Source organism: Amblyomma maculatum, chromosome 11 (genome assembly GCF_055883805.1).
Source record: "Amblyomma maculatum isolate TAMU_Amacu chromosome 11, ASM5588380v1, whole genome shotgun sequence".
NCBI classification, from domain to species: domain Eukaryota; kingdom Metazoa; phylum Arthropoda; class Arachnida; order Ixodida; family Ixodidae; genus Amblyomma; species Amblyomma maculatum.
Genome location: NC_139354.1, coordinates 76,948,879 through 77,080,527, shown reverse-complemented (window position 1 = coordinate 77,080,527; position 131,649 = coordinate 76,948,879). Strand labels below are relative to the sequence as shown.

Below are 131,649 nucleotides of genomic sequence, written 5' to 3'. Positions count from 1 at the left end.
ATTTATTTTTGCATGAAATATGTCACCACTGTTGTTGCCGTTGCCGCATATTCCCCATCATCACGAAAATTGACACAGTCGCTGCGATACTTGAGCATTAGGCAGACGCAATTTTTAATCAAGTCGTTTTGCCTGAAAACGTTAAAGTTCGTTTAACACATATGACAACAGCTTTTGCATGAATGTTTCTACCAATGTCCGAATCTTCGCCACAAATTAGAAGAAACCCATTCAAAACAGAGATTGAAACAATCAGTGTATCAGTGTGATAATAAAAACGCCAATCAGCTTCTGTTTCTTTCATTATCTTCGTTCTCGCCGCTGCTCCGCTGGTCCAGTCAGATGAACTATGTTCATGAAGCCCCATATATATTTAGAGCATAGATTTGTGCCGCGTGATTTTTTCAGGTAGCACCTTTACTCGGATTCTGTACTGTTGAGTGCGGCATAATTAGAAGCTTAGCATAATCATCTTTTGCAAATGGCTGGCTTTAAGCACGTTCCCTCATTACAACTTCATTGATCCATTAGGCCCGGAACGCAGCAATCAGGCAGCTCAAAGCATGTACGGCGGCTCCTACGATTCTTTGTGGTCTTGGATTCTCCAGACACATGATTTCGCACCGCCGCGCGACGCTAAGGGGTTAGGGCGCTCGGCTGCTTATGCGGAAGACGCGGCTTCGATTCCGGTGTTGCTGGCAGCGGCTGCGTATCAAAGGAGAAAACTTGTGCTCGACTGCGAAGGGCGTTAGCTCGAATTTTGTATTGTCCTAGGTCCTGTCTCCTATGTCCTCCATTCTGGTACCAGCGCGTACACCACGAAGCAACGATTCGTTTCAAAAGTAATTTTGCCATGTATTGTCTGGGATGTGCGGAGGCCTGCACGCGGCGAGGCTTCTCCTCAGTGCGACAAAGCTATGCGGCACAGCACTTGGGCTCGACCACTGCAGGAGCCTCGCGAACAGACGCCAGAAGGCCGATCAAAATAGCTCGTCCACCTCCCGAAGAAGTTTCGAAAAAGGTCACATCTCTTTGGTGTTCCCTGAAGAGAGAGTATCAGCTGGGCTCGTCTCCGGCCCCCGGGTTTGTCCAGAAGGGAATGTCTGCAGGCCGAAGGTCTCTGGTAGGGCATTAGGGAATGTCTTCACAATATTCCCGCACAGCAATGCAAGAGCAACACCCCCTACGTAGCTATGCCAGGTAACTAAACAACAATCCTTAAACAAGCATCAGGTAAGTCAAGGTAGCTCTCTCCTGCGCTCTTCAGCAACATAGCAAAAACTACCCGGAATGGTGAAGTTCGGGTGACAGGCCTTACTTTTAAGCGCGCCCTTCGAGGTCGCAGCCTGCATCTCCGTGCTTCCTTTTCACACCGCGGTTTGGCTTCTTTCGGTGGCTGGTAGACTGCCCTCGGGCACACATTTAGCACCACGTTCTTTCTCGCCATTCCTTCACTACCAGTATACCTAGGGACTCAGAGAGGGTCATCGCTAGCCTGGTCAGCCGCATACGCATCCGCGCCTACCCGCGTAAGCTCGGGGAGCTGTCCGATTGGGAAGGCTTTAGAAAGTTTTCAAATCCCTCACTAGGTGTGGCAGAAGGCGTCTTAAAAGCAGCTGTCGCAATGTCTACTTGAGCATTCCTTCTGCAGGGAGCATGCTCTTCAGCGCTTTAAATGAACGTTCTGACTGGTCAGTGATTCCTTCACTTCACCGGGTTCGATACACCGTTCTTCACCAGGTTCGTTACAGCAGAAACAGACTGCCGGTTTCCTCTTCTCAAATGCTTTAGCACTTTCTTTCTCCCCATTTTCTTCATCAACGTTGTTTCTTACGGATGCGCCGTTTTCTCTGCACGTGGAGCGGGTACTCGTTTCTCATTCCGCGATTGGTATTTCCCGAAATTCCCCGCGAGTCTCTGCGACTGCCAGCAAGGTCTCTTTCTCTACTTTGCGCCTGACCTGATACTGTTCCGCTAGCTTGTCCGCGCATTCCGAGCGCTTCTCTTCGGGCCTGTTTTTTACTCGCATCGAAATTTCCTCGTTCTGACGGTTGTAAAGCTGTTCTAGACAGATTTCTACAAGTTTGCCCCGGTCTTCATAGATCTCGGCAGCTTTGACATTCGATCAAATGTGATTTTAGAATGCTAGCAGACTCTGAAAAAGGCTCAGAAGACATTTGCTGGTTTCCCAAACCGTAGACGAAAGGCGTCAGTCGAGAGGCGGTTCTTCTTAAGCCATGTGCCTTACTTTCCACAAATCGTCCCCCTCCTCTTTAGTAACCAAGTAAGCACGTTAAATGAAAGTACGTTTCTTTTTATTTGAAAACAAAGAATACCTAGTTGCTATAATCTTTTACTCCTGCTTGGGTGCAGCTGAATGATGCTACATTTTTTCAAGATGAGCGTCATATGTTTGTACATTTAGCAATCCTGATTTCTGCTTTCGGCTTTTCTGTTTCTGGCATCCGCACCTCACCAAAGCTTGGATGTGATGATGCCTTTGGTATAAGTTGCAATCGAAGTCATCGAATTCCCGTAAAACCGTTTTTACGCGTTATTCTCTATGTAAAATAAGCAAAATGTAAATATCATAGTGGTGGAAAGTTGCACACTGCAGCACAGTAACGTGCCGTAAAATTCGTTAGTGCTACCCATGAAAAGTTACAAAGAAGATTGCCAACGTTTTCACTCCGTTAGTATTACATTGCTGCTTTTTAGCCGGCATATTTGTTATGTTTGTCACATTTTTGTTATTTCTACAGTATTTAACCTGCTAAATAACAACAAAATTACTATTGGCAAGCAGGGAATTGAGGTTGCTACCATTCGATGTCATGTGATCAAGCATGCTCTCGCGTGCCCACTACAGTCGGCCAGCAAGGTTGCTTACCGCGTTTTGCATAGAAGGCTCATGAACGCAGTATCAAGCGAGGGCTCGAATGTAGCGTTGTCGTAGACTTGAATATAAAAAATATTTTAATACAAAATTACTTTTTTGCGTCTCCAGCAACGTTTGCACTGATTGAGCAGTCAAATGTAAATCATTTTACTCACGCAAAGTCGGCTTTTGAAGCGCACTTACCACTCTAGTATATAGTTTTGTCCGTTATAAGTATTCTAAGGTGGAAACGTTTGCGGAACCACTCTGCCTTTTCTGGTTTTGCATTTAACAAAACAGTTTGTGTACAAATAAGTTATCGGTGAACAATACTCGAAAAGAAAACGTGTTCAATTTTATGAAAACTTTATTCAGATGAACTTTGGTTTCATGTAAAAGCATTCCTTAGAACATTGAGAAAGTCTTTTTGAATGGTGTTGCTCCTATCCAACATATAGGGTCTAACGAACACTTTTACTCAGTGTTCCTACATCAGTGATGGTAATTCTTGTGGGAATTATTTACGAGGAAGATTGTTTTACATACAAAAATATTTCCAGACCAAATTTCTTGATTAGCATCTCCGCGAATATATTATAGAAGGTATGCTTAAGATGTGTTTCCTATATTAAGAATAATACTGTAATTGAATATGAACACATCAGATTGACAAAAATATTTCATTTGCAACTGCGCACAATAAAGTTAAGAAAACGATGTGTAAACATACTGGAATACTTTCTCCATGGATCATATTTTTTTATTTCACAGAGGCCATCGAACTTATCTCACATTTTATTTTAAGGAAGTTGCTATTGTTCTAAATTCACTGCCAAGAATGTCGCAGGAAGCTACGTAGACAAGATAATAAAGACCTCGTGAAAAAGACTGTGAACTTTGAAGACTTCTAAAACTTGTCGAACGAAAGAGGTCATTAGGTAAAACTAAGTTGTTTTATGAAGAACAAAATAAGTATAACAAACTCAAGTAAGTAATTTTATATACAGCCGACACAAATATGTATTTCCTGGGCACTGATATGAGGGACGTTTTCAGGGGGGCAATGGAGGATGTTTATGATAGATCAGTATTACTTGTTTATTTAGAAAAGCCTATTAAACGTCAATAATCTTATTACTGTTCCCGCTAATATAAACTTCTCAGCGCGTGGCTTCTATTTTTAATCCTGCAACCGAATCGAACCAACCGATAGTTCGATATTTCAAGACAATTTTTAATTAATTGTTTAAACTTTAAACTGACTTGGTAATCAATTGGTAAAATTACACGCGGAAATTTTTAACCTCAAGTCCGCCATGTTGCATCTAGGCCGCCGAGGCACATCCTTTCTATTTCGCTAAACGGTTCTTGAAAGCGAGTGTCAAGTCTCGAGGTCAGGGACGTGAAATGACTTGATTATTGCCAGTGGTAGTAAGGAAGCTTGCCTACTTGTGCCCTAAAGTAATATGATGTCTGCGGAAGCTCCACTGATAGTAGTAGAGGCGCTGTCCTGAAATCTAACGTTATCCACGTTAAACTCCTCCACCTCACTTAAGCGCCTCTTTAGTTCTATTCATCGGAACTAAACGCTTCGAATCTCAAGCAACTTTTAACTTAAACGCCCTTTGCAGAAAATAGCTTTAACTAATTTTTGAAGACAGCGAACGGTACAAGTGCTACTAGCGAGATTTCTTGGCAATATTTAAGCCATGCTTCCTCTTTGCAGGTCTTCAGCATAACGTTCTGTATGCCGCTGAGTTGGGCGGGATGAACACCAGTGTTCCCACGATGGCAGAACAGCTGCGCAAGCTGGGGTACCAGACTTATGCTGTGGGAAAAGTAAGGGGAATTTGCTTATGCAGATCCACATTTCAGTGTTCATCCTCGCTAGACAATGAAGTGTGTGCTTACCGAATTAAACGCGAACAGTGCAAAGCTCAGATATGATATAAACCTAAATAAAATCACACGTTGTTTGAAACATGAGTTTCTATCTTTATTCCGAAATGCGAAGGCGCAATGGACAGTTTCAAACTCATTTCATATACACAACTTGTTTGTCTAAATTATGCTCTTAGCGCTGAATTCGCCCGCTAACAGCTCTCGATACTGTTCGAATAAATATACATGTAATAAAGAATATTTTATTATTTATAATAATTATAATTAGTAATTATATTTTATTAATATATTTAAAATTTTATAAATAAACTATTTTTGTGTTACAATGCAGCAAGGCTTTATATATAGGCCAGCTTCGCTTCATGTTCTTTGTCATTAAGACAAACTATATGTCGCGCTTTTACTTTTCGTCGTTTATTTTTTTGTTTGCAACCAGTGGCACCTGGGGTACTCCAGCGTCGAATACACGCCCACACGAAGAGGCTTCGATTCCTTTTTCGGTGTCTACAACTACGGACAGTACTACTACAGCCCCTTGACCAGCTTTGTAAGTCTTGCTAATAGTTAATAATTGCTCTAGAGAGAAATTTATTCGTCCAGCTTTGATTTTCGCTTTGTCGACTCCTCTCAGTGCCATCATTTAGGTGTTTTACTATCGAATATTACTGCTAAAAAAAATCATTGTCCTACTACATATCAGAGGTAATAACTGGTTTCAGTGCTTAACATCTCTCAAAGTTCTCGGGTACACAATCTAGTGCATAGTTTCGTTTTGATTCCATCAAAGATAGGTTCGAAACAGTCATAATTCGAGTTCGGGCCCTAAATACAATGCGACAATTTATCTGCAAATTGATATTCTTGTTCGTCTTACGCCTTTTGCTTTCCCGTAATTCGGCTGTAGAAGAATTTAAGTACCGCTTTGACATATTAAAGCCTCTTGAAAAATGTTCGCCTACGTGAACGCTTTCTTCCGCTAAAAACATGTAAAAAATGAATCATACTGAATACCAAAGGCTGAACAGTTTGTAACACTACTGGCAAAGCAACCGCAATAACCTGGTGGTAATGCTATCTGCTTTTCCACATTGAAGCAGAACGGCTGATGACGAAACTAATCAATTAAGGTTTAACAGCTGCTTAGGTAAGCAGAATTTCAACGTCACCTTAGAATTTGAGGAGCGGCATCAAAGTTTCTTCGTTGCATTATCAACAGCATTTATCTCACAACCAATACAGTTTTTAAAAAAACAAACTAACACAAAAACACTTTAAACAAAGCTGGAGTTTATGTGCCTTGAAAGTCGAACCTTAATCACCAATATTTATGACGTACGATGTTCAGTCTTATAGTTGCGCATCAAAGTTAAACCCCGGTTTACCGAAGTCAAATGTCTCGGCGCTATGCCTGATAGCGACTACATTTCAGGGTATATATTATGGCAATAGTAAGAATGCACGACTGAGCCAAGGCATTTAGAACGCTTTTCTAGGACACGAGACACCAGCTGTATTGTGGCAGAAAGCTCCTGCCGCACAAGAAAGGCTGCGTACCTGTCTTTAGATCACATGAGCTTATATTCCAGAATTCTTTTACAGCTAGAGTACTTCGTATCCTTTTCGCCAGAATCACCATAAAGAAGCCCGGCATGCAATTTCTCCGCAGTGCCATTGCAGCGCACACGACAGTCTCAAAGGAAAGCGACATCAAATGGCAGCTTAGCGGCACCCCCAATAAGTGTGGGGAGGGCCATATACATTCTTCAGGAAGGCGTGCTACGCTTTGGCACAAGGATGAATTACAAAAAAATACAAGACAAGACGGTACGTGCGCGAACTTTAAACTGTTTATTACGTGTACTCCCCTCCTTATATACTCGCATACTAATAAAAAATTACAAACACATGTTATAGACAAGATAATATATGCAATTTATCAACCATAACCAGTTAATTACCGCTTTCCATCATGCTGCCTGTTAACAATTGAATCTTTCTGCGACTCAGCGCTATCGACGGATTGCTTACGCATTCCGTGGAACCAGCCCGTGCCAATCCGTATGCTTCGAAGATCACTTTCACAGCGGTCTAGCTAATGCCTGATTATAGCGATTTCTCCGAATCTTAGGGTGCATTTCTTGCAGCTATTAAAGTGCTTTTCGAGGTTACTCAGACTGTAAACTTTGCCGCTGTTCCTTCGATGTTCATCCAATATGATGTTTGTATACATTTTTCGATCTAGCCCGCGTATCTCTTGCCGCAAGGCAGAGGAATGCTGTACACAACACACTTATCACAGTTCGTGATCTTTTTTTGATGGTTGATTCCGCATGCAGTGCTGACCTTGTTTTTTCCATCCCGGAAATTAACTTTTCTGCACATTGAGATTAGTTTTGGGAGGCCTGAAAGAGAACGGGCGTTTCGTGCTTTGCTGTAATTCTCTCAGGTCGGTGCGGTATGTTTTGTACATATCGTGCAACAACCGGCCTCACCCTTTCCTTTTCTTTCGTTTTCCTATTTTCTGGCTTGGTTACCTCTCTGATCAACGTCTCTGCTATTTACCCAATCAAATTTTTGGGAAATCTACTTGCAGCCAGCCTGTCAACTTGCAGTTGTACATTTCTTCCCGTTTCGTGATCAGAGGATTTTTTAACACTCTGCTGGAGGGATGAGCATGCTGCACTTCTTTGCACAAGCTTTGATTGGCATGTGTCATATCTCATTATGGGCTTTTCACATCTGTTTTACTTTTCAGCCCCCCTTTTTTGTAATTTGTCATTGCGCCAAAGTGTAGCGCGCCTTCCTGAAGCCGAAAAACCAACTAGCAACCATTACAGCACCATTTACATTTCTCGTTTATGGATTTGCGCACATTATTAGTGGTACCCCCTGTGGCTCCTCCTTCAAATCCTCAATTGCGTATGTCAACTTTGTTATATGTCGCTAATGCTATCTTTTTAACTGCATTTCCTCGCACATGTTCATTATCATACACCTGTAATGTGCGCAATCATTTGAAAGGCAACAGGATATAAGTAAATTCGAAGCCAAGCCGTATGGACGCGCCCTTGTTTGAAATTCGTTCGACTCACTAACACCAAACGGTGTTGGAAATTTCAGTGTTCGTGTCACCTACCCATCCATCTTAATGAACAAGCTGAGGATTGCAGCTTCTGCAATGCGATGTGATCTCGTGATATAGCACAATCCGTAGACCAATCTACCTGGCCCCTCACTTGCAAAAAACCATCTTCATGAGTCATGCTGTGACTTCTCCTTGATGCTAACAATTCCTGATTTTTGGCAGAACAAGGCCTTTAACGTAAGAGTAATAAAATTGTACATTGGAATCAAAGAATATACCTGCCATCAGGATGGAGCGATAAAGAACCCTTGCCTTATCTGTCACAATTCTATATAATAAGGCGAAAGAAATACTAGGACCTTTGCGAAAACCAAGTATGAATGGTGGGCCTGTTTGTATTACATGTTTCAGGAAGGTTTTGTAAGCGAAAAAAGACGCGTACACGAGTAAGAACCATACAAGACAAAGGCGGAATAACTTACAGCCCTTTTCCGAATAGGTTCTTTCCTACACATGCGTCTTGTTTGACAGGCAAAATCTGCCTCGGCATAACGAGAAAACCCAGTGGCGTGTACTCGCAGATAGTCTTAAAATTACGAGAATGCCCTCGCCAGTTAATAAGTGGCAGGTTACATGGCCGGGCAACAGTTATTTGGCATTTATTGTATGTATAATGTTTCGCTGCCACATGTGGCCAGGTTTTCTAAACGTGCGCAGCATAACTACAATGCAGATCGAAGCTGCAAGGACACTAGATCTGAGCTAGGCACGCTGGTCCTAGATAATGAGAGCGTGTTGGTGGTTCTCGGCTAGGGCAGAGCTTTATATTTTCACATTGCAGGGTATTATTCTCAGAGTCATTTACAGAGTATTAGTCTCGTGGTGGCATCACGCGTCCGCACTGTGCAGACCTCGAATACGCAGGAGCGACATGAAGTTTTTTTTTATTATTCTGGGCCAAGGAAATAGCAAAACAGCCTGTAAAATATTTTCACGCATTCGAAGTAAAGACTCTGCTCTCGAAAAAATCTGCATTTTTTGTCTTGCTCGAAAAATCAGGCGCATGATTCTGGTGAGTGGAAGTTGGCAGGTGACATTGCAGTGCGTTGACATTTCGCCGGGTAGTGTGACATCATGAAACCGCTACTGCCACGCGCTACTAAGACGGCCTTTGCAATCGAGCCCTTGGAATAAAATCTTACATAATTGTTTATTCTCCAGTCTTACATCCTGTTCTTATGCAAAGCTGGCATGTTTGTATCACTTGGTTAAATGGACGTTTTGTACATAACCATTTAACACACAATGGACTATGAAAACAGGGCCCCGGTGCACGCGGTGCGGTTACTGCAAAAGGGTCGACTAGGCCTGAAATGGGCTACCAACTAACACCCCGATGGGTCTCACTGCGATGGGTCCCGATGCGGGAAAGCATTAGGGGCTGCTTAAATTTCACAACACCAAATGTGCTCGTGTCGCCATCTTCTCCGTTGGTCTTCTTGGGACAGATTTGGGCAGTTGCTATGGATAGAGGTTTGCTTTTGATTTCGGCCAACTTCTCCCCTATTCACATGGGAGCGCTGCGAGTATCACTGGGGCAAGCTTACCTTCGGCTCGCACACATTACTCCCATAAGGGCCCAAATTAGATAATTGATGGGCAGCCCTAGTCCAATTTTACACCACTGAATATCTACGGCCATACTTATGCTCCTACTTTATATATTTATTCCGTTTTCTAGCAGCTACCACATGAATTTTCACAATAATTTCATGTGATTATTGTAGTTTCAGTGACTTGATGTCGCATCTTGTTCAAGCAGGAAACTTGCATGTTCTGAGAAGAAATATGTACGGCCAGTTGCAGGCTGTTCAGGGCCACCACTCAAAGAACAACAGTTGAGAGCGTGTATGGTCCAGTAATTTTAGCGACATTATATGACAACGAGAACCAATGCTATAAATTTTTTTAGCAAACTAAAGGCACCTACAATTGTTATACAAATTATATATAATAGTAATACAGTGCAATCTGTACTAAAAATAAAGAATGTAAAGAAATGTACACAACAGTATGCAGAAACTGAGTAGGTTAAGCCCTGCTGCAGGCATTTCAGGACCCACAGCCCCAATAATTTCGCTACCGCATTTCGGTTAGCGCTATTTGTCGAAAACAATCCCGCATTAACGCCGCGTCAGCCATCATTTTGAGCAAATCTAACGAATGCAGTTAACATATGCGGACGTGCAAGACTCCATACTCATCAACCCTGATGTGGGACCTAAAGCAGTTTTCTGGGGACAGTCCCAATCGAATTGGGTGTAGTTTTTGAGCCTAGAGCCCATATACTGTTTCAAGTGCCTTCAAATGGCACTTGAATTGCCTTCTAAGTGGGTAGCAGCGGGCACACCACTCTTCCAGCCTCATTATGTCAGATGTAGTACTGGCCTAAGTTGGGCTTCAAGAATACTTGCTTAAATTGAACTCTCATTCATTTTCCACCTGACCTCAAGCAAGCTATCAGGCATCGAGTGTGGCAGCATATTATGGCAGAAGTGGAACCTACGCAATTAGCTAATACAGTCAAATTTAGTTTTTTGAGGGCTTGTCCAAATTCAGGTCATCCATATTCCATTTGCCCTAGAGTAGACCACCGTGCATCGATTGGGGCAATGTGCAGGCACGCCCGATGTTTAGCCCTACATAGCCAAGGTAGACCCCACACGGATTTAAAATGGTGGCCCTGTTTCACATCTAGAGGGCTTTTTCACATAAAGCCGCATTTGGGTTTGATCTGCTCTAAAATATCCTACAAGAGACCCTTGTGATCCAGAGGCAGGAATTTTCACTGCATTATCCCGAGCAAGACAGGTATGGGACCCATGGTAGAAGGAACTAGGGAAAGCGGAATGGGACTTGCCCACTTTTGCCACATCGGGGTCCTATATGCAAGTACTCTGATGGTTGGCCGAGCTCCACTTGCCAACATGGAACCCACTTGAGTGCCACCTTCCGTGCTACTTGAGTATGTCGGCTGGTCGTCAATAGAACATGGTTGCTTATACGGCTGTATTCTAATGCATATACGTAGGTCAAACGTGGCACAAATGAAAAGGTTATTAGTTAAGTGAATATGGAAGTGCATGTACACAGAAATGTGCCGCAACGAACCAATCTGCTTGGAAAAGAAGAGGTGTGTCAAGATGTTCTCGGGTGTAGAAGAGGATATTTTAGCCGAGTGGTGAAGAGGAAGTGTGTGTCCAGTTCCATATTACAGTTGGTAGTGTGCGCCTGTGTTGTGTTTTTTCTCATGTGATTATGTTATTTGCGCTACATTTCTGGGTACTATGCAGCACCAGCTCGCCCCACAAGCTGTTATTTTCAAGTACATGTACAACGGCGAAGATCCGTTAGAAGAGTTCAGAGACCGGAGCCTTTAAAACTGTCTCATATGACACTCCAAAGGGCAGTGCATAATTGTCTCCTCTCATATTTGCCGACCTAAATAATGCCACGTGCCTAGCGCCGCGCGACTGCCGTGCTTGGTGCCGACGACGACGCAGCGTTGGTTGGCTCGAGGGGCGCGCTGGTGCTGGACACTGTCAACGCAGCTAGAAGAAAACCTGGCACTCGAGTCTTACCTTCACGGTACCGTGTACCCTCACGGCTCCCTGTCTTGAGTCGTGGACTGAGTCGTGACAATATATACAAAATCTATCAGTGAATTGATGCACATTTTTTCCCAAAACATAATAGCCATCAATAATAGAGTCGAACGCTGAGCTAGTTGGTTACACATCTCTTAGAAGAAAGTGTTGTTACCTGCTCTTCTGCCTTCTTCCAAGAGATAATCACCATCGTTACTATTCATTCACGGCACATACGCAGAGGAAAAGCTGCGGAGTAGACATGTGGGAGAATGAGACCCTTGCATCAGAAACTCGCGGAATATACCGGACAAAGCTATTCGCCGACCGGGCCATCGACATCATTCGTCATCACGATATCGAAAAGGTAGACTGCTTTTATCATTTATTGATTCGCTACTTTCAATACTGCTTTAACATTTTAGTGCCTTTTCCATCACCAGAAACATTGGCCCACTGTTGTCTAAGTTTGAAAACGGTAAACAGGGGCGTTATATAGCAAGGGCTTCAGTTCTACGTATTCAGACAAAGGTGCACTTTGCTTTTTTATACCTCATTTCCAAAACTATGAAACCTATGTCCGTCGCCGTGAATATAGCGGCTCTCTGCTGAGAAAACAATTCGTGCAATTAGCATTATTAATTCAAAAATAGTATTTTTCTGTAACTTCTTTCGCCATTGTCTGTTATTTCGCTGCCTACAGCACGCGCCCTAAAAGTGTGACCATTGCCGATGTCTGTAACGTCGCTGAGTCTGTTCATTATTACAACCGAGCGTTATCACCTGTCGGTGAAGTGTCATTACAAATTTACTATAGCAGGTGTTGCATATAGCTGCCGTTTCGCTATGGCCACAGTCTCACTAGAGCCGGTGCTTCGATAAAGCAGCTGTTGCATATAGCGTACGTCGAAACTTTTTCGTCTCGTGGCACGATCATTACTACTCTACAAAGCGTTAGAAAACATTCGGCGCCCTTACTATCTGGAAATAAAAAACAAGCAATGACAGGAATGCCAATACTAACTGCCTAAGATTTTTTATTTAATTATTTATTTTTATTATTTAGTTATTCATTTATTTATTTCAGTACCATCAGGGCCCGGCGCATTACAGAGGGGAGGGGGTACAATAAAAGAAGAAAAAAAAAACTGCAGTCAGTATCATTACAAATGTGAACAATAATAGGACTAGCACAAATAAACGATAAAAATGAATACTACAAATAAATTAGCTGGCTCGTCAAAATCAACAGGAGACAGATGCAAGCCCTGCATTTGAATCTACGGCGTAACCGCTGCCCAATTAGCGCCCTGCCAAGTTACCTGCCAATAACCGGTTGCAAAGGCAAGCTCTTTACTTTATCGTTGAAGTACGAAAACACTGACGTCTGTTTCGTCACGTTTTTTAGAAAATGAGGCCGTTGTCTCTATTGTATTAAAACTATATTAGGCACCGTGCTTCTATCTCAACGAACAACGGTTATGAAAGGCCTACTGTTCATTAGGAGAAAATTTAACCAAAACCTTGAGGCTCTTTTTCAGCGAAAAAAAGGACTCCCGTTGACGTTACGGTAAGTGTCGGTGCGTGAGAAGAATAACTCTAGCATGTTGTAGTTTACAAGTCACGCAGCCGGCAACTGACAGGTCAGAAGGGTGTATGATATCATGGAACCACATGAAATGGTCGAGGTGACAGCAAAGGCTGGCGCTTTAAGGATATGGGCATCGAATCGAGCACCCCTATTACGTCTAGACTGACTGCACCAAGCCCTACGTACGTACGGTTTCCATTAAGCAAGACATTATGTGCAAATCTTGGTATCTTTGCAATATTGTGGCAGGTTAATACCCCATGCAAATTAGTATACGTATGTTAAATCGAGCGAGTAGCAAACTGCGTACATACGAAATACGGTCTAGAAAGTAGAGAGCCCACGGGAGTCAATTAGACAATCTCGTTGTGCAGTTGAAGATAAACTTCAGTTAGCTCGAAAGTTTAACGTGATAGCTTTCAATACCCAACACTGTAGGAAATCACGTCACGTTGGTTTGTGAGCCAAATATAATGGGTATGGCTCTAACAGCTGGCATACCTGGCATCTGACATGGAGGACCACTGATTGGTCGCAGTGTTTTGCGAGTCACGTGACCACTTGACAGTCGATTCAGCAAGAGCAGCCAATTAGGGCTCAATAATTCAGATGAGAGGGGAACCGAGATCAAATGAAATCTTCTGGGCGCCTTCCATTTCCAGTCGGGCGCCCTACTTCATAAGCCACGCAGACACAAAATCAAGGGCTTGGTTTAGAGGGGGTTCGCATCTATTCGGGAGGGTTTTCATGTGATACGGTTTCTTACTAATGTATGCTAGTCAGTATGTGTTAGATAATAGGTGCACAAAAATGTTAATTGATAATCGCGAAGCAATTGCTAGTACGATAAGGGGGATGCGCGTGGCGAGCCATTAGCGCCGTCAAGGAAAACACAAAAGCGCAGGTTTGGCTTTCCACTCCAGTCGGTGACCGTTAGCTCTACTGCGCTCATTCGCGTTATTTCTGAGCCTATTACCTTATGCATCCACAAATTCCGCCAAATACTCTTGCTCCGCTTTCTGTTTCATCTCGCTCTGCGCGACACGCAACGTAATCTTGATCTCGTGCTGTGTTCAGCAAACAGCGTCGTCTTCATCGTCTTCCCTTGCACGATATCGCCGCAACTAATCTCGCCTCATGTAATGCTAGCGCACACTCTGGCACTCTGCAGTAAGCATTGTCATGTTCATCAAGCTCCAAATTCAAGATGCTCTTGCGGTGCATTGAACACTGTCGTCTTCATGAAGTTCCATCTCTGCCGCTCCTTCAGTTACCGTAGGCAAATCCACCATACACCATATCGCTAAAGACAGTGACGATAGCCTTGCCAGACAGGCAGCTGAGACCATAGAACAAGAAGATGCCAGACTGTCCTGTTGCGCTGTTTGACTAGAAAGGCCTGGCTGTACAAGAAGAGCAGAAGTCAAATAATGAAGAGTGCATTTGTAGTGTATTTATAACTACAGCCAAGCTGTGCGTGAGAGTGCTACGAATCTCAGATAGAACGCCGCCGCTTATGAGCTACGCGGTTATCAATTTACGAAATATCTCATATTCTGTTCTGCTGCGCCCATTCCTATTGCAGCCGTTGTTCATGTTCTTAGCACATACCGCTCCCCACGGACAATCAGGGAATTTGCCAACTGACGCTCCTCGACGAAACGTGGCTAAATTTCACTACATCGGTGACCGGAACAGGACGCTGCTAGCTGGTAAGAAATTTTTCTGCATGCTAAAGTGCTAGAACTAGAGATCCGGATTTAGCCTGTGTGTTGAAGACGCTTGAACAACCCTCCAGCCACCATAGCGACGTCAGGCAGTGGGATATACCAGCACAGTGATCTTCGTCCCGAAATTGTCACACTGGCGACAATGGCATGTTCTCAATGGACCCATCAAGGTTAGGTAGCCTACAAATGAAGACGCATACGGGAAATGTACTCGGGTAGAGAGCAGACGCACTCTTTTGGGGATCACCAAGTGATAGATACTACACACCGGCGTTAGTATAGTAGCTTCTTATGGATATTTTCTTTTTTGTTCGTGCAAGGCTTATAACATTACAGTCACATGATTTATAAATATATATACAAGTAAACCAAATCCTGTAATAAAGGAAGAGAGCACTAATAATAATTTATACTTTATGAGAAGTTATTTGGATTTATGGTAGTTATACACGGCTGTAAAGTGCCATAATGCCCTTTTATGCGAGTGGCACCTACATAATTCGGTTAACTTTGTCATACAGCCGGCGAAATTTTATTATATCAAAATCAACTATGCAAACATGTAATAAAATCAGACTGCTATTGTAGGAAGCAAATATTTTTCTCTTTCGAGAATGGACCCAACGATTGATACTTGTTTCTTTATAGCAACGTTGGGTTCTAAATTGCTGATTAGGTAGCATTCTAGGAAGCTGTAGAAAATTGTACTTTGTAAGCCTGTGTGCAGTGTACAATCCGCGTTTAATGTTGCGTCGAAATTAAATCCAATTCAGTCTCTTTCTCTCTCTCTCTCTTTCTCTCAAAGATAGCTCTGTCTGAACTGTACAGCTGAGACGAACTGTACAGCTCGTTCGTTGCTTCGCTCAATATTCACTGCACATTCGCTTCCGTCAAACATTTACAATTCCACGCTCAGCAGAGTCCAAATGACTGGTCCGTCGGCCTAGGTACATCCTGCCTTGCGCTCACTGCACAGGCTCTTCGTCTAGGACCTAATACAATGGTTACAGATAACAAAATCAACGCCATTGAATTTTAAGTCATTCTTTTTACTGTGGATAAGGAGATATTACTTCGCTTGATGTATATTTCTCTCTCATCTAATGAAGCCACGACGGCAATATCACTGAGGCGGAGCCGATTCTAGCCTATCCCAGCCGTTGTCTATGGACAGTGCAAAACACTGCTATGTACAACCTTTGTCAAATGTTTAAAGCCCAGGGAGTCTACTTCTGAGCGATACTATGGAGGCTCGTAATGCATTGCCAAGTTTCCAAGCTTCCTGAACGCAAGTCGATTTTTCGTTCTACCCTCTCCAATGGGTATGGCATCCACGACTGTTAAACACGTCATAATATAAGGCATAAAAGCAAAACCTCTGGCTCTAAACGTTTAACAAAAGCTGCACCTGCCATTCTAAGGCAAGACGATGTTTCCGGAGCCAATAGCCGAACAAACGTATTTGCTATCTCTGCTGCGCTGCAAACAATTTTCGAACAGCGAACTAAAGCCCTAAATACATGATTGGCATAACTTTTCTTATTCCTCATTTTTATGTTTTTCAGGCACCGTAGATGCGTTGGACGAGTCTGTCGGGCGAGTAATCAGCGCTCTGCACAAACGAGGCATGCTTGAAAACAGCATAGTCGTGTTCACCAGTGATAACGGCGGAAGTCCATTGGGCCTCCTCGCAAATACAGGCTCCAACTGGCCCTTGCGAGGCTCCAAAGGAACAATCTGGGAAGGCGGCGTCCGCGTGCCAGCTCTGATCTGGAGCCCTTTGTTGCGCCGTCACCAAAGTTCACATTTGCCAAAGTTGCTGCACGCTGTCGACTGGTTGCCCACGCTCTACTCAGCGGCAGGTAAAATGAAATATTTATTTTCTATCGTTTTTTTATGCCATTGCAAATTTGTGGACAAGAATCCCCGCATTGATGCGCCACGTCGCTGAGACCGTTTGAACGATGCAACGTTTTTGGGAAGGGTTCGCAGTTGAGAAATTCGGGTCATTGAAAATATGACCACGCACCTCTGCGGCATTTCTCATTATGCACGTGCAGTTAGTTTAGAGGAATGTAAAAACTAACGTGAAGCTTTCCGCAGTGTCTCCGCCACCAATGTAACGCAAAAGACATATTTGCTCACTTCATAGTGGCTGGTTGTTTTCTCGGCACCAGCTACTTTAATTTCTCAGAAAATGAGTTTCTTTCACCGTCACATTTGCCCTCATCTGTTTCGCAAAGCCTCGACATTATTGGGACCATGTCGATACGAAGCTGTCTTGGCAACAATTCCAAAAGATCGAGTTGTGCGCGTATCGCTCTATCACTTCTAAGAAAAAAATGGGGGCGGGGGTCAGGAAAAGGGACAAATAGGGCAGAAAGAAATGGACAGATGTAGGGCACCATCAAAATTTTGATTTAATGCACGCCTCTCAGCATAGGTAAGAAACACAACATATACCAGCAGCAGGGAAAGAAACCGGACGAAAAATACCAGAAACTTAATGACGCCAAATCGATTCTTCAAAAGAAGATGTTAGCAGGAATATATATTGCAGGATATGCATGCCACGTTCCAGGGATTCTCATTGCCGGTGACACAAGCACTGGGATGAGCTATGAGTGGCTTGAAAAACGGGTTGGACTTTTTTTGTCGCTTTCATGGTCTATCGACTAAACGCCTTGCATTTTGCACTATAACATTCGCATCAGCAGAACATCATGCCCTGGTGCCACATTCTCCCTTCTGCGCAACGTCTTTTCTGCTATCAAGGCGCGGACCATTGGCAGACCGAGAAGAGGTATCTTTTTGTAAGGGGCATTAGAAAGATGTTCTTTGCGACGCATATTTCAAAATAATTGCTGTAGCGATGTGTTTATTATTGCGAACGTTTTACTTCAGGATGTTCACAGATATCTTCCTGCAGATCTCGTCCACACATCGTGTTCGCAGAACGCGTCCGCAAACTTCTGTTGTAATTGAAAAGTTGTAATTGAGAAGTGGTAGAGGTTAAAAAATGGTGTCAATCGATAGACGGTGACGTAATATTCTGTCCTAAAATTATTTAGGCCAATACGTTATTTGGGTAATTATTTGGAGGCGAAAAATGTAAAAGTAAAGGTGAAAATGGTCTCATTGGCCATTGGCTTGGCGGCACATATGGGTGTATCAAATGCTAAATTAGTTAATAAATCAGTCAATTAAGTGGACGTCAAGTATGTGACGTCACGCACCTGAAGTCGAGGCAAAAAGGACATAGAAAGGGATTAGCACGCAATTTGAAAGCACCAAAGACTAAAATAGTTGTCAGACAATTAGGGTGCCGTTAAGGATATGACGTCACGCAGCCGGAAGTAGAGGTTGTGGTTAGTGGGGTTTAACGTCCCAAAGCAACTCAGGCTATGAGAGACGCCATAGTGGAGGACTCCGGAAATTTCAACCACCTGGGGTTCTTTAACGTGCACTGACATCGCACAGCACACGGGCACCTTGCTTTTCGCCTCCACCGAAAAGCGGCCGCCGAGGCCGGGATTCGATCCCGCGTCCTTGGGAACAGTAGTCGAGCGCCGTAACCACTGCGCCACCCCGGCGGGGTGCAGCCGGAAGTAGAGCCGAAAAAGCACATAGGAAGGGATTGGCGCCCAGTTACCAAAGATTAAAATGAGTAAAGAAGAAGGGAATTAAGCAACTACAAGCAACCGGGAGAAACCAACAGCATCATCCGTGCTTTCGCATTACTCCGATATAGATTCTGCAGTGCTCTTTAATTTTAGGCTAGGCGTCTTTTTCGGTTGGCAAAAAAATTTCTTTAATTAAGAAACAAGGTAGCTAGTTCTTTTTCGATACGATCTACCACTTTTGCACACTTTTCTTCTTAAGCAAGTAACTAAAAATGGTTAAGTAGTCTTTAATAATAAACCTTAGTCAACAAAAGAAGACTGCAGATTGGCATATCCGACTCTGAACAGCTCATAATTGATTTGGCTGCGCTATATGGTTCACCATATTTTTGTTTTTTATTTTTGCAGTGTATTCCGCCACGAACTTTTTCTTCTACGAAATCATGTACTCCAGTTGACAATTTGAGAGCCAGTAGACTACCTCAGTGCAGCTTATAACGTGCGAAAGGTCGTTCAAGGTGACGAATCTGGAAAGTATCTTTGTGCCTACGTGAAGTACAGGAAGTCCCGAGAAAGAGCACACAAAGCACTCCCAATAAGGCGTGTTTACGTTTTATTGAAGATAGGCGGGCCGCTCTTAAGGTATCTTCAGTAAGAAAAGATACGGCTCGAACTTTGACATTAAGACGCAGGTGTGATAAGCTCTGATTATACGCTTAATTGTGTCCAGACCTGAACATACGAATTAATTATCGCAAGGTACCACTTTCCATAGTACAAGGACCATAATAGGATATCAGCTATCAGCGTTTGAAGAATCGTGCATGTTGCCCAGTGCGTCCATGTAAAAGTATCCGCACACCTCTTCCTAAAATATGAAGCTAAGAGTGTCACAGAGAGAAAATTCTTGCTCTTATAGGTTGGGCTATGAAAGTTGCGTGCCATTTGAGCAAAGTCGTCTCCTTCTCATTTTATGTCCACCACAGGGCAACAAAAAAGAGGAACTCCAGCATTGGCTTTGTGTTTCTAAACACTGCTTTGAGCAGGTGGCCGCGTGGCTGATCTGGGCGCCTTGGATGGTATAGACCTCTGGCCGTGGCTGCGAAAAGCAAGATTAGTGAATGATACATCATGGCCACGCCAACAGTTCCTCGTCAACGCGGACCAAGATTCTGGCCAGTCAGCGTATCGGGAAGGGAACTACAAACTCGTATCGATCACCAAGCCATCATCAGCGCGTACACCCTATATATTCGGTGGCGTATCTTTAAGCCGTAACATCCCTACACCAGGAAATTCACCTTCGTGCGGTGAAGCGATATTGTTGAAGAATTTAGATGACTTGATGACTTTGTCTGTTACGTGGAAGACGCTTGAGGCGTTCTACAGTAACACGAGTCGTCAAATGCCGGTGCCTTCTGGGTGGCATCAACCAGCTGCTTTGGATTGCAACCACGAAAATTCAGCTATTGTGGGATCACAAGGAATCCGTGAGGGCTGCTATCTATTCGACCTGGCGCAAGACCCCTGTGAGCTGAATGACTTGTCCTCCAGCCTGAAGCCGGTAAGATGATCCGTCGAGACTATCCCAATGCACTTTCGATGGCTTAGCATTCATAAGACCTAAGAAAAGTGGTGTTGTCAAAAGCCAATTTACTCAAATGAAAACCTCATGAAAATGCATAGCATCACAGTTCCTGCAGCAGGCTTTTAAGGAGTTCTGTTTTAAGCAGCCGGCGTTTTAACAATAATATACCTCTCAATACCTACAGTGATACTAACAAGGTCAAAGCAAAACTCCGGTCAGAAAATCTGCTGCTCTTATCAAATTGCACAACTTCTTTTCTCGGGCTCTCAGCGACACTACACACAGGTAAACTGAGATGCATTCTTTACGGACTGGGGAGATGTAATGCGGTAGGTCTTGGTGTTGAAGTAATATCGCCTAGTGAGATGGTGTTTTGTGCAGTGTGAAAAAATAATCGCAATACATTTTGTCTATACAAATTTTCTTTTGGCATCAGAAGTGGAGATAATGTGAAGCTATTTGATTGCCTGCTTAAAGGGGACGTTTGGGTTTATCTTTTTGACATAGCGCAGCAGTGAATGAGAGGCGATTCAGAGAGGCCATCAAAAATCTTTTTTCGATCTAGTTTCTAAACTACCTTGCTGTGACCTCTACAAACATGTTTCTATTTAAATTTTTTCGGAAGAAGCATCATAATATCAAAATAATATTAAAGTGAGAAATCTCAGAGCAAATACGCACATCATGAAAAATTATTATTATATAAAAGTAGGAAATTGTTGTGAAAAATTGTCAGAAATAGAAAAGGGGCACATTTCCTTTTTACTGATCTGAAAACGTCGCTTGATTGAGTGTGTTTTAGCACATAAACTTTCATGACCAGGGAACTAAACACACTACTACGGATGGCTTTCGATATAATATCGCTGGCTGAAATATTCACACCATTTCCTAATAGCACGTACTAAAATATAGCTTTTTAGACCGGCATTCAATTACAGCAAAAAAAAATTTCTTAGTATTTTTGTCTTACGCGAAGAGTAAAAAATCTTGCTCTGCGAAGTTTCTGTATTAACATACAAAAGCAAAAGACATATTATCACATTAAGACAATAGACTCTATAATTTTATAACACTAACGATGTTAGACACCATCCATTTTACCTGTCGTATAATTTGGCGGGCATACACAAATTTACTCCTTTAGACCTGTCTCGAAACAATTATCGACATTACTGTCCCGTGGTGGTTGTTTCGAGCCTGACCAAGGCGTCCTCTCAACTATACAAACTTCAGAGATTTCTTGTTGTCGCGAGTGGTTCTGTATGTCAGGCGTGGTTCGAAATATCTGAAGAAAAGAGCCATAAGGCGATGACACGCGGACGTCGGCATTAGCCCATGCGAGAGAATTCGCTCGCTAGCATTTCGGTTTTTTCCAGCCCAGGTATCGCGAACGCCGCGCACTCGGGGTTCTGTTACGTCTACGAAGACTAACGCACTCTATAATTACCACCATAGAAAATGAAGCATTCTCCAAATTCTTGCTAACAGTGAAGTGATTAGTTGGTTGGTTTGTGGGGTTTAACGTCCCAAAGCGAATCAGGTTATGAGAGACGCCATAGTGAAGGACTCCGGAAATTTCTACCACCTGGGGTTCTTTAACGTGCACTGACATCGGACAGCACACTGACGCCACTCTGTTTCGCCTCCATTGAAACGTAGCCGCCGAGGTCGGCATTCGATCCCGCGTCCTTGGGCGCAGTAGTCGAGCGCCGTAATCACTGCGCCACCCCGGTGGGCCAACAGCGAAATGGGGACACCATTGAAGAGGATGACCGATCAATTTCATCGCTCCAGATAAGACGACGCGAGCCAATCACTTCAGGGCGCGCTGACTATCAGGACTTCTGAAATCTGACGTAGTGAAAACGCAGTTGCTGTCGTACAATGTCTTTAGCACTCAGTAGGCCGGAAGTAGCAATGGAGGAGGTTTTCGCTTAGTTCTCACCGCCGGATGCGAACCCTCACACAGATCACCAGGTGTGCAATGGGCGTCTTGATAGCGGCAATTACTGCGGTCGGTATCCCGCAGTAGTTCATCTTGAATGCACATCGTGGGCGGTTTGCAAACCACTTTGATACATTCCTCGAGGGTGTAGACGTCAGTGTGGTGGCAAGGGTCTGTCTAATGCTGTGACGTGCTGTCAAGCATCATCGTTACTTTTAGGCGTAAACAAACTATAACAGGAACATACGCGTTGCTTTTATCGGGCCACATTCTAGACGAAGGTGATATAAAGTAAGACATGTAGTTCCGGGTTGGCGTTTTCGCCCACGTTTCACTTCCACGAATCCTCAGGACCTTTGCGACCGCAACCCTGAGCTCGTCCAGCTCCAACATACCCCCTTAGGAGTGACATCTGGCGCACTGTAACTATCGACCACTCTAGCACTCTAGTCAGGCAGGACACTTGTACTGCAATTGCGTCTATCGAAAGGGGTCAGGAACCAAACAAGGGGCTGAAAAGTTCACTGGCCCTTTGGCGCAACGTTTTGGTAGACTTGCGGTAGAGCATTTGCCTCGCATTTAGGAGGAACCAGGTTCAATCTCTCGTTTTGCTGAATACACACCGGTTCGCAATGAGTACAAGATTTTTTCTGGTCTGGTTCACGGCTTTTCTGGGGTGAAATGCTTGGAAAATAGTTGCGCCGATGAATCAGTGATTCGATCCGCCATTGGACAGCCGTAAGTCCGCTTAGTGAAGCAGAAACCCATATGTGGCCCTCTTGTTGTCAATGATCGCTTTCCCAGGCATTTCACTTCAGAAGAGGCGAGCACCAGTCCAGGGGAAAGCTTGCACCAATTGCAAACCGGTGTGTACCCGGCGGCACCGAGGATAGAAACAGGTACAGGGGTAGTCAAAAGTTCCCAGGCCGCAGGTGTTGCTTCTGGCCGGCATATATTGGCACGTCATATCAGATGAAAGCTATCGATTATCTAGGAGGTACGAATATTGCTTCTTCTACCCTCCACAGGTAATCTGAGATTTGGGGCTGTCGTAGCTTTCTTACTACACTGCTCGGAAACAGACCCTGCGGCCTGAGAACTTTTCACTACCCCTCTCCCTCCCGAACGCGAGGCGGACTATGCTTTATTTAGCAAAATTTATTACTATTTGATTACAGAACCACTACTCTTCATTTAAAACGTTAACTCCACTTTTGGGCGACAGGTACAGAACGCACAGCAGTGTGAGAAAAATCATTCCTTCATTCGTTAAAAGCACACGTGGCTTTCTATGGGGGACGTGAGTTGTTCAAAAACATACTACCCGCAAAATGAGCATAAACATGCGTTTATAGTGCCGAAGAAGTGCCGGAACGGGGAGCTTTTGATTGAGGTGAAGAATCCAATTTTAGCCGATAATTCGTCACCATGTGTCTCAATGTCGGAGGGCATGAAAAGTGCCCATGCTATAGTTATGCGCTTTGAGTAAAAGGTTCATCCAAGGTTCACGGACGAATGCTACTGTATACAGATGCCTCCAAATTAGTTAGGCTCTTTTCAGATGACTTAAAAACCTTGTGATGTCACTGATCTAGGTCACCCTCTCCTAATCGTGCTATGAAGTGCGATAATATTCCTATACACCTTCATCCTAGCCGCTCTTTCTCTATAGAGATCAGGGGACGCTCCACGTACCCACTCACTCCGGTTTCTATTGCTACAATAAATCTTTCAAATACATTATGCCTTTAACCTTATGTGAGAGTCAAACTACCATATTCAAGCAAAATTTGTTCCTTATAACTCACATCAAGCTCTCGTCTAGGCAACGAACGAGCCAACCCGCTTTTGTTACGCCTACATTTTGTCATGCCGGTCATAATAATCTATAGCGGATACAGGCATATCTGGCCTCTGTGCGATGAAACTTTTAAGTTCTTTATGCCATCCAATGTGAGCGAATGCCTATCCTTGCAGATAAAGAGCATTCTCAATTGTCCTTATCCTCAGTTTAGTGGGAGAAGAGTAGCGGGGGGAATTAGATAATGTAATTGTAATGAATAGAGATAGGCTGATAATTGTGAGCATGATGATATGGTGAGGCACCGCTCTAACGGCATGTTGTCCGAGTGACGCCTCGTTCAATGTTGATTTGAAATTTGCGATCATCGTGTTCTGTAAACCGTGAACGATATCAATGTACTAGTAGCGCCTTCGCTGTGCTACTCTTTTGCCTGTTCCCGTCAATCATGACGTAAAACATTCAGGACAAAGCTTAAGCATCGATTACCAGAACTGCGCTTTGCATCTTGCGTGGTTTTCAGGTGGTTGCTGAGATGTCCAAAAAGCTGAGTGCATACCAAGCAGCCGCCCAGCCACCGAAGCAGCACGTGCAGGACCCGAGCGGGATGCCAGAGGTCAACGACTGCGTCTGGGCACGTTTCCAGGACACCGCGCAGACACCGCGCCGTAGCTGTCCTTGCCCCGAGTAGACGGAATACGACTGACAACTTGAAATGTGTTCATCCATTTACCTTTTTCTGCCTCCTGGACAAGCGTCTCCAGAACGAAGATTTCCAAATGCGTTCCTGACTTTTCAATTAATTCCTGAAACATTTCCGACAATACTCAAAACCAAATTACATAGCGGTCTCCTTCCGCTTTGTACTGTCTTTTATTAATCTGCGTTTTTAAAAACAAAACGCAGTTCAGGATTTTAATGGCTAGTGCATTTGCGTATCCAAAGAATCATGGAAAGGTAGAAACAAGTGAGGGGGCATTGCCTTTAAACAGGCCAACTTATAGTTTGTTTCGCAGTTCCCTCCGGTATAGCCCGCCACGCACATAATATAAAAGACGTAATCTTTCAAAATAACAAATATGCCCAAAGAACTCAAATAAAGAAAACATAATTAGACGAAGTTTTTTACCTCGCTTGTAAAGTTATTATGGTTTCAACAGTTTTCAATACCACAACATAAATAAGAATAATAGATATATTATCCCTACCCTAGTTCCTTGCGCGAATAAGTGCATTTAAGAAGTGACTTCCTATGTATAGTGTCAATGTCTTTTGTTTTAGTTCATATTTCCTTTGCTCTGCAATAATACCCCACTAGGATCGTTTATACCATAGCGTTTCTTACTCTGACCTAGAGAGAAAGCTGTGCTGCCATCTGAGTTTACATGGAGTTTCCAGACGACCATTTCAGCCACCATGGGCGCTCAAAGTATCATATGCTGGAGAACTACCGAGTGCAGACCTGCAACTTTTGGACAAAACTAGTGCAAAGATTAACGTCATTCCACCGTAAATAACATCCTAACATTCAATAATGTGACTATAAATTACGAAGAGAGAAACAGCATGTAAGTGTGAGATTTATCTAATATAAGCGATGGCTCTTTCTCCTATTCACTAAGTTTTGAGCAGAACAAATACCAATATATTGCACCTAATAGACACAATTTGAAAAAATAAAACGTTTTTCAAATGTTTATGGTTGCGCAATCACTTAAGAAAGTTTTTAAAGGCATTTCGGGAATCAGAAGCCTTTTATCGGCGATGTCTGCTGTTGCGCCTTCGCTACTATGGCTTTTGCAGTCTATGTACGCCCCTCGAGATGATGATGATGTTAAAAAAGAAATATCATAGTAACACCATCTATGCACCCTAGAAAAGCCGATTGTCCCGCACCAAGTAGCACACCCGCCTATGATTCCTAGCGTGCCCATGGTGGCTGAAGTGCAGTCACTAAATTCCCGAAACCGACTTCTGTTAAAGAGCTGCGCAGCTTTGTCGGCCTATGTTCATATTTTCGCCATTTTTCCCGCAATTTCGCTTTCATCATTGCAGCACTTATAAAATTGCTGAATGGTCCCGTCGACTTGTCTACCTGGACCCCAATCTGCGATTATGCTTTTACTATACGCTCCGACGTCTACTCACTTCACCGCCTATTCTCCGCCATTACAACCCATCCGCTCCTACAGAGGTGCACACTGACGCTATCGGCCTCGGTGCTGTCTTCGCTCAACATAAACTCAGATTTTCCGAATATGTGGGTGCTTATGCTAGCCGAGCGCTAACTAAAGCTGAATCTAACTACACTGTCACGGAAAAGAAGTGTCTTGCAATCGTGTAGGCCTTAACAATGCTTCGCCCCTACTTATATGGCCGCCGCTTCAACGTCGTTAGCGACCACCATGCCCTCTGCTGGTTGACTTCCCTCAAAGACCCTTCTGGGCGCCTCGGCCGCTGGGTTCATCGCCTTCAAGACTTTCACTTTGACGTGATATATCAATCGGGACGCAAACACTCCGATGCTGACGCCTTATCGCGCTCCTTCTCCTTCACCCTCGGACTCGATATCCGAGCCCTTCGTTTCAGCCATTACTTCCGACGACCTGCCTTTTGAACAACGCCGGGATCCCTGGATATCTTCGTTTCTAGATGTCCTCACCGCGTACTCAACGTCTTCAATCCCGTGAGCCCATCGTCGCCAAGTTTCCCATTTTACGATCCGAGGTAGTCTGCTGTATCGCAAAAGCTATCGCCCGGAGGGTCACAAATGGCTTTTGGTCATACCTCGCATTCGCACAGAAATTTGCCCCATCCCCATGCCGACTCGCAAAGCGCACATGCTAGCTTGTTGAAGACATACGAGCGTCCCCGTTAGCGGTACTACTAGCGGGGAATGTACAACTTTGTCCGCCGCTATATTCGTTCCTGTACTTCTTGTCAGCAACGGAAGTCGTCTCCGGGCCCCTCAGCCCGCCCATTGCAGCCATTGCCTTGTCCAGCGCGACCCTTTGATTGAGTCGGCATCGATGACATCAGGCAACCGCAGGATAATAGTCGCCGTGGATCACCTCACTCGCTACGCGGAGACTGCAGCCCTGTCTACGGCTAGTGCTCATGACGTTGCCTTTCACCCTGCCTCACTTCGTTCTACGTTCCGGGGTTCCTTGTGAACTCCTCAGTGACCGCGGCCGAGTCTTCCTATCACAAGTGGTCAACGAGCTGTTAGAAACTTGCCACACAATACATCGAACCACCACAGCTTACCATCCTCAAACCAATGGCCTCGCAGAAAGATTTAACCGAAGTCTTGGTGACATGCTGGCCATGTACAGCCTCGTCCACTTCTAGCTAGAACACGGTCACTGCTTTCAAGGTGTCATTGCATCCGACCCGGCCACGCAGTAATCTAAAGTGGCTGGCCATGTGAAGCAGCACATCAGTGTCCCTGTGTGCTTGCATCGCTTTGCATCGATATCTGCCTGCGTAAGATACAATGTTGCTTTAAAAGCAGTGACCGTGTTCTAGCTAGAAGTGGACGACCCTGTACATTTCTTCTGACGCGTCTAATTGGGATCAGCTGCTTCCGCACGTCACTTACAACACAGCGTCTCAGGCAACGACTGGATTTTCTCCATTCTTTCTACTCTACGGTGTTCCTGTCTACTGGACACCATACTTCCTTACTACTCCGACACTTCAGGGTACACTTCTCTTTCTTCTGTTACCCGTAATGCTGAGAAGTGCACTGAGCTGGCTCGCTCATTCACGTCGGGCATTCACGATCTTCGCCGACATAAGAGCGATCACGGCAAGCCCGCTTCTGACTTTCCTACCAACATCCCCGTTTGGTTCTGTGTTCCGGCTGATTCCAAATTCTCTGCAAAGTATAATGGCCCTTATCTTGTATTAGAGCGTTCATCTCCAGTTAACAACGTCGTGAAGCCGGCAACGCCTTCTTCGGCCCACCGTCGCCTTAAGCCGCCAGGATGGCTCCCTCTTCCAGCCTAGGCAATTGTAAGGAAGAAGATAATGCAGCGCCGACACAAACGACAATGAAGACTGCTGGGTTCCTGGCCGATCAGCTGGCGCGCGCACTGAAAACGCGGACTGTCTTGTTCGGACGAGATTTTGCTTTGCTCTAGGGTCGTCGGTCGCCGCCTCCAGTGCTCCGAACAAGCCCCAATAAACTCCTCTTCACTAGCATTATTTTCGTTTATGTTATACGCTACCTGAGGATCTCTTTTTCCCAAAGCATTCACTAGAGGCTTCGAGTATTGGTATTCTTTGCGATAGCCTTGGCGCACAGAGCACTCCAACAACAATAGGTTCCTTCCTTTCTTTAGCACCGATAAATTGTGCAAAGTCAGCGCAATATTATTTCATTGATGGCGAAACTTCTTCTGGCATCTAAACGCTGGCATCTTCTGAAAACAACGTAACGGCCATGAGTGTGCTCTCTCTTCTGTGCACGATGTGCGAAAGCTTTTGTCTATTGATATGGGTCTACAGTGATCTGTTTATTTCTGCGGATACACTGCAGCCAAGTTTAAACGCAATCGTTTGTCGCACAATTTTGTGCATGTACAGCATCCTAAGCACGCTAATTTCGGCTTTAGAAGGTGCAACTTTCGGAATGAACATCTTTATTTCATTCTCCTATTTGGGAGGGACATGAAATAGCAATTGCTTTCAATGCTTGGGCTGCTGTGTCACAAACGAAAACTAATTGCGACTGTATCATACTGTCTCATCCAATCTCTTCCGCGCTTTTTGTGCTTGCATACTTCCGGCAACAAGCTCCGATAAAGTTTTCACTTTGGTCCCTATTAGTAGACAGTTTACTTATAAAAAGCTTCTTCCAAAACTTCGTCTCCGCAAGGTCAGGATGTCGCTTCGTATTCTCGCTGTTGTCTTCGGTAATGAGCTGGTGCATTACCTTGGGTGCTATTTTCAATTGATTTCTGTCCGCTTTAAAGTATTCCACCAACATGGGGTGTTATATTTCACTACACAAGGAAGCATGTATGTTCAGAACAAAAGCAACGGCAATTCTTGCCATACTTCTTAATGACCTCTCATAGCCCTCACGTATGGCTTATAGGCCCACCTACCAAGCAGTCTCCATCAACAACCATCTCCGACATGCCTCTACATATCTCCAAACAGAATGCTCGTTCTCGTTCCCATTCAGAATTCAGTTCAGTTCAGTTCAGTCGTTCAGTCGTGTCCGACTCTTCGTGACCCTATGGACCATGTCACGCCACGCTTTCCGGTCTCTCACTATCTTCCTAACATCACATAACTTCATCTGCAGTGCCTCGAGGATGCCATCTAACCATCGCGTTCGCTGCCTACCCCTTCTCTGGCGACCCTCAACATTTCCCAACATCAAATCTTTCTCCAGCGACTCCTCTCTTCTCACCAGATGACCAAAGTAGCTGAGCTTTAACTTTAGAATTTCACCCTCCAATGAGCAGTCACGGTTTATGGTCGACAATATCGACTGATTTGATCTTCTGGCAGTCCAAGGAACTCTCAAGAGCCTTCGCCAGCACCACAATTCAAACGCGTCAATTTTTCGGCGGTCAGCCTTTTTCACAGTCCAACTCTCGCATCCATACATCACAACTGGAAAGACCATAGCACGAGGTACACGGATCTTGGTTGGCAGGCTAATGTCTCTGCTCTTTACTAGGCGGTCAAGGCTAGCCATTGCTCTGTTTCCCAGAAGCAGGCATCTCCTAATTTCATGGCTGCAGCCTCTTTCTGAGGTAATCTTGGAGCCCAAGAAGAGAAAATCTGTCACAGCTTCCACTTCTTGTCCCTTTATGCTCCAGGACTTGATAGGGCAAGACGCCATCGTCTTTGTCTTTTTAACGTTCAGTTTAAGCCCAAACTTCTCACTCTCTTCTTGTATGCGCATCAGAAGTCTCTTGAGTTCCACTTCACTTTCTGCCATTAAAGTGGTATCATCCGCATATCTAACGTGATTGATAAGTTTTCCAGCAATCTTCACTCCAGCTGAAGACTCGTCCAGACCGGCCTTCCTCATGATGCACATTGCATATAGGTTAAATAGGCAGGGCGAAAGTATGCAGCCTTGCCTCACTCCTTTCTCAATCGGAAACCAATCAGTAAGACCATGCCCAGTTCTGAGTGTGGCCTCTTGTCCTTCATACAGTTTCATGAGGAGACAGATGAGGTGAATTGGAACTCCCATCTCTTGGAGAGCTTGCCACAATCTGCTGTGATCTACGCAGTCAAACGCTTTCACATAATCAATAAAGCAGAAGTAGATGTGTTTCTGGAACTCTCTTGCTTTTTCCATGATCCATTCAGAGTGGTCATCGTTAATGTTAATTAAAAAGAATTCAAAAAACATATAATGAGGAGCATACACTTTACCGCATGGTTGTGGACTCGGTCTATTGTCTGCCGGTGTACTCCTTCTCCTAGCGGTTATTTTTTTTAATTAGTATAAACTAACTGGCACCCCTGAAATTAGGTCGATTCAATTACCAAGGATCCCCTCTTCTCCGACGGGGCGAGTCAGCTACCTTACGACCAGGAGGCGAGCAAAACAGATTTGGTAGTTTTTGCTTACCTTATACCATATCTACCTTCCTTGTACAATAATTTCAACTACAAGGTGAATGCAGATTAGTGTCAAAAACAGTTAATGAAATGTTGTTTTACCGAATACACAAAACTTTTATTCAAAGTAAAATATTTCTTCATTTCTTGGAGGTCGCACGAACCAATAATTTACATCTGCCACAGAAGACCAATATGTAACGCTTTTGGGTGACACAAATAGATAGAAAAACCTGAGGGCACATTTGTCATTGGAAGCAAATATAATTGCATGGCCGTTAAGGCTATGCACATGGTTAGGTTGTTAGTTGACAACATTTCCTCAGCCAGCGTTTCTTTTACATAGCACCTTTATGGAATCTCATCCACCACATTTCGGTATTAACAAATATCTGCCTCCAACGTTTCGCTAATTAATGGTAATTCCTCATTTCTTATTTTACAATAAATCAGTACCACTCCGCTCGTTTCATTTTAGCTGACTCTTCATGCTGCGCCCTCTTCTTTTCCGCAAAAAGGTAACCTTGTCATAAGAGATTTGGTGTTTCAGAAAAGAACACCTGCCATGTCGGCTATTATTCTTACATTTATTTGCCATAACCTCCACCTTGTGCACGAAACATTTTCCTGCGCCTAATGGTCACGCTCAGTGGGATCATTTGCTGAAACTCCGAGCAAGAATATATTAACTGGCCTCAGCAGTAGCAAAGACAGAGCTGGAGCGGAGCCACCTCTCTCGTCGCCCCCTGCATTTATCATCCTACAACATTCAAAATGGTTACATCTATGTTATTGTATTGCTACAAAATACCTAGTCTGCACAGTACACACTTGAGGACGTTTCAAGCATTCTGAGAACTAAAAGTCGCTTTGTCTTCTTTGCTAGTATGCGTGTAGTGGTTCACCCTTTCCCAATACAAGCTGTAAACGTGCTTACCACTGCCAAACAGTGTGACCGTAATAGTACTTGCGTAATAGTTAAACAGCAGAACTACTTTTAGCAAAAATAGTACATGACGCACTTGTCGCCGAAACCATTGGTAACGTTTGATTTACTTCCTCCATCCAAATGCTATAAAAAAATTTCTTCCAAATGATGACAAATCATCGACGACTTGAATGGCTTCAGCACCAGTAGGAGAAGTGAGATTCCACAGGCACGCCTTATATATAAGGAAAGAACAAATGATCAAAATTAGAAACAAGAAACTACAATTAGAGATTTGAGGTAAGAAATGCTTTGTCTTCAGTGCGCAGCTTAGTTTATAGGACGCCTGAAGAGGAAAGCTATGCAAAACAGGCGCTCGCAACTGAACTAGAGCACTGCGTAATACCATGTACAAGTGGCCAGTATGTACGAATGCCCTTTGCAGTGCATCACTGATGTCGCTATACTTTATCATTCTCGTGTCCATTTTTTCTAGCAGGCACCGTTTGTAACATTGCTCCCATTCGTCTGCACGGTAATACAAGCAATAGTTACGTAGCACGAAGGAGCGCGCTTTTAATACAGTCTGAAAGAAAAAAAAGACACTTTGGCGACACCCTATAAAAATGGCCGACGTACACCGGGAAGCAAACCTGCTGGTCGACTTGTGTACGATTGTTCTCGCTTTATACCGGAGAGACTCACGCTTTATTATTCGAAAAAAGCCCTTCTTCAAACGCGATTAAGACATGTCGTTCTCGCACTAGCACATGACTTTCCTTACACAGTTATTCAGTTGAGCCATAGGCTACATTTCCTAGGCATTACTGTCAGTTGTAATAGATTCGCGAAAACGTTTTTAGACTGCCACAAGTTATTAGAGGCTAATCCACTCAGTGTACCGCGCCGTGTGTGGGCGAGAGTGAGACGTATTGCTATATGCATATACTCAATGACACTGAAATCGAATATCTACCACTTGTGGAGAAGGGGGTTAATCATAGCGTGAGACTATTTATGAGAGATAAAACACTGTTTACCTTGCATTTGCACGGATTATGTAGATGTACATGGTTTGACAGCTTTTATTAGGGGGACTGTCTTGCTTCGTCTTAGCCAGCGCTTCTTGAGTCGTGTAGCACCAAACTCGGGAACATAAAAGTTCCTGCAACTCTCTCGTCGCACTACTACCTTTTAATTACGCAATTTTCTATATTATTAAGGTGAAAGTCTTAAATCTATGTGTTCCATTCCCGCTCCGTGAGATACACAAAATAGAATAACAAGGAAATAAGAAAATTTTGTGAATCTTCCCCGCCATGACTCGTACCATCATTATTTTGCACCCAAACGAGAGCGGTAACCACTATTCAACGCCGAATTCCTGAAAACAAGTCCATACTTATCACGCTCAAAAGCATTGCATACGTCGCCACGTGGGCTCTAAGCTTCATGCCACACCACTATTCTGACGTCGCACGTCGCTTTAATCGCTGGCGCTGAAGGCCGAGAATGTACGCCACGGCGGAAGAGGCTATAGAGCAGCTTATAAGCTGCTCGTTGTATCTACCATTTAGAGATAAATATCTAAAATATGATGCATTGAAATGTGTAGTGGCAGAGTAGGATGCCACAGTATGTCAATAAAAAATTTTTACTAAACCTTCAACTATGTTTTCCTCTCCACGTTCGTTCCTCAGCCTCCCCCGTAATTTTTGCATAAGCTCATTTCTGAAGAACGGAAGACCCAGTATCTGTCTGACTTTTAAGTGCATATCTATTTTTAAATAGACGAAATTTATGCGGACCCAGCGAGGCAAATTACGAAGTTGCATCCCGACAACTAGAGCTTAAATTCTAATACTTGCAGTTCCATAGCAGGCGTATTCGAAGATTCGGCGGTACATAATTCTATACATCTGACACAGCTGGCCGGTCTTCCAAGAAGCATTTGTTTGGGTTTGCCAGAAACGTTCGGATCGTAGTATGAAAAATGAAGGCATGTTCAGGTGTCCACCGGGAAGTGTGATACCACGCCTTAATAGTATATAAACCAATTTGAAATATAGTATAGGTGTCCCTAGAAAAGTGAGACATATAGTGCGCCTTCCTTTCCCCAAACTCCCACTTGAACAAAAACTACAAAAACCGGAATAAAATACGGTATTAAGGGCGGTAGCCTGATGGGGATGGTACAGGTGGGTCACCGCCGCTTGCGGCGGGGGCTAGCCTGGCACCGAATTTTTATCTGTTCTAGGCCGTCATTGCACACGCCACCGCTGGTGGTGGACGACGGCTGTTGTTGCGGCGCGCGTCTTTCTTTCCCTCTTCCTTTTCTTCCTTCTCTATTTTCTCTTCTGCCAGCACGAGGCAGCGGAGGTGGCTCAGCTACAGAGCCAGTAGCAGGCCCGTGCATTTTCTTTTCTTTCTTCCTACAGCCACAACAACAACAACAACAACAACAACGTCTACTCCTAAGGCAAAGCTTGAGCGTGTCCACTAAATTTAAAGGGAAAGCGTTACTAGCCACGTTCAGTGAAGCTCATCGACGCCGTAAATTTGGCCACAGGGGCGGTGCTGACCGCAGCTGTCACAGGAAAAAAGATGTTTCACTAATATAGTATTTGAGAAATAGCGAAAAAGCAACTTCAATCAATTCATCCACAGATCATTAGAAAAATCAGCTGCAATTGGTACTGCGCAGCTAAAATGCAGATTCGCTCATTGGTTGCTTTGTGTGACTCGCTCATTCAATGCGCCGTCTCTTCTTCAATCGCAGTTTGTTTTAAAATTATCATTAGCAACGCTTCTGCGTTCTGGGTGGTACTGCATACGCATATCACCTAGACGCAAGTTAAAAATAATTACGTACGACAGGGATTTGAAGCAGATTGGCTACAAGAGAAAAGACTTAATGAGATAGAAAGCTTAGACGCTCACATCATTTCGATCAGGCATCTGTTCAAGGACAGAGTGTAGCTCTTACCGCAAGTTTAACCGACGCGCCCGCAAACTCATCCGAAAGATTCAGGCGGGTATAGTAAAGAGACGTCTGCAGAGGAAAGCGAAAGCAATAAAACACATAAATCGCAGCCTTCTAATTTGACAGCTTAACGCTAACTGCAACAGTAATAAAAATTGAGGCAGGTATTTACTGCGCATATTCTCATCCTCACAAGTTACAACACCGGCGAACTAGCACAAGCGTCCATATTTTATCCGCCGCTGGTACACCCGAGCTAGGACTATGTGCAGTACCGCATGTGGTCAAACTCAGCTATACGACAAAACGCACTAGTTTCAGAAGATATGAAAGAGCACTGAACAAGGGTAGAAGGGGAGCCTCAGATCACAAGTGGCTAGACTTGAGAACTGAGGCTCCCCCTTCTACCCTTGTTCAGTGCCCTTTTCATAGCGTGTAGCCATCTTCTCTCTCATTCACCCTAGTTTCGGAAGAGGTACATGTGGCTCATTGATCTCATTCTCGCACTATTAGATCTTTTGATTGAATTAGGGTGCGATAAAAGATGTGCTATAAATGTTTTACGCCTGGATTCAGTTGTCTATAGAAGGCGTAGTACTGAAAGCATTCAATACGTTGAAGCATTAATGGCGACAAAGAAATTTAGTTTTTTGGGAACCAAACCCAACTGCAAGAACTACGTCATGTCAAGAGAACACCACAATCATGACCAAGGTAAGGCATGAGTCAAGGCAGATAGAATAGAGGAAGTACTGCAAGCCACTCACAACACTTCGCATGTAGTTTACGAACCCTTCACATGTTGTTTGATGCATTTGCTCCCCTGTGCTCAAATGTCCTGAACCACATTTACCAATTGCAAAAAGAAGTCATCTGACTTGCGTGTGCTTCGTTATGATACTGATTTTGCGATTTTATATCCTAAATATTTCGCGCCCTCAACCTGTGAAACTCGCCCAAGCTACGCCACGTGGTTACAAAGGGCAGAAAGTATAAAACTGAATTACCTTATCCTCAAACGTTGATATCAAACAACCAGTTACCTGCAAAGGAAGCATTGCTATGGTTATTAAGGCGAAAGCTTTTATTGCCTCGTCTTTGTCGTCAGCAAAAATGTCGCGCTTTTGCGGCGGCTCTTATTGGTCGAAACGGGTTGACGTCATGGAGGTATCGACCAATCACACAGCACCACCACAGTATGCGCGAATGCGTGTCTATTATGCTTATATGCACATCAATGAACATTTACTTATAATAAGTAATCAATTACTAATTAACCACAAATTATTAATATTTGATTCATTAATAATTTCCTATTGGTGACAGCTGCGTATTTAATTAATTACTGATTAATGCCGCACACCCAGTAAAGTCGACCAGACAACTGTAAACGTAGAACTGCGAAGATACAAGGAGCGCGATCTCGTCGCAGACAAGCAAATTCACAATTAAATGCACTCGCAGAATGTGAAAGAGTAGTCGCTCGCTTTACTCGTAGCAGCATTCATCGCTACATGCGCAAAAATCGCGTAGCAGAATGCAGCACTCAGGCTTTTGCCCTTCGTCACTTTAAGCCCTAAAGTGTCCTCAATTTTTTTTTCATCTTCTTTCAAGACACAGCAAAGGAAACGTTTGATGGCGTGATTTCGGGGATGGTCACTAAACTCTCACTAATGCCTAATCTTTTGAACATAATAGAGACATACTAATCACAAAATTCTGTAACATTATGCTGCCTACGTTAACATTATGTTATTGCAACTTGAACTCTCCTGGAAGGAAGCCTTTCATCAGTTCAAAAGTCAATCTTGCCCTTAAATGCGGCCGCATCGAGCGCAGGTAGTAAACATCTAGCTAGCAGAAGCATAGCTTAAGCAAAGAAAGGAGACTACCAACGCACCTTTGTTTTTATACGCACACACGTTGGTAAACGAACAAACAAACACACTTGTGCACACGAAAAAAGGGAGTTGAAAATTAAACAACATTAAATTTGCCCTTGGTAGAAGGGGAGGTTAGCTAGCGAGAAACTCTCCTACAGGCACACACCTGTTTTAGAATATATAACTCTACTCTTGGCACAGCAACTACAAGGTTATTCACTTTTTGATTCTTTCACCTTGAGCAGCAGCAGAAAGCGCTCCTCTTTACACCACTACACGCTTCTTTGTCTACCTCGTCCGCAGCACTGCTCGGAACCACCAAATGATCGTCTTAGATGGGGACACAAAAGCCCTCCAATGTGATACTACGTCACTCGCCATGGGATAAACAACGGCTTAGCAGGAGCGTGGTTGCTCATTCTCGCCATGTATGTCATGTCTGTTCAATTGCGTGCCTGTGCAATTGCGTGAAAGCTTGGTGCAGGCGTCAGATTAAGTCATTATTCCGCCCATAGCTCGCCGTAAAGAAGCAGCGAAGAGAAATCTTTATCGGCTCGAGCCAGATATCGACGGAAAAGGAGAGATCGCATAGATACGAAACGCCATTATGAATGTAGTCATGTTGAACAGGTTTTACGTACAGATAACTGTGGTTAACCTGGGTAAACATTGGCAATATTTTGTTTCTATTCCGCCATCGCCAATATCTCCTCAGCGAGAAACTTGAACATACAAAGAAAGAAACGCAAAGCTAATCTTAGACTGAAATCTCGCATTCACACATGAGCTAAAGGCGTGTATCACAAATAGTTCGAGATACCAATAAAACACAGGCACCTTATCAGTCTGTGATAAGCGCTCATTTATTGGTAACCAAACCTTACAGCCTTTAGAGTGTTCTCCAGCAACATGCTCCCCAACAATGGCTGAAGTTGTACGTCCTGTCCGTCTGCGAGGACCCAAGCAAATTTGAGCCAAGGGTTAAAAATAAAACATTCGAGGTATGCCAGGAAACCGAGTTGAATACAGCCTTCAGCCATCTTGCTCAGCAGAGGCAACTTCCTGTTTTGCAATTATTTATTTACCTAATTAAGTGTTTTTTTCTATTTATTAAACATTCACTTTAGAATCAGTGTGATTTTCAAAGTTGAAGAGCACGTTCAGATGCCTTGATTCGAATATTTCCAATAAAGAAAGTCTAACATGTGTTGTTGGTTTTCTGAGCTCAAAAAAAAGAGCTAAAAATTCAAATAAAATCATTGATTGGTGCATTCGATTGCTATGATTGTGGTGCTATTAGACGTGGTTTGAGTGAACGAAATTAACTGCCACCATGTCTTTTCGCCCCGGTTGCAGCGGCAGGCGGATATCGGTGCTATGGTTTCTTCGCCCGCATCAGCCAGCCGGCCCACGTGACCATGCAAGATGCAGCAAGAGCGGAAAGCTCACTCCGACCACCGCCAACTCTTGGCTCAAGTTTGATTGGACACCCGCTATATCACACCCATCTGTGCCAAGAACACCGCTGCGTCTCCTCTTTGTCACAACGAAAAAGAAGCTCCATGAAAAAGATTAATTATAAACATAAACTCCACCGATGGTACTTTTGGGCTTTACATCTTATGGGCAGCGTCAACTGTCTATCCAAAAGGAACAACTCAAAAGTTCGTGACCGAACTTCAGAAATCATTTATTGACGTCAGCGGCCTTAAACGCGGCATATGTTGTGTGTATTGCCTTAAGTTTCGCATGACTCAACTGCTATTTAAGTAGTGCTGGAAACTGTCATGTACCCCCTACAGGGGCTAATATCGTGATCGTATCTTGGCAGCGACTGACGAATAGAGTGCAGGTCGCAAAGAGAATAAACGCAGATTGACAGCCTAGCCACGCTTAAAGAGGATGACGTTTGGATGACTAGGTTTAACGGGGATAAAACTCCGCAGTTCTCGTTTTTTTTTTTTTTTTTTTTTTTTTTGCTTTAGCACCAAAGGCGGTTTAAACAGCTCAAAACACTCCGTTCGCATGTTTTGAGCTGTTTAAACAGACGCAAACTTGCAGGCGCTGATATCAAGATAAAACTTCTCGAATAAAGTGATTTTGGGCTCTCATACACCGTTTAAAAATTATTAAATGGAGTTGAAAGCGCTTCTGAACACTATGTTGACAGATGCGTACTCGCAGAACTGCTTGTACATAAGCGCATAATTTTTCGCTCACAACGCCAACTCCGAAGCCGATGCCAATTTTATGGTGATCAGGGTTTTTAACGCTATTCCAGAAAAATGTATGGTTGCGCCTAAGAGATGCAGTGAACAACTTGTGTGCAGTAGTTTGATTTTCTATGCATACAAAGTAATGTGATTAGATTGCAAAAGGGGCGTATTTTCATCCTGTAGTATTCAAAATAAGCTTGAAGTAGGCGCCTGTATACGTGTCTTCTCGATGTTTTCAGCGCACATTTACATTTCTTTTTAATTTAAAAATGCGTAACTTGCTAGCTCGGCAACATATATTACTTTAGTACTCATTTACGTTTTGGAAGAAGATTATTCTTCAGGCAATATTTTTGTTCACATGAAGCTGTTCTGAAGAACGAAGTATTTAGACGTGTTTGCACTGTACGATTCAAGAGTGCACTTCGAAATAGAAATTACAGCCATGCTGATAAAAATTGATTTCTTACCGTATTCCACTCTCTTCCTTCAGAAGAATCCTTGCACACGTTGTAATAGTGGCACAACACTGCCATGAGCTATTGAGAAAATACGTCTATAAGTAAAGAAAAGGGTTAGTGCCTGAAACATTTTAAGGCGAGAGCCTTTAGTTTCATGAAAGCTTTAGTTTCATGACATCATCAGTGGTGTCACAACTTAACTAGTACTAATTGGCGAATGACTAACCAGTCACTGCTAAAACGTAGAGTTACCAGTGACTAAATAGTGGAAGGGTGACATTAAAATCATCCTCCCATGACATTTGAATTCATGTTAACCCAAAGATACAGGCAGGAGCTGTCAACTCGGGCCGCTGCTTTCATATGCGATCGTGACATCAGAGTCAGCCCGCCAGATCCCTTTGTATTTTCGTTACACCTAGAACACCCAGGCACGTCCATACGGCTTGGTTAAAGCGGGACTTTATATGTGGGCTAGTACGCTCTGTAGTCATATATTTAAAAACTGAGCTTAATAAGTGTCCCCAATAATGTAATGCCCTACACTGATAGGGAGTGATAAGGGAATAATGTAACAGGCAAATGAAGCTTTCGCTTCCAGCCAGATTTAACCAGCTAAACCACAGCTAATTTTAGTGAGAAGCATAAAGCATCCAGACGAATGCACTGCTATCAAAACAATGGGCACTGAATTAAAATGATGTGCTTATTTAGGGTACAAAAAGAACAACATAGACAAAAAATTGTGTCTATTTCGCAGGGCTAATCGCTATACCTTTATTTCCATCCTCCATTCTCAGACGAAAGCTCGCAAGCCCCATTTTTTGGTGCTTTTGCCCCTAACACAGGGGCCAGGAAACGTTTGATTCAGTTATCAACGTACTGTTAACAAAACATAAAATACCTCCCGTTTTATGCCTACTCAAGCGAACATTGCACTGAAACAAAGATGAATTCAAACAGAAAAGCAAAAATTCTCCGCAGAATTTCACTTTCCGGGACATGTGCTGCAGCAGAACTCTGACAGGTGCCACAAAACTGATTCGCTCTTCTCGTATGTCGACTAATATCGCACAGTGATGCAGCAATCCTGTCTAGCTTGCAATGACTTCAGATTGTCAACGTGCAGTTTTACACAGCGAAGGTTTAGTGTTTATATCGTTAGCAATATAAAGGTTACTTTCCCAACTCATACAAAACAGTAAATATAGCTAACATACACCTTACTCCCATCCTCCAACAGATTTGTTGGAGGATGGGGGGGATATCATGCTAGAAACACTGTCCACCCTGTATACGCAATACCTGATACATACATACAAAGTAATTGCTAGGGTAATTGCTAATAGGATCAGGACAACCTTAGACTTCAGTCAACCAAAGGATCAAGCAGGTTTTCGGAAAGGATACTCCACCGTCGATCTTATCCGTACTATCAACCGTAGAAAAGTGCTCAGACTAATACCAGCCTATGGGAAAGGGTTTGACTCGATAGAAACCTCAGCAGTCATGCAGGCATTGCGAGATCAGAGTGTAGATGAGCCATATGAGAAAGTACAGAAAATGGCAGCCTTAACTATAGATGTGCCTGAAGAAAATAATAAACCTCCACATAAGAAAGGTGTCAGGCAAGGAGACACGATCTGCATCAAGGTCGATGGAGAATACCTCAGTAATCTGCGATTCGCTGATGGTATTGCCTTGTTATGTAATTGAGGGGACTAACTGCAACGAATAGTTAGTAATCTAGATAGAAGCAGAAGAAAGATAGGCCTAAATATTAATTTGCAGAAGACTATAGGGTAATTTTCAACAGCCTATAGGGAAAGGAATACGAGTTTAGGTCAACTTAGGACAGGTGGTAACTGCAGATCTGGACCACGCGAGGGAAATAACTGAGGTAATAAGATTGGTATGGAGCATATCTGAAGGTACTCGCACATTATGAATAGCAGCTTACCGGTATCACTCGAGACGAAAGTGTATAACAGTTGCGTCCTACCGGTACTCATCTTGTGGCTGAAACGTACAGGCCAACGAAAAAGGACTCTACTTAATTTGAGGACAACGTAGAAGGCTGTGGATCAGAAATTGGTCGGCGTAACGCTAATCGGTAAGAATCGTGCAGTGTAATTATTCGCGTAATGACATTCTAGCCGAAATCAAAAGACATGGGCATGGGTAGGGCTTTTTGTGTGTAAAAAGAATAATCGATGGCCTCTAAGAGTAACCAGTTGAATTTCAAGGGAAGTAAAGCGTAGCAGGGTGCGGCTGAAAATTAGGTGGGTGCATGACGTTAAGTAGTTGGCGGGGGTCAAATGGATGCAGCGAGCACAGGGCCGGGTTAATTGGAGGAAAATTGGAGAAGCATTAGCCCCGCAGGAGTACTGTCGGGCGGGTGGTGATGATACTTACGTTTCTATTTCAGTATTCCTAGTCTATGACCCATATCAAGAGTGCTGCATAAATACATGTCATCATGCTGACACTTGTGTCTCTACAATATGTGATATTCTTAGTGTTTCTTTATCTCAAAGAATAAAGCACAATATGTCAATGTGTAGTGAACGAACTTCTTTCTTATTTTTGTTTGGTTCTTTTTTCGGCAGTTCATAACTGTTACCACTTGCAGCTGTGAGCTGGTAACGTATCATCTGATGAATCTTACGGCAGTGTTGTTGACAATGTATTCTGTTCAATACTCAATGAGCTCTTCAATATTACTCCTTTTATTACTTTATCCTGACCCATAAATTCAATCGTTGATCACATCGCTCTCGAAAATGGTTAAACCTAATTTTAAATTTGTGCAGTTGGTGTCAAATAAAGCCTACTTCAACTAATTGTATGCCCACAGTGATGGTTCAATGGCTAGAGGAATAACGCAAGGACGCGAAATAAAATCCCGGCCATTGTTCTCATTTTAGATGCATGCAAAAAGCAATGCACCCATGTATTGTGCGATGACAGTTGCTTATAAAGAACTTCAGGAAGTACCCTTTTCCGGAGATGCACTCTGAGTCGCTTTGTGGCGTTAAACGTTATAAACCAACCAAACAAATCATAGATTTATCCTGGCCAAATACCATAAAAGGTTAACTTTACCATAACCCTTAACAGTGCAGCAGTATTGGGGTCTTATTGCAGTCATATAGATATTTTCTTAAAAACATCTCTGTCATGGCCTGCACATCTTGACGGAGTTGGTGCGAAATCCTACAGCTCACTAGGCTACCTGCGTCAGAACTAGAAGTAGTCTCGTAAAAATGCATTGAAAGCGGCATATTTAAACTGATTTCGCAACTACATTTCACATCCCACGTACAATACAATACAATGTTTTTTTTTCAGCTTCAACTGGAGGGTTTCCAAGATAAAGGTTGCCTTCGCAGCTTGACAGTGTCCAAGACACCCATACAAGCAGCAGCACACAAGTGGTGAAGGAAATCTCCAAATCTGTCATACATACAGTAGACACATTTAATAAAAAAAATTAAATGCACATGCATACTCACTAATAAACTTTACACTAAATAGCACAAAAATAGAAACAATTAAAGTCGTACTAATTTAAGAGAAAAATGTCAACTGGGCAAACATTCATCAATCTACAAACAGAGGCATAAAATCACATTTTAACAAAATATTTGCGCAGCTCGGCTTTTGTGTATCCTATCGTATTTTGATAAGTGTTTAGAACATGGGGCAAATTGTAAGGTAGCATCTGTAATTTATAACCAGTGCGAAAACGTGGTATATTCCATGCATTAGTACTTCTTGTGGGCATGTTAGCACGATGCGTCTCCAAAGATGCTAAGGAAGGATAAAATTCAGCAACGGATGCCTTCGAAAAATACATGATTTGTAGTAACCTATAATCATATAATAGATCAACACGGATAATGTTATGTGCTTGGAATGCATATTTGGAGGTAGTCGCATAATCAGCATTAGCTATTATTCGAACCATTTTCTTTGCAATACGAGAAGCTTATTTATGTTTGCCTTATTCATTGTGGCCCACACTAAGCTACAGTGGTTAAGGTGAGAAAAGAATAATGCGTAATAAACTTGTAGTTTACATTTCATAGCTACAGTTGCATGACATCGCGAGAGGGCCCCACAGACAGAAGAGAGTTTTTGCAGAGATGTTCAACGTGACGTTCCAGTTTAAGTGAGATAAAAAAATATACACCAAGGAATTTATGTTCCCCAACAATTTCTATTTTTTTTTATTTTCAAACTTTAGTACACAGTTTCGTATTGTCGGCTTGTTTCTTGCGCAAAATATTGCAGCCTTCGACTTCGTAGGATTTATCTTTAATTTATTCATCAAAGACCACCTAGATAATCTATCCAGAACCTTTCGCTGTTAAATCGTTGAGATTACGGCCTGAACGAAATTACAAAATGAACAGAAGGATCTATAGTTACAATGTCATTTATATTGGTATTAAACAAAAGGGGTCCAAGTACGCTCCCTTGCAGGACACCACAGCTAATAGGTAAAGGGGATGAAAGCTCATTATCTACAGATACTGACTGACTTCTGTTTTGGAGATAATTGAAGATTTGAAGTTTATAAGCAAGAATCGCATGATTTAAGCAATCAAATGCCTTACTAAAATCAAGGAAAAGGCTCACCGTATAGAAGTTATCATTATTGTTGTTCCAGATCATTTCTTTCATTGCTAATAAGGCTGTTTCTGTTGATTTGCCTGTTCTGAAACCAAATAGCTACTCAGACATTTCCTTATGTTTATCAAAAAACTTCGTTATTCTTGAAGAGATAACCTTTTCCAGTTCCTTAGAAAACACGCGGAGCACCGAGATCGGCCTATAGTTTTCTGGTAGGTTTCGGTCTCCCCCTTTATAAATTACTGACACTTTTGCAGTTCTCCTTCCGTTGGGAAAAACCCCGGATTCAAGTGCCGGATTATAGATATGAGAAATCATGAGACAAATTATAGATATGATATAGTTCAACGGTCTCATCTGCATAGCGTTTATATCTAAGGCTTTGCTATTACTAATTCCCATATACACGTTATAAATTTCACTTGCATCAGTTGGCTCGAAAAATTTTGTTTCGTAATCTGACTAGGGTAACCGGCGAAAAGGGTGCCTGTAGGATCTTGAGATGAAGTAACACTATTAGGAAAATGTTGAAATTTTGTGCGAGTGCTCTCCCTCTTACTTCGTTAACACTGACAAGCATCGCTTCCGTAGCATGGTTAATTTCAGGGCGACCAAGGACATCATTTCTTAGCGTTCCGTAGCTCCGCGTTCAATCGGTTGCTTACATTTTCGAAATAAAGCAGCGCATCTTCTGCGCGTGTTCGAAGGAACATTTAATACAGGCGATTTTTGTCCTTTATTGTTTTGAACAATTGTTTTGTAACCCTTGGTTTTCTTATCTTTCTGGGAAGGGTGTATACCTGCAGCGGAAAGTGCTTCGAATAAAGACGAAGGAAATGGTGAAAAAATAGGCCGTACACATCATTGACGCTAGTTTTCTGCAACCCACAGGACCAGTCAAAGTTGATAATATCGTGCTTAAAAGCTTCCAATGAGGCATCGTTGATGCGTTGCACACGTATGGACTGTTTCAGAATGTTTCGCTTAACATGCTCATTTCGAAAAACGACAAATACCGGACAATGATCACTTACATCAAAAGCAATTGTACCGCAAGAGAGTACACTGTTTTCAATATCCGTAATTAATAAATCACGTGCACTCGTACTAGTGCAGTGACACGTGTTGATGTTTCTATTAAGTTTACAAAACCGCAGGACATAAGCTTTACGTTAAAATCACGTACCTGGTCAAGCATATTGATATTAAAATCACCAGTGCACAAAAGCGAGCATTTGTTCAGTTAATCATGCGGCATTCCGAATTCCATTTAAAAAGGTAGAACACGTCGGCAACCGGGACACTCGTTTTATTATATTTAAATGTAGTCTCAACTTCAGCATAACAAACATCACTCGATACCTCTCTAAAGAAATGTATTATTTTTCTATACATCGCTGTCATAAGCTAATTTTAAGAATACCTTTGCAGCGCCAGGCTTTAGCCCTCACTTTAGCTCTCAGAGCGTCTCGGCCTATTTCACACTCCTACATTGTTCACACAGCATCAGGCACGTACGGGCAAGAGCTGAAGCCTTACTGTAAGTAGCACTTGTACCTGCGATCGCTCAGTAAAATGATCTCAGCGTCATTAATGCATCCATTACTAGACATCGACCATTCCAAGACCAGCTGCTTAAACATTTCCTCCATTGGCTTCGTAATTTTATGAACTGTTCTTGTGCCCATTGTTGTTTTTCTTTTCTTTATTCCTATTTCGTTATGGCTTAGTCTGGAACGCGCTTAACGATTCGTATTTTAGCTTGACTGCTAACGTTTTTTAACTGATCTTCGCGGCATTATTGCATCTATCTCCAACAACCCAACATTCTCCTGTGAGCTGTGCAATCATTTTCTCTAATTCCACGGCAACCTCCTTGATAATTGGTGCTCTATGTTTTGTTTTGTTGCGCATGTTATGAGTCCTATTTCTATCGTGTGCATTGCCTTTTGCTTTATGAATATTTGCTTTATGTGCTTTATTCTTGCTAACACTTATTCTTATATCAAGAAGGTATAATGTTTTTTTCTGCACAATTTTTCTTAACTTTCTCTTTGGATGTCGTATTGTACCTTGTTACCTGCTTCCTCTTGCAGTTTTGTAGTTTAACCTACCTTGTCTAGGCTCACTGGACCCTATGACGTTTTACCAAAAAAAATTATGCTCAGCTGTTAGTCACCCTAAAGATAAGCCGTGTTTAATAAACTTGTTGTCTTGAAGGGTTGCGAGCAAACTCGATCTCGTAACCCTTGAAGTCAGCACCGGTGGCTCCTCAAGAACGTACCTGTTGCAATTTTGGTGGTGGGATAGTTTTTGCTTCTGCCAAGAGCTCCTTCTTGCAGAGTCTCATGAAGTCGCCAAAAACAGATTTCGCCCTGAATAGACGTGGGCCATATGCTGCGCACTCATCAAAAAACAAGAAACGAAATCGTAAGAATATTATTGCTTGGATACACGACGCCAATGCCGATTAAGATGTCGCAGAAGACCATCTTCTTTTAACGCCCTTAGAGGTCAGGTAAAAATGCTGTTTACACTACAGCAGACTACCCACATTGTCTATGACTGAAAACAGCCAAATACAAAGAGAAGACTAAGACTGCAATCAGATAGAGCACAGTCTAAGTAGAAAAAGCATGTCGTAAGACTGATAAATTAAGAGAACAAATACGAGATGATCATACATCTCGTGCACTCAGGCGTACGACAAGTGTACATAAAACAGCGGTTTAGTCTTCCTCCTGCCGTAGTGTACAAATTTTTACTTTACGTGCTTTTACTCTAAGCCGAGGCTTCAGACAAGGGACGGAAGGCTCCTATTTCATGAAAATTGTAAACGAATAGTCAAGGCTAGCAGGTGTGACAGCCCGTATCCATTGGTGGGATAATGCCTTAAAGGCGGTGACACTGCTCGGCATCTCGCGGTTATACTGATTCTTTGACTACAATTTCGCCATCCTGGTTACCTTCTTCTGGTAAGTGAGCTTCTCACGAGCATAGGCGTTGTAGTCGATAGGTCAAGTGGAGGCTGCTATTTCTTGCAGAAATTTGCTGCAACCGATGGCTTTTTGACACCTCTTCTTGAAGGCAATGCTGACCAGATCGCTAATGGTAGGACAGGACGGGCATCGAAATTGACAGTTCCCCAAGCATTTGACGGTGGTTGACAGTTTAGGAGGGTAGGAAAAATGATGAGACTTCTTTGTTTTAGCTGGCGGCTTCACTTCAGCAGAGTTCTGAATTCTGTTCCAATAATCTGACAGTAGCGCTGCTTTTGCAGTAAAACATAAAAAGTATTTGCCTTGTGTATTGGTTACAAGCCATACACGGTTTGAGTGTATGGCTTGTAAGCAATCCCAGTGCTCGAAATTGCCGGAAAGTTAGAAGTTTCTTGGTGTTGCCTTCTCGAACGGGTAGGACTTCTACAAACGCTGAAGTAGCCATTTAAAATCCCACACTTCAGGCTCTAAACTTTCGACGAGGACTGTACATACAGCTGTACATACTGCACGCAGAAAATTAGTGGAAGCCAGGGCTATAGCCTTTCTGATTTGCGATAAAGTTTCAATCAGATACCCACTGAGCGCTAAACACAACAACCTGGTTTCCTTGTATATCATATGTAAATTTCAAAAGGACGGAAAAGCAAATGATGAAAACGCAGCCATCAAAACGTCTGCACGCGATCTAGTGTACATGAGAGAAGGCGACAGTGTAATAAAATGGCTAAGACAAATATGCATTCAGTCGGCTGTATTTTTTATTATTCAAACTGTGACCTTCTCTATAAACGAGTCCTCTTTTTAAAAAGGTTTCTGTGTCGTCGCCAGTGGATGATTCGGGTGTTTTTTTGTAATGATGCTGTGTTCTAAAGTCACAGCGTCGATTTCCCCGCTGCACAGAAAATACGGTGACGACGTTGCGAGCGGATAATTACTGAGTCTTCGATAATGTTATGAGATCTTACCTGTAGTAACCCGTGCGTGTAATTCGCAAGACCCGCAACTGATAACTAGAATGCAAGAGTGATAACGCCACAACGCCATTTCTTATTTGTCTACAATGTCGTAGCTCCAAAAGGAGTTGAACTTAAAGAAACATCAAATAAACTGTGGATGTAAGTTCGCAATATAATTGTAACAGTATTGTGACATGCAGAAATACAAAGAAAATATTTGCGATTCAGAGAAAATTGTGGGCGCTGAGTGTCGTGCTTTCGTAAGGCAGTTATGTAGCGGGAAGCGTGGAGCTGGGGAACACCCCAAGAAATATGTTGCAAATTGTTGCAATGTTGCAAAATGTTGCAATATTTTGCAATGTTGAGGCGAAATTATATATGAAATAGTCGTCAACGCAACTTTAGCAGCATGGGAAGGAAAATTCGGAAAACGCGGCTGGGATCCTTTCGGTGGCATGCAGTTTTATCTTACCCTTTTTGTTTATTCTGCCAATTAATATTACCATTACACATTGTCAAATAAATAAAAACTTCCGTAAATCCTTGTGCTTTTCATGTCATCGATGCCTGTGGGCTTCCCTTGCGCAAGTTTCCCCAAACGCACGCCGAAATTTAAAGCTGTTTTTAAGATTGTGTTCCATAAAACGGTTGTGAGGTATAATGTTCTAAAACATGCTTTATTAACATTACGAATGGAGCTCGCTGCAGAAGAAAAGCAGAACATATAATTTTTTTTGCGACATTTACAAGCTCGGTCTTGTTTCCTCATAACGCAATCTTCAGGTTTTACACAGTGAATACTGTAAGCCAATTTTTCAAGGTTCATTACGTGACAGCTTCTTCCTTACTCATACTTTTTGTTTTTGCATCCCTCCTTCACCCCGTGTGAAATTGAAAGATAGAGGCCCAACCTCGATAAGCGCGTCTTTCAAAGTTTGCTTCTTCTCAGTGTAAGCAGTGCATTGGGCGGTCGTTTTGCAGTAAAATCTGTTCATGGATGTTTGTAGTAAGTGGGTATATAGTACGTAATAAGAAACAAGAGTTTACTTACCAGGGACGTGTTCATTGCATGGTGTACAGGGATAAACCATACATAACCCGATGAGAGTGATGAGAACCAGGTGAGCTGAGGCCCTATTCTGCGTTGTTGGCATATTCTTTCAGAGTTGATTTTGCTGTCGCAAGTAACTTTTTTTGCCAAAAATTACGGCCGAAACCGCTTGCCGGTTCTCCAATAAAATCACCAGGCAGGTTGAGATGTAGAGAATAGTATCCTAGACACAATGAGAATACGACTGGTAGGAACAGTGTCAGAAAAAGGCCTTTTTACGGACGAGGAAGACGACACAATAGTTTCAAGCCTCGGGTTTAAGCACAGTTGGTAGAGGAAGCAGCGGACACCCACATTGCCTACATTAGGGACACAAAATTGCAGTCTTTTTACATGTAATTGAATGCTGTCTGTAAAGACCAAATTCATCTTATTACGTACGCGGAATCTGATGTACTTCGGATAAACACAATTGCACCAAGACATTAGCTGAAACTCTTAATAGCGCGTATAGTAAGCTTGCAAAGCCCCCTGGATGCATAATAACGATAAATAACATTTTGAAAACTGTTTTGGAGTAAAAAATCTAGTACCGCATTTTTTGGTGTATAATAGTCTTTTGACAAAATTTTCTGTAGTGCGTCCTATACAACACTACGTCATATGTGAATTTTTGTTTCGTTTTATGCAATATTCATAGGCAAACCTGTTTGTGAAATGGTAACGCTAGCGACGCCTGTGATGGCAATATTTACAGTCATTACAGTGTTCTAGAATTGTGCAGCCGTCTTTTTGGCGGAATACCAAAAGATGGTGACGTCCATGCTCCTCGCCCTTTCCTCGCTGCCAAGACAAGCCAGATCGAGCTGTGTCCCCTTAAAAGTTAGATTTACAACATTGTTTGTTATATGCTGCATAGGTGCTTTCTGCTTATGCCTTGCCGCGCGCGTCAGAGCGCCCGCGCGCAGTGACGATCAGGGCAGTAATTATGAGCGCAGAGAAGACACCACAGTGGTGTCGCGAGGAATCGACGACCGCGTACGAAGATAAAACTTTTAAAGGTTTTGAGTAATTATAAAGTGTTCCTGCTCTCACTTGGAGAGAGATTTTCGCCCATAAGTGTTGCTTCTTTTCTTTTCTATCATTCGCACATGCACGTAACAAGATAGATGGATAGATGGATAGATAGAGAGAGGTTGGCCCAAATAATTCAAATCTGGCCTGCTACTCTGCACTGGGGAAGGGGAAGGAGAGAAGAAAGAAGGTCATGATGGGTGACGATGTGGGAGAAGGCATATGAAATATATATACAGATACAGCAGCTTGCTTTACAAGCGCGAATCAAGTCCGCTGGCGCTCAAATAACGGCAAAGAGTACGTACTGCCTGGACGCCCTTCCCCTTGTCCTCCCAAGCGACCAACAGCAGTTCCTCCGACAGCACGTAACAAATTTTCTTTCAGACACATAGCAAGCGATGGTCGAGCGAGCATATAGGTCCTATTGCCCTAACCTGAATTATTTGAGGTTTGAATTATTTGAGGTTTGTTTTACATAGAATTTTTGTTGTTGAAAATGTCTAGAAATGAGTAGCGCGTCTTATAAATTGGAAAGTACGGTAATTGAAGATAGCCATTACTGTAGTCAAGAGATGCATATGATGTTTTTAAATACTTTTTTTAACTTAAATTAATAATTTAACTTAAATAATTATTTCAAATCTGAATTTATTATCCTGAAATATGTTAAATAAACGATTGATGCTGAAAACTAAATTGCGATGCCATACCAACAAGTTTTTCCCAGGTTCTTTATTTTTATATTCACAAAATTTCATATAGCATTATGGCAGTGCAGTTCCCTGCACTTATAAAGGCTCGCCAATCGCTTGCACTAGCACAGCTGGGACATTCCTGACGCTAGAACTTTGTTCAGTAACCCAGCATGAGGTATATACTTATGAAGAACTCGCTGACGCGCACAATGCCAGGTCTGTAATATCTATCACAGGTTACACTAAGTGCATATCCATATAAGGTACTCAGAAAAGCTAATTTATGCTGCAGTTCGCACGGTCGGCAATATACCATCGATTGTAGTAGCTGTTGAAAGAAGAGTCGATATTACCATATATAATACTATGATAGTTTTTTATGCCGATAGCTTGATATTGACTCAACTATTGATAGTGTCAATGATACTTTTAAGAGTTTTACATCAACAGACGAAAAAGAATGCAAAGTGATGTAATGTTTTTCTATACACTAAAAAGGTGCCAGGTGTTTAGAACACGCAGCACACCACCGGATATATATATATATATATATATATATATATATATATATATATTATTTGAAAGCAGTTAGTGAACGCTGATTTGTAACACGAGAGGTATATATATATCTAGAATTATAAGAATAATTGGTCCTTTCCCTATCACTGAATATGATATTTACTATTTTATCAACCTTCTTTAATACCATATTTAAAACAGTAGTATCTAGTCGGTGTGCGAAAGCGTAAAGTAGGTTGAAACTTGAAGGCAAACGAAAAGGCTTTAAGTTAGGTTCAGAACAATGCAACGAGAATAATTGGTTTAGTATGTAGATGGAGATTAGCGTGCTTACATAGTGCATACTTCGCACTTTGATTTATGTGTGGCTCTTCCCACAGAACTGGCTATTTTTCTGCTGTTGCTCGCTATCCTGTCTTAAAGAGCACATTGAGCAGTATGAATCAGGACACAAGCGGGATCTAATCAGATGGAAAAACATAGATACCAGCAGGACATCTAATATGAAAGCCAGAGCAAACGTTCTCTTCTCAGATAACAGAATGGGTTCCAAGATTAGACAAACCAACGAAGGAAAGGTAGAAAGGCAAGTAGATGGTTGAGGTTAAAATGTTTTACCGCATAGCGCAGCCATATGTTGCATTGCGTTGGAGCATACCGAACGACATAGGAGAGCCTCTATCCTCCTTAAGCATCTAGGTTAATCAGTGCGGTACCACTTTAATCACTCTAGATTAGCATAAATGGCCAGTCAACACAAAACAAGGGTGATCCACTTTACAGAGTTGCCAGAAACTTCACGATTTTATTCTTGTAACCATCAGTTTGAACCCTAAAGGTACCGGGTCGTTGTCTACTTGTTTGAACAACATATCTGGATTCAGAATTCTATTTTTTCCACGCGACTGCGCACTGATGCTAAGTGGCAAGCGATGCAAAGGAGCGCCTCCAGGTTCCTCCGTACATATGTAACTTTGTTTTGACGTGCGACTACGTAAGGCTAAAGGCTCTTGAAAGACGACAACGGTGTTTAAGCTAAGAAGTACACGCCCCCTAATATAAACATTTTATTCCACTTCGAACTAGTGGTAGAATAACGGAGACCTAATCCATAACTGGAAAGGGCTTTAAACAAAGCCTAAAATCCCATTAAAAGATAGGAAGCGTGCACAGTGGGTCAGAGAAATAACTCGTTACCGACATTCTAGTGGAAATTAAGAAGAAGAAATGGACATGGGCAGGGCATGCAGGGCGAAGAGAGCATAACCGATGGTCGCTTAGGGTAACCAACTGTATTCCAAGGGAAGGAAAGCGTAGCAGGGGGCGGCAGAAAGTTAGGTGGGCCGATGAGGTTAAGACGTTCGCAGGGGTCAAGTGGATGCAGCTAGCACAGAACTGGGTTAAGTGGAGAAATATGGGAGAGGCCTTCGCCCTGCAGTGGGTATAGTCAGGCTGATGATGATGAAAATCACATTTGTAAGCTTCATTGCCACTCAGAGAAGCGCCGAGATAAAATCGGATAATGTGTTATAGTACCTCCTTTAAGCGGTTGCTGAAGGAAGATCGGCCAGAACGGTTTCACCTTTGCAGTTCGCCACTACCTCTGTTCAGAAGAGCAGAACTGTGCATGCCGTATACGGCAGCGGCACACTATTACGGCCCTTTTTCAAATCATAAATGACATCCTATTCTTGCTGTGCAAGCAAAAACCAGCAAATGAACAAAAACTTCAGTTGATTCGTACAGCCAACGCTGGAGGAAAGTTTCCAGGTATATGGGCAAACTTCAGTTGCAGTACTGCTAACGACTCTTCTATCTAGTAGAAACGAGACGACGGGAAGAAAGTGCGGACTTAACTCCTTTTTATGATTTTTTGCTTTCTTCGTGCTGCTCCGGCAATGTCATGGCAGTATTACTGGCACAAAGGCAATATATTATTTAGCTCTAAAGGTGAACACGAGCGCTACTTCCTGTTATGGTAGAAGTGCCCCACTACACTTCCTTACAACCGAATTTCTTGTGTCCTAGGTGTGGACTAACGGTGCACTTAACCTCACCGTAATATTTGGAAAATTTTGTCTTGCCCTGTTCTTTGTATCTGAATTCTCTGAAATAATGACAAATAAATGAAAACACAAAACCAATGTTTCCATCGTTAAATATAGGCAACCTGTTTAGCGCCACAGACTGCAAACCCTTCATTTTGTCCTTTTTTTTTTGTTTATGTCTTTCTTCGGGCAACATATAGGTATTGCCCACGATGCAAGACAAAAAGAGGGCTGAACCTCCGGACTCTGCCTTGTCTTCACATGGGTACTGGAGCACAAGCGGTTTTCCAGCCTACAAAAGGAAAGCTAACTTTCCATTAGTGACACAGCAGCAACAATATGATTTAACAGCACTTATAAATAAACGCAGATATGAGTACTTCATGAAGTAATATAATACCAAAATATTTTGAATCGCATAACATAACAGCATATTAAGACCGATAAGAATACGAATAGACGCCCAAAGAATACTCACAGATAAAATACGGAAATAGTACGAGACAGCTATTACACACAAAGAAAAAATTAACACAAGCGTTAAAAGCCACTCGACGTAAAAATATTTTTAGCTGTAACTATTCTAAATAACGAGCATTACGCAGCATGATGTGTTACTATATTTATTTTGTTACTTAGTGAGTACTAGGCCTATATACCGCAACTATAATATGCCGGAAGCTATAGCCAGAGGGATCTGTTCAGGTACGCATAAAAATGTTTATGCAGTTTTCTTTGATGGAAATAAGCATGCATAGTTTGAGCTCAGGAACATTTGTTTCCAGAAGAATTAGTTTATGCTTTCAAGGTGGAATCCGCAAAGTGGAAAACGACCACCTTGAAAGTAGTTTGAGTTCATACGTTGTTTTTACATATGTGAACATACATGTAAAAGTATGTTTTACATGTATAAATGGATTACAATTAACTGTTTTCTTGAGAAACAACTACGTGTGTCGTTTTCTGTAAGTAAAAGTAACCGAGCAGCATGCGACAGCGGGGCTGCATATCTATTCCATGCCAGTTTTTTCACAAGTGCCCCAGATAAATAGACAATGACGGATACGAGAATACGAGGACGGATACGAGGAACAAAGTATAACTGTCTTCTCAAAGAGAAAAGTAAAAGCTTTTGAAACCTATAAAGCATACCGATAGTTCTTCCTATTTTGACATGAGTGTTGTATGTGTGGTCACTCCAGCATACGCTATGACGAAATTTAGCGCCTAGAAGGGAAAGAGAGCTTACATATTTGAAGCAGCGAGAGCTGTAGCGAAGGTTAAAATCAAAATATCGTAACTTGTTTTTCGCAAAAAAAGAGCATAAACTTCGTTTTTTCCTCGTTAAGTTCAAGGATATCTATATTTAGTTTCACACTAAGAATGATAAGCTCCCAGTTAGCAGCACTTTCAACTTCTTCATCATCTGTTCCAGAAAAAAAAAACTTTTATCATCGAGTATAATACCAAATCATCCGTTGAGGAGTGTTGAGTATACTTTTATATAAATCAGAAATAGCAAACAGCCCACTTTGGCGCCTTGCGGTACACTATATTTCACTGATGTTATGCACTGTGGTTGTTTATTTTACTTGGTTTTGGGAATTTTACTGTGGCAGCTGCTGCTCCTGCTGGGGCAAGGTGTGATTGGTTTGTGTCATTATCATTATTATCATCAGCCTGACTATACCCATTTTACCATTTTATTCGTCCCCTCGAACTGAGAAAAAAAAACATAAAAAATTGAGGGGGAGCCCGGACCAGCAAGAGCTTTGCCAGGCTTAAACCAATTAAAAATAAATAAAACCGAGCAGCAGCTCGAGATAAAAAAAAAATTTTTTAAAGCGATAGAAGGTATTAAACAAAAAATAAAAAAAAAAAACAAACGAGGTCCATGTCGAAAGGTGGTCCACGCTGGTTTAAGGAGAATAAAAGGAAAACCCCAGAAGGTAGCATCCAGACCTGCAAGTGAAACGAAACACGAACCAGAACCAGAAAAGAAGAGAACAGCAGCAAAACCACCGTCATAAAAAATGACAAATAACAATACGGAGAGAGAGGCAGACGTACGAAACTCAAAGCATAAAAAAGAGAGACTGGGGTAGAAAAGTAAACAGGACAGTCCCCAACAAAGAAATAAAATTCGGGTGAACAATAGAGAATTGCTGTCTCCTACGGCATTGTAATCGTTGGTCCACAAAATAAAGAGAGAAAATACTGATTTTAGGAATAGAAGAATCAAGTAAAAGAAAAAAATTAATTGCCGACACCACAGACAAGAGGTAGGGGATGAGAAAGAATTGCAAAACCTAGACAAAACATTAAGAGAGAAAAAAAAACTATTAAATCTAGTCTGATGCGAAAAGACGTCCGTCACTATGCCAGATTATATTAACCGCAAAATGCACAGGTAAGAGAAACGATGGAGGAAGATTCATATAGAAAAAAAAACCTACTGCACCACTATACCGGACTCGTGTGACAACCGCAGCAGAAAAGTCAAAGTAAGTAAAATGTCACATATCACAGAGGAATAAGAAAACAAAAAATAACTCTGCTCATTTCATAGCAGTATGCATTCTGCCCACACGGATCTGGCTCTGTAGGCAAGATTGCCTGCAGTCAAGGGCACATCCAGGAAAACTGAAAGGCATGCCTTAAGCACTCTGCTCAACACAGGAGCACGGAGCCCTCCCCTGTGCAGAGCGTGGTAGGGGGTCTTCAGGACCCTCCGCAGGTCGCTTCCACATTTCTTCAATTAACCCGATTCTGTGCTAGCTGCATCCACTAGACCCCTGCGAACCTCTTAACCTCATCCACCAACCTAACTTTCTGCCGCCTATGCTACGCTTTCCTTCCCTTGGAATCCAGTTTGTTACCTAAACGACCATCGGTTATCCTCTCTTCGCACTACATGTCCTGCCAATGCTCATTTCTTCTTCCTGATTTCTACTAGAATGTCCGTAACTTGTGTTATTTCTCTGACCCACTCAGAACGCTTCCTATCTCTTAACGTTACCACTACCATTTTTCGTTCCATAGCCCTCTGCGTTATATTATACTTCAACAGATTCCTCTTCGTTAGCCTCCACGTTTCCACCCCATACGGGAGTACAGGTAAGATGCGACTGTTGTGTATTTTCCTCTTGAGCGATACCGGTAAGCTGCTAGTCATAATCTGCGAGTGCTTGCCAAATGCGCTCCATCCCAATCTTATTCTTCTTGTTATTTCCTTTTCATGGTCCGAATCTGCGGTTACTACCTGTCTTAAGTAGACGTATTCGCCAACTATATATATATATCTTCCAGCTCTTTCACATACGGCTCGTCTACCCCCTGATTTCGCAATGCCTGCATATCCGCCGAGGTTATGTTTTTTCGTAATTTTTATGCTTTTTCGTAATCAATGAATGCTATGTATTAGGGCTGGTTATATTCCTAACATTATTCCATCACCTGGTTAATGGTATGGATATTATAGATAGAAGAGTACCGTTTTCGAAACCCTGTTGATCCTTTGCTTGGCTGCAATCTAAGGTTGTCGTGATTCTAATAGCGATCATCCTAGTAACTACCTTATACCTAACAGACATTAAGCTGCTTGGTATAATTTTAGGGTCCTTAGCGTCCCCTTTCTTATGAATGAGGATAATACTTGCGTTCTTCCATGATTCCGGTACCGTCAATGTCACCAGGCACTGCATATACAGAGTGGCCAGCTTTCTAGTACGATATCGCCCCCGTCCTTACTCAAATCTGTAGTTATCTGATCCTCTCCAGTTGTGTTCCCCTTTTTCATAGTTTGTATTGCTTTCTTAACCTCATCCTTCGTCAAAGGTGGAACGTCTGACTTTTTCCCTACCGTCAATCTTATTGCGATCCTGACTGCTTTAGCTACTGTACAGATCAGTCTAGAACTCATCGGCTTCTTTGACTATCTTGTCCATATTCATGATGACGTTGCCCTCCTTGTCCCTTAGCGCATACATCTGATTTTTGCCTATGCCCAATTTCTTCTTCACCGCCTTAAGGCTTCCCCCATTCTTTACAGCATGCTCAATTTTCTCCATGTTATACTCCCTTATATCGGCCACTTTGCTCTTATTGATTAACTTTGATATCTCTGCCAATTCTATCTGGTCTGTTGGATTGGAAGCTTTCATACTCTGGCGTTTCTTAATCAGATCTTTCCTCTCCTTAGACAGCTTACCGGAATCCTCTCTAACTATCCTACAGCCTACTTCTACCGCACACTCAGTAATGATATCTCTGAAATTATTGTTCATTGCTTCAAGGGTAATGTCGCCATCCTCGGTTAGAGCTGAATATCTATTCTGTAGCAAGATCCTGAACTCTTCTGCCCTCCCCAGCACCAATAATTCGTTGATGGACTTCTTTCTTACAAATCTGTTGCGTTCCTTCTTCAGATTTAGGCTAATTCGGGAACTCACCAACCTGTGGTCACTGCATTGCACTTTCCCGATTACTTCTACATCTTGCATAATGGCGGGGGTTGAACACAGTATGAAGTCAATTTCATTTTTAGTCTCCCCGTTAGGACTTTTCCATGTCCATTTCTGGTTCTTCCGCTTGCTGAAGAAGGTCTTCTTGCTATTGGTTTGTGTACAAGATATTGTGACATATATGCCCTGCATCACTGGACGTAAAAGAAGACAACGATCAGAAGGAGTGACACAGAAGACGACAAAGTGGCAGCAACGTTCAGTTCTAGAAGGTTAACGCTGCTGTGATTATGTGCTTTGTGTACTGCGTCATCCTGGACTAACCTTCGTGCACTAACCTTGCCACGTAACATCTTGGTGGAGGTGATCAAAGATCCCCGTGTGCACACATAAATCCATTTAAGCAGCCGAAAGCTGGATTTGCGCAGCGGCCGCCACCTACCTGGGATCACAACGTTAACAACGGCCACTATGACCTCTGAGGCAGCTCCTACCACCGCAACAACATCGGCGCAACCACTCGTCCTCACAAAAATCCGCCACCCTCCCATTTTCAATGGCGAAGACAAGACAGATGTTGACGACTGGCTGGATGAATACGAGCGATGCAGCCGGAACAATCATTGGGACGCGACCATCATGCTGGCCAATCTGATATTCTATTTGGCGGGAACCGCTCGCACATGGTTTCAAAATCACGAGCACGAGCTGGTGACCTGAGAAATTTGCAAGCAAAAGCTTCACGACTTGTTCGGAAAGCCCATTGGACGGGCTTTCGCAGCCAAAACCGAACTTTCGTCTCGCGCCCAATCCACCACGGAGTCCTACCTGGCCTACATTCAAGACTTGCTCGCGTTGTGTCGCAAGGCGAACAGCTCCATGCTGGAAAGTGAAAAGGTAGGGCACATCCTCAAGGGCATCGCAGATGACGCGTTCAACATCCTCTTCTGCATGGATTGCTCTACCGTCGAGTCGGTGCTTCAAGTTTGCCGAAGATTCGAGCAGGCTAAACAACGACGCCTGGTACATCGCTTTGAGCGCCTTCCGAACACGACAGCCACATCATCCTGCGATGATCTCGCTCCTCTGCAACAGTCTTTTCTGTCCGCAACAATGACTCGGATCGTCAGGCGAGAACTCGAGGCATTAGCTCCTGCACCATTCCCCTCTCCAGTGCCTGACACCGTGGCCATGATACAGGCTGTTGTCCGACAGGAACTTGCCAACGTCGGTCTTTCCTCCAACCCCGTACTGCCCTCGTCACCATCGCATCCTGTTCCTGTAGTGGCTGTCGCAACCACTAGCCAAGCTCCCCCACGTCGCTACGTTAATCGCAATCCTGCAGAGTGGCGCACCTCAGATGACAGGCCCCTTTGTTTTATTTGCTGTCGAGCCGGCCACACTTCCCGTTATTGCCGCAGTCGCACCTTCCCCGCACCTCGTTCCTATTACAACGCTGACCATCGGTACTACTACGGACCTCGACGCTTCCCTGCCCAACCTGAACAGCTCCGCCGCGCATATGATGGACCTGGACAATTCCCTGCTCACCCAGATGAACCTCACACCGAAGCCGTCTCAAGTGTCCGTCACTCCAGCCGATCTCCATCTCCACGGTCTCGTCAATCTCGTTCACCGCTACCTCGTCACAACTCCTCCCCATCATACGCCGACGCCCACTCGGGAAACTAGCGAGTGCAGCGCCCGGGAGTGACGCTGCATTACCCACCCTGACTGTCAACTCGGAACTGACCCTCGCACCCAGACGTAACCTCATTGACATTTTTGTGGACGGAGTCTCAGTTTCTGCCCTTATTGACACTGGCGCCCACATTTCCGTCCTCAGTTCCTTGCTCCGTCAAAGCCTCAACAAAGTCCTCACACCCGCTTCATCATCTACCGTTCGTGTTGCTGATGGCAATACAGCTACTGTGATCGGTATGTGCACTGCGAGAATTACCATTGCCGACCGCCATATCCCTGTCCTATTTACAGTCCTCACCAGTTGCCCTCACGACGTTATATTAGGACTCGACTTTTTAACTGCACATTCCGCGCTCATTGACTGTTCTTCTGGACTGCTTCATCTGGACCTGCCACTCTGTCCCGACAAACAGGCCTCTGATACCTCAACGCTCCGTCTCCGCTCCTCTACATTTACTCGTCTGCCACCAGAAGCTGCAGTGTATGTGCTCATGTCGCCTCTCTCCTCCGTTTCCGATGGCGACTACGTTGTTTGCCCCATAACCGACGTGACACTGCAGCGTAGAATCGCTCTCTCTCATAACATCGTGCACGTAGAAAATAACAACGCTTATATTCCAGTCTTGAACTTCGGCATTTTTGTGCACGTTCTTCCTGAGGGCATTACTCTCGCCGAACTGACCCCACTGTCTGACGTCACAGTTGCCGCTCTTTTGCCTGACCCTACTGCTAAAGTGTCGACACGACCTGCACCGTCCCCATCTCTGGAGGCCCGCATATCAAGAATGGTTGCATCTAATTTGCGCCCTGACCGTGCTACAGCACTTACGAGTCTTCTGAATTCGTACAGCGATATTTTCGATTTTGGTGACCGCCCCTTAGGACAAGCGTCCCTCGTTACACATCGCATCGACACCAGAGACGCCCGCCCAATTCACAAAAGACCTTATCGACTCGCCATTTCTGAACGACGCGTCATACAAGATGAAGTGGACAAGATGTTAGCAAAAAACATCATAGAGCCTTCAAGCAGTCCCTGGGCGTCGCCTGTCGTGCTTGTTAAAAAGAAGGACAATACCTGGAAATTCTGCGTTCATTACCGACACCTCAACAAAATTACAAAGAAAGACGTTTATCCGCTCCCCAGGATAGATGATGCCCTCGACTGCTTACACGGTGCCAGCTATTTCTCTTCCATCGATCTTCGGTCCGGTTATTGGCAGATCGCAGTCGACGAACGGGACCGAGAGAAGACCGCCTTCGTCACTCCCGATGGCCTGTATCAATTCAAGGTGATGCCTTTCGACCTGTGTAATGCGCCCGCAACATTCCAGCGCATGATGGATTCTCTCCTGCGCGGCTTGAAATGGACGACGTGCTTGTGTTATCTCGATGACGTCATTGTATTTTCTTCTACATTCGAGAGCCATCTCCATCGCCTTGATGCCATTCTTGGCGTCTTCCGAAGAGCTGGCCTTCAGCTGAACTCGAAGAAATGTAGCTTCGGCCGACGTGAACTCAATGTGCACGGTCACGTGGTCGACGCCCGTGGCGTTCAACCCGATCCAGACAAAATACGTGCTGTAAGTGCATTTCCTACACCCCGTTGTACCAGTGACGTGCGTAGTTTTATTGGGCTTTGCTCCTATTTTCGGCGGTTTGTACCTAACTTTGCGGAGACGGCTCGTCCACTCACCAATCTTTTGAAGAACGACGCTCCATTTTGCTGGAACCAAGAACAATCCCAAGCCTTTTCTGCGCTCTTGCAGCCCTCCCCAACCCGCCCGTCCTGGCACACTTCAATCCTTCGGCACCAACGGAGGTACGCACCGACGCCAATGGTCACGGTATTAGTGCCGTACTCGCCCAGCAGCAGATGGGTCGCTCTCGCGTCATTGCTTATGCCAGTCGCCTCCTTTCTGCGGCTGAACGAAATTACTCGATCACAGAACGTGAGTGCTTAGCCCTCGTGTGGGCCATAACAAAGTTTCGCCCTTACTTGTTTGGCCTCCCGTTCTCCGTCATCACCGACCACCATGCCTTATGCTGGCTTTCTACGCTGAAGGACCCTACTGGTCGCCTAGGTCGTTGGGCCCTCCGCCTTCAGGAATACACTTTTTCTCTCGTCCACAAGTCTGGCCGGCTGCACGCTGACGCCGATTGCCTGTCCCGCAACCCGGTAGATCCCCCACCTGCGAGCGAGTGCGACGATGACACATATGTATTGGTCATCTCTGACATTTCAAACATTCCCCATGAGCAGCGCCTAGATCCGAAGCTTTGCAGCATAATCGATCGCCTCAGCACTGAACGCCTTGATGCTACCCTTGCTCTGTTTGTGCTCAACAACGGCACCTTATACCGACGGAATATGCGACCAGATGGCGCCGAACTTCTGCTCGTAGTCCCCGAACACCTGTATACCACCGTTCTTCAACAGCTGCACGACGCACCCACAGCGGGTCATCTTGGCGTATCTCGTACGTACGATAGCGTCCGCCGCCGCTTCTTTTCGCCAGGTCTCTATCGCTCTGTTCGTCGTTACGTTGCTTCTTGTGACCGGTGTCAGCGACGGAAGAAGCCCTCGGCTATGCCTGCTGGATCCCTACAGCCGATCAACATCCCAGTAGACCCGTTTTCCCGAGTTGGCCTTGACCTCCTCGGGCCTTTCCCACTTTCTGCGTCGGGGAATAAATGGATTGCAGTGGCCACGGATTATTCTACGCGCTACGCTGTCACCCGAGCAATACTCACCAGCTGTGCAACTGATGTGGCTGCGTTTCTTCTCCATGACGTCATCTTGCTCCATGGTGCTCCACGCCAGCTGCTCACTGACCGTGGCCGTTGCTTTCTTGCTCTAGTAGTGGATGAAATTCTTCGGTACTGCTCCATTAAGCACTATTTTACCACCGCTTACTATCCACAAACGAACGGCCTCACCGAACGCCTCAACCGCACGCTCACGGACATGCTCTCTATGTATGTCTCGGATGATCACCGTGACTGGGATATTAATTGGCTGTTTGTAACGAACGTTCGCGTACAATTCCTCTCGTCACGACACAATGGGCTACTCACCGTTTTATCTTCTGTACGGCCGCGACCCTCCCCTTCCTTTTGACAGCGTATTGCCTCCCACCGCTAACGCCAGTTGCTACATTCGTGACGCCATCTCCTGAGCTGACGCAGCCCGTCTTATTGCTCGCCGACGACTGGCCTGCTCCCAAAATTCTCAAAAACGGCGCCATGATTCTCGCCACCGGGATGTCCACTACTCTCCGGGCTCTCTCGTCTCGCTCTGGACTCCCGCTCGTAAAGTTGGGCTGTGCGAGAAGCTTTTGCTATGCTACGCAGGACCCTACCGTGTTTTACGGCCAGTCACTCCTGTGACATACGAAGTCGCCCCTGTACATCCGCCGCGACAGTCCTCTATGCCACGTACCGAGATTGTTCGTGTCGCCAGAATGAAGCCGTACTACCCCTCCAGTAGTTCGTCCTTGTGCGCACCGGAACTGTGCTTTTCGGGGGGGGGGGGGGGGGGGGGGTAATGTGACATATATGCCCTGCATCGCTGGACGTAAAAGAAGACAACGATCAGAAGGAGTTACACAGAAGACGACAAAGTGGCAGCAACGTTCAGTGCTAGAAGAAGGTTAACGCTGCTGTGATTCTGTGCTTTTTGTACTGTGTCATCCTGGACTAACCTTCGTGCACTAACCTTGCCACGCAACATTATTTTTAACCGCTACGTATGTCTGAAGAGCACCCTATTATAAAAAAAGCGGACAAGCGTTGATAGGTGGTGGAAGCATCAGCATTGTCAATATTTTGGCAAGAGGACTCATCTCCTCCTCAGCCTTTGTTCGGTTTCTTGCGATATTTTGTAGCCATCTTCTCCACCTCGTTCTATCATCAAGTGCGCTCTCCAATATATGACCTTTACTTTACCTTATTTGCATCTTAGCGAAAAGAAGTATGCATGCGTCAAAGAATTTCATCTCTTCGGCGGCAGTACTATTGTGAGCATGCAAGCATGTGATCTTTAACTTACTCTTTTTCTTCCTTTTTTTTACATATCAGATACAACGTTCTCATCTGATTTCCCTCTAATTTGAACAGCTCCTATACTCATTATTGGAAAAGGCGTTTACTAAATAATAATTGTCGCCCTAATAGAGACCATGTTGTAGTGATAAATTTAAGGTAGTTATGGCTGAGGATCAGCTCGCTTCTGAAGATTTTATTGCACTTCATGAGCGGCGTAGACTGATTTGTTAACTATAAGCAAATGAACGACACGTACAATGCAGTGCATTTCATATTCACCTGCACTCAAATCATCTCTTTTCAGTTGCCTGTCTTTGTGAAGCGTTTTTTTTTGGCCGCAAATTTATTCTATAATCACATTATGCCAACGCCTCAACACAATTCTTACAAAACGGATGACGTTCAGAACAAAGCAAGATGTCCAAGCTGCCTTAAGCAAACCGATGTTTCTTTACGCATATAGCCACCTTCAGGTTTAATTTCAATTTAAAATAAAGGATATGCAAATTTAGCAGGTTTATACTATTTTCAATTCAAGTAGAACTTTGTCATTGGAATGAATTGTGTTATTATGGATGCGCGTCTTTTGGACCCGTAAAACAGTAAAGCTAGTTAAAACATGATTACTCCTCTTTTGAGTAGTTTCAGTAGCTCACAGAACGTCCCCTCAATGATTCTTTGAACATGCCTGTGGTTTATTCCTAGGAACCTCAATTGCGCGGTATGTGTCATCGACGCATCTTTCAAAGCCTGTGAAGCTGCATTGAAGAAATTCTGCTTATAAAATAATTCCCAAATAGCAGTCTGGAAACTGAGCGAGTCGCCTCTTTTGTCACACACGTTTCAGTAAACGCATATGGGACACCGTTTTTAAAACGGACCACAGTAGATTGTTGGCGTTAGATATATTTTATTCATTTATTGGTACCTCAAATGCCCACTTGGGGCGTTACATGAGGGGTGGGCTAACAAATCATATAAATAATTTGGTGATGATTGTCCTGAAAAATTCGTGGTCAGGATGGGCAAAAGCTTCAGCTGGCAGGTCGTTCCAATCTCTTGCAGTCTGTGAAAAGAATGGTTTTAGATGTGCTGACATGGATGCTCTAGTTGTGTGGACGGCGTTCGAGTGACTGCTGCGAAGTGAAAAGCGGTGAGCAGGGGTGATAATGGAATGACTCAGAGGGGAATGATAAAACCTGTGTAAAAGTGAAAGTCTGGCTATTTTACGATGGGATTCAACGCTGGGAAGTTTAGCTTTTACTTTCAACGATCTTACGCTCGCACCGATATGCATCTGCTCGTGTCAGTATTTTCAGGGAATCTGTCAGTCTCGTAGAACCTGCGAAATGGGAAGACTAGCTCTTCGACTTTGAGAAAATGAGATGAGCCATAAATCCTTCAAAGATGTCAGTGGTTGTCACGGTGGCCGCATAACCAGAGCAATGGCATTTTTGACAAACAAAAATCATGTATGTTATTTTGCGCGATTTTTTCTATATGCGCACTTATTGCTCTATATGAAACAAAAAATAAAACACGGGCCCCTCAACAATCATATGTTGCAGGCATATCTTCGGTCGCAGAGCTGCTGCAGAAACAAATCAAGTGCTACCTCCTTCCGCGGGGACACGTACACGGATCCAATAGAAAGAGTTTGAAAACGGAGCTGTAATTTCACAGCCGCTACCTCAATTTCATGCGTGCAAAGATCGGTAAAGTTTAAAGAAAGATGTGAAATTTATTTTCGTATGTAAAGCGCGGCACTGCCTGCAGGAAATGACTTTATTCTGCAGTGTTTATGGGTGACATATGCAATCAAATATCTCCCGCTTGGCAGGCCAGCTTCGTACAGGGCAATACTGGAACACAAGTCTCTTTCAAGAATAGTTTCAGATCAGCTAACTGGCTTCAAATCAAAGCGCAGTTCCATCGCATTATAAAGGGCACTTTTCAGTGGGTTTTAGATCGATAAGTTTGAACACCAGCCATATTAGGTCGAAAGGAAGGTGGCCGGTCAATGCGCACAAGGTTGAGATTTTTCTGAAGAAAAAGAGCTATGGACTTGTGCCAAGTGCCGTTTTCTGAGACAATTGTTCTGGAGGTGGTGTCAACCTTATGCGTTTTGAAGCTAAAAAAGACCTCTTGATAATATCGATGACTAGCTTCTATGCACTTAACAACGTTTTGTAGCTTCAACCTGGAAGGGTTTTCACCCTTGACATACAAACGTATTCGAAACGGCTTCTAAGGTTGCGACATTAAAAACCCGTGAGGCCGCACAGCGAAACCCCTTCATTGTCACCGGGTAGAACGCAAAGAGCGCGAGCTTTCAAAAATGACAAACCGCGCTGAACTGGAATCTTTGGTACAGCCTGCTTGCAGTAAAGCAACGCATCAATTCCGTTCAACAATTAGAGCACGGAATCTTCAGCGGATTCACGCCGAGACACTTGAACAAGGGGAGACAAGCTCCGGGTCTGTCCTATCTTCGACTGCGAACTTCGCTCCTACTTGTAGGGAGCTCGTATACTTACGGCAAGATATGAATGTTTCGCCTACTGCGCATGTGTAATGTTGGCGTTTTTTTTTTTTTTTTTCAGAGGCTCGAAATAAACTATTGCAAGTCAACGCTCGTGTGCCCCGTGTGTCTTCATTTTGTCCTTGTCCTCATTTGCGCTGTATTTTTCCATCATGAATAACCAACACGCCCAGTCTGCTACGGTATTGAGATGTGCGTGCTCTGGAAGCTTCCGCAACAGTGGACTGCCCGCTGTGAGCTCTCTCCGCAAAATTGATGTGCAACCGCTTTTGTTGACATTGCACCTGCGACCATACATTCGCACTCCCTTTACGAACGCCATCTGGCTGTTCGTGAACCGACATGGCGAATGCGACATCCGCAAATACATGCGGCACCACTCCAGTCACTGTGCTCTCGACTCTCGTGACCGCTTAAATTTGAACCTGCGCTCGGTGCGCCTCGACACCATTTTCACCCGCATTCTCCGCCATACCAACTGCGCGGTTTTGAGCCAAATGGAAAAACCGACTTACCGCGTCTGCTGTTCCGGGCGGAAGTGGACAAATGGGCACTTAACTGTGAGCTGCACCAAGTGGCTGGCTTTCTTAAGTGGGTGTAAAGGGTAGCGTCGACAAGTGGCAGTAACTTGACAAGTAGCTCAAGATCTCGAGGAGGACTCATTCGGCGGACCACACATGCGGTTTCACTTGAGGCGCACCGGAGTGGCGGTGCGAAGCCTCTGCCGTCTGACTAGGCTTCGATGCTGGCCGCGATTGTCGAACGGACTGATCGGACGACTTACTGCGGGAAATTCTACCATTATTCGTGAGCTATCCTCCCCAACTAGGCTAAACGTGGGGCACCACGTTGGGGGTTTCTATGGAGGTTTCTATTTTATGGCGGTTTCTATTGGGCTGGTGCTCTGCTTTCAGAGCCAAACGCCACGCCGCTAGCTCGGGCCACACCCGTACCCGTGAAAAACGACACAGCGAGGCATAGCCGGTGGGCCAAGCTATTTATTAGGAGTTATTAATAATAATAATAGGAATTATTATTATTATTATTATTATTAATAATAATAATAATAATCAATAATAACGCCTTTATTTTCCATCAAAGAATGAGGGAGACAGAAAGAAAAAGCTAGGAGTCTAGCTTGACGGTCTGTCACCTCCCCGAGAAAAGATGCATAACATACATAAAAGAAAGGGAGACATTATAGCAGCATAACAAAACTGTTCTAAACATTAAAAGAGAAAAAGCTAGCAGTACCACAAAAGGAATATAGCAAGGATGAACAAGAATTCAGTTTTGACACCACTGGAATACTCTGTAAAGCATAAAAAGTAGACATAGCGACCGAAAAGTTAAACCCGGCGAAAATATTTGAAACAAAGTTTCGCAACTCTTTTTGTTTAGCGCGGTCACCAATCATGCTGTGGCTTTGGCAGAGGTTTAAAAAGTGTGTTAGACTATGCTTAAGCATCTGTTTACCATAGCCTGTTCAATAAGAATGAGTGTGCCATATAACATTGCTCCTTGTTTTGTACCGTCTGTGTTTTTGCATAATGAAGCCAGTTGCGCAATAAATGGAGTAATATTTTTATTTTCGGTTTTGTATTTAGAAAATGGGCTGTATGCATGCAAATCATTAATTGGAATTACTTCCTATTTCCCAATAAGTGGTTATGATGAGTGGTTATATCCTACAATATATACTATTCTAAGCATTAATTTTGTTGGGTAAGTAATATTCGGAGCTATGTGAAAGATGTATTTCCCCATACCAAGTGACATCAATTCAGATGTGAGGAGAACAATGATTTATAGAGAAACATTTTCACATTTATATGGAGAATGTGCTTGTAAGCATAAACTGATCCTATGACACGGGATAGTTTAGATGCCATGTATTTTGTGCGCTCATGCCATGTAATCTGTGTGCTCATCGCACGTCATATCCTCAATGAAAAATACGCTAGTATTTTAAAAGAGCTAACGACATCTATTTTAAAACTATCAAGAAGGAATTATCCAGCTCCCAACATTCTTCCTCCTGTTGCAGAGGCTTGCTGTCCATCGAGATGAGAGGGGAGGGCGACGGAGGAGCCGCCCGACGTGCTACGCCAGTCCCTCTCACCCCAACCTTTTCACGTCATCTCCGGGGGAAGGAGGACGGGAGGAAGAAGATGAGTGCTTACGGTCATCTCCGGGGGAAGGGGGACGGGAGGAAAAAGATGAGTGCTCCCGCCTGTTCTCCTCTCCTCGTGCTTTGCGCTCCTCGAGCCACCCTCCTCGTTCTCCTTCTCCTCCTTTTTCCAAACGTGGTTTTGTTCTTCCTCCTCGTCTTCCCTCAGTTTCTCTCACACAGGTTCTCACATAGGCTCTTCACAAATATGCCCCCCCCCCCCCCTTTGAGAAGTTTTTTTTTCGGGGAAATAACTTGGGGACACGACACTGATGCACTCTTTTGGGGGACTGCAGAACACATCACTGCAAACACTACAGAGCGGCCACACCATTCCTAGTATCTGCTGAGAGTGCGTCACTCGCACACACAAAATAAAAAAATAAAACTTTGTACTTATACAAGTAAGTAACGTAAACATTTTTCATAGAAGAAATAAACTGCTAGAAATATCCTAAAAAAAAGCGCAACGAAACCTACAGGAGCTTCGTCTGAGATGTGCTCTGCGAGGTTAAAGTTCCCAAGGTGATGGAGGACAGTACAGAGACTAACATCGTCTCCCATATCGTTCTGGAATCACCAGTTCAATCTTCTGTATCAGGTCTCGGTTCCCCAGTTCACTCGGGGACCAAGGATCTGCATAGAGCGTTGGTAGGGGAGTTTTAGACTCTACTTTATCAACAACAATAAAAAATTAAGCTTGTAGGGCTTTCACCGGCTAGCGCTCTTTGTACTGTTTTAGCATGTTTATGCTCTGAAATGCATCGCAGGACCTCACAAACCTCTTAATGTCAGCTTGCAATCTTGGCCAGTTAAGTCACCTAGCACTCTCGCAGTAGTTTCCCTAAAACCGTGGTGGCCGGCAAGTGCACTTTCATGTGCCTGCACGAGCACTTGAGGGCGCAAAACTTTTGGAACAACCATTTGTTCGATTGTATTTCCAGGACAAAGTTGATATGTCCGGTAGAAAATACCGTCAACGAGATGGAAGGTGTAGGCCGTCTGCCTTTTTTCGGAATAACTTTTCTTCAATTTGCTACGACACACGTCTAAGCTGGTGCCATCCTCTTCCTTCTTGCGAAAAACGGGCCGAGATAGTTGGAGCGCGGTTCGAGTGGCATCCAAACCAGTCTCTGAAACTTTCGCCGCCAGAACCTGGCAAGAAGTACTGGACCCATCATCACTGGCAGGTATGCTTCTCTGGCCCGTCAAGACTGTTGGAACGCAGGTGAATGGGGTGCTTGCACCATGAACATTGCCGATAATTACGTCATGCAAAGGCGTCGGCAAGCACCTGGCAATAGCCTTGCCTGTGGAGTATGGCGACTTTATAATGACCTCCCCCTCAGGCGCTTCGATGTTAGGACCATCCGCAAAACGTAAAGATAATCGTTCACCAGGATACGCAGCCTCGGGCACCAGAGCCTGACGCACCACGATTCTTTAGATCCAGTATCGTGCAGCACCAACACTGCTTGTCCGAACACTTCCCCATGTTCCACCGGCATGCCTGTATTCATTGCAGTTGGACTAAGAGTTGAATCTTCCCCTCGATCATCTAGGCATGTTCTCAGCTGACGCCCAGGGCGGGAATCTCAATGGGACGTGCAGCAAGCAGATGTCTCCCAGTCACTTGAACTGCGTCGACACAACTGAGTTTCATGCCCTGATCTGCGACATAATGTGCAATATGGGGGCTTGGTTCAGTACGAATCCGCCGATCTATGTCCGACCTTCTCGCAGATGAAGCATCGAATTTGAATATTTGATTTTGGGGCTGCCTCCTCCGATTTCGCTGAATTCTGCTCAGCTCTAGCTTTAAAATCCGCGAGGTAATTCTATCGTTGAGCTTCCAGAAAGCGATCGGCGGCCTCAGCAATTTCGTCCACCGTTTTGCAATTACGTTCTCGCAAGAAGAGAACCAAACGATTGTGGCAGCTGTCCAGAACCTGCTCAGCCACTATCATGTCCCGAACTACTTCAATTGGGCGATCTTGTCCTCCCATCTCAACCCGGCGGTCAAAAAAAACTTAACAGCCTTGTGCCGTACTGGGAAGCTGTCTCACCATCTTGCGGCATGCTTCCAGGAAACTTCTCTCTGTAGCCCTCAGCCGTGAAACGGAGTCTCCGAAGTAAGGCAAGGTCCGAAGACTCTGAGAGCTTCCCCGCCGAGGCACGGGCTCAAAGCAGTGGCCCATTTCTCTTTCGACCAGCCCTGGCCAATGGCAACTAGTTCAAAACGCTTCAAATACGCGTCCAAGTCGTCCCTGTCCTCATTAAACAAAGGAAGCAATCCATGAGGACTTATTGGGACAGCCGGAGCCGGTATGGTACCGTGCTCAGCCCTTCCAACGCTAGGAATCTTTTCTCCCAATTTCGCGAGTCGCACTCGCAGCTGCAAATTCTTGCTTTTTTGCTCCAAGCGCTGCTTCGCTCTTTCATGTTCTGTAGCTCTATCTGCGCGTTCTGTATCTTTGTCTCTCCTTGCCTTTTGTAATTACTTTCTCAACCCACTCGCGCAACTCTACTCCCTGCAAACCCATACGTTCCCCTACGGCGAGCAACACTGGAGCACTCATTTTCCTCTGATCTCTAGTCGCGGCAAAATACAGCTTGGCCGGTCTGATCCTGCCGTGGACGCCAGAATTGTGTTTCATTCCTTCGGATCTATTGGCCACCTTGTACTGTGGCTTATTCAAGGACACCAATTGAAATACATGACCAGACCGACCAATTTTATCTACACACATGGACGGGGCGAGAATATGACGAGCAAGACGAAGACTAAACACAAACATTTTCAAGTCATCAGTTCGTTGGGTAGGGGAAGCCGGGGCAGAAAGACGTTCCGGGTAGTCAAAGTCCGGGTAGTCAGAAAGGCATCAGTTAGCCGAGCGGAAGGCTAGGCCACCAGACGGGACCCAGTGGAGGAACGAGGCCTCGGGTTGCCGTTCCACGGCTGATGAGTCGGGTCTCCCCGACGTGTCTTTGTCCAGCACGGCACCGAACGCTCGTGTCAGTGAAGAGCTGCCGTTGCAACAGCGGCGCTGACCTGAAGTTGTAGTACTCCTTTGTCCGATCACCTGGGACAGCAAAAGGACCAGGACAGGATGCGGCAGGCAGGCCCCAGGTCCGGATCCTCGGCTCAGGCCTGGCAAAACATGCACCGCTCCGAGCTCTGTGGACAACCGATCAACACCGCTGCTCGCCTTCTGCTTCTTCTGCCTTGATAAATGGCACATACCCCCGAAGGGGGATTGCCTAGGGTTCAGTGTGGACTGCCAAATGTCCTACACATACTGAATTAGTGCATTAAAGTAATTGTTAACAAAACAATAGTCTCCAAAGGGTATTTGAAGAAGCCGTTACAACAGCTTTGCCCAAAATTGAGCAGTCAGATTTTATTATCGTTCGATGCCACCATGCTTCGGTACAGCCACGGGTCTGTTTTTAACGCCATTCAATAGTTATTAATAGAATCAATACGTCTGCCTTGCTAATAATCTTTGAATTGGTAATCTGTACATACAAATCTCAGTATTCGCCTACTGCGTGCGTTTGTAATTACTCTTTTTATTTTTATTTTTCTTATTTACATTTTCTTCTCTATTCCCTAGCAAACCTGTTCTTTTTCTTTCTTCTTTTTTTTTTCGTTGTAGTTACACATATCAAAAGCTAATGTCTCTGCACCCCAATTCTTAGCCGATCCCCCTGTGTGAGTATATGCCATCAAAATAGAGGAGAACAACAACAACAAATGCCGTACTGATTCATTGATTAAATTATAGGAAAGGAAAGGCGCGGTAACAGTCTCACTTGTTTTCTGTGGACACCGCAACCGCGCCGTAAGGGAAGGGAGGAAGATGGGAGTGAAAGTAAAGAGAGAAAGAGGAGCCGTAGTGGAGGGCTACGGAGTAATTTCGACTACCTGGGTGCGACTACGTGCGCTGGAAGGCTGGTGTGGCTGTAGGAAGAAGGAAAAGAAAATGCACGAGCCTGCTACTGGCTCTGTAGCTGAGCCACCTCCGCTGCCTGATTGATCCATAGGAAGGGAAAGGCGCGGTAACTGTCTCACTTGTTTTAGAGCGCAGCTCTTTGGCGTCCGTTCCTGGGTTTCGCGTCGGCGTCGTCGTCGCCCTCGTAACCAGCTCCGCCCCCCTTTCATCCCCCCAGCGCTAGCAGCGACCGACTGATACCGCTGGATGCCGCTGACGCCGCTAGAGAGTCAAGATAACGTGACTGCATAGAACGCCATCGCCGCCATGCAGAAAGAGCAGGGGAGGGTCCCCCCCCCCTGTTCCTGTGTGGCGGATAGGGTGCTCTTCAGTTGCCGACGCGCCGGTTATTTCACGTAGGCCCCGGCACGTCGACGAATACGTGACCACCTTCCCACGGCTAGACCTGGTTCTTGGCGCTGCGGAAGCGAGGGTATCATATTGTTTGCGTCGGCATCGGCGGCGTTCTCCCTGAAACCAACTCCGCAGCTGGGGTTGACTCACTATCAGCGTCAGCAGCATCAGTCAGTCGCTGCTATCTCTTCCCTCCTCCCTTTATCGCGTTGTCCGCTTGCTGCCCGCGCTTCTGCCCCCATCGTTTGCCGCTGGGTGTACACGCCGCCCCCCTCCCCCCTCTTCCTGCGAGTCTCCGGTTGTCAAAGCGCTGGCTCGAACTTTTTCTATGAACACCTCAACTGCGCCGTAAGGGAAGGGAGGAAGGTGGGAGTGAATGTGGAAAGAGAGAACGAGGAGCCGTAGTGGAGGGCTGCGGAGTAATTTCGACCACCTGGGGATCTTTAACGTGCGCTGACATCGCACAGCACACGGACGCCTCTCGTTTCGCCTCCATCGAAACGCAGCAACCGAGGTCGGGGTCGAACCCGGGTACTCCGGCACAGTAGCCGGGCGTCTTTCTCCGTTGCATCGTGCAGACAGAAGATAAAATAGAGAAGAAAGAAAAGGAAGAGGGAGAGAAAGACGCGCGCCGCAACAACAACCGTCGTCCACTGGAAGGCTGTTGTGGCTGTAGGAAGAAGGAAAAGAAAATTCACAGGCCTGCGACTGGCTCTGTAGCTGGTGGTGGTAACCACTTTTATTGCCACAAAATGAAAGGAATTATTTCGGGCTGGGGCGAGTCCAGGGTGGTCTCCAGTCGGGGGGGACCTCTTCGTGTGATGAGGGCCAGTTGCGTAGTTTTTCTTGGGCTGGCCAACAGCTTGTCCCATTCCTCCACTGAGGGAGCTCGCAAGAGTGTCTTTGGAGGGGGATTGCTGGCGCATTCCCACAGTATAGACTTGAGTGGCTTGCGTCCCGTCACCGCGAGGTACGTGTATCTTAGCTCGCGATAAAATTTTATCTCAGCGTACGTGTGCGGCGCCTCGACGGGCGCGTCCGTTCCCGATAGATCTCCCGTCTCCCAGTTGGTTAAGCTTAGGGCTCGGTGTCGACCCCTTCATTTCCGGAGTTACCCGCGTGAGCAGGAACCCACACGAGATTGATGTTGTGATCGAGGGATCGGTTACGCAGAATTCGCATCGCGAGTGCGTTTAGGGAATATTTGGCGAAATTTTGAACAGTGCTCTTTGAGTCGCTTAGAATAGTTTTGGTGCGGAGATCCGCGATGGCCAGTGCGATAGCTACTTCCTCTGCCTCGCATATGGAACTAGCATGAAATGTTATGGCGTTAATGAAGGTTGACTTTGGAGTGGCCATACATTGCACGTATGCTCCGTTTTTAATGTGTTGAGCTGCATCTACGTACAATGCTTGTGGATCGTCCTCGTACTGTTTCTCCAGGGTATGTGCCCTTGTCTTCCTGCGGGCATTATGCCTGCCTGGTACCACGTTTTTGGCTATTGGTTTAACGACTAGTCTACTAGTAACGCCAGCCGATAAATGGGATGTTGCGCACACCTCGTCAGAGGGGTGTATGTGGAGCCTGTCGAGAATTACATGTTCCGCAAAGCTGCGTGACAAGCGGGTCACTTGTGCTGTCTTATGGGCATCTCCCATGCCATGACGCGAGTTCAGAGTCACCTGATGCAAACCATGTGCGTAGAATCACTGGCAGAATGATTTTAAAGAACACCAATTTATACGAACACTTTATTGCTCTGATTATTATTCAGTTTGGAGAAATTGCTGCGTTCAGGTAGCGTGTTAAAAATTTCCAGCTGTACTAGTCGATCTGAGTTAGCATATACTGGCAAGCCAGGGGCCGCATTGTACGCTGTTCTAATTATGCTATTAAGTGCACCTTCGTCCCTCCGACACAGATGATAGTACACGCAAGCGTACATGATTCTGCTTATCATGAAGGCTTGAATGATCCTGCACAGGTCGGCTTCTCTCATACCCCTGCGACATATCGCAATGCGCCTCACCGGCCCATTCATCTGGTGCGCCGTGATGCGTAGCCGGCGTGTTCTGCGTATGATTCTAAATCAACATTCCGAGAACTCTTATTGTGGCTACCGGGTGTATCGGATGGTTGTCAATGTTTAACTGGATAGGTTCTCGAGAATCTGGTTCTGCCTGTGAAGCTTGTTTGTTCCTTATAACTAATAGTTCTGATTTAGTCGGTGGACACGTAAGGCCGTTTTCCTGCACGTAAGACTGTACCGTGTCGATAGCTCATTGTAATGACTTAAATCTCTCAATAGGAGCCAGAATTGGTCCGTATGGTGATGTCGTCGGCGTATATAAAATGATGTATGTGCGGGATATTTTCTTACAGACGCGGAAGGCCACTGATAAGGATGTAGAAGAGAAAAGGTGAACGTACGGCACCTTGCGGTGTTCCTGTCGTCCCTAGTGTCACTAGTTTTGTCAACGGAATAGAGCGTTGCCGTACGCGCATTCAGAAAGGTAGAGATGTAGTCGTATGTTCGTTTGCCTACGTTCATCTGTGAGAAGTAAGTGAGGATGGAAGCGTGTGACACATTGTCGAAGGCCTTACTCACATCGAGTCCCAGGAGGGTTCGCGTGTCTCTTATGCGATTTGGATCTAGAATGTCATGTTGAATTTGCCACTTAATGTCCTGATTCGAAAGACCTGCTCGAAACCCAATCATGGACAGGCGAAGTGTGCTTCCGCATCAGTGTGTATAAGGAGCCTGCTTAAGACATGACGTTAGCGAGATTGGGCGGAGGTTCCCCATCTCGAGTCGTTTGCCCGGTTTAGGTATGAAAATAATTTTAGCGTGCTTCCATTCCTCAGAGATGCTGCCCTCTATCGAGTACCTGTTGAAGAGGTCCGTAAGAGCCTCTACTAACTGGTCCTCTAAATTGCGCAACATCTTATTGGTGATGCAATCTTCCCTCGGTGCTGAGGTGGTGTTAATTTGGTTAAGAGCAGCTCTGATCTCTGCTACGGTAAAGACGCTATCCATGCGAGGATTATCCAGTGCTGAGTACCCATCTGGCGTGGGTATATCCTAGGAGGTGTTGACGTATCGATCTTTTAACGTGGTCATGAGCCCTTCGTCGGTGCCTTGGAAAGATTTCGAGATTCTATGGATGTTCTTGTGGGATTCGGCCTTAGTTATCGTAGGATCGAGTAAATGTCTAAGTAGAAACCATGTGTTCTTGTTGCCCAGTTGCCCATTAAGGCGGTCGCAAGTCTGATGCCCCTATTCTCGGCTAAGTTCTCACGAGTAAGCCTCGATTTCCTTTTCAAACCGAGTTAGCCGAATATTTAAACGTCGGTTGCGCTTGTTTTTACGCCATCGAGCATGAATCCTCCTTTGTGCTTCAATCATATGCACTAGCTTAGCATCCCGGCTGGGACTGCTGTCCTCCTGTGTCACAGTTTTTGAAGTGTTTGCGTCGTCTTGCCCTTAAATATAAAATTGTCTTAAATCTACTATACCTTCCGCTGGCCTTTGCGATCGGACATATTTGAAGGCGTCACAATTCGTGTGCTTCACTTCCTGGGGACGCATTCTGCAATGCGTGACTCGGAAAGTAGTACATAGCACATAGTAATCGCTTTCTATGTTTGTATTTAGATTTTGCCATCTCGTATCGGAGAAATTTCTGGCAAAGGTAAGGTCAGAGCACGTATCCCTGGTTACACTGTTATCAATGCTCGTAGGTTTATCAGGGTCGACGAGTAAGGTATATCCTAGCGTCTGAGCGGTCTCCCATAATTTAGTTCCCTCTCTACTGTTAACTGAGTAACCCCATTCTTCATGGAGTTCGTTAAAGTCTCCAACTGTCAGCAACATTCCATTTTGAGTGGCTACATGCGCCTTAGGGAAGAGTGTGGCTATTTTCGTGCTGTTGTCTTTAGGTTGACTGTATAGGTTTAGAATGTAAAGGTGAGATTGTGCTCGTTTGTCCGGTAGGATTTGTATAAATGTATGGGAAACCTGCGGTGTTTCTAAATCTAGTTGGTTTGCAGTTAGATTGCGGTGTACAAGTGTAGCTGTGATCGGCCGGCGGTCAGCCGACACTTTCTCATTGTATGTTGTGTCTCTTGAAGTGCTATGACTAACTGTCTGTTTGTTTGTTTGTTTGTTTGTTTGTTTGTTTGTTTGTTTGTTTGTTTGTTTGTTTGTTTGTTTGTTTGTTTGTTTGTTTGTTTGTTTGTTTGTTTGTTTGTTTGTTTGTTTGTTTGTTTGTTTGGGCCAAAGCTGCATATTCCAGAACCTTACGCTTGGCTCTGAATCCCCTGTAGTTCCATTGCCACGCTATAACAGGTGTACTAGCCATCTCGTATAGGGTAACCTTCCACTCGCACGGGTTGCAATACGCTGGCTTTGAGAATGCTGCTGGTGGACGGACGCGCCGAAGCGCCGTCGGCTGGGCGGAAGAATGCAGTGTGGGCGGGAGGCAAAGAACCTGCATTCGGCGTTGGAGATGTCATGATCAGGTTGCTAGGGGATGCTAGCGCTTCTACCTTGGTTGTAAGCGTGTCGAGATTATCTAGTAGTTTCGAAAGTAATTGGAACCTTTTCCATTGCATCGGTTACTTTCTGAAGCTATGGTATTAATTTCTGAACAGCTTTTTCCATGGCTTCAACCCCCTTGCCTCTCCATATCACGCCTTTTTATAACCTCCGCGTTGTGGTTGTTGTTGTTGTTGTGGCTGTAGGAAGAAGGAAAAGAAAATGCACGGGCCTGCTACTGGCTCTGTAGCCGAGCCACCTCCGCTGCCTCGTGCAGATAGAAGAGAATATAGAGAAGAAAAGCACGAGGGAAAGAAAGAAGCGCGCCGCAACAACAGCCGTCATCCGCCACCAGCGGTGGCGTGTGCAATGACGGCCTACAACAGATAAAAATTCGGTGCCAGGCCAGCCCCCGCCGCAAGCAGCGGTGACCCACCTGCACCAGCCTCATCAGGGTTGAACACCCCTCGCCTACACGTCAGCCTTATCATCAACTTCTGTTCGCCACTTACGCTGCCTCGTGCGGACAGAAGAGAGAAAAAAGAAAAGAAAGAAAAAGAAAAGGGAGAGAAAGACGTGCGCTGCAACAGCCGTCGCTCATCGCCTAATCGGTGGCGGGTGCGATGACGACCTGCAACAAAAAATTCGGTGCCACGCTAGCCCCCGCCTCAAGCGGCGTTGACCTACCAGTCCCAGCCCCGTAGGGCCAGGAACAGGCACCCTTCACTATCTCACCACGCCGCCTGGAAGGCTTCGGACCTCTTTGGCACAGACGCTTTCACCGCATCGCACTTGTGCCCCTAGAATTTTATTATTATTATTATTATTATTATTATTATTATTATTATTATTATTATTATTATTATTATTATTATTATTATTATTATTATTATTATTATTATTATTATTATTACGTTCTGCATCATGGCGTGTCCGCTTGGCCAGGCGTTCCTCTATTCGCGAGTCGGCAGCTCTGCATCTTGGCGCTCCGCTTGCCAAGACGTTCTTCTCTTTCTTCGCGCACCTCGGCTGCGTCAGCAACGAAGGCGGCACGTGGCCGCGGCGGCCACAAGTTCTGTGGTCTTGCACATGCTCACTAGTGGCCTATATTAAACGGCGAAATGCGCTGCTGACTAGGGTAGTACAGCTGTCGCTACAAAATATCGGTTGCGCACTGCAAGACACTGGAAGACACTGCATTCTTGCAATAGGGTAGCAGTGACATCCCATACTTCTGACGTCATACACCTTTTGACGCCAGCCAGTTACGACGTCACATAACCTAAGATGTCAAATTGATCTATGATGACGGCATCAAACCACTGTCGTCAACCTATACTCGTGAGAAGCTTTTTTCCAATTTTGTTGATTTTGATATTTCTTTTTATCGTCGCTGTTATCGTTTCCCTCACTGCTCTGCGGTCCCTTTACTCTAGACAAGGAGAATAACAAAACCGTCCTCACGAACTTAGTGCAGAGTATTGAGGCGAAATACTAACGCCTCATGCGGTTTCTGGCGTTCGGTGCCTTGTCCCTTGTCCCACTATAACTGTCAGTCATCCTGACAGCCGTGCCGCACATGTGAGAAACGTATTTTAGTTCTTGTCTAGCCCCATACCAGCGCGGTTGGCAAGAAGACAGCCACCCGTACTTAGGGGTAGATCGTGATTGATAATGATAGTGGTAGCTAGTGATAGTGACAGTGATGATTATAATGACAGAAATAACTGACTATATTATGGCTTGATCACAATGAGAACACACCCCAAGAAAGATGCAATTTATTTGAAAGTTTTGAATTATAATAAATTAGACAGTTGCACTCACAGTATTCTAGCACATGGTTTAGTGCTAAGTAGTGTTAATTCATTGCGACACAGACCCAACTTCAATCCCGGGCTTTAAATGCCCTCTTATTAGCTTTGGCATCTCAATTATTCAACGTACTTAAGATGGCGCGACGGACGCGACTGGCATAACGGATTACTGCTAGCAGTTTAAATCCCACATGCTATTTTATTCCTTACGCATTTTAGTTTATGTACGGCATTGTATGCTATACGAAACATATGGCTTTATTGACTTGCATTTTGTTGTGTTTTCTTTTTAGTCAGCCATCGGAAACTTCCGTTGCGGCAGTTTTCAGGGAATGTAGGTTAGAGATATGCACCCTTGTAGAGTGCAACCTACTTCATGTCAGTTCTCCTCACAGAAAAGACATGTTGTTTTCATATTACAAAGATACACTGCGTAGCGGGAGTAATTGTAATAAACGCCAACAAACATTTGGTTAGCGCTTTTACCCTGTTATGTTTCAACTGCGACATTTTGCTCTGTGGTCATGAGCTCAGACCAAATATCCGTAATCAGGATGAAAGCATAGTGCCTTCTTATATTCAGGGCACAATTGTTTAAACACCATTCTTCGTTGTAAATACTGTACACAAAAACCCGATTGTTATAACCATTCCCAATCTCTCCTACACTGTAGATTTTCTGGAATTTGGGAATGGTGATGAAGAAGGAGCATTCTTTGGTGTTGCATTTTTAAAAAACACACTGAGGATCACGAGTCTCACAGTGAAGTATTTATTACAATACGTCAGCCGCTACTCCATGTAATTCGGGAGAGCGTAATTGTTATGTACGCAGAACACTAAATTATGATTGTTCTTCCTCCGGCGGCATGTACAGTACGGCCAGCAGGGTTGTCCCCAATTGCGACGAAGACACTGAAAGTATAATGGCAGACATTGATTACAAGCACATGGTCAAAACGTAGATCATTACATTACAACGTTGGTAATAGTAGGAACGGGATCGGTTGGTTCCTCATGCCGAAACTCTGTTGAGTGAAGCCACTGCTCGAGCTGTGTTCCAAGGACTTTTGTACCGCGAGGTCAGAGCTGAACAGGGCAGTCTTTCAATTCACCCATGCTGGCTTTTCTTTACGTGCTATCGCACGTTTTACATAGCAAACCCACAGCGCGTGGTGACAATCTACTGTCTGGACAGAAAGTAAGTATTCAGCTGAAAAACAATCTGTGTTAATTACGTGCAATTTATCTGGGCTCCTGTGGAACAACGTTTGCAGCGCCTGAGGTAACACGCCCCTCATTTGACAGTCTTTTAACAAGTCCCTGGAATGTTTGTCTCGCCCCAAGTAGCACAAAGTGGGCTATGACGTGGAGGCCCGCGTTGGGCCCGGGAGCCAGCCCATACGGTCTCCATGCAGGATTTGCAACACGTACCCAGAGGGGCCCCGCGTGGGCTGCCTCGACCAGTCCCAAAATGTATCCGTGTGGGCAGCCCAAATAGGCATGCCCGCATTCAGCCCAGGTAGCCGAATGTGGGCAGCACACCAGAATTATTAATGGGTCCCACCTTTGTGCGGGCTGTGCCGTCCCATTGATCATGGTTTTAATTTTTAGGTCGATGATTCCCTCCAATACCTGAATTGTACAGGCGGGGGATTTGCGAAGGCCATTCCGTTTCGGGCTGACCCACGTGCAGCCCTCATGGGTTGAATCTGGCAATTTCGGAGCTGCCCAAGTTCAATAAATCATCAAGTGTGAAAGATTAAGCAGTATTTTTGCTTGTATGCGACACTCAGTAACATGAGAGAAATTTATTCAAAACGCCACAATAATGTGGGCTGCCCACATCACCCACAACATGTTGGTCTGAATATTTATTTCGGTGGTGTGTGTAGAATAGTAATGCCGCAGGAAACATTTGGAGGTCGTTCAGTACATGCTCGAAAAGCGGTACAGTTACTGTTGCTTATTTTCTGTCGATACTGCATAATTAATGTAGTTTTTAGAGTAAAAATAGATAGTCTTTAATCATGGCATGGATATGCTTAGGACGTTTATGCGAAACATCCATAAGAGACAATTAGTGGCCGGTATAACATAATTTACATAAATAAAATTGTGCCTTAAAAATAGGGCGGAGACGTTTCAGAGCGGTAAGCCCGCCTAAATCCAATTTGGGGCCCACTGCGGCCATTCATGGGCAGCCCCAAATGGGCTCATCTTATTTTTACCGCATGGACTACGAATATATATTGCATTTTCCCGCATGTGCCCCAAGAAATACCCGTGTGGGCAGGTGGGGGTTCGCTCACTTTTCAGCCCGGCCGCTAACCATGCGGGACCTATACGGATTTTGCGTGCGCAGCCCCAATCGGACTAGCCAGTCTCCTATTTGCTTTAGGCCCACATTTGCATCGGATCTGCCCTAAATTGCCCCACCAGATACCGATGCGGGCAGAAGCGGGTAGGAGCACTTGCCTGCCCTGCTAACGGCCATGCGGAAATTATATAGGTTTTCGGTGGGCAGCCCTATTTAGGGCAGCCCAGGAATTTTCTGCATGAATTCCCTGATTAGATTAGCCCAGGTTAGATTAGATTAGATTAGGCAGCCCCAATTAGATTAGCCCAGGCTGTTCCTACACAAAGCCCAAATTTTCTTTGCATCACCCCTAAAATTCCCCAAGCGGGACCCTTGAGGGCCAGATGTGGGAATGTGTACTCAGTTAGCCCTTTCCACGCCTATATGATGCCCAGATGGAAAAAGCATTGGCAAGCCAAATTTGGGCTTGCCGCTTGATCCCTAAAGGGGACCCTCATGGGTGCTATTGTAGTTACTCAAGCCCACCTTGCCCATACGGGCCCCACGTGGGCCAGGCATAGTGTGCTACTTGGGGCTAAACAATATTTTAAGTATTGGTGGGTTTGTAGTGATGGACTGGAGATTATTTCTTGAGGGTATACTGGTGAGAGTTCTCCGAAAAGGAATTTTTACCATGCGACGTGCGCACGTTCGTTTCGCTCTACCCCTCGATTATCAGGTACCGATATTACTTATTTTCGTGAGGCATGTTGTCTGGCTAATATCATAATTTTGCAGGCCAAGAGGATATCTGGCCTCCCATGCAGTTTCTGTAGATGGTTCGGGAGTCGGCGGCAACGATGTATATGGTGAAGCAGGTGGTAGGCTTCATTGTATGGGTCGTCACATAGTAGCTAAGAATTTATTCGCAAAGCTGTAGCTATGACCACGTGACTTGGTCACCCTCTTTAATCTAAGAGCGATGGAGAAACGGACGAGAAAACGCAAGTATAAATAGTAAGAGCTGACGCTCTTAAAATACCCTTTAATAAGTATTCGTAATGCTTTAGCAATCTTCCTAAGTCTAAAGGGTGTATACATAGTTAATGACAACATGCTTACACCACATCTTGTAACCTTAAATTTGGTGCGAGATGCTTATAAGCTTAAATTTGGTGCAAATGTAGTACATTTCAATGCGTGAAAGCTGAATACTGGCTAGCACTATTCTTACCCTAACGAAATCTTCTCACGAAGTATATACCTGCGCTTATCAAAGAAGGCAGAAAGTACTCTTTCAACTGGTTAAGACGTATGAAAGCTGTTTGGCATGGTTTGCCATGGTTTTGCGCAGCCATTTAGCTTTCAGGAACTAGCGCAGATTTTGATGTGCGACTTTCCAAGAAATAAAAACTACTTGATTTTGAAGAAAGGAAACGCGCATATTGTGTCTTACTCCTCCGTAGACACATCTTACATTTAACGACCTGCCACTTGAGGAAGACATGGGGTCGGTCCCCATTTCTAACGCAAACTAGCCTCCGCTTTTACTAGCTGTGTGATGATAAATGGGAAGGAAAATAGTTCGACACTGCCCTGAACACTGAAAGCAACCCGAAGATCGCGTCACAATTTGATCAAAGTCATGTGATATGTTTTGTACAACTTCCACCTAACTCTGCTCCTGATGAAACTATGGTCATTGCTTCGAATGGCTGTTTACATTATCACTGATTATCCAAGCAAGGATGAAGCACATGGGAAACGGGAATCATATGCTCGCAATATGCAGTGCAAGACCTGCCTCGTGGTTTGAAAGGTCGTAGTGTACCTGCTCCTATTTAGGATCCTCATTGAGGAAGTGGTGGAACCATGCCCCCGAGTTAGTCACCGTTGGATTGTCACCACCATTGACCATTTGAAATTTCATCCACTGAAACTTTATCCGCTCTTCGCTCCGCTGCCGCCCGGAAGTCGTCCACTTTTTCTTGAATGCGATGGTCTTTCGCCATAGCTCCCTGCGTAACCTGATTACTTACTGCGGGAAAACATTTCTTCCTCAAGTACATGAGGAAATACTGCGAGATGCCAACGTACATAAGACGTCTTCCAGCTCTCATTCTCAAATCAATGCACCTATGAAGTATTTTGCTGCATGTTATCCCACATAATATTTACTACGTCGACCTTGGCCACTGAAATTGACGCAATGATCTGCCTTTCATCACCTATGCATACAATTCCGCATTTAAGCGCACCTCTTGCTTAATCCTTTCTTCTCAGTTGATGGCTCTCAACCATCTACAACATTTACACTCCGTATATCTCTCCTCTCGCCTCTGCGTCAGCATATCTCTGGACGAACAGTTTACTTCTCCTATGGCATATTGTCGCAAAATTACCTCATCCAATATTAAAGTTCTCAACAAGAGCGGAAATGCCAGAACGACCAACATCTACTTTTTTCCCCCTTTTTTTCCTTTTCACAATCCGCACTCCTGGGTACTGCGAGAAGTTTCTTCGCCGCTACATGGCCCCTTACACGGTACTTCAACAAACATCCGCAAATTCTCACGTTGTTCCCTCACACACTATCGCCGATAAACGTCGAGGCTGAGCTGAGGTCGTTCACATCATGGACATAACGTCACATGCCCACCGACCCTCTTCCATCTAATCAGCGTCCACGGTACCCGCTTTCTTACTGGGGGTTGTACGTGGGCGTGAACGTTGTCCTCTTTGATCTATATATACCGATCATCGTCATCGCTCACCGCTTTTCTGAGGATCGATCGCCTTGCTGAGTGCCAGCGTGTTATGTAAAGCCGTTTCTTCAAGCGTTGGCTGAGTACTGCATTTTATAGGCTTCCAGCATTTCACAGTATGACGCAGAAATGGAGAAATATCTTTCGACGTCTCATGTTTAAATGCACATAAGCGCCGTAAGGACAGTAGCTGGCCTCTCTTGGGCCAGCCAACAGCATTCAATGATGCGCCATGACTGCACACAAAAGTCCGACGTGCTCATAGACGGCATAGTATTTCGTTTAAATCTTTCTTTTCTCGCTGTACACCTTAAATGTTTTATTTCATTTAAGTGCAAACAACGTTGCTTCCTTGTTGAGAGCTCAACGATAAATATTGCCAGGGGGCGCTCGGAGTGAAAGACGACGTTGAAGTGAATCGGCTCCGGACTCGCAAGACGTACCTAAACCTTGAACCGTGTAATTCTACCTGTACCGGCTCTATTAACCTAGCCCCAGTCGCCAACACCGTGACAAATCTGGTGGAGGTCAGGTCTGATGTCCCGTACCCCTACGCTAAGCAGGATTGCTGGTCATATATTCGAGGAAACGCCCGTTCACCGCACTAGCCGCAGGCAACGAGGCCTACCACCTGAGTTTTCCCCCTCGGGCATGACTACCAGTAGCCACGACGTCGTCGCAATGCCTGGCGCGACCCCCACCTACGTGACGTTGCAAAACCCCCGCGTCCCAAAGACATTTTACGGGACACCTATGAAGACGTCGACGACTGGTTGCAGCACTACGAAAGGGTAGCTACATTCAACCTCTGGGATGACGCCACACGGCTTCGAAATGTATATTTCAGCCTCGAGGATGGCGCGCGGACGTGGTTCGAGAACCATGAACAGCAGCTGTCGTCTTGGAGCGAGTTCAAACGTCATCTTGCGGCAACTTACGGAAGCTCAGATCGCCGCGAACGGGCCGAACACGCTCTACACACTCGGATCCAAATGCTTAACGAAACCGTCGCGGCGTTTATCGAAGACATGACGCGCCTGTTTAAGCGTGCGGGTCCTACGATGTCCGAGGACAAAAAGCTGCGCTACCTCATGCGTGGCGTCAAAGAGCAGCTTTTCGCTGGCCTGGTGCGCAACCCGCTGAAAACTGTTGCAGAATTCTTTGCGGAAACATCCACTATAGAGAAAGTGCTTCAGCAGCGAGCTTCGGCACGGGATCACACCATCCACGCCGCCTCCGTCTCTGCTGAGTTCCCATCGCATAGCATGGACACATCGGCGCTACGGGAACTCATACGTTCCGTTGTGCGCGACGAGCTCCGACTGATGTATGGCACAACTCAACCAGCTCCTTGCTCCATTGCCAGCGTTGTCGGCGACGAGGTGCAGCAAGCGCTCCGGCCTCCATTTCCAATCGGTGAACCTCGCCCTGCTCCTCCTCTTACATCACCAGAGTGTCACCGCCCTACATACTCCCAGGTGCTGCAATCCTCTCCGCCCTCGTCGCCGTCCCTGATTCCTCCGAACGTAGCTGGGCCGAAAACAGCAGCCCCCGTGATCCAGTACGTCACAGATTCTCGACCGCCTACACGGAAAGCAGACGAGTGGCGTACCCCCGACCGACGGCCGTTATGCTTCCACTGCGGCGAACCGGGTCATGTCTATCGGCGCTGTCCCTACCGTCGACTAGGTCTCGAAGGGTTTTCCGCTGATTCTCCGCGGCCTCGCTACGGCGAACGGCCTCGAGCCGTTGAAGATTTCGTCAATGATCAGCGCCGGGTAATTCCGTCTCGTCTGCGACCATCTAGATCAACGTCACCCAGGTTTCGCCCGTCGCCATCTGCTACGAGTTCCTCATGGGCAGCGCAGGGCCGCTCGCCCAGTCCCCAGAGGGAAAACTGAAACCAGCGACCTTCGGGGGTAGGCTCGCTGGACATCGCGGCGCGGGAGACCCCCCATTGATGCGGACACGGAAAGACTACGCATCGACATTGGAAAAGTCCGTGGTTACCGATCATAACACCACCTCGACGCCACCACGACGCACCTGCAACAACGACGAATTGCCGGTGGAACCGACGACGAAACGACGCACCCGAAACGACGAAGAATTGCCGGTGGAACAAATGACGCAACCACCCACCCGCAACGACGACGAATTGTCGGTGGGACATATGACGCAACAACGCACCCGCAACGACGACGAACTGCCGGTGGAACGGATGCTGCAACAACGCATCTGCAATGACGCACCTGCAACGCACCTGCAACGAAATTGCAGGTGAAGCAGACCGCGTACACCGACGCAGAGCACTCAAAAACTCAGAAGCCTAACATTCGCGAGCAGATTTCGTTGGACATACCCGTAGTACTGGATGGTCGCCATGTTCGAGCTCTGTTGGATACTGGCGCTGATTATTCTATTTTCAGCAGCCAGTTTGCCGCAGTTCTCAAGAAGGTTTTGACTCCGTGGGCTGGCACAAACGTTCGCACCGCGGGTGGTCATCTGATTACTCCTCTGGGCATGTGCACGGCCAGAGTTCAAATTCAAGAATCAACATTTGTGGTAAGCTGCCTTGTTCTGAAAAGCTGTTCGCGTGACCTGATTCTGGGCGTAGACTTTCTTCGTGAATATGGCACAATTATTGATTTCCGGAATTCTAAGGTCTCGTTTTCTACTGAGAAAGCAGTGGCCCTAAGCGGTGCAAAGCGACCACTCAATGTGCTTCGAGTTTATGAGGACAGTGTCACTCTGCCACCCCGAACCAGCACCTTCGTTAATGTCAAATGCAATTCCCTTAACGATGGTGACTCAATAGCCGAAACTAACGCATCGTTACTGTTGACACAAGGAGTCTGCGTGGAGCGCAGCTTGATACACCTTCACCGTGGTCAGTCCAAGGTACTTGTTACAAATTTTTCGCACGAGTATCGGCACCTTTTTCGTGACACTTCCGTAGCTTTTCCCGAACGCATCTCTGATGTCTCCGAGTGCTTGTCCACAGAAACCGTGCCACCGCCCACATTCCTCGACAATCTCGATGTCAGCTCAGAGCTATCGGTCAGCCAGCGTGACCAGCTGTTTTCATTGTTACTTGAATTCAAAGAGTGTTTTGCATCGTCGTCAAAAGTCAAACTCCCATCGCCAAGCACCAGATCGTGACGTTCGATAATGTGCGCCCAATCCCCAGCACCCCTACCGCGTCTCTTCGACCGAGCGCAAAGTTATTAGGTCACAAGTTAAGGAAATGCTCGAAGATGAGGTTATCCAGCCTTCCAATAGCACGTGGTCCTCCCCGGTCGTTCTAGTTTAAAAGAAAGACGGCACGTTACGTTTTTGCGTCGATTACCGCAAACTGAACGCCGTAACCAAGAAGGATGTCTACCCCTTGCCACGGATTGACGACTCTCTCGACCGCCTTCGGCGTACAAAGTATTTTTCGTCCATCGATCTAAAAGTGGCTACTGGCAGATTGAGGTCGATGAGCGAGACCGTGAGAAGACGGCCTTCGTCACACCCGACGGCCTTTACGAATTTAAAGTTCTACCTTTCGGCCTGTGTTCCACGCCGGCCACATTTCAGCAGATGATGGACACTGTCCTCGCCGGCCTTAAATGGCAGTGTTGTCTAGTCTACCTAGATGACATGGTGGTCTTCGCAGAATCATTTGCACAACATCTTCAGCGCCTGCGGTCAGTACTCGAAGCCCTTCAATCCGCTAACTTGACACTTAAGCCACAGAAATGCCACTTTGGCTACCGAGAGCTTAAATTTCTAGGCCATGTCATCAGCGCCGCCGGCGTGAAGCCCGACCCTGACAAGATTGCTGCTGTTGCGGAATTTCCGATTCCACGGGACAAGAAAGCTGTTCGCCGATTTCTCGGCTTGTGCAGTTCCTACCGGCGTTTTATCGATAACTTCGCTGATCTCGCTGAACCGCTGACTCAGCTCACCCGGGGAGACACCCCCTTTGTTTGGACTCACGAACAAGAAGCTGCTTTTGCCGAGCTGCGTCTCCGTCTCCAATCGCCGCCTGTTCTAGCCCGTTTCGATGAGCAGGGGGAGACAGAAATACACACCGACGCCAGTAAAATTGGTCTTGGGGCGGTTCTCGTGCAACGTCAAGAGGGTGTTGAACGAGTCATCGCCTATGCCAGCCGTACTTTATCCCGCGCCGAGACGAACTATTCAACTACTGAAAAGGAATGCCTCGCCATTATTTGGGCAGCTGCGAAATGTCGCCCCTACCTTTATGGTCGCCCATTTAAATTTGGCACTGACCACCATTCTTTGTGTTGGCTGGCCAACAGTCCGGACATAAGCATGAAGATGCTGACACGCTCTCCCGCGCGCCTGTCGAGCTCGCTTCACCAGACACGGATGACACTGGCAGTTTCCTCGGAGCTATTGATGCTTCAGATATGTCACATCAGCAGCGTGCCGAACCAGATTTACGAGCACTGATTGATTATTTAGAAGGTCAGCCAGCCACCATACCTAAGTTCTTTTCTCGGAGCCTCTCAACTTTCTGCCTGAGAGGTGGTGTGCTTTATAAGCAGAACTCTAGATCCGAGTCAAGAACCTACCTCCTCGTGGTACCCACAGCTCTGAGAGAGGAAATCCTTTCCGCATGCCACGATGAGCCAACATCTGGCCATTTGGGCTATTCTCGCACACTTTCTGGGATACGACAGACATTCTACTGGCCCAACCTTGCCACTGTTGTTAAGCGCTATGTCAAGAACTGTCGGCAATGTCAGCGTCGGAAGGTTCCGCAATCAAAGCCTGCGGGCCTCCTCATGCCCATAATACCACCACGAGCACCATTTGATCAAGTCGGCATGGACCTTCTCGGTCCTTTCCTTCGGTCCTCTGGTGGCAACCGTTGGATAATCATCGTCACAGACTATCTGACTCGCTATGCCGAGACCAAAGCGTTACCTAGTGGTACAGCGTCTGAAGTTGCCCATTTCTTTGTACACCAAATCATACTACGGCACGGTGCTCCTACCTGTATTATTACTGATAGAGGGACTGCCTTTACTTCAAAAATGATGGCCGAAGTCTTTCATCTCAGCGGTACGGCGCATCGAAAAGCTACTGCTTACCATCCGCAGACCAATGGGATGACGGAAAGGCTTAATAAGACCATCGCGGATATGCTGGCGATGTACGTCGACGCCCAGCACAAGACTTGGGATGCGATCGTACCATATGTGACGTTCGCATACAATACGGCAGTCCAAGAGACTACACGTTTCACGCCGTTTCGCCTCGTTTACGGCAGGGAGGTTCGGACGATGCTGGACGCAATGCTCCCTTACCAAACAGATACCGAACTTTGTTCTGACGCCGAGCAGTTTGCCCAAGATGCTGAGCAAGCACGCCAACTAGCACGCGTCCACATCACCCAGCAACAGGACAGGGATTCACGCCGGTACAACCTCCGTCACAGACAAGCTTCCTACAACACCGGGGACCAGGTGTGGGTGTGGACTCCTGTTCGAAGCCGCGGCCTTTCAGACAAGCTAATTTGCCGCTACTTCGGACCGTATAAAATAGTGCGACGCATCAGTAACGTCAATTACGAGGTGCTCCCAGATGGATCAGAGCACACAGGCCGTCGGCTACCTCGTCCAGAGACTGTTCATGTCTTGCGATTGAAGCCGTACTTTGCACGGTGACTGACAAACTACATCTACAAACTTTTTTTTTTAGTGGGGAGGTTGCTTTTGTACACTTGTGTGCACGTGTAACTGTGTGCGTTACGCTTAAGGAGGGAGGAATGCCAGGGGGCGCTCGGAGTGAAAGACGACGTTGAAGTGAATCGGCTCCGGACTCGCAGGACGTACCTAAACCTTGGACCGTGTAATTCTACCTGTACCGGCTCTGTTAACCTAGCCCCAGTCGCCAACACCGTGACAATATCTAGGCATTGCACTAAGTAGCCAATGACTTGGTTACGGCACGACGAATTAAGAACATTAATGATGTATCCTGGAGCATTGCAAACACTTCTCATAATTAGTTACGTATATTTAACTGTGTGGGGAAATCTGCGCAGCATGTCACACAACGCTAAAGTTCAAGCGCAAAGGCTTTCACTGCGGCTGTAATTTGTCAGTGTGCGAGCTTTGTCTCTAGAGCAAGCCTTATGTTGGGACATAATTTGGCCGTATAACATTGGCTTTGGCATTCTCTATTGCTACTCTCTATAAGGTTAGGTCATCGCATCGAAGCCTATCACACATACCCTGCCAGGACATTGACGAATACCGCTTGCTAGTAGATTATTTTGTCCAACGGGATAAACGCCTCCCCTGAAAAAAAAAGAGAAATAAATAATTGAGAGGTTCATATACATTGTGAACTAGTGTTAATTGGATTTGCGGTTCCGATGAACAGAATTAATTATTGAAGTCCACACGCGGCTACTGTGTCTGTAAAAGACCAATAGTGTTTTCTGCCACTATGGTAATAAAAGCCTAATATACTAGGCACTCTTTGGGTGTGCTTAGTTAAGAGGCCTGCACCAATTTCTACCTTTTTCCCAATAACCAAGGCGACTGCTCCTCATCTCAAGTTCTCGTTCGCTTTAATTTCAGTGTGCTGAACACCAGTGGTGAGGTTTTTTTTTCGGCAACTGCCAAGTATATTTGCACTCTTGAAACCAAGTATTTGTGGCAACTATAATCCTCGTCTCGTGACCACGGCGCTTTCATCACCAAGCCACACAAACAGTTCAACGGTTCCTGAAGCGCCGATAAGCCCAAGACTAAACACTTAGGAAATTCATTTATAACGCCCACACTGTGTGGGTGACACTGCAGTGCCCTTCAGTTCACTGTAAACTGCGTGGAGCGTGGAGCCTTAGAAGTCCAAATTCGCATTCCATATGTCATAGGCCAAGTATGCTCATTTGGATTTTTAAAGAGACGCATACTTATGCGTATTCGAGAACTGCGAAAGGATATGACGTAAATTCGCAGAATTTATGCTAGTGTACCTAAAAGCGTATAGCCTAATGAGGAAAAAACTTAAACGCGTCGCAGCGTTCGCCAAAGCACAAACAGCGGTAAGCGACGGGGTTGCCTGCAATGATATTCGAATTCCAAATTGATTCGACGCTTGTCTGTAATCAAGTTCGAATTATTCAGCAAAAATTCCTTTTGGCATGCGCCGGCTTTCACTGTTCTTACAGCACTTCAACTCGGATCGCGGAGCAGGTCGGAGAAATGCATTTTTTTAAGGCTTTCCATCATGAAACGAATATGGACAGTATGCCAAGTAGCGTTTTTATATATATCGACGCGTGATGACATGGCCAGCAGAACAGTTTTCTATTTGTGCCCTTTTTGCGGAGCCCACATTAACCGAACGAGGCCGAGTTTTCTATTTTTTTTCTCCAGAGCCCAACTTAATTTGAGAAGAAAATGAAACTGAAATTTTATTCCACGGGTGCACTCTGAGTGGTCGTGGTAAACCTAAAGCTATAATTTTCCCTAGTGAAAAAACCCCGATGAGTCACAATAACCTCATACAAATTCTCATACTAAACTCATACTAAACTGGTACAAATCTCATATCATCTCATACAAATCTCATTCAACCTATGAGAAATATATGAGATTGTATGACATTTATATGAGTTTAGTATGATAAATCTGCTTGAGGTTATTCTGACTCACACGGCTTTTTTCACTAGTGTTTGCCAGCAATATGCCAAATGAATACAATTATTATTGGAACTTGAAGCAAGATAGTAATTATGCCTAGTATTCCTTTGGTATTGCTGTTTTACGTTTTCGCCAAAGTGTCTTTTTTTTTCGTCTAATATGCTTGACTCAAATTTTCTGGAAGTTTTCTTAAGTACCAACGGGTATGGCACACATCCCCGAGCTTTCATACAGGCCTCGATCAAAAACATTTCTAGCGTCATTTTGTTTTGTCATGCAGCTGGAAACATGCGTCTACGCAATGGTATTTGAATTGTAGAAATACTGCCTGGCTGAGATTGTTGATTCTTTTTTCACTCACGCGAAATGCATTGGTTAAATCTGCATAAAATCTCGTTCCTGTACTCCTCTGAGTCTAAGATATAAAGGCATGTAAGCCTCCAAAACTATTGGTAATGAACACTGCAGGCTAATTCATTGAGAAAACTGTCTTTTATCACTAAAGTTTCCAAGAAATGTAATAAGAACTGTTAGATTTGCAAATAGCCTAATTTATTATTCCTTCCGAAAGCGAATAACATTTCCTGAGGGCAGTTTCCCAATTATAAAGAACATTTTTCACTATAAACCTAAACTTACAATTCGGAAATAAACTTCTGAAACCTCTTACGTCTCGTATCTTTAAAGACAGATTAATTTTGCCAATACCAAGTCATTATTTTCCAAGTGTATAGAAGTGCTTTTTAGGAGAACTGGTTGTACCTGAGCCTTTTGGTACATAGCTAGAGTGAACTCAGCACAATAACAGTTCATGTTTGTTGTTTATGCATTAAATGCAGATGTTACGTCAGCGTAACCTTCGATTTGATTTCTTTGAGCCTGTTCCTGTGCTCATGTCGATATACCTCTCTCAGCAGATTCTAAAACCTAAGAATTGTTCTTTTCTTTTGCAAAATACTTTAACCACATGCTAACGTATGTTTGGTTTGGTTTGTGGGCTTTAACGTCCCAAAGCGACTCAGGCTATGAGGGATGCCGTAGTGGAGGACTCCTAAAATTGAGACCGCCTGGAGTTCTTTAAAGTGCACATCGCAGAGCGCACGGGCGCCTAGCTTTCCGCCTCCACCAAAAACCGACCGCTGGGGCCGCGATTTGATCCCGCATCCTTGGGAACAGTAGTCGAGCGCCCTAACCACTGCACCACCACAGCGAGGACCGCTAACGTGTTCTTTCGACAATAGCATTTTTGGCGGATTGGGAAGCACAGCTTTCAATATATTGCCAATATATTTCTCAGCTTCTCTGATTAAGAACTGTGTCCAGTAAAGAAATATGCTCCAAAGCTTATTTATATGCCTGTGCTGTTTAAAGTATTCCGGTCCGCATCTCCGACCTCCACCGTAGTGGTAGGCGTGCGTAGAAAAAGCGAGACCACATAGCAGTTACGTATTTGTTCTTATTGCAAGACAATTTTTTTATGGTTATTTGGCGAAATCCTTTCTCGAAAAGTTTTGGGACAGGTTTCTAAGGGAAGTTATGATTCTGATAACCAATTTTCGTCATGCATAAATACTGATTTTTATACGTACGGTACCTGAACGACATTCTAGAGAAAGCATTACTCTGCATACCGACGCACGAATTTCAAGTAGTGCCATGATAAGAGAGCCACCTCTTGTCATACATACAGTTTTAATGGCGCACTGGAGCAGAAAATAAAAACGTTCAGAACTGTATAATAAGTACCGCAATCAGCCACTGTTCACGTTCTGCCAGCTAATTTGAACAGACTTCAAAATATATTTATATAGGAACGATGACTTCAACTCGCAACTGCATGACAATGCATGTGTTTCTGAGATCTGGGAAATATGATCAAAGACTGCCTACAGCAGCAATCGGTAACAGTGATTTCCGGCAGTTGATCGTATTTTTATCTGAAAAAAGATGCTTAGCAAAATGAAACGCATCGAAAGCTGCAGTAGACAAAGCCACGAGATGTCTACTCTCGTATGGTATGTGTCTCCGAAGAAGTAAGCTAGAGCAATTACATCAATTACAGCAAATTACATCGCTGGTTCTTACTTTTACACACCACAGATGACGTCAAATGTTTTATGTTGATTACAGTGTTATGCGGGAGCGCCTTCATAGAGGGCGCACGTGCATGAAAGCCATTCTAGGAACTCTGAGGCTTTTCTTTATCCAACAGATGGTCATTTGAGATACTCAAAAGGTGCACGTAAATTTTTGTGGAAGTTGGTGCACCTAAATTTTTGTGGAAGCTTGTGCAGAATAGGCATAGTCGTTCTACTTACTCCGTTAGTAAAAGCCATGACGACAAAATGAAAAGGCAGAATCCGAACGCGATCATCTCGATATGAAAATTATGATTTCGGAGAGCAGGACAGCAAAAGGGACTACACTTCTTTAAAATATGCTTCTTTGTAAAGAATATAAATTTGTCGGTTCTACTTCTTGCCGAGTTTTATCAGCCTTGCTGCATCTTATTACAAGTGCCACGATGAATTTCTTGTTGCTACGCTATAAATAAGAGCATGTACAGCTTTATGCACACCCGCACATGTAGCGTCAGGAGCGCGTAATTTAAAAACGAGCAATCTATTCACGGTAAACTAGCACTGCTAGAACTGTGCAGCAATACCTTATGTTAATATTATGTGAATAAGCTAGCACTGCTAGAAGGGCTTTTTTAATTGGAGGACAGCATTATCTCATGCTAATTTAAGTCAATGAATGCCACACGCCATGCAGAAGTTCCTGACTTGCATTTTAAATCGATTTGTCATCATACATGTTGCCGACAAACCTCGGAACTATCCAATCAACGCTTTCCAGGATGTTCGATATCAGCGCCTCGGCGACAGGCTATTGGTATCTTCCGAAAAATCATTTGCTTATTATAATTAGGCAAGAGAAAATTTTGTAATTTCATGAAAACAAGTGTAAAATATTTGCTCAATTGTCAAAGTTGGAAGACATTTCAGAAATTGAGGACGCTGAACACTGAAGTGTTATCTTCTTTCTGGCTCGCATTTAGGATGAAAATATGTGTGCAGTTTATCATCTAGTTAGTAAAAGGCGGCTTTACTGAGATAGTTTGAAACAATGTACGACCATTTTTTTTATTTATTTATTTCATAAATACGGCCGACTGCCCTTTGGCGGCCCAGGCAGGAGTGAATAAAGTTGAAATGAATTACAAAGTTGTGACAAGAAAATAATAGCAACAAAGAGGGATTACAGTACGATGACAAACATTCATTAAAACAAACGGGAAGCAATGAAAAAAGGCAAATCATCCGACGTCAACCATACAGGTTGAATAGATAAAACAAAGAAACTAATGTACATTATACTAGACGCGCTACTGCGATACATGAGCCGAGACAGCAGACAAAAAAGTTTCTAAAGATACCAGGTTGGTAATACCGCTTGGCAGTTGGTTCCATTCGGAAAAAGTGCGTGGAAAGAAAGAGCCAGAATATGATTGGTTCGCATCGCGGCATCACGATAGTCATTTCGCGCTTGTTGCGGGTGTGACGTGTTGTGTTGTATTGCATATAACTCTCATAATGCAGTTTTGTTTCATTATGTATTATATTGAACGACATTTTCAGTCGGTGCAATTTGCTACGTGATTCAAGCGTGGGAAGCCCAGATCTGCTGATCAAGTCAGATACCGATATCTGCCGACTGTAAGAGTGATAAATAAAAAAGCATGCTTTCCTCTGGACGCCTTCAAATGTTTTACTTCCGCTTTTATGTGCGGATCTCATACAGCGTCGGCGTACTCGAGCATTGGAAGCACAGCTGATGTGTGTGCTGTAAGTTTGGTTTTGCTCGTGCAAAACCAAACCGACTTCCGGTGTTAATTTAATAACCAAAGCGTTTTGGTGGTGGTGGTTAAAACATTTATAAATAACAATTAAATGGTTACAGAGAGGTGTTTGGGTTAGAGACGTATCGGTCTCCCCCCCCTCACAATACTAGGTGGATCCCCTATTCCGGGGCCCCATTGGCAAGCAACGCCGCCCGCGTCCGTTGAACCAAGGCCTTTTGAGCCTTGAGGTCTTGACAGCCGAGCAGGGCCGCCTCCCAGTCCTCTCTAGTTGGATTGGGGTTGGGGGGAATGAATGGGTTTGACTGGCACGCCGAGACCATGTGGAAGGTGTCAGCCACCTCCCCACAGTACTGACACGCACCATCAAAGGACGGGTTGAAATGCTCAAGCACTGCCGGGCACAGTACAGTATTGGTAAAAATTTTGATGAGGAGGCGCTCGTCAGCGCGATCCAGTCCCTTACAAGGGACCGGGTAGCTCCTGTGCTCCTCCTTCTAGTAATCGGTTATGTCTTTGAATGTAAGGGCCAGATAATCTGATTGGGAGTAGGCTTCCAAGGACAGGGAGATACCCCGGGGAGAGAGTGCGCGGGAGGCCTGATCGGCCTGTTCGTTTCCCTTGAGTCCCTGGTGACCGGGTGCCCAAATGAGGTTATGCGGAGTTGGGTCTATGTATCGGCAGCTAGATTGCAGTATACACCGGGCAAGCGGGGGAGCCCATCCCAGCCTATAATTCCGACAGGCCCCTCGCCAGTCGATGATAATGTGTTTCGAATTGGGAATACTGAGAGCCAGAGCGATAGCAATCTCCTCCGCGTGAGTTGTGCTGTAGGCTTTGAAAGTTAGCCCGTTAACCGTGTTTGTGTTGTGTACGACTGCAGCCGTATACCACCCCTCGTGGTAAGGGCCGGCAACAGCCACATCATACACGTGTTGCTGGTGACCATAGTATCGCTCCAACGCTTCCGCGCGCGCCTGGCGACGACCGTTATGGTCTTCTTTGGACATGTTGCGGGGAAGGGGTCGGACCTGGAGGGCGCGGCTCCAGAGTTCTGGCACTCTCACCCTTTCCTCAATGTGGTAATCGTGCTTGATGTGTAGCCGGTCCAAGAGGCGGCGACTGGACGTGTTCTGTGTAAGACGCGTGTATTGGCTTAGTAAGTGGGCTTCTCGTAGCTCCCGGAAGGTGTTCACCACCCACAAAGCCAGAAGTATCTGGTTGGACGTACTGACCGGAAGGTCGAGAGCCCGCTTGATGACTTTCCGGTGGATGGCCTCCAATTGGTCCTGATCGTGTTTACGCAGGTATAAGTAGGGTGTCAAGTAGACAATTCTGGTCGTTACAAAAGCAAGGGTAAGCCGATGTGCATCCTTGCTTCGTAATCCACTCCGCTTGTTGGAGACCCGGCAGACCATACGGCCCACCTGGTCTCCCACCATGCGAAGTTTGGCCAGAGTGGTGTCAACTCTGCGTTGATGGTGTATGAAGAGGCCAGGGACGCGGATCTCTTTGGCCGCCCGGATCGGTCCCGATGGGAAACTGATGCGACGCTGAGTTGTGTCTGCAGGGGAGGGACGCGCTTGCACAAATTCATATTTAGCTGGGGCGCACTGAAGTCCGCAGTAGGTCGCGTAATCGTCGACTACGGTCGCTGCTGCCTGTAGGCAGGACTCCATGTGGCCCAGGTTACCTTGCGTGGCCCAGATTGTGATATCACCCGCGTAAAGTGCTGGATGTATCCCGGGAAGAGAAGCAAATTTGGAGGGAAGATGAAGCATGGCTAAATTGAAGAGGAGGGGAGACAAGACAGCGCCTTGAGGTGTTCCCCTCGAGCCGATGGTGTATGGCCCATGTTCCGCATCTTGTATGCGTATGTAGGCTTGGTGGTCTGTAAGGAATTGTTTTATGTAATTGAATTTTCTGTTACCACAGTTGGTGTGACTGAGGTGATCGAGGATTACTTCGTGCTTCACATTGTCAAATGCGCCTTTAAGGTCCAAGGCCAGGACCACCTTGTCATTATGGGGACATTCGACAGGATCTAAGATGTCGTGATGGAGCTGAAGGAGTATATCCTGTGCTGATTTTTGAGGGCGGAAACCTAAAATGGTGTCCGCGAAAATGTGCTGTGTTTCGAGAAATTCGAAGAGTGTCGCGCACCATTGTCTCCATCAGCTTACCGACACAAGACGTGAGAGAGATGGGGCGAAGGTTCTCCACATCAATAGGTTTGCCGGTTTTCGGGATAAAGGTGACGAGAGCCGACTTCCAATAGAGAGTGAGAGGAGTGTCTCCGTCCCAAATAGTATTGATGTATTTGAGAAGCACGACATATGCTGCATCGGGAAGGTTGGCCAAAAGCTTGACCGTAACCTTGACGCGCCCGGGTGCAGTGCCGCGTTTCATCTTGCTTAAGGCCACCCTGAGGTCGTGGAGCTGGAACGGAGTGTCCAGCTCCGTGCTAAGACAATGGACTTGATGTGTACACTCTAGTTCACGTTGGATGTTATGGTTACCCCAAGGTATTTTACTTAAGTCCCTAAGATGATCGGAAGGCTATTGATATCATAGATGAATTGGAGCGGTTGCTTCTTTCGTGTTACTCTCCTTTTTCCACATTTGGAAGTGTTTACACCCTTCTGCCAAGTACGGCACCAGCTGGAAACCGCTGCTAAGTAGCCACTTAGGAGTGACTGCGCTTCGGCGAATGTAATATTGTGGTGTATAACGCTGGGGGGGGGGGGGGGGGTGTCGTTGGCAAACAATCGATAGCACATGCGTGAGCTGAAGGACAGGTCGTTCAAATAAATAAATAAGGAAGAGAAGCGGCCCAAGGACTGGGCCCTGGGGGACTGCTGAAAATACCGGCGCCTTTGTGGAGTGAAATTCAGATTTGTGAACAAACTGGTGCCGCTGTGTAAGGTAGGAATCTAACTATTGTACTGTACTATTTCTTTATTATTCAACAACCGCCTTATCTTTAGCAAAACGATTGCAGTGCGATACCCGATCGAATGCTTTTTCGAAGTGAATAAAAATTAGGTCTACCTGTTCATTGTTGTCCAGTGACATCATAACTTAAATTGTGACATGAATAAGCTGCGTCTCTGCCACTAAATTTTGTGTTAGGGATTTTATGTAGATGTAATATTTTCATGTGATCGTTATACCAAGGATCGTTTGAGTTGGTGTCAACAGTGCGGTGAGAATAAACTGTTGAATGAGTTGGCTGACTATAGACCAACACCATGTTTACAAACAAAGGGGTCTTCGCGGACGCCGCTGGTACCTGGGGGTGCAAATAGACTTAGCGCCAGTAGTAACAAATAGAAGCGAAGGATGTCAAATAAGATTCTTGATTTCACAGTGGGCCATGATGTTGCTCTTTGGTGCATGGCAACCATGGGTATCGTAGAACAGACGGCGGAAATATGAATCATCATTTCTAATGAGAAGTATTTTAAAACATTTCGAGACACTTAAGTGACTATAGTAGTGAAATGCGAAAGCCTGAGTACCGCATTCTGCTAAGCAACTGCCACTGATTAGTAATTAATTAAACATTTAGTTAAGCATAATCAATTATTCAATCATATGGTAGGTAGGAAACTAATTACCTAATTAAAAAAAACATCAATTATTCATCAATGAATTATTTATTTAGCCAATCATTGATTGACATATCACCATAAAATACACGCATTCGCACATACTGTGGTTGTGCTCTGTGATTGGTCGATACCTCTATGACGTCATCCCGCCTAGGCCAATCAGAGCCGCTGCAAAAGCGGGACACATTTTGTCCACTACAGCATGAGCCATTAGAGGCTCATGCTGTAGGCTTAATACCGCGAAACACAGGGTTATGAGTCGATCGAGAGTAAAGCTGAAACACGTGTAAGCAAAACTTCCCGAAATATATTTCTCGTTCCACAAAGAAGTGACGGAGGCGCCTGAAGGGTAAAAGGTTCCTGAGTGTTTTATACAGGAGGGTGAAAACGTAGGCCTTCGTCGTTCCCGGAGGTTGCGTGTTGTGTCGTGTAAGGGTCGCTATACACTGGGCGTTTCTCCAAATCGCGCAAGCTTGTCGAGTAGTCTGACATGCTGCCGTAGGCGTTAATTTACTTAGTAACACTGTTGCTCAAGCTACTTAGCTTGTGTTTCTCGAAAGTTATGAGCAGAGAACGACAGGGAGGGCACACAGTATTAGGCGGCGGCGCAGATGATACGCTTGATTCGAGCGCAGATGGCTGCGGCTCCCAAGAACGCAACCTGTGTGAGCGAATGCTTTAGCAGGTAGTCTGATGCGGTGATTGGCTCGTTTACAGTGTTGCATGAGGACAGCCTTGAGCGTAAACATTTGTGTCGTTTGATCGGCAGTAATTGCGAAGAAATTTAGCCTGCATGACAGCAAGTAGGATCGCATAAGAAGCTTGGGCGATTCAGAGACGCCAGCGGATAGCCACACTCTTGGCAGCAGGTCCGGCTTCACGGCACACATTTCTCGGGTAATTTTAAAAATATATTGCTTCGAAACGACTTGGTATACTCTGCCAAAGTCTTATTCAAAGCCCTCACCAACTTTTGTCGACTTTCCGCCTACACTGATGCTCTGCGAAACGAAAACATATTTCAATATATTGCTACGAAGACGACAAAGCGGGCAGTGGCGCGGGAGGAGTACTCGCGCCAGGCGCGCTGGCCATTAAAAGCCTATATTTCATCGTCATGTCATCACGTCGTTCTGTTTCTGTTGCATCACCGTGTTACATCGCTTGTCATGCCACCACTTAACGTTTGGTTGGAGGTGCGGGTCATCCCCATCCTCGCATTGGAGCATCGACGCCATCTGGAAGTCGGGACCGTCGGCCGAAAACCCGTGGAAATCGCCGCACAGCTTTGCCCCATCCCTTTCTGCGCAGACCCGACCAGCCGTTCTCCCTAGCCCTGTCCCCAGCCCTGACCACAACACATGATGACCAGGAAGAGCCCAAAGCCGAGCCGACCGACCCCACGACGAAGAAACCTGACGACCACTCGAGCAAAGACAGTACCCCCGCCCAAGCCGTCCGGCTTGTCCAGAGGCCTTGGCCCTCAGCAAACGGTGAACATTGGACCTGACTCTCCAAGACAAGCATTCATCTCATCTCGCATTCATTGTGGTGGCACGCATTTCATCTCCAAGTCCTCTGTCTGTGTTCATTTGTCACATCATGCATTGGATTAAAAGCAATCAATCGAGACGATCGCTCAGTGGCGCGGAGAGGAGGGCTCGCGCTAGGCCCACTGGCCATTAAAAGCATATATTTCATCGTCATGTCATCACGTCGTTCTGTTTCTGTTGTGTCGCCATGTTCCATCGCTTGTCATGCCACCATGTAACAATATTTTCCTCACATCTGTTTCTGTGGGGTGAGATTCCGCCTCGTACCCTGATACGTTCCGCAGAATATTAACAATACTCCGCCACCAAAGTGACGCTCCATACTTTCGCAATTCGCTCTAGGTTTATGGTCGCTCTCAACTAAAGGACATCAGAGGTGCAATGTGAAACCAGAAAAGCATTTGAAAACTTTGGCTTCCGATCATTCCTTTCGGCATTAAGCCTGTCCCCTACCCCCCTTTGGCCCGGCAGAGTGACAGCAGCGCTACCGAATCTTGCTCACGTCGCAGATGGGAGTCGGTCTAAAGCTGTGAGCGTGCTTCAGTTATAGTTTAATGAATCTCAAAGTAAAAAGTTTGGTTAACCAGATTTCCAAATTATGTAATAGTTGCAAAACTTGCGTTAGCAGTCTGGCGAATAGTTTACATCTGAAAACACATATTTCTTGTAGTTCTAACTTTTATTTTATAAATTTGCGAATGTCTTTGCCGAAACATCAGATACACGCAACGCAGAACTGCTGGTATAACTGTTCTACTCACAGCGCACAGAGAGGGTGCTCCCCGCTGCCATTCCGAAGCCACAGTTGCAATAATTTATAGCTTTCTTTACTTCAGCTGTATACCTTCACCGGGCATATCACCGTCGGTAACTTGCCCTATGTTCCTGTGGCTGCTGCCACTTAGTTCTTACTCTAAAACTAAGTAAATTGCTTCATCCATCTTTAGAACCAGTCAAGTTCAGTGCTATTCGAAAATATTGAAGAGGAAACTTCATAAGTATTCTGTTAGTTATCCTACTACTACCATTACATGGATAGCTATTCCTAACTAATCTTCTATTTCCGAATTGCTGAGGACTACTTTATTTCCAGCATGCTGATTTTTAAGCCAAAATTTCTTTGCCAGGTTACGCTAATAATTGGGTTGAGTTTTCTGGGTTTTTTAAGTGACGTAATAACCAAATCGACAAAATATATGAGAAACAATGCAGTGGAGGGCTTTATGGAATATTGGATAACTGTTATTTTAAAGTTCGCTATTATTTCACAGTACACGGTCGACGTCGTCCAGCACACTCAACGCAATACCCACCTCGGTGCGGCTTTTAAGTGGGTCTATCGAGTCACACAGGTCCCCAGTAAAGCTCAATTTTTTAAGGTAGTTTGCATAACCTGTCATCTGCTCCCGTTTGGGAAACTAGTCACTGAATACCAGAATACCTAAACTATGTCCTAAATTGTAATCCGCAGATCATGTCTTGCGGTATGTTACTTTGCAAAAATTTCATTATATTCCTTAACGAGGGCAAAGCTGGCTTTGTGTCCTTTATATAATTATTTCATCATTTCCACACATGGTTCTTTCACACTCACAGCTTCGTTCTGCCTGCCTGCCTGCCGCTTGTTTTGGCTGTGTCCAATATTCCTCCGTATCCATATGAAGGCTACGTATAAGGGTTATTTTACTGTGTCCTTCACTGTACTACAGGACTGATAGCAAGAATACCGTCTTTTTATGACTAGGCACCTAAGACCTGGCAGACCCATTCATTCAATGGCGTCAAATTCTTATATATTTGTTTATAAAACCAATACAAATTACATTATTAAATGACTTGTAGGCAACGAATACTAAGACTACACGTCAGTAACATTAAAGTCTTCAATATCGCCTTTTTAATGTAATATAGTTCCTAATATACTAGCGTTCTTCTGAGATAGTGGTATATACGCCAGATCATGATGTATTGCGTAATCGGGGTTTTGAATTTTTCTATTCACCTCTTACAAAACTCCACTATTATCTCCTATTACCTGATCCTCAGCGCCTGCTTTTCATCTGTATGGCCTTCTTTGCGTCCTCACTCGTTACCACGAAAATACACTTCTTGTGCATCACTGCCTCTCATTATCGCTGACTACATAGGGCATTATATCTGAGTAGAACTCATCGGATACTTAAGCTGTCTTATCCATATGCGAATATTATGCGATAAAGGAGTACGTATTCAGATTAACATCAACCATACGCGCAGCCATACCGCTGCCAAAAAAACCTGCAGCTTTTTTTTGAAAACTCAGTATTTAAAGAAAAATAATATCTCCCGACAATTACTATACACATTAATGCGAAATTTGAGCTCAGCTCTTTACGTGTTGTTAGTATGTGCTATAATGAGGCAAACAATAATACAGTCCTGTGCAGTTACGTATATGTAGACATCATCGCTTAATAACTAAACGTACTCTTCCTCTAGGTTGCACTTCAGTCCTTGTTTGTGACGAACGAAGCCTTGATGTCAGAAATATGATTCTAGATATGCTCTACTTGCTTCTACAATGGCTGAATTCGAAAACGGAGTTTTATGCATTTTGCTTCGTAATTGCATCGCCACGGCAGTGCGAGAGGTGACAAGACAGTGGAAAGTGGTTTTTGGAGAATAATTAAGCTCTTGCTTGCCTTTATTGTCATGTTGGTACTCTTTTATGATTCCGGTACCGTCGATGTCCCCAGACATTGCGTATACGGGGTGGCCAGTTCTTTTTAGCACGAACTCTATACCACGACGAGTTCTAAAAACATTAGGCTTGTAAGAAAGCAGTACAGCATTTTTGTACATGTGATCTAGCTTTGTTCTATGCGCGAATGAATCATCACTCTCCTAATATGTGATATGACGTTTATAATGGCATCACAGTCTTTTGACTTTATCTCTAGCATCAGGTTTTTTTCAATGCAATGCGTACTTTCCTTTTGAGGTCCCTTATTCTAACTCCGGTCTTTACATTATGCTAAAATCTCTCAATAATATACTTTATTATATCTTATAGAGATTCAATATATTTTACTACATCTATACCAGACTATATCCCTCTGTGGGGTTCTACTCTTTCATGTTTTGACGTTTCTTAGGAAAATGGTTTCCTTCCTCTGAGAGTATGTTTCCTCCAACTGCATCGCCCTCCGTAATATTGACCCTTAGGTTAAGATTCATTACAATAAATGGAAATTTCTTGACCTCGGATACAATAAAACGCGCGTTCTTCAGTTTTGAACTATTTGCTCTATTCTCTCTCTCAAAGCTGGCGCACTAATGGCCTTAAATGAATTTTTATCTCCTTCGTGAAGCCTCTGCTAACTCAAGACCTTACTAACCTATGCTCACTGCTTTCCATCTTGTCGATGACGTTCACATCGCGAGCGCTGCATTGTGAAATCCATTTCGGTCTCGTTTCACCTTTTTCACATTTACTTCTGGTTCTGTTATCGGGAGAGAATGGATTTACTGTGTTCTGTAGGCCGCTTGTAAACATCGTGTCATAAGCTTCCACCGCCTACTCTTGCCCTACCTTGGTTTCGTAGCCGTCTATCAACGCAATCATTGCGTTACTGCGTTTTAAAGCGAGAGCTTTAAAGCGAATGTTAACGAAAAATCAAGTGTATGGTTCTTGCATGTGGCAACTGGCAAGCGGCATGGCAGTGCACTGACCAATAATTATATTGTGTGATGTCACAAGACCACGTCACATAGCCGAGATGACTGGGGCCAACTGCTGCTTCGCCATTGAAACCAAAATATCAGATCGGAATGCAGCCCTCTGCGACTCTCAGATCCCGAGCCATGCAAGCGGCTCTTAAGCAGCGGAGACATGCTCGTACACTCTTAATCTGATTCCACATATGCGTTAAGAAAGTTCCAGATATAAGTGGAATTTTTTTAACACTTGTGTGAAACCAGGTTAAGAGTGTAGGGCTGGAATGAAGCGCTGTTTTAATAACTATATGGGGTGGTCTTCACACAGTCTGGTAGTTTCGGACTGTGGGCTAATGGGTATGTGCTGGATAATACTAATAAAGGAATATTAATATATGCGTATATTATTTAAAGTACACAAACAAGTATCTGCAAACAAGCCGACAAGCAGGAACCATTAACGCTGTGCCAATGTAACCTCAAAAGCATAGCTCAAGTGAGCTCATCCCCTATTTTTCCTTCACTATGAATTATTACACATAGCCAGGAAACTTTCATTTACTTAGCCTTCACAGTAGGACGCAGGCACTATATTCCTTTATATAACTCCACCTATATCTGAAAGTTTGTTAAGTTTGTTTACTGTTCCTGCAACCATTTCGATAACGTTTTTGGATGCCCGTGCACTCTTTGTTATGTCCCAAAAATATAAATCAGGTTTTAACTTGAGTGTAAATTAGGTTCGCGCAATGAAGTCTGAACATAAAATGATAAGTGAATTTTTAACGCGTCGAAAGAGACCAGAAATGCAGACAAGTGAGATGATGATATGAAATTCGAAATCAAAATTGTGAATTCGTCATTGGCTGAGCCGATGAAATGACCACATGTCAATCAATAGACGCTATAGCTAACAGAGTGGACATTATTAAAGTGCACGCGAAGAAGGATGCGACAGGGTCTATGGGGGATTACGAGATTAGGCAGTTTTCGATGATCGAGGGTACGCAGCTAAAACAGAGCCTCCTAATTGGTTATATATGGCAGTGGTTTCTCGCCCTGGGAAAGGTGAGAGTGATCATTATGATGATGATGCTTAAAATGTATCATTAATAAAACGAAGGCCTGCAACATACAAACACCTCCGGTTCACTGAACAGCACTGATCGAATACACTGATTCTGTAAGATCCAGCACTGGACATAGTGGGGTTCACAATTCAGTGTTGTCATTTCTTAAGCCGAGATTCTTATCATTACCTGTTGCCCTGCAGGTCAAACCACTGCCTTCAAGTTGCTGCCCAGCCACATGAGACTGATGGCCGGGAGATTATCATTGTATTCACTGAAGAGATGGCATCCATCTTCTAATCAGGGCTGCCCAAAACCTAGTGTACTGAGGAAGTAAGCTGTCGGTTGTGATCACCGGGAAAGGCTGCATCCATGACCTTACTGCGCTAGCCCATCGATGTGTGGGTCCTTCTATCTGCAAGACAACTAGATCACAATTCTAGCCATGGCTGTTTACACGTGAAGGGTACTCAATTTTTTCTACATCGGTCGAAGGCTGGTGCTGATGACATGTGTTAGGTACATCTTGTACCTGTAAGTCTTCCCTGTTTTGAAGGGGTAGTGATAGCAAAGGTTTTGCAAGAATTCGAAACAAAAGTGCATTTTCTGAAAGTGCACTGTTGACGAACTCGTTGAATATTTTATTAGGGCTATGACTGAGCGAACCTCTTAAAATATTTCCCGAATCCTCAACCGCGCAAAAATTTGTCAAAAGGCGCTGTTATCGCCTATGGCATATAGAACTGCTCAGCCGTATTTGGAATTGATCTTTTTATTTGCACTAATCCTAAATTACATCCGCTGGTTTCTGGAATGAAGTCGTATACCAACTACTCAACGTAACGGGGCAGCGGAGTGTTATTGCGAATGCACAGCAGCTGCCTGGGGTTCATCCTATGTCTGCGGCAGACACAGTCTCTGAAGCATTGCGATCCCCATTGGCGACGGCGGCACTGCAAGAAGCAAAAAATAAGGCTTAAAATATATTTCAGAAAGTGGAAATATAGTTAACTTAGTTACGTTTCAGTTCAGTTCAGTCGTTCAGTCGTGACCGACTCTTCATGACCCTATGGACCATGTCACGCCACGCTTTCCGGTTACCCACGCATAAAAGGCAGTTGACGCCAAAGACATTTCCTTATATTCTAAGCCATGCATGAAGTACATTTGTATTTTGTATTTCATGCATGAAATGCATTTGACGCCAAACGTATTGTTCTTGAGTTTTGAGCCCACTTTAGTGAGCGCGGAAAAGCATTTATTTCTATATAACATTTTGGTAACTGTATTTTCATGCAAGGCATTATGACATAATTATTAATCTTTCTTCAGGCTTGAGGTCACATTAGTAGGAAATATAAATAAAGATTGCATTTATGCTTCCAATGTTTCCTATATCACTACAGTAGTGGCTTATAAACACGAGCATCTGCCTAAATATCGGGTCAGATACCTGCGTAAGCATTTCTGCCCTCACTGGCTTTAAACCACAAATATTCGGGAAATTCGCGGCATTCTCCGTACGTGGCGGCTCGCGAAAATGCCGTAGCTTCAGGGAAATCAGGGGGACAATAGAACGGTGTTCATGGTACACGTGGACACTTGTTCTGCAGTAGAAAATAGATGGAGAACACTGTACTGGCCGTGATTTATGACGGGGAGATTTGTGGCATGACCCGGCATGGGAGGGAAGGACTCAGAAGCTTAGGGAAGCGATATGCAAGTAGGATATAACAGGATCAAATGCTTTGCTTAAAAGCTTGATGTTTCTGGTCATAGAATCTGTGTGTTGTAAATAACCGGACACGTCGGTTGCATTGTTTTTATTTCAGGCGGCCTATGAAGGGTTCATAGATTCAAAACCATCCGTGGGATGCTGTAGAACAGTATATATAGTGCAAGTTAGCTGTTGTCCCTGCAGTAGAAAAAGGAGAATCGATTCAGCTCGCGTTGCTGTGTGGCTGAGGGCTGAGCATATAGCTCAAGGCCTCTCACTTGCATTAATGACTACACCAGAGAGGGCAGTGATTAATGCATGGATCCTATCTCGCCACCTTCTAGCGTACTAATTAGCAACCGTTACTTATCGACGAGTTATTCAGTTACACAATATTCCTGAAAGATACTCAGTGACGCACATGCATTTTTCCTCGGAAGAACAGTTGTCGAGAATATGCAGCGAATGTAGTCGGCCCTTAGTAGCTTTTTCGTGTTCTAATTATTCATTCCTCCGCTAAAAGATGATAATGTTGAAAGCAACCCTAGATATTACTCTAAAGATATCTGATTTTCAAAACAAACCGAAGAAAAAATTTCCATCCTTCATATTTCATGTAAGCTACCGTCGTACAGTTCGTCTCAAACACTTCGTTGAGACACTTCGTGGTCGACTAATGAACAGCGTAGCTTAGCTGAAGCACAGTCTCAGCATTTTCCAAAAAAAAATAAACATCGTTGTTCTTACGATGTTTCGCAGGTGCACATTGGCGAACAATAGGATAAGTGTTTCATAATCGTACACACACCGCTGTGTCTATGAAGTTAAGGTTCTCAACTAAGAATCCGGAAAGTCCGGTTTGTTTTGATATTGGACGCGACCGATGCATTCCGATGAGGTCGAAATGCCACTCATATCTCCTCTTTGAGACGTCTGTAAAGGAAAAAGATTTCAAGATGATGCAAGTTATTTGGAGCTCTCCACTACGGCCTTCCTGAAAAGCTTGAGGTTATTGGGAAAGTTGGTACCGGTATGACCGAATCAGTAAATGTGTTCCCAGACGGTTGGAAACTATGAGGCTTCGAAGACCAATTTAGGTGGTTGGCTGACACGGTGACTCAAAGGCGATCATTTTGATTCCTAGGAATCAACTCATAGTGGTCAATTCTCATGCACTCGAATGGTCAGCTTTCGGACAGCAAGGGTTGCATGGGTTCATAAAAAACGGCGAGGGTGTGTTTAGAGCTTTCACAATCCGGGCAAAAACGAACGTCATGAAGTCCGAAATGGTACTTACTGCGCTATTAGCAGCGGATTTGACGACGCTTGTAGTTTTATCACGCCTGCACGAGCGCACAAGATGATCTTAGAAGAAGGCTAAGAAATTCATGCAGAAGCGGCGAGGGCCTCTTGGCAACCTCATACCTCTATAACTGCGTTGATTGCTAACGACATAGCCTATTCTCACCAGCTACAAATTGGCAGCTTTACCGGCAGAACTCAAAACGTGAAGCACATAAATTTTGTTGGGAGAACACCAAAACGTAAAGCAATGCAAGGAAGTTTGTGCACTCTGAAGGGCATGTCAGTGAATCGAGTCATGTGAAATTGTGGGTCGAAACAGCATCGGGGTTAGGTGTCAGAGGTTAGCACGGCAATGTAGCAGCGTCATAACGCAGAAGGCTATACCCTTAGCGAACCCGTATGTCGTATAGGCGTACTGGAAACGCAGATGATTAAAGCAACCTGGAGGGTCTTTCAGAGAAGCATCTATCATAGGTAATTGCAACCTGTCGCTGAAAATATAATTGATAGACACCACAAATTTGCTAATTGGCTAAAGGATCATGAAACAACCTCTACTGTAATGAAATGTCTTTTTTTTTCTTTTGTGAGAGAATGGCAGGTATAAATCACACTCGTCGAAGTCTGCCTTCACTTCTACATTAGCTGAGTGTCAGAGTGGGTATTAACATAAGCATTGGGTCAAAACAAGGCAAAGATTGGGGTTCCCCACTCTTACTCCTTCATAAACGATTGGTAGACCGTCCAGAAGGACCCCTGCCTAGAAAGCCAGAAGTGGCTGGCCCGCCACGCGTTTACTGCAACCTCATCCACATGGACCGTGGACTGACTACCACCTCCTCGTGACGCTAACCAAATAAGCAATAAAGATGTTTTTCTTCTCCAGCATGTGGGTACATGAAAGGAGCAAGGGCACAAGCAGATTTCCTCAAAACGCATTTGACGTTAACCCACGTGCCAATTATCCTGCGCAGCTAAAGCGGGATGCGATTTCGGAGAAGCCAGCTACGGCAAGAACTTAAGCAAGACCATGGAGAATGTCCACGCGGGTTCAATATGGTGAGCTGTCATGCATTGAAAAAACGTTCTTTTTTGTGCAATTGCAACTCAATTTTGGGGAGTTTTTTTTTTTTTTTTTTTTTTTTTTTCGAAGAGTTTGCCACAAGGCATAAGTCGAGAAAGGGGGAATGGGATGCAGGAGATAGAAAGTTAAAAGAAGGAGTGCAGTCCAGTTGTGCTTATGAATTCGAGAAGGTTGGCAGTATAGCGATTGTCCATTGTCCATTTGTCATAATCACTATCGCGATTCCACCGCAGGCCCACCTTCATGATTATCCGTTGCCTGATGGGCGTTGTTGATGGACATGTCCACAACAAGTGGCGCACATCGCAGACGTCAGGTGGAGTGTCACAGTGAGGGCACCTGTCAGTCACTGGTAGGTCTTTTTCCCGCCATCGATGTCGAACAGATGGGGTCAGAGCCGCCCCTGCCCGGATCCGGCGCACTGTCACCTCCTCCTGCCGAGTAAGACTACGGGGGAGAGGGTGCGAACACGGAGGAATGAGAGCGCGTGTTCGGTGGCGCAGAACTTGCGAATCGAAAACGTGGGACAGGAACGGATCTGGGGGAAGAGGGGAAGGTGGTGGATCGTCTGATGTGTTTATATGCGTCATAGCATCTGCTTGTATGTTATGTGGATCGCGAGCATGGCCGCGAATCCAGTGTATGCGAATAGGACATGGGTACTTTGAACATAGCAAATGTATGGACTGTGTTATTTGGAATGTGCGTCGAACGGCCTTAAGCTGTTTAAGGGCAGTGAGAGAGTCTGTGTAAAGATGAACTGCATTGAATGTAGGAACTGGTGGGAGGGAATGTATAGCATTGTAAATTGCTTGGAGTTCCAGTGCCAGAGTGGTACACGTATCTGCGGTATATGTCACGTGAGTGTTGAGATGCGGATGAGAGGGACGTTGGGGAGTTGCTGCATCTTGTGCTCTAAAAAGAAAGATTGACGGAAGCGCTAGCGCAATCGACAACCTTATCAAACTAAGAGACATTTTTGCCAATTCATCGCACTGTGAATGATTTCTACCCAGCACTGGACCGTTTAGGCTGTGTTACAAGGTTTCTGGTTCGCTATTACAGTCCTAAAAGCCATTCTGTAGGATGAAATTATTTGCAGGCGACTATCCTCCGTCGTTGGCACCTCGTGCATCAGACGAATAAATGAAAATAGTTGCGTTCTGTGAAAGCTGTCGAGGGCATCGTCAACACACGGAAGATTGTTCATCTTGATCATCCTCATGAGCCGGCCCTAACCAGCGACGAAAGTATATATTCATCAGTAGTCTGAATTAGTACAGTAAAGAAGACCCATCGGCTTTATGAAGGCTGCATGACAGCACTTCTAAGCAAGTCGTCCACTTGCTCGATGATGGCTTGGCCTTGAGTGGCCGACTCATGATAAGGGCGGGAGTTCAGCAAGGTAGCATATGCCGGTGCTGATGCAATCGGTTACGACCGAAGGTCATGAACCTAAAAGAAACGCGGGAGTGCACTTCCAACGTGGTACTTGGTTCTTTTGTAAATTTAAGAGCTTGCGATCACAGTAAAGGAGCTCGCTTCCCTCACAAAAACGGGAATCCCCCTTAAATCACTTCAGGGCATTGTCTACTCCAGCATAAACCTATCATATAGAAAGGTCTCAAGTCTTATTTTAGTTTTGCTGCAGCAGTCGATCTCGAATACATATGGTGATAGCAGTAGTGGTTATTATATGCTACGTGTTATTGTGTGTATATGCCTCACTCGATCGTGGACACTAATTAGTATTTAAATGGTGTCGCCATGGACCAACTGTCGGCAGACCCCGCAGAGCTCACCCCACCTGAACCAGAAACAACCTTAACCTGTAGAAACAGTTGCTCACGCGTTGGTCATAATCCTAATGAATATTTTAGCAATGAAAACCTATAGTTTCAATTTCAAGGACGTTTGATACACAAGGTTACTAGCGTCGATATCATCACTACCGGCCAGTGCATTTGCTTTGAAGGGGAGCTCCATCAGCATTCAGCAAATTGTGTTTACTATAAAGCTTCAAACATACTTACTGGCAAAATATGAACCATGTGGCCAAAATCAACAGATATATTCCGTGTAAACGCATCTACATTGCTATTTGAACGCTTCCTGATATCTCTTGACTTCTTCAGCTTCGCAGGCTCTTGCTGCCAAGTTGTGCTGCAATTCTAAACTTCAAAATTGTCTTCCACGTATTGGGTGCACTCTCATGTGAAGTCATTATAAAATGACTAAACTTTTCACCTTCAAGCATAAGAATTGGCAATCCTTGTGGACATGCTAAATAATAAATTGCAAAGCCTTCCTGGAAGATATTCTGTGACGAATATTCGTCTCCGCCTGAAAGGACGGTTTTCGAAAGTAAGTCGCGTGCGGCCCCGCATAGTTTACTCAGAGCTTGCTCTTGTGAGTTTTTGTGTTGTAATATAATGATGTTGAAAGCAAGCCTAAAACATTTTCTAAGCTAAACGAATCTTTTGACACAAGAATCGCAGAACATTTGCAGAATTTAAAGCATTGAACGTTAGTGCTTTAAACTCCTCTTTCTTCACAGCTAATAAGACAAGAGCACATAAGAAGTTTCTGATATTCGTTGCTCCTTTTCAAAGCGCAGTGTTCTTGCTAGCTGGCGACCCAGTTAATATCGTCAGTAACTCTCAGTGCCGCATTTGTCGTCATATACGGACACGACACTTTTACCAGCGTCTTCACTGAATCACATAAGTAAATAGTGTTTCGTTTCCTATTAAATTCATTTCTTCAATTTCTGTTTTGTTTTGATGACCTTTCGCCGCTTTTATGGCTCTTGACAATTCCAAGCATTATTGGACCTCTATTTTAAACTGTGAAGTAAATTTCGTTCCTGTTATACTTCTTGCAAAATGTTTACCCTGCTTTTACGCCATCGGGCCTGTCGACCTCTCCGCCTCATCTTCACCGATGACGTGTTTGCTTTTGCAATGGTCTTCCTTAAAATAGGTTTACTTTGTCAATACTCAAAAGCAATAGCTTCGTGAAGGCTCATCATGTATTAGCATCACTGTCGATAGGTACCAGAGTGCATTTTTTTTCCGACTCCAAGATCGCATTTAATGTTATCTACAAGCTCTTACGCTTACAGAAATACGGCCTTTGTCTAGTTCGTGAAACTGCTCGAAAAATTTTAAGTTATTAAATAAATTCTGCTTCCAGAGCTCACTCTTCGGCACTGTATTGATGCAATTCACAGATTTTTGTTCTGTAGGCTGGCTACGGAGAGCAAACTGCTTTTAAATGCACAGCTAAGTGGAATACTAAAACCAGCATGACTAATCAGATTAATTTGCAAAAGAAATAGCGTAGGCATTTTATAGCGCTTAAACATTAGGCAGTTCTGAGAATTTATTAGGCCAGAATTCGAAGATGTGAAACTGAAAAATATGACAGGAAACCTGCTCAGCACTACACTGTGCGATGGCATGGCGAAATGCTATGTGCTGCTACAGTCTATTTTTTTTTTCTCTCAAAGCCTAACTCAGTAAAAACAGTAGTTTCCTCCATATTGTAGAGTATTACACCAATATTCAGTGCCTGCTAGGCTCACGGGGGGCTATTCTTTTTCGTAAGTATAGGACGAGCAAACAGAGTATCCACACATGTCCATAGTAAGCAAATCGTTTATACATTAAAATCTAATGTCACAGAAGTCTTCATTATTTATGTATTCCCGTTCGTGGCCGAAATGTACGCTGCCGAAACGCTCGTTTCATCCTGCCATTGGTATGTGCATAATTGATGCCTTTTTTCAAGAAGATATGCACTTCATAAGCGACATCTTCATTTTTAATTTGCACAACCTCGAGTGCTGTTCTCAAAATGCGAGCAGTAGGACAGCCGTCAGCGTTTTGACAAGAATGCTCAATAAAATTTATGCTCCGAGAGAAGGTCAGTTTTGAGGTACAAATAATATAAAATAAATATTTCTGCTTTATTATAAAAAGAGAACTTCTAACCGCCGGGCTACAGGTAGGCCTCTCCGAAGAGATTATACAACCTCACTGTGGCATTTTTTGCCTGATCTCAGACTCTCTCACGGGAAGTGTGAAAATGAAGCTACCTACCTTATTGTTCTTGATTTCGGTGGCACTTATCGTACTTTCAGAGTGAGTGCATTTGTTTAAACTAAAATGAACTTAGACAGCATAAAAATATATCGGTAAAATAACTAGAATTTTATAGTGTATTTACTGAGTTTTTCTAATCTTATTCGTATTTGATCATTGAACGTATGTGTCAGTTTTCTTAGTTTTCTGTGCAAAAAACTATATAGTCTAACTAGCCAACCTTCTTCCGCAGCAGCAATGTAAGCATATTTTCGCAATCCTCTTCTGTCTGAGCGGAGCATATTTCTTGGCCGCATTAGTATGCCTTGTTGCCATTTTGTTTTCCTTTTGACAGTTGGTGTTTTAGTTCAGAGGTCTTTTTATCCACCATGCACACAATACTATAAAATCTGACGAAAAACGTTTTTCTCAAACAACATTGCGTTATATACATTGCCATGCACGTATGAAAAACTAATTAATACATTGTAATGTTAGAAACATACGGCCTTCTGTAACAACCATTCGCGAATATCTGAGCTATGTAGTCATTACACGTTTCTGCACGGTATAACAAAATTTAAAGGCTAGCAGGTTACTTAGTTCATCATCAGCCGAATTATACCCGCTGCAGGGCGAAAGCCTTTCCCATATATTCCTCCACCTAACCCGGTCCTGTGCTAGCTGCATCCACTTGACCGATGCAAACTTCTTAATCTCACCCGCCTACCTACCTTTCTGCATTTCTAACGTTCTGGTTACTTAGTTAATGCAATTTAAAATAATATTAAGCATGCCTGATAAATTTAACTCATCAAGCATCTTAAGTATTCCCAATTTTCCAACAAATGCACTTTCAGTTGGCGTAGGTGCATCCACTGCTATTCTCACTTCTAGCCCGTCACTTACTCAGGGCATGTATCAGCAGGATTGCCATGCATATTCCGAGCGGGTGCATGTAGGACACGTCTTTCTATTTGAATAATGTGAGATTCCAATACATTTTCTAAAACGGCATAAACATAACGAAAGTTTGGCTTCGAAACATGCCACAAATTACTTCAACGCTATGCATGGGGTGTATGTGTAAATAGTATGATGATATATTTTCTCCTCCAGTTGTTCATCAGTAAACTTCTACGCTAAAGTCTCTCTTTATTTTCCAGTGGGTTAGTTTTTTTATTCTTTTGAAAACCTTTCAGATGGGGCTGCATATTTCTGTCCACGGTTAGCTCTTGCGCATGCAATAAATAAAATTACAGATTAATATTCAACAATTCAATGTCGTCTGTAAACCATGCAAAGGTCGGCATATTTAACGCGATAACGTTATAATGGTCATCGAGAAAAAAATGTATCATCAATTAGATATTATATAACTGGCTAGAGGATAGAGACGTCAACAGACAAACAGTGACAGCTTCAGGTTTCGACACATCTTTAATATATCATGACGCCACCTATAGTAACATCGAGAAAACATATGTCGCGAATCATTTCTGACTGTGCAGACTGACGCCCAGACGTATACCAGCACACCATAAAAAAAATGAAGCAAACATCGATCCTTATTCGTAAATTACTTGCACCGTTAGTAGGTTCACAACCCGTAACATAATTAGTTGGTTCCGTGAGTTTTTCGACTACTCCCCCTGAAAACACACAACCTTATCATCTTATTTTCTTTTAATAATCAATTTGTGTTTTGTTAGACTACAGGCACATTCTCTATTATGCCAGTCAAGGTTGATGCACAGAGCATTCACTAATTAAGTATACCTAAATCAGTAGCTTTCCTGGTCGCTTGTCGCGGAGCCATGCCATGATCAAAGGGGTCATTGCGTAAAAACGCGCATTCGGATGCGGCGTGCTGCTTGGAGGGTTTCGCGGTGAAAAATGCAGGAGGCTTGTTTCCGACCAGTAGCTCAATATTATATCGGTTTCACTTCACTCGCAGTACATTCGTGAATACGGGAGCAATATCAGTTCTCCGGTATCGATTATAAATTTAATATCTGATAAATCAGACATGTAAACGTAGCTATACTTAATAGTATGGGCATTGACGAAGTATGGAATAAGAGTGGCTCGTTTAAAAGTATTTGTCCAGGTAAAAATAAACCCTCAAAAAGCTAATGTATTGTAATGAAAAATAAGCTGTTGTGTTAATTGTACTGATTTATCTATGTAACTGTTAATTAATTGAGGCATATGCACCACATTTTTATGTTCATCAAAGGAGCAGAAAAATACGCTTTACATTGAAACCCCAGGTGCTGAATCTCTATGTTTGTTTGATGATAGGGGACACTTGATTCCATTAGTAAATATTCTTTCTACTGATTACCGGCCATTATTATTCAGTCTTTGGTGCAGATGATAGTGCTGTGATGAGTGAACTCTCATGCTTATTTTAGAAAGCTATCACGATCTCCCTTACTGTATTATTAGAATTTAATTAACATCAAAATGTCTGACTTCATTTGTTTAGAAAGCGCTGGTGTTATTTGCTTATTGAGAAGGGGGTTCGAAGCATCTGATTCAGATATGAAAGTATGGCACATTTCGAGAATCAACCTGATGTGCGAAGGATTGCTCTCTAATTTTACAAAATGCAGCACAATCAGGTTACAAGAGCGCGCGGTTTATGGTGGCAGCTGAATTACTGAAAAAGAGAGACTTTAGTGGCCTTTTGTAGGGAGTGGCAGTCTGATGGTTGAAATGTGAGCATTCAGTGTACGCTTTAGCTTAAACCCGTGGTGATCAGCGTCTGAAATCCTGTCGCTTAATTACGGGGGGGGGGGGGGGGGGGAAACGTCACTTTTGGGCGCCCACTGGCGAAAGTGAGACTCCGACATATAAACCGCTCTACCCCGCCCTGCATCTACATATGCCTGCCAAAGCTTTAACCACTTGACGCCCGCTGTCATAGCCTGTACATTGTATCTTCCACTGCATTGCATGAGCCTTACTGGCTGACTATTTCTTTACGACCTCAAACCAGCTAAGACACGAGGATCGGAGCTGAACACTCGTGATCTTCCCGGACATTTATTGCAATAGCAAGGAGTCCCACTGGAGGAAGAAGTGGGACTTGCGTCCTGCTTTATCATTAGTGAAGTGCACTCACTGACCCATAAGATGTGCGGCGCGATGAAATTACAAGGCATGGCTAAGTTCGAAAGTATTCTGATCACGGCATATGAAGAACTGGAGAACGGGAGCGCCAATTAGCGCGCTTGGTGGTGTGCAAACGTATCTAGATACCTCCGTATATCAGCTTAAAATCCAGCCTCGGACAACTCCGTGCGTGTTTATGAGAGGAAGATAAAACAAGCACACAAGCACATAGCAGGCTGAAGATGCAGTATTGGTGGCTGCACAGACATTGCGCATGCGGTGATCAGTAATGGCGAAGAAGGAGAAGCAGTTAGTGAAATGATTGCTCCCCAATTCGTTTTCTTCAGCTTCCTTTAGCCTCGCTTCTCAATTTCTAGCAGTCGAATTTCGTTATCACCCGCGATCATCGTTTATGTTTCCATCCTCCCAATTTCATTCCTTCAGAGTGCATTTTAAGAGATGTAATTTTTGTAATGAGCGGACCAGCAAAGCAAACTTTATAGCTGGCTTTCAAACCTATTGTAACGCTTTCAGTCGATGATCCTCAATTGTCTCCAGTAGCTTTGTTCTCAATGCGGCTTTTGCCATGCGCTTACCACGCTTCCACCTCTGCGACATGACTCTCCCTAGCCTGCACACACGCACACACTGGCTACCCTTGTAGTCTGTTGTGTTGTGCTTAGTCAGCGTTCACATCGATTTCAAAACCGCCTTTTTTCTTGTTTTCTTAGTCGTCAACACTTTCTTGCTGAAAAACGCCACAGCGAAGCTTGTTGTAGTCTCCTAAATTGAGTACACCACAGCAAGTAATTCAATATCATACAGTATTGATATAGTTTAAAAACGAAAAGGAAATCAAATCATGCCTGCATACTCTTCTAGGCTGTGGTGACTGTTGGCTTCCTTTATATGAATAGAGCAGAGTTATGAAACTAGCCAGATTATATTCTAGCCGAAATAAGAAAGAAAAGATCATAGCCAGTGCTTGTACTCAGACAACAAGGTAACCAAGGCTATGTAGGAGTAACAGACGTGATTCCCAGCCAAAGCAAACGTAACAGAGGTTCAGAAAGATAGGCGGACGAAAGAGATTACACAGTTGGCAGTGATAGCGTGGCCGCAACCAGCACAAGGGCAACGTCTGTGCCTTTGTTCTATTTACGGTTATGAAGTAGAACTTGAGTTATCAAATAGAGAACATTGCCCTGCAGTAGGACCTGCATAAATATAAAAACTAAGCGGCTAGTGCATTGTGCAAAAGTTGCACATTTTCTACACAGAGGTTTCCAAGGCCGTCTTCTTATTATAACGTTTGCCTTTCTAAGGTTACGCTATCAGGGCCCGATAATGTCAAACATGTAGCTGTTATGAAACAGGACGACGTCTAGGCAGACGGCGCTTGCGTCGATATGAAACTTCTACCTCCATATTTTCATGGAATTTCCTCAGAACTACAAAGCACTATAAAAGGTAATAAATCTTCTGTAAAGCTTCCGCTTGTTATGGGTATCATTTTAATACTAGGTCTACCTTTGATAACTGTTTTAATAATCTATATGTAGCAAATATTTGCAAAAAAGAACGTATAATGCCATCGAAGGGCAACGCGTCTGCTTGCTGCATTCTTGTCAAGCACCGCGCTGTTTTCCCTGGACAATAAATGATGCTGTCAGAAGAGCCTTAGCCACAATGGTAACGAAACAAACGTCAAAAATAAAAACTTTAGTAAACATCAGAATACCTGACTATTCCCGTCAAAATATTGCCAGCATATTCGTCTCATATATTCTCAACGTAGACATCTCTCATAGCCTGAATCACTCTGGGGCGCTAAATCCAATAACAAAAACCATAATCTCAGCAGTATTTTACAGTATTCATTAGTTACCTCAGAATTGAAAATATCAGTAACACTGGCCATGGACGAATTAGCCTGCGACAAATGGCAGGATCTTTGGAGGACAGATCGAGTGTGTTTACGGTGCCTGAGGGTCGATCATGGTTGAACCTACGGTACTGACCTAATATAATCTCTATACATACGCATTACCTTTGCCTAGGCTTTAAATGTGGGAGATACCTACTTTTTAGGTTGCGACAGAGAGGGATCAAGCGAACCGTCATCCCTAAGTTGAGGTGTAGGTAATCTTCATATATTTTACTTAACGGAAGCCCAGATTTCGAGTTCCGGCAACTGGCAATCCCGCCTGCAATGCCGATGCCCCCTCTAAAACCTACTTCAAGATGTTTCCTTGATAACTTATTCGATTCTCTTGATATCACAGGCAACTACGGTGAACACAACATCGAGGTAGAAAATTATTTTTTTTATTGTAAGACTCCCGACCACAGTATGCTTCACGGACGTTTTTAAAGCGTCGCTTCACCCCTTGAAAGCCTGTTGAGCTGGGACCGAACATGTGTAGTAGCCTGAGGGTTGGACAGAAAACGTGTATAGATGAGGCTGTAGAAACACTGCTGCGGAACTGCGAAGCTTTGCAGAATAGGTCTGTGCTTATGCAATGAAACCTATAGAACTAACAATACTAACGCAGGGGCCAGTTGGTTGATCATAAGTAGCGCATGTTTCCAGATAAGCCTATGATGAAAGCCACTCCTGCACCAATAATTTACTGCAGCGTATGAGGCTACCTGACTAAATACTTCTGTTTAACTCTACTTCCTGGGTGGTATTCCCCTTGTGTAAGAATAAAGCCTGTTATTGGGAGGACATAAAGGCCATAATATGCAGTTGTTGTTTGTGGAATTCTGTGGGGAGGCATCCAGCGAGCACAAAATAGTCCCATTCGTCAAAAGCAAAAGCAGTCAGTGGAATTCTGTGGGGAGGCATCCAGCGAGCACAAAATAGTCCTATTCGTCAAAAGCAAAAGCAGTCACTTTACAGCCGCCAACAGCCCCTTCTAGGGCACCAGTGGTCTTGCTCCAAACATAAGCGGCTATCTTCGTGTTGCATCACGGGCTTAATATGTGTTGGCACAAGGTGGCCTCATTGGTAATTGGTGCGGCAGTGCTTTCCACTCCGAGCTCCACCTACGCGCTGTCGCGATCATATTTAACACGGCTATGGGAGGCATTTTATCAAACAAGAAGAATATACTTCGTAACTGCTCATTCACATTGTATAATTTTGTTTCTTTTTGGTTTCCAGGGCAGGATTCAATCCTGTAAATATACCTCGACCAAGCATTCAGCTGTGTCATAGACAAGTAAGTTGGCGGCAGCTCTCTCACTGTGTAAAATATTACTCAATTGAATACTGCAGTTTCCAAGTATCACGCCTTTTATTGCAGAAACATTGTGTTAGGCGCATACATATTGTGAAGATCGCCTGTCAAGTGAACGTGGCCATATTTATTGGTGCCACAAGAGCTGTATTATTCAGATTAGCTGCACAAGAGCATCCGCCTAAGGTTGTTTGGTCGGTTGCCTTTAAAACATGTGACACATAAACGCCTTGGTGAAGTGGTCACGACACAAGAGATGTATTGAACAAGTTGGAAGTGTTTCGCAAATGATAATAACTATAATAATAATAATAATAGTAATGTATATAATAAACACAGTTCCATTAATTGAATAAATGCTTACGAATTGCACAGCGAAACTATACGGGAAATGCGTATTCTAGATCAATTTGCGCAGCAGAGCACACACTCGTCTCGCTTTTTCCAATGTCAGAAGCGCCAATCGGAAGAACAACTGCTCTGTAAGAGTCGCGTCCTCAAACCGAAGAAGCGGTAGCAGAACAGCAGTTAGTGATCTGTTGTCTCATGCTCGGTATAAATTCAACGAAATTGGGATAACTGTTACTAGATATATAAAGGTAGAACTTAGCAGTTTAACCTGGCAAAACAAAAGGCGTGAACGATCTCTGCCTTAAGACTGCAAAGGATGGTGCAGATCCTAGAGCATTGTGAGGAGCCTATGCCTTTGCTGCCTCATCCTTATCTGTGCGATACAGCACTGGCCATTTCACCTTCCCCAAATGGTTATTTGAAGCATGTGCGGAACGCATGTTCTCATCCACTTTCTCAGAGAGCCGGGTAAAGTAAACCGGTGCCTAGCGAGCTCATCGCGTCTGCCTGGTCATCTAAGCCGCGTCAGAGAAGTAACTGCGGTGGTCATGGAGGTAACGTAATGGGATGGAGTAATCGGTAATCAGTGCACGCATGATGACGTGCAGGACCCTGCATGAGTTCAGGAGCGCGGCTTGAGGCTGGGGGATGGGGAGAGAGTGGTATTGAGGCCGCTACATGTGTTTCCTTGAAGAACCAAGACGCGTGCACCGCCGTGTGTGCCCCACCACAGAAGAAAAGAGCCGCGTCGGCTTCTAGATTCTTCGGTGTCTCACAGTGTCTCGCAAATCACTATTGGCGGGGTGACGTGTACAGTGTGCACGCTTGCAAATGGTCGGTGGAATGCGCGGGTGTCAACGAAGTGTGATAGTGTCGAGAGGTGAGACGTGGACTTAGCTCTTTAGCAAACAATTAGCATCTCGTAGCTTGTGGGTGCAAGCGAGGGATTAGCAATGGTGCTGAAGATGAGTGTGAGAACTATATGGTGTTACTTAGCCTTCCGAATAAATTTTAAAGATCTACCTTTCACTGTCCAAGGCAGACCAAATGCCACTGATATGGCATCACTTCGTTCGAGAATGACCTCATGATCACTTTCGACCTAATGCCTACAATGGCGAACCAAAGGCCGCAAGAGCAACTCGCTCACTTCGCAGGGAAATTGAATAAACCGCCGTCAGGCTTCCATTCGACGTCCGGCATCCTTAGACGGTAAAATCGAGCGTCAATGCGCTGTTGCTCTTGAATTCGTACTCTGGTGAGGCGAAGGTAATTTGAGCGCTGAAGATAGCCGACGATTTGTGGAATGTATCGCCTGGTATCGGGATGCCAAAGATTACCTAAACCACCATCCTGAATGAGCATGCAGTGTCAGTGAGGACGTATTTCATAAGAAACGTAGGAAAGTGAAAGAATCCCAATGCTTGTGTTTTGGGTCGATATAAATTCCTGGCATGTCAGCAGTAATTTTTGCAACATTAGGTGAATATTTAAATTTGAAGGGGCCCTCCTGAAGACACCAATTACGCCTACGTGGCATTCACCCAAATACGACCTTGTAATCTGCTCATGCGCGGCGGTACAATGCTTGCGCTGACTGCGTGTTTTCACACCAGTGAATTACTGGCATAAAGCTCGAGTCACTGAAGCCAGTCAGTCCGAGTCATTTTGGCGTAACGCACCAAGCAATGAGTGCATAATAAAATATGGCATAAGGCCGCGTATGCGACTCAAGGCAGTGGAGAAATGCACGTCACCTTTGCTGGCCGCGGCATTAAACAACGAAGGTATCGCTACTTTTTCAACATGTAATTTATTACAATGAAACATTGTTCTAGGTATATGAATTACGTGCACTCGTGGACAAAAGTGGTATACTCCACGCGCTGCGAGAAAACTGCCCGCCAGATTTTTTCGACTAAGAAGCAGTTATTTCTGAAATATGCATAACCTACCCTTCTTGATATACTTGCGATGCTATTTAAGCAATTTTGTGTGGCACATTTTTTTATACTGAAGAAATGCAATCGTTGCGGTTCGCGTGGAATATACCACTTTTGTCCACGAGTGTACATATTATTAAGAAAGCAAAACCAAACCAACATGATGCCAGATAGGAAAGTTAAAGCCAAAACCTTTACAGAAGAAGGAAAAGCAAAGCGCATCACTCGTGAGTGTTAATCCGATTGGTATTCGGCCTGTGCATAGAGTTCTCTTACATGAACAGGCACTCTACAGAAGTGATCATTTGTAGAAAAACAATTCGCATCATATGTGTTTTCCAGAGCTTGCAAGATCCAAATAGATAGAACATGTCTAAAGGCTTATCAGAACATCGCAGCTAGTGCAGTGCTGTATCGTACAGAATGTGTTGTCAAATTCAGTGCATATTTAACATCCGTTTCATAATATCCCAGAACAGTATTGCACCTATTCAATCGATGAAACACTGGCCAATAGTTTCTGCAGAATTAAAAAGGCATGATATTGTTACGGTGAAATAAGAAAGCGGTGTTTATTTACAGTGCTGTGGCAGCGGGACAAGGTGAAGCATACTAGCCCCCACACACCAACGTTTCTTCCTCTTTTTCTGCCACACCAGCACAATCCTTCATCGTCGTCAGTAGCGTGACACTTCCCCCCTACTCAGCCTAAGCCCTCTGGGAGTGTTCGTGAGTCGTGCGAGGCTGACACGGCTTCAAGCGGGCAACATGACATAGTTCGGTTTTGGCAGACCGACGAACCGATGCTGTCAGGCGGGCTGTTGCATACGTTAAATCACTGATGCGCTTGACAACCACATATGGGCCGTCATAGCGGGCCAAGAGTTGATGTAGGCAACGGGACCGAATTGGACGCCACAGCCAGAATAAAACGCCTAGAGAGTACGTGACTCGCCGGTGACTGGCATCGTATCGTACTTTAGAACGTTCTTGTGAAGCACCAGACCGCAATCGGGCGTTTCTTCGAGCTTCTTCGGCAAGACAGAGGGTCTCAGCCAGGCAGGGATCTTCACGGCTTGAGAAGGGCAGGATAGTATCCAGGGGGTAGCGTGGCGGTCTGGCATACAGCAGGAAGAATGAACTGTACCCAGTCGTCTCATGCGTGGTGGTATTAAACGCATTGCATGATGAAGGGTAGTATGATGTCCCAGTTGTTATGCCCTGCATCCACATACATGACAAGCATGTTGATAAGCGTTCTGTTGACGCGCTCAGTCAAGCCATTTGTCTGGGTACGGTATGGCGTCGAGTGTCGCGAAGTTATGGCGCATAAAAGCATGAGCTTTTCAACAACTTCAGAAGTGAATTGTCGGCCCCGATCAGTGATGACAATTCTTGGCGGCCCGTGTCGTAAGATGACTGAATGCAGCAAGAAAAGCAACACCTGATGCGCCGTAGCAGACGGAAAAGCGGCGGTTTCACAGTAACGTGTGAGATAGTCCACGCAGATTACAACCCAGCGATTTCCATCCACAGAATTTGCATATCCATTCCAATACAAGAGGGTTAATGTGCGATCGAGAAAGTTTAAGTAAAAGTTGCTGATGGGGAACTTTGTCGAATGCTTTTTCAAAATATAAAAAGAGAGCGTCTCAAGGTACATTTAAATCTAGGTTATAACATATCATTGATGAATAAAGCTAGTTCAGTGTCACATGACAGCCCTTTACGAAAACCATGTCGATTAGGATGAAAAAAGGCTATAGAAAGTAGGAATTTTATCATGTGAGAGTGAAGCACATGCTTCATTAGTTTCTAAAAAACGCTTTTTAGTAAAACAGTACGATAACTAGAACATGAAAATGGGGAACCTTTTTACGGAACTGGAACAACCTTGTATATTGTTACGGCGATGTACTTAATGTAACAGCACTGCGATGGGCTGAACTCGACGCTGAGACTTCAGTAGCCGTGCAGTGTCCACTCTGTCAGCGTCGTCCTCTTTCTCAACGCTTTGTCGTGCCCGTGTTCCTCGGTCGTCGTCTTCGTCAGTTAGCACATCACTTTGGTACCGCGTTTCCAGGTAACACTACCCCCCCCCCCCCTCGGCAAAAGGCAACGTCCCGGTGCGTATTAGGCGTGCGATGTGGAGGAGGAGTAATATGGCTTTAGGCGGGCGACATGTACGATTTCGGAAGTGGGTGTAGCAGTCGATGACCTTGGGTGGAGCGGTGAAATCTCATAGGTCACGTCGGTCACTGGGCGTAGTACACGGTAAGGACCTGTGTAGTGGGGCACAAGTTTTTGACTCAACCCCACAAGACGGCACGGAAGCCAGAGCAACACCAGAGAACCGGGAGGATAGTGCACATCGCGGTGGTGAGCGTCGTAGCGGCGTTTTTGAGCTTCTTGAGAGATGGTGAGATTGTGACGAGCAATCTCGCGAGCAGCGTCGGCTCGGGCGATGGTATCGCGAGCATAGGTTGTGACGGGGCCAGCGGCGGGCAGCAAAGTGTCAAAGGGCAGTAAGGGGTATCTTCCAAAGAAAAGATAGAATGGAGAGTACCCAGCAGTGTCATGACGCGAAGAGTTATATGCAAAGGTGACAAATGGCAGACTAATATCCCAGTCGCGATGACTGTCGGATACGTACATTGCGAGCATGTCGGTGAGTGTGCTGTTAAGACGCTCCGTAAGGCCGTCCGTCTGAGGGTGATAGGCAGTGGTGAACTTGTGCCGAACGGAGCAAGAACGAAGTATTTCCTCAACAACTCGGGAAAGGAAACAGCGGCCACGGTCGGTAAGTAGTTGACGGGGAGCACCATGGTGTAGTATGATGTCATACAAAAGGAAGTCAGCAACGTCTGTGGCGCAGCTGGTTGGAATGGCGCGAGTGATCACGTACCGCGTGGCATAATCGGTGGCCACAGCGATCCATTTGTTTCCTGGCAAGGACTCGGGGAAGGGCCCTAGGAGGTCAAGGCCAACACCAGAAAATGGCTCAGTCAGGATAGCAATCGGCTGCAGGTGTCCAGGTGGTAGCACAGGAGGTTTCTTCCGGCGTTGACAGAGGTCGCAAGCTGCTACATAACGTTGGACAGAGCGGTAAAGTCCAGGCCAGAAGCAACGCCGGCGCACGCGGTCGTATGTGCGTGAGAGGCCAAGATGACCAGCCGTAGGGGCGTCGTGCATTTGCTCGAGAACGGCAGAGCGTAGGTGTTGGAGAACGACCAGCAAGTGCTCAGCGCCATCAGGTCGCATGTTGCGGCGGTATAGCGTATTCCCATGAAGGAAGAGCAGGGCAAGGGAAGAGTCACGGCTCTGTGTGCGGAGGCGGTCGATAAGAGAACTGAGGGTTGGGTCCAACCGCTGTTCGTCGGCTATGTGGGAAAAGTCCAATATAGAGAAGACACAAGGGCCCGACTCATGGTCAGTAGAGGAAGGGGGATCGACGGGATAACGGAACAGACAGTCTGCATCCTGGTGAAGCCGACCGGATTTGTATACAACGGAAAAGGTATACTCCTGCAAGCGCAGTGCCCAGCGGCCGAGGCGGCCAGCAGGATCCTTGAGGGAAGAGAGCCAACATAAGGCATGGTGATCGGTAATTACAGTGAAGGGTCGGCCGAACAAGTAGGGTCTGAATTTTCCAACGGCCCAAACGAGATCCAGGCGCTCCCGTTCCGTAATAGAATAGTTCTGTTCTGCTGATGACAGGAGACGACTGGCGTAGGCAATAACGCAATGTTGGCCGCGTTGTCGCTGTGCAAGAATGGCACCAATCCCGTGGCCACTGGCGTCGGTGCGAAGTTCCGTTGGGGCAGACGGGTTGAAATGGGCCAACACAGGAGGATTGGTGAGAACAGCGATGAGGGTGGAGAATGCGTTATCCTGCTCTGGTCCCCATGAGAAAGGAACGCCTTTCTTCAGGAGATTGGTGAGAGGACGAGCAACAGCGGCAAAGTTTGGGACGAACCGGCGAAAATAAGAGCACAGTCCTATAAAGCTGCGGACATCACGGGGTGAACGGGGACATGGAAACGCACTGACAGCGCGAACTTTGTCGGGATCGGGTTGCACGCCGGTGGCATTCACGAAATGGCCAAGCACTTTAAGTTCGCGGCGACCAAAACTGCACTTCTTTGAGTTCAGTTGATGCCCGGCACGGCGGAAAAGTGCCAAGATGGAAGAAAGGCGACGAATATGGCTTTCGAACGAGGGCGAGAAGACAATCATGTCATCCAAGTAACATAGACAAGTCGTCCGTTTGAAGCCGCGGAGTAAGGAGTCCATCATTCATTCAAACGTAGCAGAGGCGTTGCAAACTCCAAAAGGCATGACCTTAAATTGGTAAAGTCCATCGGGTGTGACAAAAGCTGTCTTCTCGCGGTCTTGTTCGTCAACAGAGATCTGCCAGTAGCCGCTATGATATTTTGCACCTTGGTAAACTAATAAGTTTCTGATTACGCTGCACATCTTTCCTTTGTAGTCGCATGCCTGTGGTCGCACGGATGCTTATGAGTAATCATACGCTTATTCCATTAACTTTCAATGTCAGGGGAAAGGAATAGTTTCCCTCGCCACGAGATTCCATCTGGCGAAGCCGTAACCCAATCCACTAGGGCAACTCTGCTGTGCAGCAGACGACAAATTTTTCGGGCTGCTCTCCGTCACTGATGAGGGAAAGCGCAAGGGTAGAGAGCTAAGCCTTACCGCCAGGGCTCCCGGCCCAGATCCGGAGCTATCAATCAGCACCTTTCTTCTGCAAATGCCATTCAGTTCATATTGATTAATGCGCAGCACCACTAAGCATATAGCCTTACAACTTCTTTTTCAAGCGTTCTGCTAGCCCTCTATATTGTGTTGTTATGAAACTGTCTCTTGTGACTTGCTTTGCTGCACATAATTTAATGCAATAACTTGAACAATTTTTCTTCAGAAAACCAGGCGTGGGAGCTATCGCCGTTATCAACGTTGGGGTTGTGTTAAAAAAAAAAACAGTTGTATGGCTCAGGCCGCTAGTAGCTGGCAGCTGACATGGGCAGTCCCCCCCCCCCCCCCCCAATTGTTGTAGGCTTGTGCGACGGCACCTACAGGCTTTACAGGCAGACATCATATATATATCCTGTTTATTCCACCCACACAATATAAATACTTCACCGTTTACGGACGGACGTGAACATACGAGAGAGAACGGGATTTATTGAAAGCAAGGCGGAGAAACCGGCCGGCGGTAAGGGACTCCGGCCTCCTCCTTCACATTGCGGAAGATGGTACAAGGAGGTAAATGAGATGTAGAGGGCAAATGGATGGTGATTATTCTATAGTACGATGAACATAACATTTCAAAATATTTCACGACATTGTAACAAGGCCGTGGGCAACAATCGAAGAGACTGGGATTTCACTGAACTAAACTTTCAATTTTGCTGCCTTTGGCCTGCAACACGGCGGCCGCTAGCAGTAGACGACTACGAATAGCCACTGCGCTCTTAAGCGCTCAATTAAAATTCAGCGAATAAATGTCTAGACAAAACCGCAAAACAACATTGAACATTGTGGAAACGGTCGCAAGTGGCTGAAATCATTACAAGTACATTTTGGCTCATCTATTAAAGCGACAAAGACAATGATAAAGACCACTGTCTGCGGCATTGAGCGCGAACAAAGAAAACAAAATCTTGCTGTGTAATACAAGCAGAATAAGACCTCACGCCATCGGCTGCCAGTAGCAAGAAAGATTACAAGGGTTCGTTGCATTACCCCCCCCCCTTTCCTTTAAAATCAAATTAGAAAGAAAAGTATGAAAATCAGCATTACAAATTAAACGTCGTGGACTTTTAGTGCATTTAATAGGTCTTAAGCCACATGCGATATTATCCACTCACAATAATCCAAAACCACACAGATAACCACAAGACACAATAATTCACTTCCACTCACAAACACATCCGCGCTCGCACTGATGTCCACCCACATTCACGGCATTCTTTTCACAGTCGCTTTTGATGACACTTAATACCACCCACTAGCCTTCATACGCACGTCTACTCATACTCACGTCCACTGGCACTCGTGACCGCTCACTCATACCCACATACACGCCTACTGACACTCGCAACCTGATTCACAATCCCGCTTATGTCCACTCATTCGCACTCGCACTCATGAGCACTCACACTCATAACCACTCACACGCAGAGATGTGACCGTTAGAGTATTTGAGTTCACTACTGAGTTAGCGCGCTGGCCTGTTGCACCCGACCATATAAAATTTGGCGTAACTCCTAACTTCGACTACAAAGAGAACTAATTATATATAGTGTTTCTGTATTTCTCGCCCTCGTAAAGGGGATAAAATAGATTTTCATTATAATGTTACGGGTGACGGCTGAAGAAAGGTTTAGGAAAAAAGCGACGTTACATAAAAGGGTAATTATACTTGATTTTTTTAAATACTACAATGAAAGCAGTGCACGCCATTGCTTCAGAGAGATATAGGCGGATAGCACTCAGCTAGCTCTACATCAGTGAGTTCAATTATACGGTGTTCCGAATTTCGGACAGCAAACGCCAGCAGGATAGAATAATCTCTCTGTTGTGAAGTGTGTAAGCGAGCATAATCACATTAAGATGTAAACTGGTGTTAGACATAATCATGGAAGTGACTTCATGAGATACGGTATAAATTTCTGCAATGTTATTTCAATGCATGCATCGTTCACCACTTCAGTGTCCACCAGGCCATTGGCATAAGCCATGCGCTGAAGGCTGCACCTGCCGCCGAAGACTGGACGACGCCCGTCACCCACTTATCTGCGTCCGCAACAACAGTCCCCTACCCGGCTTCATACAGTAGCGGCAAACTTACGGTGTGAACGGGGTCAAGTGGGCTGCTTCGAAAGGCGTATTTTGAAAACAAATAAATGTAAAATATATTTTGAACGAAGTGCGTGTTCTGTATTTTCCTCAGCCTTCCGTGTGTATTTTATTACACTTTTAATCACCTTACAAAAGATTCCTTTCGTTTTGCTTTTGTGAAACGCTGCAGATGTTTGCCGAGAAAATGACAAAAGCGAGATTGGTAAAGAACTCAATCATTTTTCTCGCTCAGAAGTTTTTGGGGTTAAACCTCATGACCAGCTATGAGCCAAGCCTACAAACGTACTGATACAGGCAGAAAGGGATAAATATCACTTCGTAAATAACAAACAAACCCGCGAAGTCATACTTCCACATTCCTAGCACGCAACGTCGTAAGTTACATGAAGGCTTTCAATCGTCCGCGTGCCTTACCGCTTACAGATTGGTGCCTGCGCAAAAAGAATAAGAGGTCTGTGTGAGGTTCTGCACAAACATGCCGCTCTCCTGTTAACGCTAGTTAGTAGTAAGGATGACTCTCGTGTACTCTTGTAGGAAACACTTAACGATGACAGAGACATTGCAATCCGTCATCAGTTGTAGCGAGCTGGGGTTACATCTCCTGCTTGTAAAGGAAATCATATTTTATGCCCAGTTAAAACAGACGTAAATCTACACATTGACTGCAGCATTGAAAGTATTCCCATTTTCATTCCCAGCAGCAATTAGGCATTTCAACCTAAACGAGAAATTCCTGGAATGCTTTGAGGATGCCCCGGATTCATAGGAAGTCTCGATTTCACCAAGCTCTGGCGACTACCTCAGATTATGACCCAATGGCATCGAGATATGAAATTCGACGTTTGCTAAACATCCAGTTTCATTGGTTTATCTAGACTCACTTTGGGGTTGCCATTACTTGAGCGTAGTTTTACGGGCGGCGTGAGCCGCCGACAAAGTATAACTCACGTGATGCCACTCACCGCGTTTTCTTGTGCGCTTTATGAATCTCCAGGCAGATTACTCGAGCCCCTAAAGCGCTTGTTTTGAGGCAATTTTGCAGGCAGGAATATCCTAGACATAAAAAAAGGCATATACCTTATTCATAACACAGAACCTTGGCAACATCTTCCAGAAACAATAAGCCCCATTTTTGTCGGGTCATTTCAAGGGGTGAATATAGCTACACGCTCGAACTGTTCAAGCTGTTCTTCCTGATCCCTTCTTGATGAACCATTTAATGTGGGCAGCAAAAAGGGATGCTGCGGGATATTCGAACCTGCCTTCATAGTGATGTCTACTTCGGCACTGAGGCGATTCCCTGCACTCGGGTGCACTCTGGTAGCAGTCCGTACTCAGAGGACAGTCGCTTGAATTCGCAGCTCTTTCGCAATTTCTAGGGGTGCCAAGCGTGAATTCCCTCTGTGCCAGAAATTTCAGGAGAGCTCAGATTGTTCGCGTGGCTGCCAGAAAGGGGGGGGGGGGGGGGGGGGCAACAAGCACAACCAGTTCCATCGCTGCTCCCAGTTGCGATGTTGTGGTGACAATCACGTCTGCTGGACGTGAGCAGACTTGCACATCACTGAAATGAAGTTTACTTTGGCCTAAATTGCTCCCAGCATGTATAACGCAACTCTGAGGTGGCGATAGCAACACATTTGCATAGGTGTGGTGCAAGTAAGGAAAATCTTAGTAGCTCCCTTTGTTTAACTCAGCAATGGTTCAGAAAGATCAACATAGGGCTCGAAAAGCAGCTAAACGTTTGAAGCACTTGGACGACCGAGAAGCTGCTTATCCTTGAAGAAAATTCTTGGTACATATTGCTTTGCAAAGAAAGTGATAAAAACGGTTGCCAGTGGCACGGCGTGCCAGAAACCGCACAGTACAGCGCTTCGTGAAAGTATTATAATAAGTTGTGCCGATTACTTCGTGCTTTTTGATTAGCTATGATGTATCCGCGGTTCGATTGTCTTCGTAAGGACGGAAGCTTTGATTCCTTTTCACTCCTAAAAGTTACATTTGGTCTCCACAACAAGATTGCATGTATCCTGATTAACAATCCCTCCTCTTTCTTCTGCTACCCACTACAGAAAGATATCTCTAACGTTATAGTTCATTCCTGGAGCTTGAAAGTTCGTCCTCCGCTAAAACCCAGTGCCTTCTCTGCACTGACATACTTTCTTTTTACTGTTACATCTAAATCGTCGATAAACTACTTTACGCTTCCATCTGTTCCATTATCAAAACTAGGCTAATTTAAGACTGCATTTTAAAGCACGCTAAATGGACCTCTTCTAGGACCTCTACATCCTGCAAAGACCTAAGTGAACGCCCAGTATGAACCTTATTATCTTTTATTTTTGATACTGATCTCTTCCCCAAAGTATTTGGTCCTAAGCGTAACCTAAGACGAACAGATGGAAGGACGCATCCAATCATGTGCGAGAGACAGAGAGAGAGTGTGTCCGCACTTTTTCTCAATGGGTTTAAACCTCTCTGACTTGCAGTTTTCTTCGCACTCAAATTACTCCAGCCGCATAGGTTCTCTAAACTTCAATTACTTCAAATAAGCTGTAATTTGGGCACAAATGTCTTAGTTACAGCTCTAGAATCTAATACATTCGATATTGCAGTACTTCAAATAACCAAATGCAATTACACTCATTTATTTCTCTATCAAATATACATAAAAATCCCTTTCTTCGCGCAGTGACTATAATAAAAATTTTGGGGGCGACAATTTTAAAATGACAGAAGTTGCTGTAAAAATTACTTTTTATTAACAGTGATGAGAACTTTTTGTCAGCCAAATTTTTCAATGTCATTTGCCAAGACAAGCGCGAAAAAGCAGGAGCTGCGCGCGAAAGCTTGACCAGCAAGATAAGTTTGAAACGAAGAAAATCCTACCTAGCTCCTGGCGCTTGAC

The 131,649-nt window shown here is 44.7% G+C and overlaps 2 protein-coding genes and 2 long non-coding RNA genes across 11 annotated transcripts in view; 2 read left to right on the top strand and 2 right to left on the bottom strand.

The window, feature by feature from the left end:
- Positions 1-24,960, top strand: part of LOC146174218 (arylsulfatase B-like) — a 27,665-nt gene extending 2,705 nt beyond the window's left edge. The window contains exons 3-9 of the mRNA XM_084585356.1: positions 4,605-4,717; positions 5,217-5,327; positions 11,754-11,879; positions 14,689-14,815; positions 16,399-16,695; positions 19,503-20,020; positions 24,317-24,960. Of these exons, the coding sequence (XP_084441482.1) occupies positions 4,605-4,717; positions 5,217-5,327; positions 11,754-11,879; positions 14,689-14,815; positions 16,399-16,695; positions 19,503-20,020; positions 24,317-24,484 (1,460 nt within the window). The 3' untranslated portion in view covers positions 24,485-24,960. The remainder of the gene's footprint in view (positions 1-4,604; positions 4,718-5,216; positions 5,328-11,753; positions 11,880-14,688; positions 14,816-16,398; positions 16,696-19,502; positions 20,021-24,316) is intronic.
- A 5,535-nt stretch (positions 24,961-30,495) lies between these two features.
- LOC146174217 (uncharacterized) lies at positions 30,496-45,088 on the bottom strand. 4 transcript variants are annotated; one of them, XM_084583613.1, is made up of 6 exons: positions 44,923-45,088; positions 43,506-43,584; positions 38,871-38,939; positions 35,309-35,344; positions 34,305-34,370; positions 30,496-31,553 (listed from the first exon to the last, which is right to left on the bottom strand). In XM_084583613.1, the coding sequence occupies exons 2-6, from the start codon at positions 43,548-43,550 to the stop codon at positions 31,443-31,445; spliced, it is 327 nt and encodes a 108-aa protein (XP_084439739.1). In that variant the 5' UTR covers positions 43,551-43,584; positions 44,923-45,088; the 3' UTR covers positions 30,496-31,442. The 4 variants fall into 4 exon arrangements, with proteins under 4 accessions (XP_084439739.1, XP_084439741.1, XP_084439740.1 ...); XM_084583615.1 differs by lacking the exon at positions 43,506-43,584 and adding an exon at positions 40,822-40,880 and having other exon boundaries at positions 38,871-38,956; positions 44,923-45,084; XM_084583614.1 differs by lacking the exon at positions 43,506-43,584 and adding an exon at positions 40,822-40,880 and having other exon boundaries at positions 44,923-45,082.
- Positions 45,089-79,233: 34,145 nt separating this feature from the next.
- Positions 79,234-93,778, bottom strand: LOC146174216 (uncharacterized). Its single transcript, XR_014702128.1, has 3 exons — positions 93,536-93,778; positions 89,795-89,861; positions 79,234-79,392 (listed from the first exon to the last, which is right to left on the bottom strand). It is a non-coding gene; the product is annotated as an uncharacterized LOC146174216 (long non-coding RNA).
- LOC146174215 (uncharacterized) lies at positions 90,599-128,803 on the top strand. 5 transcript variants are annotated; one of them, XR_014702126.1, is made up of 4 exons: positions 90,599-90,616; positions 109,009-109,093; positions 119,493-119,550; positions 128,596-128,803. It is a non-coding gene; the product is annotated as an uncharacterized LOC146174215 (long non-coding RNA). The 5 variants fall into 5 exon arrangements; XR_014702127.1 differs by lacking the exon at positions 90,599-90,616 and adding an exon at positions 105,462-105,478; XR_014702125.1 differs by lacking the exon at positions 90,599-90,616 and adding an exon at positions 107,558-107,690.
- The last annotated feature ends 2,846 nt before the right edge of the window (positions 128,804-131,649 follow it).

Bases quoted from the DNA above. Each gene is read 5' to 3' on its own strand.
- LOC146174217 (XM_084583613.1), bottom strand. From the start codon at position 43,550: ATGAAAGAAATGATCTGGAACAACAATAATGATAACTTCTATACG. The intron at 38,940-43,505 runs GTGAGCCTTTTC...TTTTCTCAATAG, and splicing joins ATAATGATAACTTCTATACG to CTCATGGCAGTGTTGTGCCA. The intron at 35,345-38,870 runs GTAAGAAATCAA...CTTCCTTTGCAG, and splicing joins AAGGAAGAGAGTGGAATACG to GTAACTGGTTGTTTGATATC.